Source organism: Medicago truncatula, chromosome 4 (assembly GCF_003473485.1).
Source record: "Medicago truncatula cultivar Jemalong A17 chromosome 4, MtrunA17r5.0-ANR, whole genome shotgun sequence".
NCBI classification, from domain to species: Eukaryota; Viridiplantae; Streptophyta; class Magnoliopsida; order Fabales; family Fabaceae; genus Medicago; species Medicago truncatula.
The window spans coordinates 52,100,016-52,244,194 of NC_053045.1; the positions used below are offsets into that span (position 1 = coordinate 52,100,016).

Sequence of the window (144,179 nt, forward strand, 5' to 3'; positions counted from 1 at the left end):
CAATCATTAACCCATCGTTCATTACTCTCTATATATGTAATTATAGTTTCTAATTGACAAAAACAGATTGACAAAAGTTGGATCACTGTTCAAGTACGATTCAATTTCTAATTTGATGTCAATTTCCGTTCCTATTCTAATTTGAGTTTGTGTTTCCATGAATATTTTGCTGTCAAATTTGTGCATAATATTTTAATGGCTTAATACATTGTTTGGTCCCTTAACTTATTTTTCATTTTCAATTTGGTCTTCTAACTATAAAGAGTCTCACAATTTGGTCCCTTAAATCTTATGCCGTTTACTATTTTGGTCTTCTCTGTTAGTATTTTGCAAAATCTGTTAACTCCTTTCCACATGTCCTTCAAGATTGATGATCAACAGTTAAATTTAAAAAGCATACATCGGATACTGTGGACTCACAACATATGATAATTTATATTGTCATCTTCTTCCCTCTTCATCTTCATATAACCTTCATAGAAAAAAAAATCCAATTTTTTTCTTTATAAAAATTTATCATTTTAATTTCATCAAAAACCATATAATTAAATCCTTAAATCTGATATAAACACCACCACCATGAATCAAACCCATTTATCAAATTCATGAAAATTTCGAGAAACCTTTTCCTTCTTCCTCATGGAAGCCTTTACTTTTTTGTTTTGCATAGTTCACCCAGAAAAATAATTAAACATTTAACTAAATTTATTGGTCTTAACAATTTATGTAATATTGAAGTTTTATATTCCGATTCTTTACTTTATCAAAAAATTAATAGAAATTTTTATTTATGGGTTTCTTCATCCCATTTCTTCTATTCTCCGGTTTCTTCTTTCGGTTCAATCATCCTGAAATTGTAGCGAATCGCGGTGAACCATAATCTGGTGTAGTTGTTTTCTGTTTCATCATCGTCTTTGTAATTAGAGAAAATAAATTTTCGTAAATTGAATTTCAGAGTGAGGGTTTTTGGTCTTTTTGAGGTACTCTTGAAGTGTTTTTGAAAGCTTACCGGCATGGTTGTTGGTGGATCCATAGGGTTAATTGAATGAGTGATTAAAGGTTCAAGAGGAGGAAAAAAGTAGTCACCCATAAATAGGAAAAAAGGAGAAGGATAAAGGGATGAACAAACCCATAAATTTATTCGTCCTCTTTGTCATCACTCATCACTCATCATCTTCATCAACTACAAAATTGAAACCCAGAAAATTCCAAGTTAAAATCAATAAAGATTTTATTATTATTATCATTATTATTATTATTATTATTATTATTATTTCATAGATTTCCAAAATTGAGTAACAAAAAAAAAAAAAGACTTCCAAAATTGAAACCCATAAACTTGAATTTTCTGTAAGCATGAATTAAAAGTGGAAGAGGAGGAAAATGGTGCAAGTTAGTTTGAATTTTCCAACCATATAACACATAATCGTTATCTGGTCTTGTTAAACACATAAACATCAAATTAAACTTTTGCTATATGAGTTTTAATTTGATGATTGGTGTGTTGCTTGTAGTGATTTGGATTATTGTTTGTTGAGTTGCTTTTGTGAAGGCTTGGATGAAGAAGAAGGAAAAGGTTTCTAGAAATTTTCATGAATTTGAAGAAGGAAAAGGTTTCTAGAAATTTTCATGAATTTGATAAATGAGTTTGATTATGAGTTAGATGATGGTGGTGGTGTTTATTCCAAATTTAAGAATTTGATTATATAGTTTTTGATGAAATTGAAATGATGAATTTTTTAAAAGGAAAAAAATTGGATTTTTTTTTTTAAAATGGAATTTTTTTTCTATGAAGGTTATATGAAGATGAAGAGGGAAGAAGATGATAACATAAATTATCATATGTTGTGTGTCCAGCTATGTGTGCTTTTTAAATCCAACCGTTGATCACCAATCTTGAATGACATGTGGAAATGAGTTAACAGATTTTGCAAAATACTAACGGAGAGGACCAAAATAGTAAACGGCATAAGATTTAAAGGACTAAATTGAGACACTTTATAGTTAGGGGACCAAATTGAAAATGAAAAATAAGTTAAAGGACCAAACGATGTATTAAGCCTATTTTAATCTATAGTTGCTTATGTGGGCTAATCAACAAAAAAATAATGTTATCCCTTTTCTAATCATGTGCACAAAAAACATGATAGGATAAATGTTTATCTTGTCACTGTTATATCCTATTTTTATCCAACCTCTTATCCTATCATGCTTCTATCATATCTTGTGCACCAAACGAGCCATTAAGTTTTTGAAGGACCAAACATATTTTTCCCCACAAGACAAATTAAATGCAGCAAACTTGAATGAATATTGAATAGTATCCGTCATTCGTGAATGGCGTACCTCTACCCGATGTTGGGTCAACCATGGTCTTGACTTGCCTAAGGCCATGTCAGTGAACTCCACAACCATTCAACCAATGCAAAACGACAAATTACTTTTGTACTTGTTTTGCATTGCACACATGTACATGCGAAAAAGAGATATGTTCTCACCTCGTTGATGTTCATGTGAGAAAGCAAGGCATGCGGTTTCTCAAACTACACTTACAGTACAGCAAGAGACACGGAAAACGTTTCAAGGAAAATGTTTAATGTTGAAGTTCGAATATTATAAAATATAATTAATTTCTAATTCATTAACATTTGTACATAAAAAATCTAGATGTGTAGCAATTCATGATACAATAAGGAATTTGGAGACAAATCACATTCAAAGCAAGGATTAGAGGGAGAAAGATGTGATAAATTCAATCGTAAAGTATTTATATCAAGAAGTTAATTAATTACGTTATCTTAATGACTTTTGTCCACGAACTTGTTAGGTGTAGCGTTCACTTCTGAAAACTACTCCATCTCGCTCATGATCTTAACCTTTTTATTCATGAATTCTATTTCTATACCCATATAAATATAATTCACAGAAAAGAAACTGTGAATATCCATCCATATATAGTTTTTTTTTTGTCAAACTCGTCACTCTTATACCTATTAATATAAAAGAAAAAAAAATGATACATATAGGGCCAGGGAAACCCTAGCTATAGTAACCAGCTAAACAAAAATAGGTGCACAACAAAGTCCACAACTATGATTTCCCCTACTTATATCAAAGAAGAAAACCATTTGATTATTAATTTCTTTCAAAATTACTAACTAATATTAAAAAAAAAAAAAAAAACTCCAATATATTCCGTTCTCCTGCATGATTTTCTACACCAAACCACACAAGCCTTTCGATCTAGACAAAAGATTTTATATCGACAACAATACCACTTTGTTTCTTCTCATCAACAAAACTATAACACTTACACTCAGAGAGAGAGAGAGAGAGAGAGAGAGAGAGAGAGAGAGAGAGAGGGGGGGGGAAGGAAGACAGTGACAAAGCATGCAATCTAAGTACACAGGTAACATAATATTCTTCTGCCAGATCAAACAAAAATTAATTTGGTATGAAATAAAAACAAAAGAAAATGATACTTAGTAGTAGTAGAAGCAGCAGCAATGGAAATGGAATATTAATTATAACAAAAAGCATAAACGGATCGGACCGAGACGCTTGATTCCCCAAGAGTTGATGAGTATAGTTGGATCTTAGCAGCAAACACTATAGACCCTACTCTCTTCACTCTTTATATAATCAAGTTGTTGAAACTGGAATATTGAAGTAGCTAGGGTTTCTTCCTTCTCTGTCTTCCCCGTCTAGATCTTCTTCTTCTTCAGCTTCTTTTGAGTGGAAGTATTTGTGATGGTGAAGGGGATGATGATCATCATTAGCAAAAGTTTGGTGGAAGATAATGATGATGTTTGTGATAAAAGAAGAGGTGGGAGTGTAATGATGGTTAGGGATATTGGTCAGAGAGAAAGGGAAGGAAGGTGAAGGAATAATGATGATTGTTGTTGGGTGAGGTCGTAGTTGAAATGCTGAAGAAAAATCCAAGGAAGTTCGTGCCATCATCATCATCATCTCTCTCTCTGAGAAAGAGAAAGAGACTAGCTAGTAATTGATAGCTCTATTCTCTCTCTCTCTCCCCCTTTTCTATTGTGGGATCGAAGAATGAATGAATTATCATGAAAACTGTGGTGTCTACTTTTTTATGCCCTCCACATCTTGTTCGCGACGAAAAGGAAATATGACCCCATTTCATGTTCTTTGGAGAAATAATTAGATTATCACATGCCACTCTAATCAACATAAAATATAGTACAATCATTGCATAATATTTAGATAAAATAATCTCATAAACATATCACAGACAGAGACACTACATTGCATATGCAGTGTTTGAAGTTCTAATTATTTACCTTAAAAATGAAATTCTAACCATAAACCTATTTTAAAAAGAAAAAAATGATTAAATTTGTTTTGATTTCAGCTCTAAAAATGCAACAATGTTTAGTATATTTTGTTTTATATGTTTGCCACCAACGCATGTAGATCAATAAAGAAGTTACAATTTATATCTTCTAAAAAATTGAGGTTAATTGACTATTCATACATGAGAATCAAATAATGAACATTGAACTAAACATATTATTAGTTTATAGATTTTGCTAACAAGTGTCTTAAGGAAACTTGTTATTAAATATTCAAAAAATGAAAACAATTATATTGATAACTTTTATATAAAAAAAAAATTACTTTTTGACGTTTCATTGCGTTGAATGCATAAATTCCAAGACAAAATTTCCATTTTAAAATTCTTATCAAACATCCTTCAGCCAATTGGTAGCATTTTCCTTAGTTTAGTAGTCTTTGAAGAGAAAACTTCACCTTTTATTAATACTAGTCGGTTCATAAAATTAGTCTTTATTGTTGTGCGAAAAAGTTCATACAAAAATCATACTTAACATATTGAAGTCGTTAGATGAAGATCACATGTTTCAACTTATGATCTCACTTAGTCAAATTATAACACGAACAACTGATTTATCGATGAGAACTTAGTCACCAATGTACTATTTTTTTAACTAAAACAATTGTTAACCTTCTGCAGTCCACAATGTAACATGAGGAAATCATATTTTTAGGAAACAATTATAACGATCTCATCTTTTTAGTGCATGAAGGATCAATTTGTGGTCACACAATGTAAGTAGAATTTTCTCTTTGAAGTTAGGCATCCCTACATTCACGCAATTAGTATAATAGTGATAGTTAGATTTAGATAGACAAGTTCATAAAATATGTGGTTAATTATTTTTATTATTTTTTTTAAAACATAAAATACCAATTTTGAAATTTCAACCGTCCGATATTGATCCAACGATCACCGATATGTTGATTACTTGAATTTAGGATATTTTGACTAGGAGAATTCATGTTCATGTAAGTATTATGTGATCCCCTTCAGAAGAAAAATGTAAGTATTATGTGATCTAATTTAAAATATTGACGGGTTCATTTTTGTTTGTTTGAAGGAACAGGTTCATACAAAGTGCAAAATGATTGGGTAGATAAATTCCATTTGATTTTTTAATCAAGCTTACAATAAGTAGCTTTATATTAAAAAAAAAAAAAAACAGTAAAAGGCTGTTTGTGACTGTATATGTAGTAGATATATTAAATTAAGCTTTATAGGGTTTGGTTAAAGAGAAAATTTGGCAGAACAGAGAGACAAATATACCCATGGGAATAAAGAATGAGAAAGTGATCACAATAGAAATAGAATATACATGTGGTCTTCTGAATGTAATGGCTGTCCTTCTGCAAAAAGCAAGCTTATGGGGACAAAAATGTTAGTTACTATTCACATAAGCTCAAATAATATTCCCGACATTCTGAAGCTTGAAAGCAATAATTCATTGTTTACAAAGATAGAGAAAAAAGATTCCAAGATAAGCATATTTTGAATCTTTGTCCAGTACCGTATACCTGGTCTCATCTTAATTCTTGATGCTTGCACTAGTCATCATTCTATAATTCTATTCATACATATATACTGTAAAACATTTTTTACTTAATTCTTTTTGTTTTTATATTGCCTTTTACTGCTTGCTTTTTAACATTTTTTCCGCACGCCACTGCTTTTTTTGGCTCACTTTATGTTATCTCAAATATTCATATATAAATGTATTGCCTCAAAACCTATCATCCTATAAGTCATTTTTTGTGTTATCATAAAACTGGCCAAGAAATGTTTGTTTAATTTATCTGCATTGGTTCAATCGTATGCTATGAAGTATGGATATTTTTTGGATAAGCGTGTCCATGTGTCAGACACATGTTGTGTTCGACACCAACACGACACCGACACATATAATTATACTGAATTACGTGATTTTCTAAAAAAATTACTTATATCGACGTGTAAGTATTTGTGTCGTATCCGGTATCTATGTAAGTATATGTGCTTCATAGATTGTATATAATCTCATTCAGCCGTAGATTAATCGTAACTTTCTTTGGCCTTCCTCTTATGTATTGATGTTATTTTGAGCACATATAAGGACAAAAGTGGTCTTGGAAAACAACTCATCAAACCTTTGCTTATGACTTTATGTTTGACCCTGATAAAGTCAGTAACTCACGCACAAGCCAGCCTTTTCTTCCACTTTCTCTTCTTATGAATGGAGGAAAATATGGCAAACATAATGAGTTTAAGGGAAAAGTAGGACTCTGGAATAAAAGTTAAAATTTCAAATCTTTTTATGAGATTCAAATCTTTTTGACACAAAACAAAGTCTAAATCCAAACATATATATAAAGGGAACAGTAAATCATGTTCCCCTTTGTCAATTTCTTATCGAGAGGTTAATTAGTTGGAAAATAAATGAATCAACACAGGATTTTGAGCATAATACTTGGACACGCATATGAAAAATTGAAAATATACCACTATTTAACTCCTTTATTTTTCTAATTTTATTTTTATTTTTATAAGAGTATCCAAATTTAATTTGTGTCCGAAGTTTTGTATTTTTTTAACTAACTACTTGGACAAACCCCAGTACTTTACCTTGACGATTGCATACTTTTACCATTATTAGGATATTACGAGAACCAAATTTCTTTGTCATAAGAGTAGCCAAACTCTAAATATAAAAAAGAGAGTTGCAAAACTTATAGGGTTATTGTCATTACAGATGAAATTACCACAACAAACTTTAGCCTACAAAAGCATCTCTAATAGTCATTTTTAAAGGAGAAATGATATATGTACATCCACTTTTTTACAATTTTTTCTCTCATACTCACATTATATTCTTAATCTCTCTCTTCCTTTTTCTTTCTATTGTTTTGGACCAATAGGAAGAGAGTAAATAAAAGTTATCATTAAAGTTGTTAGATATAGTTGTACAAATATCACAACTCTTTTTAAAGAACTTACTTTGAGTTTCGTACACTATTAATAAGCGGTTCCTACAACGCTGCGAATCAAGACATGCTCTAAACCATAAACAATTTTGCCAAGGTGACGTTGTTAGAATTATAACAACTAGACATGAAATTTTCGGATTTCACTTAGGTAATTTTAGTGTATTTAAGGAATAACCGAATGATTAAACTAAGATTAACTAAGAGAGAGGGATAATAACAAAGACATCAAAGTCACCAAACTTCAAAGTCACCTAAATTGAAATCCAAATTTTTCAATATCATGTAAAGTTATTTGCGAGATGTATAATACAAGTTAAAATCCTCTCTATTTTGCAATATAAACAACGAATTCTATTTAGAGAGATATGTACACAATAAATATATTGTAGCTCCTATCACTTTATCTAAATTTCAAATAGAAAAAATGTAGAAGATAATGCATGGAGAGAATGTTAACCTGTATTACACTTACAAGCATGTCACTTTGAGATATTTCCATTGACAAATACCAATAAATTAGGATATTTTAAGACAATTTTTAGACAATTTTCTCTCGCTCTTATTGTGTTCTTACACTTTTTTACTATTTTTGACCAATAAGAAGAGATAAAGTGAAAATTATCCTACAAATTATCATAAAATGATCGTACAAATATCATTACTCTTTGCCTTTGGTGGATTACAAGATGGTTTTGGTCTTTCATTTTATAACTTTTTTCCCGTTTGAGTCCGCGTTGTGCTTGGATTGGTGTTAATAAAATTTTATTTGCCGACAGTGGCGGAGCCCTTCATGGGCTGGGGTGGGCCACGGTCCACCCGGAAAAATTAAAAAATCAACGATTATAGGTCTATTTTGTGAGATTTTATGCAATTTTTATTGGTTTTATGTTTTGGTTGATCCAAATTCCTGCAAAGTGGTGTAGTGATCCACCCGAAAATTTAAATAATTCAATTATAGGTCTATTTTGCGAGATTTTATACAATTTTATGTCGGTTTTAGGTTTTGGTTGATCCAAATTCCCGCAAATTAGTGTAGTGGCCCACCTGAAAAATTTAAATAATTCAATTATAGGTCTAATTTGCGAGACTTTAAACAATTTTTCAATAGTTAATTTTAATGGCCCACCCTAACATTTTTTTCTGGCTCCGCCACTGTTTGTCGATCAAACAATAGATAAATTGAGCTGATCTTTATGGATGAGTTAGGTTTAAATATAACCGTCTCAACTCGTCCCTATATTTCATTTGCAACAAGAATATTATAAACAAAATATTCAACTTGATATTCATGTTTGTTTAGCTAGTCCCTCGAAAAAAAATGTTTGTTTAGCTGGTACTTTTGCAGCAAAACAATATTGTAAAAGTCATGTCTAAGTTTTATTTTTTATTTTTATTAAGTAATAAAGTGTCTAGAATTTCATATATAAGATGAATAAGTAAGGAATCTAAAGTTTGAATCTCAATTCCTACATAAATGATATATAATGTAATGTTCTTAGCAATTGAACTATGCTCACGAGACATCATATCCTCTCTGTTTTGCAATTATCTTCCTATTCAATCTGCTCCGGTCTTGAATAAATATGTTTTTCCTTTGTGTTAACCCTCCTGTTCCTAGGAAAATTGGGTCTTAGTAATTTGGAGTTCGGCCGCAATTTAAGTAAAGTCTGGTTAAGAATTACTCTACCCAAGAATCGAACTCAGGTTTTCCCTCGAGCGATATGTCATTTGGTAAATCTCATCAACCACTTGAGCTTAATCATTTGATTAAATAAATATGATCTTACTTTTGAGAGCATCCTTTGTTCCCATCTCAAAAAAAATTAGAGTGGGTCAAAGTTTAGGTCTGGATTAGGGATAGAATAACAGGTTGTTGCTTACTTTTAATATTTATCATATTGACTTTTTAGAATGTTAAGCGTATAAACGATCTAAAAAGACTTTGTTGATTTGTTAACTGGAGAACCGATCAAAAACGAAGTCATCGAGAGTTATCTCACACTCATATTATTATCCTGAAAACACATCAATTGATTTTATTTCAATAAATTATAATATGAAACAAATCAACAAAGGCTCCTTAGAGCGATTACACATTATGTTTAATCGCTCTAAATAGTTATATGTTGAGGTCCCACGTGTGTGACTAGAAACATGATACTTTGTTAAATTAGTTAAACGATGACATGATAAAAAAACATAGTCATTGACTCATTGATAGTTATCTAACAATCACTAGCGAACGAGAATTAAGACTCAATTGATATATTTTTGACATTTATGTGAAAAATTGAAGGTGCATAGAGAGCAACTCTCCGAGTTGACTTTGGGAGATAGAATTGGTTTCTCTCTCTAGAATACACATCCTCTGACTTCTCTCTAAAATTTTCAAAAGCCTTGCCTCCCTAGATCCAAATCAGCTTATGTTAGAGATGTAGAGGGTGGTGTTGGTGATGCGATGATGGATCTTCCATCCGCATCATCTCTCCTCCTAATTTTGTGTCTTGGTCCTGTTTTTCGTTAGCCAAACTCACGGTGGCCGCCGCGCCGGAGAGTTCTGTTGGTCAGATTTTGCTCTTCTCCTTCCGGCGACCGACTCTCTCTTGGTTTAATCCTCCTTCGTCGCGTTTTGGTCGCTGCCTTTTGGAAGGAACTAGGAGGTTGGTGTTGGTTTTGTTATGGCCTTTAAAACTCGGATTTGGGTTGTCTTGGCTCTGGGTTTGTGTTTTGATTCTAGATCGTTGCCGTTGGTCCGAATTTGTTGGTTTGGTGGTTCAAGCTGGTTCTGTTTGGATACCGTTCGTGTATGCCGGGAGGTTTCGTGCAACTTCCGCCGTTAGGGTCCTTGGATCTCCTCTCCGCTTTTTGTTGGTTGGTCTTTGTGTTTTGTTTTTTATTTTGTAGGTTTGTTGGATCTTCTCTGTTGGCTGGTTGTTTGTTTTGCGAGGTTTTCGGCTGTTTGTTCTGTGTTTGTTTCAGAGATTAGGGAGCTTAGATTCTGGCTTAGGGGGTGGTTTGGTTTCAATAACCCGAAAGGGCCTGCTTTGGTTTCAATAACCCGAAAGGGTCTGGTCATGTCAACCCGAAAGGGTCTGGTTACTGACGTATTGGACTCATCCCTCGATCCGAGTTCTTACGCGTGTATGCTCGAAAGGGCTTCTTTGCTTGCTGGTGTATTCAGGGAGCTGTTGGCACTAGGATTTTGTTACCGTGTTGGCGGTCAATCCATTCGCCTTTTTTTAACCTTAACTGTTCATTTGCAAAGTTCATTTTTCATATTTTTTTGTAACTTAGTTTCGCGCCACTACGTGGTTTCGCTGGGTTGCACCCATGATAAGTGAATTTGTGTAATGATAGATTAGAGTTGATCCACCTGGTTTGATTTATCTTGATGTATTCCCGTTTGGGTTTTACGTGAGTCAGGTCTAATGTCTCCCATCCTCTTTATCTTCGTTTTTATTTAATATATTTTCTCTTTTGCTTAAAAAAAATAAATAGAGAGCAACTCTCCCACCTTTGGTCTCAAGCCCATGCAGGATAAAAGTGGTTCGTCACAGGTCTCACATTAAGAAATGTTCCCTCACACTAAAAATACCCCTAACAACAGCTATTGCTGAAAGCCGTTTGATAGCAAGCGGCAGTTAATGAGCAAACCACCAATTTGGTCCTTATTTTTGTAAGTGATTCTCAAATTAGTCTCTGACTCTATTAATATTTCAAAATAGTATCTGTCTTTGTCAAAAATTTATCAATTAAGTCTCTCATCGTGTGAAAAAACATAGAAACATAAGTCTAATTGAGAAACTTTTGACAATATTTCAAAATAGTTTATGCCTTTGTCAAAAGTTTCTCAAACATATATTCTTTTCATAGAACGAAAGATTTAATTAAATTTTTTTTGACAAAGACCGAGACTACTTTAAAACATTAACAAAGTCACATTAACCAATTTGATGGTTTACTCCGCAATTAATTGTTGTGTGGGGTATTTTGGTACGAGGGAACAATTCTTGAAGTTAAAAAAAGAAAAGAAGCAAAATCCACTACAAACGGCTAGCAACACAACACAAAGTAGTTGAGTGCAGCAGGATAACGTTAAAGCGCGCGGTGGTAGGAGTGAAATGGTACTACTTTTCAATAACTTGCAGTTTTCTCGGTGGACATTCTTCAAACACCTTACGCCCCGGAAATACACTACTCTCTGTCAGAACAATTCCACATCCAATCTCTCCCATTTCCTAACCCTAACCTCTCGCCAGAAAGACCAAATTCATCTCTACGTTGACACACTTCTTCAATGGAACAAGGTAGTTTATTTATTCACTTTTCTCTTCTCACACACAACCACAACAATAACGCTGAATCGTCTTTAACACACTCATTTTTTGTAATTGTAATTGCAGCGCATGAATCTAACTGCAGTTAAAGAAGTGAATGAAGTTATGGAAAGACACATTGAGGACTCCCTCGCGATTTTGCCTCCGTTGAGCGATAATTATATGAGTCATAGCAGCAAATCCATTGATAAGGTTAAACTCGTTGATGTAGGAACTGGTGCAGGTCTTCCGGGAGTAGTTTTGGCCATTGCTCGACCAGGTGAAGTGAATTTCATTTATAGTAATGTAATCGCTTTCTTAACCAAAGTGTTATTGTTAGATGGAGTCATTTTTGATGTGTGATTTAGGCCCTGTTTATATAGCATAAGCGCTTATCATATAAACATTTGGATAAACAGCTTATTTGCAGCTTTTAGTACAAGCACTTATCATGATACTTGCTTATGTATAAGCTGTTTCTATAGCAGAAGATAAAATAAAGTTAAATTGCTTTCGTATAGCCTGTAATTTGTTTTCATAAACCATGTTGGAGAACTTATGAAAATAAGCTGAAAATTGCTTGTGAATAATGTCATAAGTTATCTTCATAAGTTTTCGCAAGCGATCACACAAAAGTTATGTTAGTAGATAAATTCAAATAAGCCAGTCCAAATAGAATAAAGTCAATCTGTTTTCATATAAGCTATAAAATGTTTTCATAAGCTATTTGTTAGCTTATGAAAATAAGCTGAAAACAAATTATGTACATGTTACAAGCTATTTTATAATCTCTTTTAAAAAATCTCTTAAGTGCTTATGTTTGTTGATAAGATCGATAAACTAATCAAAACTGGCCCTTAATGCTATAGATTGGGATGTAACACTGATGGAGTCTATGAACAAGCGGTGCGTTTTCTTGGAGCACGTTGTGGGTGTTATCGGTTCCTCCAACCTTCAAATTGTAAGAGGAAGAGCAGAGGTAAATCCATTTCTTTTAATAAGAATTTTTAATTTGATTATTCAATGTGTTTCTTGAAATGGTAATGGGCGCAGGACAGAGTTTGGGGCAGAATCTTTGCTACAGAGAGAAATTTGACATAGCTGTAGCCAGGGCGGTTGCAGAGACGAGAGTATTAGGTACTATTGGGGACATCCTGATAATTTAATACTTTATTTCCGAGTAAATACTTAACTTGATCCTTGGAATTGTAAGGTTGTATCAATATAGTACTCCATATTATCAATATTCAAGATTCCACAATGATACTTGAAATTGCAAAATGTTAATCAAATTTGTCCATCTGTTTGATTGTGGTATTAAAATGCATCACTGGCATTATTCACTTACTTTCAATTTTTTTCCACATTATGACCAACTTAATTTCATTCCAGTCCCTTCAAATTCCAACAGAAGGATGCATTTGATTAAAACCTTGAAATTCGAGGTACCATGTTGATCTGGAATATCGATAATGTGAGGGACTAGATTGATACAGTCCTACAATTCTAAGGACTAATTTGAGTATTTACTCCTTTACTTCCATAATAACACTTGTGGTTATTTTCTTACTATGGTGTTTGCTTCTTGTTATTTGTTTTCCAGCTGAGTATTGTCTACCGTTGGTTCGTGTTGGGGGAATGTTTATTGCTGCCAAGGGTCATGATCCTGAGGTATGTAACAGATGCTAGATATATTTTCAAGTGTTGATTCTTATCTTATGCTGGTATTTACTATTTATTGATGCTTCAGTGGCTGCTTTCCTACAAGAAATGTCTGAGAACTTTTTTTTTAACCACAAGAATTGTGGGTAATTTGTATCTGTGATACCTAGTCTTAAATCTTACTTGAATTTCTATGTTTTAATCCTTACACTGAGAAAATCACTAGCTTCTCCTGTTCGGTAAATAGACCGGGAAACACAGACAAATTGCAATTGTTAATAATTCTTGTAGATAGTATGCAAGGAATGTATATTTAGAAAAGAGAAAACGGAATAGGCTGATAGTTATTCCCCTGAATAAAAAACTATATTTAAGAATATGAAAATTAGATCAGACTGGATTAGTCTGACTGGTCAAACTGTGAACCATTTCATTGGGTGGTTCAGTCTAAGTCTTTAACTTCTCTAACCGGTAATTTAAAAATCAGTTATTGAACCACCGCACTGGTTGCAAACTGTCTTGATTTGAGTGGAGTGGACCTGTTTGATGACTAGTTAAAGCTTTATTAAACCAAAATACAATTTCTTTGTTGAGTATTGAACCATGGTTGTTAAGGAGGATTCAGATCTGCTTTCTTATTCACGTGTCTCCTCTCTTGTTTTTTCAATTGAAAAGTGAACTGAACAAAAGTATTGTCTCTTTTAAGTTTTAAGGGGCAGCATGCTCTCTCTTAGTTGTTTGTTTTCTAGCAAAGGTGTAATTTTCAATTAAAGGAACAAGCAAGGAAACGAGAAAAAAGGACAGATGATTTGATTCTTACCAATGGAAACATTTGGACTATGCTTTTTACCATTGTTCCACTTAAAGTTGTTAACTTGTTATTTTCTTTTCTAATTCTTTATAATATATAATCTTGAAGTGCATTCATGTTAAGAAAAATGTTAGTCATAATACTTTCTAACATGCCCTTTTCAACAATATATTACTGGACTGAATTCATGTGTCGACTTTTGGAATGGATCCCACATATGGAATCAGACCGATATTATTAAGGGGACCCACATAAATACGACCAAACAAAATTGCGTTACTAGTATTATTTGTTATCATTTATTCGTATTTTTCTATTATTTAACTCATATGTATACCTCTTATTATTGTTTATTTATTCTTTGAGACATATTATGGTTCTTTTAAGTGGATTTAAATTTGACTTATTTTGTTTTCTTATGCAATTTAGTTTATTGTTTAATATATACCTCTAACACACACAATTATAGCCTACTGGCTTCATCCGGATCAATTTCATGTCCAATTTTTAAAAACATGGATGAAAGCACACCGACAAATAACTTCCGTGTCAATATAAAACTTCATTTTATTGGCACCACTATCATCGCAAACCGCAAAGTCTTCACACTATCATTTAATGATTTGGTGGCACTTCATTAAATGTACATGACATCTCTAGTCTTGCTGAATCATTTTGTTGCATTTCTATAAATATCCCACATATTTGAAATTGTGAACCATCTATTAATTTTGTGTATAATAAACTCGGATAGGATGAAGTTAAGAAAGCTGAAAACGCCATCAAGAAAATGGGGGCATCATTATTGCAAGTATGCTCAGGTACACAGCTCTAGACCCCGGAACTTAACTCTTGCTATACATAGTTTTGTGCCAAGTTTGTTTTATTCCTAAAAGGAATCAAAATGCTATGATTTTTTGAGTTCCTGCGAATATCAAAATCCTATATTCGCAGGAAACTTGCATTTGTGTTCCTACGAATATAGGATTTTAATATATATTTTCAGTGAAGTGGAGAGATTTATAACTTCCCAGTCAGATAGTTCTTGTAACCAACATATAAATTTTTGAATATTAATATGACAAGCTTAAGCCGTAACATCAGTTTTCAAGGTTTTGATTCCCCTCCCCCTCATTCTCTTAGTTCGAATAATCTGGAGCTTAGAGAGTGATGACTCTTTTTTACTCAAAAAATGTGAGGGCAGTAAACTGTAAAAGTCAGGCTAGCTGTACCTGTGGATCAAGGTACATACTACATAAGTGATTACTGATAGTTTTATTTGAAATGGACCGAGGCTGAATGATAGAGGATAACTTTTTGTTAGGAAGAATGGAGTGATTAAAATTTGCTGTTTTATTTCATAGGCAAAGTTCAAAATACCTTAATTTCTTTAAGTAAAGAAACTCATAATCCTATATCCATTGTATTGTATAACGAAATTCTAGTTGGATTTTTTTTTAAATCACTAACAATTAATTCCTAATTAAAGGAAGTTCTAGCAACTGTAAATACACATTTCTTACACTCCTAAATGACTAAATTTCACTATCGCATGCTGCACATTAGAAGATTACCCTACCTGTTTGACTTTTGATTATATTTGTCTTCCCTGGCATTTTTAGAAATAGTTAATTCTGGCTATACCCTTATGTTGATTATTTCTATTCCAAGAGTTTGTGTTTCATTTCTGTTTATCGTTTCATCGTCGATGGATGAGCTAGCTTATTGAAATAATTTTACCTTGATGTTACATGTTCAGTGGAATCGCAAAGCCCATATGGTCAGCGTACTGCTGTCATATGTCTGAAGGATCGTCCCACCCCAATGAAATATCCCCGTTTTCCTGGGACACCAAGTAAAGAACCATTGTAAGATGGATGCTCAGTCTATTGGCTGTATTCTGCTGTTCTTCTGACCCAATCCTATCACTTTTTTTTGAACCATTGTCTGAGAGAAGGACCCATATGATGTGCACCATCGACCTGATTTTCGGCTCATATAGGACAAATTTTTGATATAATTTATTATAATTGTAGTGTTCTTTTTTGAATAGTAAGGGTCCTATGAGTTATGACTTTGTTATAGTATATCTTGTGATGCTACTCTACTTGCACACATACAAAGCATTGCAATATGCCTTGTCCTATATATAAAAAAAAGTTGGGCCAACAATAGTTGATGTATCTACTTCAAAACTTAGACGACATACATCAACTTTTGTTAAGCAAACTTTTTCTTATATATAGGACCAAAAGGACTTTTGGTGATTACGATTATGATTTACTTTGAGTCTTTGGAGACATTGATGAACCTGAAGGCAATGCAGAAATCTCTTGTGACAATGACAAGGGAAATAACTAGATATATAATTGTAGATGTCCGTTGCCATATGTGTGATGCCAATTATCCTAGAAGTATGTTTTAAAAGTTGGACCTTCAATCTTTGTTTACTTGTTATTATTATCTTGGATTTGCAATAAGTTCAGATTACTCTGCTCAATAAATTTGATATTGTCTCAACTCCCTGGCTGATTATGCATATCTTGTTCTTTCCTGTGATTTATTATTATTAAGGGTAGTAGATTGACTTTGAAATTCATGGAGAAATTAAGAAAATCATACTACTCGTATAATTAGGGAACTATGCTCCAATGTTTACTTTCATATCATATCTTTCAGTTGGTTCTCCATTCGTGATTGTCAATATGTGGGTTTGAGACAGATTTATATATCGATATATAGATAGATAGATACATTTATAAGTGCTATGTTGAAAGCCATATTGAAAGTCAAAATCACATCGGTGCTCAAAATGCAAAGAGCCTAAGCCTGAGTGAAGGATAGGGCAAAGATGAAAATTCCACCCAATAAATTAGGAGATAACTAGTTATCTGAGAGCAATTGTGGACATGAAAGTTCAGTTGGAGCTCTCATCCCATGTGTTGGGAGCATGTACAATATGTCCCAGTGTTCCTACCAAGAATGTGGAGCTGGAGTCCAACAAGCACAAAAAGTGGAACTCGTGCTAAAAAATTAGAGAAAGAGAACATAAGAGATCCTCCGTGCTGCTTTTCTGGTTTGTGCCTTGGTGGTTTGATTGCAACAGCAGAAGGTGTCATGTTGGTTTGATGGCTGGTTTGTTTCATTGAAGTAGCTCACTAAGTGGAGTATGGTTTATCATTGCCAATTTTATTACAGAGTAGCAGTTTCATTATTGTGTTGCTTTATTTTATTATTTTTTAACTTTGATTGTATCTGTACTGTTATATTCGGCTTTAAAGAAGGCAATGTATGAGTGCATAATTCAAATATTTGATTCATTTAAATCACCAATATGCGACTCAGGTATGCAATACCAACTTTTATAGTAGTAAGTTGTTCTTGATTTGTTTGTATGAAGCCAGAAGTCTGTATGTAATAAAATGATAAGAGTGAAACAATTAAAGATATTGGTCACATACCTAGTTTCTTGGTAATAAGCGTTGAGGTTGAGGTTCTTCAACAGGCTTCATCTAAGAACTTAAAAAATTGTTTTGGTCAAGTGTGATTTCCAAGAGCTACTTGAAGCATGTTTTGTGATACAGTTCATCAGTGTGAAAGGAGTTAGATAAATAAACTTAACATTGATATTTAATAGTAATGGATAGCAAGTTCAAGTAAGATCAACAACCTAATTATATACTTAACGATAGATAGCAAATAGACTTTTTGTTCTAGTGAGCTAATCAGCACAATAATTTATTCTTGGAAGGAAAAATAAAAATGAAGAAAAATGTAGTAGATAGATATCAAAATCAACAGCACAGACCAAACTTGTATATGTAAATATTCTTACTATGGTGATTGTGCAATGCTTTCCATACACTCTCAACCTAACATGTGTTATTCACACACAAACAACAATAATATGAGCTCAAAAATCAAGCACTGACACAATTGAGGGAAGGGAATTTGTGATTAAATTGATGATCATAGTTACTTGAATTGGCCGGAACCTTCTTCAATATTGTCAATCTGTTATGCCCTTCTAAGATTGTATTTATGTTGATAACCATGCTGCTAGTATATGGTTTCTGTTGACTCATCCTACAATGAAATGAAAATGGTAGAAACAATAAATAGTATGGTGGTACTAATATAACTCTAGACAAACACCTAAATACAAGAGTAAGGTGGTGGTAGTGTACACCTTCAAAAAGGGTAAGATAATACTGAATCTATTGTTGATTAGTAAAATTAAAAAACAATGCTGACATGGTATTCTTAGAAAGCATACTATCTTAGACATGTTTCAATAAAAAAAAAAAAAATCGTAAATAAACAAATATAATATCAGGTGTTTTATTGTCAAAAAATGCAATCAAATTTAGACTCACTTGCAAGTTTCGAATAGGAGGATTATTTTAATTTTTTTGACATGAAAATAAGATTTTCATTAGAGAAATAATAAGTCATAACAAATGCAATTCATGGCAAGGTCTGGACCATTTTACAACCAAAGTCCTAGAATTCATGTGCTGCAGTATTTCTTTACAGTCCAGAATTATATGGTCAATGTCAGCATGCTTTCACCTGGCTACCCAAGCCGTGTGTTAAAGTTTCTGCGTCTGAGTCAATGATCAAATTGTGGAAATCTTGCATCTAAACCCGTTGCAAACACCATATCAAGGCTAGGGATTCAACCATCAGAGGAGATAGTGTAATATCTTCCTTCCTTGTAGCTGCGAAGGCCACAGAACCTGCATAACTGCGCACTAGAAAGCCATAACCAGTACAACATTCAAAACAACCAACACCAACATTAATTTTCAGCCTCTGTACAGGTAGAGTAATGGAGTAGCCACATTTGGACAGAGTGTTTCCAGTTTTACACCCTTTCTTGCTAGATTAATTCAGTCAGGACTCGGGAAGATATTCATGTCTGGTATCTAAAGGAAATTCGTCACACTATTAAGTACAGTGGCTCTCCACACTTCCTTCCAAAGGTCTTGGCTTCTTCTGTAGGATGACTCGAGAGCATCTTCGCTCCTAGTGTCTCTCAGGAGAAGAGATGGTATGGGCATCAAGAGTAGTTTCCATCATGTTTCCAATGCCAACATACCATAATGAAATGGGAATGTTTCTAATTTGTTGAACTTCAAAGGGATTAAAGATGCTCTTAGCATACGATGGTTAAGCTTTTAGCATGGGAATAAAAAATGCAGAGTTGTTTAACTCATGTCTTACACGTATGAAGATTAGAGAACTACAAAGTAAATACTCTTAGGGTGTGTTTGGATTCAAGGTTTAGGAGGGGAAGGGAGGGGAGGACTCACTTTTATTTTTTAAATTACGAAGTATTACATGATCATTTATAATGCTGTTAATTCAATTTTTTAAAAATCATTTTATAATGTCTTTAAATTAAAAAAGGAATGTAAGCCCTCCCCTCCTAAACCCTCTTTCCAAATACACCCTTAATAAAGTAAGTCAAAAAGAATTAATATAAGTAATTAAAGGTAGTACTATCATGTATCTACTTTTCATTCATATTCCACATTCTATTGATCTTACCAACTTTCTTGTGAATTCTCTTAGCTTAAGACTTCTTTTGTTGGGCATCCCAATCTCTTCTTTTGATTGTTTGTAATTCATATTCATATTTTGTTCAATTCAAGTATTGTGGAAAGAATAAGAGAGTCACGGAAGAAAAAATAGGGCACGTTGCAATGAATTTGTCAAGATAAATCATTGAACAAATAATATCATTTTTAATGTCTAGGGCACGTTGCAATGAATGTCTAGAATGTAAGAAATTATATCATGCACAAGGTAGTGAATAGAAATTAAAACTATTTTATTGTGTCAATAGTTAGTACATTAGTAAGGTGAGATCAGTAAATTTGCAGTATTAGCTTGGAAGTATTTGTTTGTAAAAAAAATCCAATCATCACAAATCCCGTATTCAAAACTTAATTTCTTATGCAGGAAGCATACTCCCTATCTCTGAGTCAAAGGTCGTTGAGGTTAGTGATATAGCTTAGATTAACATACGAGTTTTTTCAACTGAGATAAGTAAAGTTCTTTGTAAGGGTTTAACACTTAGCAGTAACAATATATCAGCTAATCGAAGAAGAACTGGATAATCTGTACTCATTTATTGATTGCATTGAAACATTACAAGATAAGTTGATCAGTTATCAAAAGGAAACTTATGGAACTATGTCCATTTGGAGTAAAACAATGAAGTAGCAGAGAAGGGGATAAGAAATAAAGAAGTCATTATGGTGTTCTAAACACGTTGAAAAAAATGCTTATCATCCATAATCCATTAGATTGTATATTAACTCGGAATTGAGAAGGAAGTGGCCTTCCTATATTATATCTTTTGATATCCAAACAGGTCAATAAGAATTCCAAGTTTATACAAAAAATAGAGCTAAATATCAGTTTGACTTCCATCTGCCAATATGAGATCTGAGATCAGAGATGCGCAGTCAAAGGTAGTTCAAAAAATCTTAGCGGTAGCTAATTCTGTTAGTTTGTTTTAATTCAAGTTTAGTTTCAGTGATAATCACAATCAGTGGTTAATCACAAGTTTGTTTTAGTTTGTTATGAAGTTTGTTACAAGTTTGTTAGAGGTTAGCAAATAAGGTTGTTAGAGTTTGTTACATTGCTTGTGCTTCAAGCAACGTTTAGACTTGTATATAAGACCATTATCTTGTACATTCATAAGTAGAATCAATAAAGATCATTTACAATTTCATCATAACTTTCTTCTCTCTCAATTCTCTCTAATTCACATAAAACCTTAGAATCAGAAACTGCTTCTGAACTGCTTCTGAACAGTGCTTCTGAACTGCTTCTGAACAGTGCTTCTGAACTAGCTTCTGAACAAGCTTCCGCTTCTGATTTTCTGCGCTATCAAATTGGTATCAGAGCCTTTGGTTTCGTTCTAAGGGGTAATCAAGATCTTCAATCACGCAATTTGTAGAAAGAAACGCTGAAGGAAACACCATGAATGGTAGCAGCAGTTTCAACACACATCTTCCAATTCTTGAAGCACGCAATTGGGAAAGATGGAGTGCAGTGATGAAGAATCTGTTTGGAGCACAAGATTTGTTGGAAATTGTGCAGGATGGTATACATGAATTAGCTGCGAATGCTACTGAGGTGCAAAGGAACGCACACAAGGAATTGAAGAAGAAAGATTGCAAGGCTCTGTTCTTGATTCAACAAAGTCTTGATGAAGGAAACTTTGAAAGAATCTCAAAATCACTGAGTTCAAAGGAAGCATGGGACATTCTTTCAAAGTATCATGAAGGTGATGATAAAGTGAAGTTGATTAAGCTTCAATCTCTGAGAAGGAAATTTGAGCTGATGCAAATGGAAGATGATCAGAAGATTTCTGAGTACATCTCTAAACTCATCAATCTTGTGAATCAGATGAAGGCTTGTAGTGAAGCTATCACTGATCAGCAGATAGTTGAAAAGATTATGAGGACCCTATCTTCAAGGTTTGATTTCATTGTGATGGCAACTCAGGAATCAAAAGATGTTAAGACATTGAAGATTGAGGAGCTGCAGAGTTCATTAGAAGCTCATGAATTGATGGTTTCAGAAAGAAGCAATGAAAGATCAATTCAACAAGCCCTGCAAGTTCAAACTATCAAAAAGGATGATTATGATAGGAAGAACTTCAAGAAAGGGAAGAAAAACTCTAAGGGAGGAAACTGGTCTAAAGGCAAGAACAATGGATCTGATAAAGGTGAATCTTCAAAGGAAGGAAATTCTAATCAAAAGAAGAAAGTTGATAAGAAGAAGATTCAGTGTTTCAAATGTGAGAAATTTGGACACTATGCCTCTGAATGCTGGTCTGGTAAAGGAAAGCAATCAAAAAATGATGAAGAGGAAGCCAAAATTGCACAAGATGATTCAGATTCTGAATCATTATTCATGATGGTTACAACAACTAGTAATGAGAGCTGCAATTCAGAAAGTTGGTTCTTAGATACTGGTTGTTCTAATCACATGACAGGAAACAAGACATGGTTAAGAGAAGTGGATCCTGGAAGAAATACAAAGGTGAAGCTTGCAGATCATAGAGTCTTGGTTGCAGAAGGAATGGGGAATATTGCTATTGAAGGAAAGAATGGGAAAGTGGCAATAATTGAAGAAGTTCTCTATGTTCCTGGAATGCAGTGCAATTTGCTGAGTGTAGGTCAGTTCATTCAGAAAGGATACTCAGTTACTATGAAGGACAACACCTTTAAGTTGTTTGATAATCATCAAAGGTTAGTTTTGAAAACTCCTCTTGCAAAGAATAGAACTTTTCAGACCAATATGAAAGCTGTAGAACTGAACTGTTTATCTGCTATGGTAAAAGATGAAGATAGTTGGTTATGGCACTATAGATTTGGTCATCTCAATTTTAGAGGTCTTAATCAATTGGTTGATAAAGAAATGATTCTGGGAGTTCCTAAAATTGAGATACCTAACACAGTCTGTGGTACTTGCTTGTTGGGAAAGCAACCAAGAAGTGCATTCAGTTCAAGTTCAGCAAGTAGATCAAAGGAGCTGCTTAATGTTGTATATTCAGATGTGTGTGGTCCTTTAGAGGTTCCTTCATTAGGAGGAAACAAATATTTCATCAGTTTTGTTGATGAGTTTAGCAGAAAACTCTGGTTATATTTGATCAAGGCCAAAAGTGAAGCATTTGATATGTTCCAGAAGTTTAAAATCTTAGTTGAAAAACAGAGTGGTAAATCCATTAAGATTTTAAGAACTGATGGTGGTGGAGAGTATACCTCAAAGGTGTTTGAGAAGTTTTGTGAAGACAATGGCATTGTACATGAAGTCACTGCTCCTTATACTCCACAACACAATGGTTTGGCTGAAAGAAGGAATAGAAGCCTGCTTGACATGACCAGAAGTATGCTAAAGATGAAGAAGATGCCTAATACATTTTGGGGAGAAGCAGTAAGAACTGCAGCATACATCTTAAACAGATGTCCCACTAAGAAACTTAATCAAATTCCTGAAGAAATTTGGTTAGGATGCAAGCAGTCAGCAAAACACTTAAGAGTGTTTGGTTCATTGTGCTATATGCATATCCCTGATGCAAAGAGAAGGAAGTTGGGGGATAAGAGTGAACCTATGATACTGGTTGGCTATCATGAGACAGGTGCATACAGATTGTATCATCCTCTGAATCACTCTATAGTGATTAGTAGAGATGTAAAAATCTGTGAAAATGAAGCATGGGATTGGACTAAGAAAGAGAAGAGTTCCAGTCACACAATTCCCACAATAATTGAAGATGATGATCAAGTTGAACAAGTTCAACTTGATACTGAAGTTCAACCTGAAGTGCATGTTGAAGAGAATCAAGTCACAAGAACTTCAGTTAGACAGAGATTTGCTTCAACTAGATTAGCTGGACATGAAGTTATTCCAGATAATGTAGTTAATGAAGAAGGGGAATTTGTTCATTTTGCACTATTAGCAGATGCAGAACCAATCAATTATGAAGCAGCATTGAATGAAGATGTATGGAAGAATGCTATGATTGAGGAGTTGAATTCAATCAACAGAAACAACACATGGAAGTTGATTGAACTGCCTGCTAGTAAGAAACCAATAGATGTGAAGTGGGTTTTCAAATTGAAACTGAAGCCAAATGGTGAAGTAGCCAAGTACAAAGCAAGATTAGTGGCTAGGGGATTCATGCAGAAGGCTGGTATGGATTACTTTGAAGTATATGCTCCAGTTGCTAGATTGGAAACTGTGAGATTGATAGTTGCTATAGCTTGTGGAAGAAACTGGCCAATGCATCATTTGGATGTAAAATCTGCTTTTCTAAATGGTCCTTTAGATGAAGAAGTGTATGTGACACAGTCACCAGGTTTCAAAATCAAAGGGAAAGAGGATATGGTGTACAGATTACACAAAGCTCTCTATGGATTGAAACAGGCACCAAGAGCTTGGAACAAGAGAATTGACAGCTTTCTTGTGAAGCAAGAATTTGTTAAATGCAAGTCTGAGTATGGTGTATATGTGAAGAAAGGAAGTGAAGGTAATCAACTACTCATCTGTCTTTATGTTGATGATTTGATAGTGACTGGTAGTGATATGAATGAGATAGAAGCATTCAAATCACATATGATGGGTGAGTTTGAAATGTCAGATTTAGGAAAATTGACATACTTTCTAGGCATGGAATTTACTGAAGTTGCAGAGGGATTGGTGATGCATCAAAAGAAGTATGCATCTGACATATTGAAAAGGTTCAATATGATGAGCTGCAATCCATCATCATCACCAGCTGAGACAAATGTAAAACTGGTAATGAATGAAGATGAAGAACCTGTGAATCCTACATTGTTCAAGCAAATTGTTGGTTCACTGAGGTATCTATGTAATAGTAGGCCTGATATTGCATATGCAGTTGGCATAATCAGTAGATTCATGAGTGAACCAAGAGTCTCTCACCTGCTAGCAGCCAAAAGAGTGATGAGATACATCAAAGGAACACTGCAGTATGGTATTCTATTTCCTAAATGTTTGAATGATAGTTCTATGGAACTGATGGTATATTCTGATGCTGATTGGTGTGGAGACAGACAAGATAGAAAGAGCACTTCAGGGTACCTATTCAAGTTTATGAATGCTCCAATTTCATGGTGTGCTAAGAAGCAACCAGTTGTAGCATTGTCAACCTGTGAATCTGAGTATATTGCAGGGTGTATGGCAGCATGTCAGGCAATATGGCTTGAAAATATACTCAAGGAGATGGAGATAGAGGTTAGCAGACCTATAGAATTGCTCATAGACAACAAATCTGCTATAAGCTTAGCAAGAAATCCAGTTCTGCATGGAAGAAGCAAGCATATAGAAGCCAAGTTCCATTTTCTGAGGGAGCAAGTGAACAAGGGAGCACTTCAGATTGTTCATTGTTCTACTAAGCTGCAGCTTGCAGACATATTCACTAAGGCATTGAAGGTTGACAGATTCATCAAGCTCAGAAGCTTGATTGGAATGAAGGAAGTGGAAACTTGAATTAAGGGAGGATGTTAGTTTGTTTTAATTCAAGTTTAGTTTCAGTGATAATCACAATCAGTGGTTAATCACAAGTTTGTTTTAGTTTGTTATGAAGTTTGTTACAAGTTTGTTAGAGGTTAGCAAATAAGGTTGTTAGAGTTTGTTACATTGCTTGTGCTTCAAGCAACGTTTAGACTTGTATATAAGACCATTATCTTGTACATTCATAAGTAGAATCAATAAAGATCATTTACAATTTCATCATAACTTTCTTCTCTCTCAATTCTCTCTAATTCACATAAAACCTTAGAATCAGAAACTGCTTCTGAACTGCTTCTGAACAGTGCTTCTGAACTAGCTTCTGAACAAGCTTCCGCTTCTGATTTTCTGCGCTATCAAATTCTACTCCTCTGCTAGCATAGGCAACAAAGTGAAATAATGACTTCTAACGCGAGACATCTGTAAAATAATCATTCCAATGAAATTCTACCCAACAGAGGCTAAACCACACAAGTTCATGGGATCTTTATAATGGAAGAAACACATCGCTGACCTTATGCGATCCATCCACCCACCCATCAGCCCTTATGACTCGAGTTCGAGTATCTACTATCTTCCATTCCTTACCTAATTGTTTGCCTTATACTCATGAACCCCCAAACCTCCATGTACTAAGAACCAGACCACTTCTAGTCAGCCTTCTAAAAAAGCCCAACACACAACACAAAACCCACAATTAAATCCAAAGCATGCTTCAGACATAATTGAAAACTGCTGACAGCAGCAAAATTATAAACTGTTAAATATTCCATGCAATGCACAAAAAGGTTAAAAAAAATTGAAAATTTAACCTGAGTATAAATAATTTAGATGCTGAATTGTTTTAGCAAAAGATGAATCAACGGTTCCAAGACGATTAATTGTGTATAAATAATTTACACAGACGATCATCTCCCCGTACATTGCACAGTTACCCATCCTAGGACGTCATACATGAATCAGCTTAAGAGAAGGATCAAGGGACTTCAAAATAAATATCTAGTAAAAGTTACATACCTCATGATCACGACCCTCAGCAGCAATAAACAACCCGCCAACATATACCAACGGACAACAATACTAAGCTGTAAAAGATATAACAAGAAGCAAACACCACCAACCAAAAAGCAGTAACACACAAATCACCAAGTGTTATTCTGGCAATGAAGTAGTAAATTATCATGAATTCCCCGATAGAACCTTATATTCTCCTATCTGCAAATTCCCATTCCCTGGCTACTGCTATGTCGAATTTCTCTCTATTACAAAGCCCTGCCTCAAGGAATGAATGTAGTATGCAACCTCTAGGGCTCATTTGAGAGTGCCCTCAACTGTCTCAAGTCTGACCTGATTCTCACTGTTTTCTATTTATTACATTCGGTTACAGCAGCAGTTAGTTACAATTGGTTAGTTTCCCCCTAAATCTGCCCATCAATATAAAAATGGTGAACAAATAATAAGTCAACATGGATATGCAGATCTCACACACACACACAAGTGTTTGAGAAAAATGGTTGGGGAGAGGGGAAGAGAATGACATAGAGTTGAATTCAATTTCTTCAAGATGCCCAAAGGATCCCACATGACAAAAGTTAAATTAAGATGCTTCAAATTCACCATGGAGTTACTTCTTCTCCATGGAACTACAATGCCACTCTATCACCACTCCTACTAATAAGTCACAGGAAAGAACAAGATACCCATAATATGCATTATTTGGGCATAATAATCCAAACTTGTTACAAATCCAAGATACTAGCAATAACAGGTAAACATACAGAGTGAACTAAGGTCCGACTCTTGAAACATAGTACGACGACTAGCCTACTATAGGATGATTGCCATCACACGAGTGGGAAATGAACATCTTCAGAATCATCAAACTAATCGTCTTCAGAATCATCATTCGCATCTGCTGATTTCCACTTCGGCACATCAGAGCTCAGCTCCTCCAAGGTTGAAATGTCCTCAGATTCTTTGCCTTTTCCTCCTGCATGAATCAATAATCATGCGGCACATTCAAATTCTAAACAAGCACTCAATTGAATTTAACTAATCATAATGAAACAATCTTAAATCTGAAACAAATGAAATCAGAAAAAACAAAAATACCCCGGGGGGAACGTCGTTTGAGCATGGTCTCCTCCATTGCTTGGAGGATGAAATCTCCATCAGAAAATTTTGTCTTTATCGGCTTTGGTTGGTCCTCATCTGCATCAATAATTATTAATCAGACAAGCACGCACACAATTGAATTGAACAAACTATAATTAAGAAACGTTATTATTAGTAAATTAAGCAAATGAAATCAATCAGGAAGAACAATAATAACGACCGAAAATCTCTCTTTGAGTTTCCATTTCAAATAAAATTCAAATTAAAGACATGCACACAGTTGAATTGAACTAATCATGATGAAACATTGTCAAATAAAATCAGAAAGAACAATAATACCTTTGATTTTCCAGTTTGAAATGTCGTAGTCGTCAAAATCTTCTTCATTTTCTGTAAATGCATCAATCAATAACAATTACCAGACACATTCTAAACACATGAAGAAACATCCTTAAATCAGAAAAAACAGTAATACCAAATTCTTCATCCCGCTCATCATAGTTGTCCTCAAATTGTTCTTCTTTTGTTTTTTCTGCATCGATCAATAATAATAATATTAATTACCCAAAACATTATAAACATTAACAAATGAAATAAGTCAGAAAGAAGAGTAGTAATACTTCCGTAGAAATAGTGGAAATCATCAGGGGTCATGTATTTGATGGAGTTTGACTTGTCTTTGAACACATAATATTCTCCTTCTACTGTTACTGCATCATTAGCATCCATCAATCAATCAATTAATCAAACATTAATTACCAACAACAACACATTCAAAAATCATAATGAAACATTCTAAATTCAAACAAATGAAATCAGAAAGAACATCCTTGAATTCATTTTCTAATTTTTCTTTTCTTTTTTGTGCGTGATGAAACATTAAAAAATGAAATATGCCAGCAAGAAGAGTAGTAATACTTTCATAATCAAAGCCATAATCTGATGATTTGGGTCCCTCCGCCAGTTTATCAGAGCTCATGAAATCGTCTTTTCTCTTCTTCGACTTTGGAAATTCCTCAGATTCTTCTTCTGCATCAATAATCATTAATCAGCCAAAGGAATTTTAAACACGCACAAATTGAACTAATCGTCATGATAGAAAGAACATTATTATTAATAAATTAAGCACGCAAACGAAATCAATCAGAGAGAACAATGATGATACCACTGCGACTGAGAATCTGTTTCGGCTCCCTCAGACTCGGATTCACCATTGGAATTTGAACTACGAATATGTTGTTGCTTCTCACAAATATTTTGAGTTCGTGAGAATATTTTGTTGGTTGTTGTTCTCTAGGGTTTTTGTTTTTAGGTTTCTATATATAGTATCAAATTAGATAACGGGCTTTGTAGTTAAATTGGACTAATTATATATATATATTACCCTCATTCTTCTTCGTGACTTATTGTGAGAGATCCGTTGAATTCCTTACACTTGTGAATTAATTTGGTGTTTCTTTGATTCTCTCATTTAAATATGCATACAGGCATGAGTGTTAATATTAATTCTATCGAATCTTGTGCTACAAGTCATGTTGAGATTAACACTAAAAATGAATGAAGTGATTGTAGAGAATCGAGTGATGCAGGCTTCTATGAAAATTTAATTTCCAAAATAATCCTTTACTCAATAAGTTTACGGTGTTATTTGTTTCAATGTTATACATCTAGCAAGAATAACTATCGCTGCATTAAGTGTTTATGCTTTTATGTGGCCGGTATTTCTAGTCCTGCTTCTTAATAGTTTTACTCTCACTCTGATTTGCAGGTGTCTGGAGGAAGGAGCAGAGTTCCAGTCAAGTTGTCAGGTGTCAAGTGCTTGAAAGAGTTCATCATGAGAGGTGAAGTGAAAGTTGGTGAGGAAAGTTTTTTGAAAAGAATGCGATCATCAGATAAGTGCAGTTTATCTCTATCGAGTACATTCTCACAAATGTGTCATTAGCCACCATCATCAGTGTTCTCACTACTCTCACCATCCACATTATCCTCTAAGAACTTTAAATAGTGATCAGGGGTTGACTATCTCCAATACGTCTCCATTTTGGCAATACCAATGTCCTTATTTTGCATTTGATAACCAGACTATACAGTTTATACTCAAGATTTGGAATGAGACCTGAATCACCATTTTTTGGCATCTTATTTGTTCAATGATTTATCTTGACAAATTCATTGCAACGTGTCCTATTTTTTCTTCTCTGACTCTCGTATTCTTTCCACAATACTTGTATTGAACAAAATATGAATATGAATTACAAACAATCAAAAGAAGAGATTGGGATGCCCAACAAAAGAAGTCTTAAGCTACGAGAATTCACAAGAAAGTTGGTAAAATCACTAAAATGGGGAATATGAATTAAAAGTAGATACACCCTCCGGTGACATATAATGAAGACTACACACATCATTAATTCAATGTATCTAAAAAGTGAATTTTTGCTTATATTAGTGACAGGAGGGTGTAGATGATAGTATTACCTTTAATTACTTATATTAATTCTCTTTGACTTATTTTATTAAGAGTGTTTACTATGTAATTCTCTAATCTTCATACGAGTAAGACATGAGTTAAACAACTCTGCATTTTTTATTCCCATGCTAAAAGCTTAACCATCGTATGCTAAGAGCATCTTTAATCCCTTTGAAGTTCAACAAATTAGAAACATTCCCATTTCATTATGGTATGTTGGCATTGGAAACATGATGGAAACTACTCTTGATGCCCATACCATCTCTTCTCCTGAGAGACACTAGGAGCGAAGATGCTCTCGAGTCATCCTACAGAAGAAGCCAAGACCTTTGGAAGGAAGTGTGGAGAGCCACTGTACTTAATAGTGTGACGAATTTCCTTTAGATACCAGACATAAATATATTCCCGACCAAATTAATCTAGAAAGAAAGGTTGTAAAATTGGAAACACTTTGTCCAATCCGCCTCATTCAAGAGGAGTTTCAAGACCATCTATTTATGCGGGGGCGGTTTCACTGCCCGGGCTCAACCGATAATTTTTGCACATTAGACCCAACCCAAAAGCCAATTAACACACTTACAAAAAGAAAATTTTGGACAATCTGAAAATTCTCTCACGCAAATAGGTCTCGGAATTTTATTTAGCACACTATTGACGGGTTCATCTCTCTTATTTTAATGGATTAATTGTCAAATTGACTCTGTAAATAAATTATGTCTGAAAAATGACCCTTGAAAATACAAAACATATATTCTAGCATTGTAACTTGAATTTCTTCTTATTTTTGACCACCTTGTAATATACGTGCAGTCTAAAAATGTGACCTACGTGTTGAATTTTTTCATTATTTTTTTCATACATGTTTAGCACGAAATATAGTTTTACGTAAAAAAATTAAATTTCTTCAACCAGGGATAAATTAATTATGAATTTTTATTCTCTCATAATTATGAATTTCTTAAATAATTAATAATTAAAGACTACAAAATTTCATTGTGAAAGTTCTTATTATGTTCTAGTCATGTCTAACGGAACTAAATTTGACTTGTGAGTATACGCTTACGCGGAATAAAATTTCAATTTTGCATGTTTTGGTTGAAAAATCAAAATAAATTTAAACGACTTCGAAATGCTATGAAACTTTACAGATCCTTTTTATGTATTTTTATAGATGTCTCTGCAAATAATGAGCTCAAAATTCGATTTATAGGTTGAGATTTCCATTGTTTTGTTTTTTGAGCTTTTGACACTTTAAAAATTCATAATTAATTTGTCGTTTGTCAAAAATTTATAAATTTTTTGTGTAAAGCCATATTTTAACGTTCTTAACTCGCCTCTAACAAATCATGAAAAAATTCAATCTCTTGATTGCTTTTTTGGACTTCGCGTATATTACAGGGTTATAAATAATAAAAATCTCGAATTGCATGGTCAGAATACATGTTATTTAATTACAGGGTCAATTTTCAGACTTCACGCATATTACATGATCAATTTCAATTAATAATCCTATTTTAAATTGTACTTTTGTTGACAAAATGATAAACCTCTTTTATTTCGATTTTTTTAATTAAAATTAAAATTAAAAAAAATGTTTCAATTTATAACTGTTGATATATTATGTCACATGTGAATTTGCGATAAATTTTTTGCCCGGCTCCATAAATTTCCTGACTCCGCCGCTGGATTTATGCACTGTGCTGCGATTCAGCAGCTGTGGTTCACAACCACATCATATCACCCTCAATGCTGGGCTCCTCAAATGGCTTACAAGAAAGGATCAATTGGCAACTCAACTATTCTACATAACCCTTTGGAAAACTTCGAAGTTTAGGAATCAATTGATGTTCAACAATGAAAAGTTTACTGCCATCTTGATTGCAAGAGAGATCTCCGAGTTTAATGATGATTACAACGTTGTAAACAAAAATGTGCCTACTCCAGAGTTCTACCTGTACATAGGCTGAAAACTAATGCTGATGCTGATTGTTTTGAATATTGTACTGGTTATGGTTTTGTGTGCGCAACTTTGTAGGTCCTGTGACCTTTTGCGGCTACAAGGAAGGAAACGAAACGATCGCAATATCTCCTTTGATGGCTGAAGCACTGGCCTTGACACGGTGTTTGCAACATGTTCAGCAACAAAAATTTCACAATTTGATCATTGAGACGGATGTTGAAATTGTAAAACACTGCTTTGGTGGACAAGTGAAGCATGCTGACATTGATCATTTAATATTCTGGACTTTAAGGAAATACTACTGCAGCACATAGCATGCCATAACTCTTTATGCTGAAAAATGTCTTTAAGAAATCATCTATTGAATGTGTTAAAAATAAAAATAAAATAGAGCAAATGGTCAATTTAGCCCCCGACTCTGCACCTCGTTGTTACAGAGGTTCCTGACTCAGGATTAAATACAAAGAAGTCCCTGACTCTATACTTTTGTTATTACTTTAATCCCTAACGTTAAATAATTATGTTAAACAATGATGTGACATAAGTTTTACGATGACATGACATATGATGTGTCACATAAACTTAAATGAAAGTAGTAAAATGGTCACTTTAGTCCTGAACCAAAAATCAATATCCCCAAATCAATATCCCAAAAAATCAATTTGATACAATTTAGCTGCTGATAAGTAAATCTGCACACAAAAACTATTCTTTCCTTGTTTAAATTTTACTTGGAATTTACAAAATTATAGCCTGTGGTCTAAATCTTATTTAAGTTCAGGGGAGTTAATGTTGGCACAAATTTCAATCTGCTAGATTACGAGCATTATTTCAAACAAGTTAGAAAACTCGAGCACTTAATGAATATAAACTAGATGGATCATATGAATTAGTTTCTCATCATTTCTAGAAGTGGGATAAACTCATTTTAGAGGAGCCAACCCCTTAGAAATGTATGATAAAAGTTTGGCTTAATATATCTCCCGGTCCTTTAACTTATTTTATTTTTTCAGTTTGATCTCTTAACTATTAAGTGTTTCAATTTGGTTCCACAACTCTTCTGCCGTTTATTATTTTGGTCATCTCCGTTAGTTTTTAATCCTAAATATCTAAGGTGAAACAATATTATAGGTGGTCCACCATAGATCTTAATAGATTTTTAATTTTAACTCTTTGATCCTTTTTCCTTTCATTTCTTCATCATCTTCAATAACATCTACATATACCTTCATCAATCTTCAACAATTAAAACCCAGAAATAAAAAAAAAATATAAAATTTGTTTATCATCTTCAAAACAATTAAATTAAATTCTTCATCATCTTCTCAAATTTAAGAAAAGAAAGATTAAAAACAACAATGTCAGCCATCATTTTTTCTTCTCTTTTTTTTTTTCTTCTAGAAAAATGCTTCTTCCTGAATCACCATACCATCATGTCCTTCACTCTCTTAACACCAAAACCCAAAGCCTAATCACTCTATTCTCTTCCCAAAAAATTTGATATCGATTTTGAACTCAAATCCATAACCCATATTATTAATACCCATTCTCAATTCCTTCCTCAAGGACGCCTCCATCGTCAACACCACCACCACCACTCTCTATTACCACAACCTTAAATCTCGTCTCTACTTCAATGAAACCCTCCATTTAAATTCTCAAAATTCCAACAACAATTTCATTTTTCAGAATTCAAAATTCTCAATTCTCACAATTTCCCAGAATTCGAAATTCCTATTTCTCACAATTTCATTTTTCTGCAGTATACAAATTCGAAAATGAAGAAGACGGTTCTTTTCTCAGTATTTGAAAATCCACACAAGGTTTTATTTTCCCTTCATTTTTATGTTTATGGGTATACGATGAAATTTTATAGAGAATTGAAAATTTTGAAAGTTATTTATGAAAGGAACAAGAAGAGGAAACCACACAAGGATACTAATAGAGATTGAAACTTTGATGATTTTGTTTTTGCATTTGGAGAAGATTATTAGAAGATGAAAAAGATTGTTGTTAGAAAATATGGAAATTGTTAAAAAAAAAATGGTGTTGCTGATGTGAGAGAGATGAAGGGGTGGAGGTGGGTGATAAATTGATTTTCTTCTTTTGGGTTTAAAAGTTGATTATTTAAGGGTTTTTTTTTCTGGTTTTTTCTGATTTTTTATTTTTTTATGAATGTTGATGGAGATGAAGAAGAACAAAAAAGATTAGATGTTGGTGGTTCGGTGCTGTATACGATGGACTTGTAATCAAACAGTTGAAATCAAATCAAAAATATTAGATATTAAATTAAAATACTAACAGAGAGGACCACAATAAGTAACAGAAGAATACATAAGGGACCAATTTGAGACGTTTCTTAATAAGGGACCAAACTGAGAAAATAAAATAAGTTAAGGGACCGGAGGATGTATTAAGCCTAAAAGTTTTAGTATTTAGTCAGGGATCATTAGATACAAATTATAGCATATCATCAATAACAAAGAAAGATTAATAAATTGTGTAATTTGTTGTATGTTTAGGTTCATGAACGACCGCCATCAAGTTATGAGAGGAATAACTAGGTAGTTCCGTTTAGCGTTAGGTTTTCAGAGTACTGTTCTGAATGCTTGACCGTCTGATGGGATGACGTTTAAATAGCTAAACGGCCGAGGGCAAGGATCTCTCGTTGGGCTTAGCTAAATGGTTCAACCCACCACGTCCATTTAAAAAGAATAGCTCAATCACACATATTCATCAACTAATTTGTACTTAACACAATAGACCATAATTTATAATATAATAATATTAACTTATAATAACTGATAATTGTCAATTATGATGATTAATTAAATAATTAATCTAACAATGTATACATGAGAAGAGAATACGGGGAAAACTAACTAGTTGTGACGAACGGTAGTAACTCGATGTAATAATTAAGGTTGTTATTTTGGTTGGTTTGTTTCCCCTACTCTCTTCATCCACTTTTTGTAACTCACTTCGATAGAGGCGGAAAAGGGAAGGAATTGCCACATACAGGCCATAAGGAATTGCCACATATTCTGTTTATATTTTCTCCTCTCATCCCTGGCCGTCGTCGACTCGACCGCCACCGTCAGCGTTAAATTTTCTCCGACGGCCTCCTCTCTAGTGTTGGTCCCACCACGTGGGGTATGTTCCAGCCAAAAGGAAAATTGCAACAAGCAATTGTCAAATTCTTCTACACATTAAATGCATGGCTTAGTTTTTCCTTTCAAATAGTTTGGCTATGTATAGGTTGTGCAGAGAACACACATAGCTTGCGGTGGAGCAGTTTGAAAGCATGACATAAAATATAGTTTTCACACATTAAGGACATGACTTTGGTGTGAAAGGAGTGCATAGCATTTAACTCTTCATCAGCTGATTTCCCCTATAAATAGAGGGGTACTTGAAGGAATGAAGGCATCGAAGCAGAAGTGAAAAACACAAAGCTTCTGTGTGTAGAGGTGTGTGAGAGGAATAATAGAGTGTTGAGTAAATCCAGAGAGTGTGGGAAAAATACACCGGGTGGGTATCATCTCTATAACTTCTAGGTGCTATAAAATAATAGCATTAGAATAGAAGTAGGTCTTACGGGAAACACTATATTGTATCTCTTGTGTGTGTAAGAGAGTGGAGAGAATTGTAATATTCTTTAATATAGTGGAATATTTTTCGGAGTTTGTCCCGTGGTTTTTCCCTCGGTATTAGAGGGTTTTCCACGTTAAATATTGGTGTTCATTTTTTTTATCGCTACCGCTGCGCTGCAAGATCCAATCTCTTTTGGATTTTGGAATTTTAATTTACACTTGCGTTAAGCTCGTCGAGCCCAACATCTAGGTCTCTATGTCCCGTTGCTTCTTCCGCTTCCCGTTCATTCAACACCAACATCAACACCATGCGCCAGTATGATGAACACTCTGATGAGTCCAATGTTGCCGATCGTCGTCGTGCTGATCGCTCTTTCCCTCGCACTCTCCGCGACAATTTCCTCTCCGGTAGTTGTTATCGCTCTTTTACTCAATTTCACTATTTTATTTAATTGATTTGATTAACTAATATAAGTGCATCTCATCTTTTCTGCTATTCATATAAGCTTCATCACCTCATTTTGTTTTGCCTTCCTCTCTCCTTGCTAACAATCTTCAACTTTGTTTTAACATTATGAATTTTTGGCTGCGATTATTTTTTTTTATATATTGAAAGGGACTTATATTATTGCTGAAATATGTACATATGATCTCAAGTATTCTATTGAAGCATGTATATGATGATTGACAATTCGTGTTTTTTTTTGTGCTCCTATTTTATGGTGTATATGGAAAACCAAGGCACTGAGTTACTTTGGAGTTTTGTTTAGGGTTTAGTTTCTACTAAATTTAAGGAAGATATAAATAAAGTGCTTGATAGTATTAAACTAGATAATTTATATAATTTTTATGTCAACTATGATGCAGGGGAATTAGGATTCACTGTTCTTTGTGGGATACATATGCCGAGAGAATGGATGCTTACTTGACTGTGCGAGATTCAACATCTCCTGTTGTGGCTGCCATACAACTATGCAAACTAAAAAAATAATATGGGGTGATGGGAATCTCTAATGCATTTTATGGAACGAAACTCATTTTGGACGATGATTACCCACATGTTAAGGAATACCGTAAAAAGTAGGATATCAATTATTTATTTAATTAAGCATTAGAGATTACTGATCTATGTCATTTTTGTAAAACTGAAACGGTTCCGCTGTTTGTGACAGGATGACTGATACAGATGTGGAGCTGACACAGGGTGTCAGTTAAGTCACAGGATCTATTGTAGTCCCTTTAGCGGATGATATGCTAAAATCAAAGAAGATGACCATCGAAGACTTGATTGAATCCACTGATGTACGGAGCTTGAGTATATTATCAATATATCCGTTCATTTAATTTTTGTTTTGGTGCGCAAATTGGTTTAATGAAATATGTAAATTGTGGTGTATGTAGCAATGCATTGGTATAGTTCTGGCGACCATTTGCGGAATTGAATCTGAGTACAATTGGTACTACCAAGCATGCACCAAATGTGCTGGAAGAATTAAACTAATTGCCGGGAGGATCTTTTGTCCTAGGTGCAACCAAAGCAGGAATGCAGTTCCTAGGTGAATGTCCAGACTGTCTTCATCGTGCTCATTTTAGTTTGATGGATGCAGAGTAAGGATTGTTTTATTTAATACAATGTTGGTTTTTTATTCAGCTACTTATGTGTGCTATTTGTAACAAGCGTTGTGTTGTTTATATTGTAGAGTAGGGATTCAGTGACTTATCCTCCGGAGCTGGATACATTGGTTTGGAAACTAATGCTTTTTAAAGTTGAGCTAACTGATGGGAATTTGGCACACAACTGGCGAAATTATTCGGTCAAGCGTGTAACTGATGATAAGGATTTAATTAAGAAAAGTTCACGACTCTACACAAAATAAAGGTTGTGCGAATTAGTTTTGTTCTTTGTGTTGTCAGTTTGTGAAGTTCAACATTTGTAAATAACTAGATCGTATTAATTAAATTGTAGGATTGGAGCGAGGAATTTGATGCTGATCTTGGCAACACTATTGTGAATCTTCTGAATGATAAACAAGAAGAGGTATATTGTTAATCTGAACTAAATTTATGTTTATGTTTTTTTGGTGTTTAGTTTTTAAGTATTTGCCCTTCCGTTTTTTTTTTTATCAATTGATGTTATCTGTATGCTCCAAACATTACTGCCCGTGAACTACCATTTGAATTCTGGTGTTGAGAATTTGTTTATCTCAACAACTAATATTATTATGTTTCTTATTATGATGGTAGTCAATTAATTTCTGCCGACGTTTACATTATATTTTCATATTAGTTTATCGATGATGACAGTCAGTCATTCACTATTTTTAAAGTCTTTTTTATGATATTTTTGAGTTCACAAGCAAGATTAAGCAGCAAGAAAAGCAAGAAGGGAAAAAAAAGGGGGGATCGTGTCACGATTACTGAAAAACGTGACACGATTTGGAGCTTTCAAGAAATATGCATTCGGCATTGGTGAAAACGTGTCACGATGGCAAAAATGTGACACGATTATGGAAACCCTAATTTTAGTGGTTTGTTACACAAGGAAGAAACGTGTCACGATTTACTTAAATCGTGCCACGATTTTAGGAGCAGTTCTTGCCTATTTAAGCTGAAGACTATTCTGAAAACAAAGGTTACGATTTTGAGAGAGCAAAGTGCGATTTTGAGACTACAAGACGGCGAGAAGGGCAATTTCTTCGCTCTTTTACCAGTTCATGTATGTTTTGATTCCACTATTGATTATGCTATTTGTAAACTCAATTATGAGTAGCTAAATCTCTTAGAGATTAGGTCTGAGATGATTCTTTGTAACCATAATTGAACCATGTTGCTGTGAAACTCTATTTATTGTGAATGACAATCTAGTTTTTATTTATTTCAATTGTTCTTAATGTTTTTTATATTCTGATCAAATATAAACATGATTTAGTGAGAATGAATGACTACTGACTATAGCTTTCTACTTAGACAAAATTGAATTGTTCTAATAAACAGGGTTAGTCTAGGAATGGATAATCGTTTGTTAGTGATATTAGGTTAACCTGCTTAAACCTTCAAAGATTATTAGACCACCTAAGGAATTAGGGATTGTAGTTTGAGAAGAGGGTCCTAAGTCAAGGGATTGATTATGACTATTTTGTTAACTATCGTGGAACTATAAAATCATTCATAAGAATATGTGTAGTATACCAATTAGGGGAACATAGATGATTCGAAAGACTTGATCTCATGTCTCTTCATATTTTCTAACCAAATCTATATTTTCAAACCGAATCTTTATTTCCTGTTATTTAATTTTATGCAATCAAATCAAATCTAAACAAAATAATTTATACATCATAAATATTTACTTTATTACTAAATTGAGATTAAATCAGTCCTCAATACGAACTTATTTTATTACTTCGATACATTTTTAGTACACTTGCTAAAATATCTATCAATCGACGATATTATAGTTTCGGCGCAAGCATAATTGGCAAACGGATTGGCAGATTAATCATGTATTTGCTATGAATGTTTTGTTTATATATGTGGTTTGAAACACTTGGAAGGTCGATAGTTCTGTCACTCTGATAAATTACCTTCATTGATAATAATCAATTTCTTTCATTCAGTGCTGCTCTTTTTGTATAAAAATGATCCTTTAAAAAATTTATCTGCCGCCCTGCTCTTTGTGTATAAAAATGTGCTCTTTAAAGAATTGTATTCTATACAGTAAATTGTTGGTTTACTATTTCCTATTTTAATCTGATACAAAATTCAGTCTGGTACATTTTGGAATAATGTCAATTTCTATGAAAAATACTGTGTAATCATATTGCTCAACTAAACTGTTACACTTCATATGGCGCAAGTGCTAATTTGAATACATATACTTCAGCTGAAAATGTATGTACATAAAGAAAAACCACTATATTATTCAAGTGGTCAATAAATTGTAAACTAGAAGAATCCAAATTTAATTAATGTTAGGATTTCACGTGTATATAAATTAGAATAATGCAAAGCAAGACATAACTATTTTGTTTCTATTTTATAATATATGAATATAAAGCAAGGTGGTTACTTAAAAGTAGTTAACACATGGGTATTAACCATGCTCCAAAATTTATCATATATAAATGATGTGGAATGCCGGTTGGGAATATAAACAGGTTCTAAATGTATACTTTCAATTATTATACCCCAAGTTAATTACTTGAGAAATGATATTTGTACAACCACTTTGCGACAATTTTTTGACAACTTTCTCTCTCATACTCACATTATTCTCTTATTCTCTCTCTTCTTTTTTTCTCTCCATTGTTTTTGACAAATGAAAAGAGAAAAAAAAAAAAGTTGTTACAAAAATTATATCAAATAATTGTTTAAATATCACAACTCTAATTAATTAGGTGTGCACACGGTGCTCAAGTTTTGTTGATAGGAAAAAGGTATTGTATGCCATTGAGACAACCAAGTTAAGTTTTCAATGTTAAAGGTTATTGGGACAACCATATCCTTGCCCGGTGCCATTTAGTGAAAGTTCCCTGAATCAATAATATCTTTTAACTCTTACAAATTATTGGCCAAAAGTATTGAGAAATCCAAGGTTCGAAAAAGAATATAAAACTTCCAAAAGAGAAGGAGGAGTTTAAAATTAGATATATACAGTTTATAGAAGAGGAACAAAAATCTTCCAAACCTTAATATCACAGTCCAAACTTCCACTGTAGATAAGAAAAGATGCTTCAGACGGTTGATCAAAATGATCAAACACAATAGTTAGGCACTTAATTGGACCTTTATGCCCTTCCAAAACACTCAAACAACAATACTCTCTAAGAACATTATTAGTATTACCTCGCCAAATTCGAATTGTCTTATCCTCAGAACCACTGCACACCAAATCAGAAACCACAGCCAAACACAATATAGACTTTGTGTGACCACGTAGAGCACCTATGACTATCAAATTACCATTTTCACCTTTTTCAGATACCAATATTGATCTATCACATGCACCGGAATACAAAACCGAACCGTCACTGTTAAGAGCCAATGCATTAATCCCAGATCTGTGCTTCTCCAAAGTATCAACTAACAAATGTTTCTTATCTCCTTTATTTTTCTTCCAAACCTTAATTTTTTTATCTGTTGATCCGGTGTAAACATATCCATCGTTAGAAACTGTGATTGCGTTTATTGCATCGTCGTGTGCGTTTTGCAATGATTCCAAACATGTCAAGTCTTTGGTTTTCCACACTTTGATTGTTCTGTCCCATGAAACAGAATACAATAAGGTTCCATCTTTAGATAAGGCAAGAGATGAGACTGTGTCAACATGGTGCACCCATGTGCATTTTTTGTGCCTTCGAATATTAACATGGTTTTTCGGGATAAAGATTTTCGTGAAACGGTCTATGAATGTTGGGAGTGTGGCTAAATGGGTGAACTTTTGTTGTTGAGATTCGTTGTTGATATTGGTGATTTTCCAAACGCGGATTTTGTTATCTTGGTGAGCAGTGAAAAGCTTGTCTGAATGAACTACAATGGATTTCACAGCACCATTTCCAGATACTATTGTGTTAGTGTTAATTGATTGTTGAGGGTGAGAATGAACATGAGAAAGGTTCCATGATGTGACTTCTGTGTTGGATGAACCAGTGTAGAGAAATTTTCCGACAAGTGTTAAAGAGGATATGTAAGTGTGGAATTTCAGAGTTGTGAGGCATGTGAAGGAAGAATTATGAAATTGTTGTGAGTTTGAGTTGAGTGAAGGAATTGATGCGAGGCTGTGTTGTGAAGAAAGAGTACGTGTGGTAGTTAACTTTTTTTGGAAGTTATTAGAGTCGTTGCTGAAGGATCTTTGATATTCCATGATTCATTTCATATAATATACTTTTTTTTTTTTTTGAGGGATTCATATAATATACTATTAAGATGCTAAGTTTAGCCCAATAGGTATATATTGATGAAAAGTGAGTGAAATTGAGTTATGTAAATGGAGAAGAAAAAGTGATTTATATAGCATTGCATGGAATGATGCAGGTATGTTATATATCATAGCTGAGTCCGAGTTGGGACCTAGCAAGATTGGTTACAAGTTACAACTTACATAGTTGTCGGTGGATAACTTGGGAGTAAGTTTTAATTTGAGTTATGTTTGATAGACCACCCAAGATGGCATCCCTCTCCATATACACCCTTAGTTGGCAACATTTTTTTACTAAAGTCAAAATAACAATATAAAAAGAAAAGAAAAAATAAATAAAGAAAATGAAAATGAAACAAGCACACGTGGTCTTTCTACCCTGTGCTGTTACTCTGCCATGAAACAACAAAACTCTCTCTCTCTCATAATAGTTTGAATGAGAGACAAGGATGAATGTTATTATTTTTTGAGGGATGAATGTTATTATTGTTCACTTTGTTTGGATTTTCATCTCACAAATCTAGAAAAATAGAGATGTCGGCGGTGGTGAGAGGACTATGGCGGGATGGGTTGGACAAAATGGTAAAGTAGACGGACGAGAGAGGGAAGTCAGCTCCGCCGCAGGAAACGGAATAGTGGCGGTGGAGGGATGGAGAGAAGAGAGGGAAGACAAGAAAGAGATGTTGAAGGAAGATAGCAAGTTTCAGGATTTTTTTGACAAAATTACCCCTCATTTTTAGCAAATGGATAAAATTGCCCCATGCCACATAAGGGGTGTAGAATGGTGTTTGCCACATAAGTGTGTATATGTATCACCACTCTTTTAATTTAGTGAACAAAAATGTAATGCTTTTTTAATTGTTATAAGGGAGGTAAGTTGTACCCTGGTCCAGTTTGATAGATGCTTGAGATAATTATTAAAAATAGTTGGAAATCTCAATGATGATTGATATTGGTATTTAAAAGTATAAATTAAAATTTATGGTCTTTCTAGATATAGGTGGTCCATCATGCATCGCATGGGATACATATATAAAAATTGCACAAAATATCAATGATGTATGATATCATCTTTCATTAGTAGAAGTTCATGGTCATGATCTTCATCCTCACTATTGTGACGATGACCAAATAGTGTTGCTTTGAGAAAACAAATGAAAACAAACATCACTTGAGTTTTGAGACACTTATACCTACTCATGTTTTTATCAAGCTGACACTTACTATGTTAACTATACTTGAAGAACCATGTGTAAAAGATAGACAAAAAATGGGTGTTGTGTTTTGATTAATTTCTCTCGTTAGATATGTAATTGATGCGGATTGATATTCTAAGTCATTGATTCATGATGATTCAACGATTCAAATCACATCGTATTTTCTATAAGTATAGTTAAAATTAGAATGGCTCGAATATTACAATAGAAAAAGTTATAAACTTCTACTTTTGATAGACGCGTAGATATAATTTCAAAGGGTTCTCAGTTTCATTTATACACCATACATAATACTTGCTAAATTATACAATTTTCATTAAAACGTGGATAATCACCACCCTCTCTCCCTTCTTACTAGTAAATAGTATATTTTTTCATCGGTGATTTATGACAAGACAACATGCTAATGTCTTTCATTGGAATTAATTTGAGATCAATGCTGGCCAACTTTTCAAAAAAATGCATGAGAAGTGTTTGATTGAGAAACATGAAATGTAGGAACCTTAATAAAATTATAAAAGGGACGTTGGGTCATGGAGAGAGACATAAATATATCATCGCATTAAACTTTAAACAATTATACAAGTAAAATTGAACATTACATTTTCATCTAAAACTCTAAGTATTAAATATGGGATCTTCTTCTTATCAAATATACTATTCAATATTTAATTTCGATTCAATGCGAGACTTTTAATCATATTTGATATAACAACAAAAGCTCGAGTAGGTTGATGTTTAAGTAAGGCATACGTATCTTTCTCAATTAAATAAAGTTGGGTCTCCACAGTAGTTCAGCTGTTGCAATTACAAAGGAGGGACCGAGCTAGCTCGTCTCATTTGAAAACATCACACAAAGATCATCCAAGCAATCATATATGCAAAAGATATAAAAGGAATTTGGAAAGTAAAAAGCTTAACAGTTTTAAGCTGACTAAAAAGCCTAATTTAATTTGCCTTTTAACTATTATTAAAAGCAAAATTAGTAATTAGTTAATTATTACCTATTACAAATTAATTATATCTAATTTTTGGTTTACCATTAAATCACTTTATCATTATGAGCTGAAGAAGAAAAAAAAATGTGTATGAGACTTCCACATTATCTTCTCAATTTGTTTGAAACTAATAAAATAAAGGCTAAATTGTATTTTTGGTCCCTTAACTATTTAATTAGTATCGCTTTGGTCCCTTGATTAAAATTTGATTTATTTTAGTATCTTAACTTTCTATCCGTTACACATTTTGGTCATTTCCGTTAGTTTTAATTCAAAAATGTTATGGTTTCTCATCTTCTTCCCCTCTTCTTCATCTTCATATCACCTTCATCTACCTTCAACAACAAAAACCTCCGAAAAATTCCAGAAGAAAATGAAAAAACTCTAACGTTTTTAAATTAAAACTAACGGAAAGGACCAAAAAATATGTACGGATAGAAAGTTAAAATACCAAAATAAATCAAATTTTAATTAAGGGATCAAAGCAATACTAATTAAATAGTTAAGGGATCAAAAATGCAATTTAGTCTAAAATAAACTGTTTTTTATTGAATTAGTTCTTTTTTCCCTAAGAGGTTTACAATTGAATTAGTTCTTTTTTTCCTAAGAGGTTTACATCTTTATATGTTTACTCAATATTCATGTAGCCTTGAACCTTGGAGATTGTTAGTATTTGTAAAAGAGCAATGATATTTGTATATCTATTTAATGATAACTTTATTTCCTCTCTTTTGATTGATCAAAAACAATTGACAGAGAAAAAGGAAGAGAGAGGATAATAACATCATATAAGTATGTGAGAGAAAGTTGTCAAAAAATTATAACAAAATGGTTGTACAAATATCATTTCTCTTTGTAAAATTCATCGGCTAAAATCTGGCAAGTGTCATGTTCTGGGATTTGTCCGAAGATGTGATTTTCAATTCCACTCAAAAAAAAAAATTATGCCTGGCTAGCGACAAACCGCAAAAAATAATCTGAGCCAAACAGAAACAGCGACGAAATTGATAGATTGTGCACTAGTGTGAATCATGAGAAGTGACAATTACCATCATGTTTTATGATAGTTGCTGGTGCCGGCGTGTAATCATGCAAATATCATTTATCAATCAAATGAACCAGTTGATATGAATTATATGAAAGAAACATATAACAATGTCTGTTTTAAAATAATTGTCGGTTAATCTAAGCAATTGAGTTTAAGTTGTTAAGGTGTTCTACTTCTAATAAAAAAGGAATGATCAAAACAATAATTAAATTAGACTTTACTTATTTCATTTCACGACCGAACTTCGGGATATATTAGAGGGTTACAAAATAAATAGTAAAAATAATTGTCGGTTATCTATATCTATATCATATGGATAGAGAATGATCAACAAGTTTTAAGGATAATCTTAAGCAGGTTAGCTAGCAATCATATATACATGCCCAACCAAGAATAAAAAAGAAATTACACTGTGAAAGTAGTCATTTGATTCTTTACACAGATACCAGTCACGCCACACCTAATTGTAGGCATTTGGTTTAACTTTAGCATAGCACAATTTTATCAAGCATTAACCAGATTAACCAGCTTAATTAAATGCATACTCCCTCCGGTTATTATTATAAACAAAAGTTAATTTTTTAAATTCATTCAATAAATGATGTATGTAATCTATATATAAACATATACATCATTTAATGAATGAACCTAAAAATCAACTTTTGCTTATAATAGTGACAGGGAAAGTATATAAAAATCGATAGACTAAGTTACAAGATGATCTGTAGCAGAAAAGATGGGGAATAAATACCATAGGTATCATCCAGAAGTCCTAGCTCAACTAGCAAAATGCCAAAATTATTAAGCCGGATGACATGACCGGGGGTCGAACCCCGATACTTCCACTTGTGTGTGTATGAGTTTATAATAACTTTGTCATTTTGACTATCTACAAAAAAAATAAATAAAAATAAATAAATAAAATACCATAGGTATCTATGACTACACCAGTAATGGTGGGATTCTCAATCTGCTTGTCTCTGTCTCTCTTTTAAATCAATTTTTCATATATACTTCAAATCAATTTGATAAAGAAATACTTATTTCTTACTTTTTGTTCCTTCTTTTTATGTTGTCAATTTTCTTTCTTTTTTTAATAAAAAGACTTTAATCAACATAACTAGAACCATTGGCTTGAATTAGCCAAGGCAAAATCATATATAGTAAGTTTTTTTGGATTGCTCCTTTAAAGTGAGCAATAATAACAACCGTTAAATTAAAAATCAAAGATATATAATATATTTTTTTGACAAGATATATAATAGATAATGTAGGTACATCATAACAAATTATAAATTAATTATCTTACTTTTCTCACTTTACATTTCACCCATTGTAGAGGATCCAACCAAATTCTAATTTTTCATATAAAAATACCAATTCATAATCGATAAAATAATAATATTATCACAATTTATTATTTTATCACAATTAAGAAAAATATTATTGTTTTAAAAAATCATACTATTTGTTTTACAAAAAAAAAAAAAGCATATCATTATTTTAAACCTAAATAATTGTACACATCTATAAATATGGTATCATTTATATGTATCTTCGTATGAAATTATTGTATATCTTTTTCTTCTTATATCAATACTAATAAAATACATCTTTATCTTTATGCATGTGATCAAACAACCTTTCAATATTTTATTTTATCTTGACACATTTGGACATTTGGTCTTCATATAATACACTGTAAAAAAAATCTTTCAACCGATGTAGTTTCTATATGCAAAATCAAAGCTAGTTAATGTCAAAAGTGAATACATTCTCTCTTGCCAAAATTTGAATTATTGAGTTTTAACTCGATAACTTTTTAATTTCTTAGCTCAATTAAATGACGTACATACATGCTTGAACTAAACCGTAATTTGGTTCCATATATGTTCAACTGGTTAACTTGTTCTGAATTAGTGTCCAATCATTTGGATAATATTCGAGTTTGATTAATTCAGGCTACTTGTCAAAAAAAATCAAATTGGGCTCCTTTAATTGTTTTTTTTACATTTAGGCTATTTATCCTCTATCCATGCATGTACCCCTTGTCTAGGTTGTCTTCAATTGCGTCTCACTCAGTTGTTGATATGCTCCTTAATTTTCTATGTAAGGAAAATGTGCGTTTTTAAGTTTGTACTTTCCTCCTCTAAAAAAATAATTAAGTACGCACTCCCTAGTTTCCTTATCGTCAATTCATACACGTTTAGCTATACCCTGTTGAGCGGTGTCAATTCAATTGATGTATCAGCCCCCTTCATCGAGTTTTCATGACCCATGCATCTTTTTGCAGTTGAAAATGAGGTTTGTTTCATAACCACTCGACACACATTAATTAAGTTGGACCTCCTGTGAGTTTCCATGTATCAAATATCATGTCATTGATTCCAATTGGATTGCTAACCATCCATTTTGTTTAACTGTTTTCCAGGATTCAGAGTTTGGTCACAAGGTAAATAAAGTTTAGTAAAAAATCCAACTAATTTTCACGACCCACCATTTGCAAGTGGAAGTCGTTTTTCCGTCTCAGAGGTTATACATTTCGGATTTTATTCATGACGTCGTGTAGTCTTTAATCTTGGTCGTTAAGATGAGATTTTAGCAATTTAGATTACACAATAATAATATTAATTTAAAATAATCTTGACCGGTAAATAATCGTTATTAAGCTATTTATTCATGCTAGCGGAGAGCGGATAGATAAACTTACACTAACGTGATTGTCTATCGGCGTTTTTTGTGTACTTCCTTGTATTTGTATTTTATTGTATTTGTACTTCCTTGTCATTTCATTTATTGTGGAGAGAGAAATATATGAAATAGAAAACATGCTTAGTCTCTTCCTCTCATTTCTCCATTTTTGTTTTCAAACATAGAAACTCCCAAAAATCAAATCTTACTATGTTGTATCATTTTTCAACTAAAGTTGGTTAAATCCATCGCATTTCAGACGTTTGTGACTACTACACAAGAGGTTAGTGAACATTTACCTAAATCTTTGATGTTTGATTTATTTGTTTTATTCTTCATCATTTCGGTATCTAAATCCAAAATGTGTATGCAAAGTTATAAGTTTGATATAATTTTATCATTGTTTCATATATATGTGCCTTCAAGCTATATGATAGGTGAAGGATGCCCCCTTTATGATGAGGAGAAATTTACCACTTATCATCTTCCACTCCCTCATGTGAAGGTGAGTTGTTTGCTCTATTTTGAGAACGTAAAACTAATTCTCTTCGGTCACTGTCTTTTCCTTAGGTTAAGAATCTCATATTACGATGTATAGAGAACTTAGATCAAGAAAAGAAGAAGAAAATAAGACCCAAGTTTTGAGGGATCTTGTCCAGTCGACTCCTTCACACAAAGGTGTTTCTCCCTTTGGGACCACCCCCTACAATGCCATCCCTCCTTTGACGGTACTTTCATCGCCTCATATAGATGCAAATGAAGATGCAGGGCTGCTCAAAGTCAAAGACATACCTTTGAGTGGATTTTCTCCGTCATGGAAAAAGACTTGGACATAATTTGTTCTTCGTTCTGCTCTTCGTTCTCCGTCATGGAAAAAGAACTCTCTTTTACTTGATTTTCAATATTTTCCATTTATACTTGTGCTATTTCACACCTTTATACTTCCATTTATACTTCTTCTTAGTCGTTTACCTTCCATATTTTTTTTGTAAGTATTTTTTCTACGAAATTCTTAATCTTAACTCATTTGCTTAATCTTTCTTTGTTTCGTCCCGATCAAATTCCAAAAATTGAAGCGTGTTTTTCTGATGGATTGCTACAATCTCAATAGAGATAAAAGGGAAATTCTAAGGGCCTAAGAGATATGGAAGAGGAAAATTTCACAATTTCTTAATCATTTCTCATTATCCCGGCCACCTCAGAATGTGCCAGTCCATTTTGTTGGAGAGTCCATTGGATGCAATTATCTGACTTCATATATTCAGTTTGACTGTATAAATTAAATTAAATCATGTATCCAAACGGACGTTGAAGCTTCTAAGAGAGGCCTTTTTTTGAATAAACACATAAATTGGAGCATAAACACGGTGAATATAAGATAAAATAAATAGGTTGATGTTGGTCCAAACATGTATTTTTTTATCAATACAATTGGTCAATAAACTTCTCAAAGAAGGTTCCATCTAGACGGATGTCTTTGTTGAACATGGTGGCGTCCGTAACATTAATAATTATTCGCTCTCCATGCAATATAGTATTATTATTAGGCTTTTTTAAAAGGACTCATCAGATGTCCCAACGAGTTTAGTTCACTTGAGAATTGATAATGCATAATATATGCAGAGGTTAGGGTTTGAACCCCGGACACCCCATTTATTATCATTAAAGTGAATTGGTTGCTTGACAAAAAAAAAACTCAATTGATAAAAATTGTTGATTAAAAAATGTATATTCGGGCACCAAAAATATTAATATCTTCATTTGTTAACAAAAAATGATAATCTTCAATATTTGGCCTTTTTTTAGTAAAAGATTTTAATTCTTTGATTAGTATTGTTAAATAGTGATTATCATTTGTCTAATAAAAAATTATAATAAATAATGTAAGTGCAGACAGTTCTTCTTCACGTGCTAAATTTCACACGCCTAAACAGCTCATGCATTTGGATATAATTGATTTTTGTAATCAATGACGACTAGCTAGTTTGTTCAAAATTGACGACTAGCTAGTTTGTTCAAAATAAAATATATGAACGACTACTAGTATAAATAAATATGCCTATCATTCATCATTATATACACACTGCATAATTAATTGGTAATCCTTCAATTGAATTTCAACTTTCACATACAAAGCAATTTTTTGGTGGAACACAGAAGAACAAAGAAAGAACTAGATCAAGAAGCTATGAATCATGGGAACGTGTACAACTCATATGGAACTTCTTGGGCAGACCAATGGGACAATGGTCCAGACCCTATCATGGCTGATACCAATAACAACAAGAGCACAACAAAATACAAGGAAAAGTTTGGGGAAGGTTTAGGTAAGACCAAAGGAGTGGCCTCCACCGGCGTGAAGAAATTAAAGGATGGTACCTCGGTTGGTCTCAACTGGATCAAGACCAAGTATTCCAAAGCAACCCACAAACATTAGGCCACTTAAAAAATTTTAAAAATAGTAACTTCTTTGTGTACATTTTTTTTTTTTAAAATTCATTTATTCTTGGTGTGTACGTGTGATCTAGATGCTTGCTTGTATATTAGTTTTCACGTTTAAGTTCACCTTTGTTGTACATCATATTTCAGTCTAAAATATATTGTGTTTTGATTTAGGCTAATTACCAACCATCCATGCGTGTTTGAGAGTCATAAAAAGTGAACGTAAGCTAAACTCTCTAAAGAGGACTAGGTTGACATCTTCAAAATTCATAACCCGTTTGTCGTACTCGGATAATAAATTAACGAAATATGTGATTGAACCAATACAAAAATGTTCTATTAAGATTTTTGGGTAATCTAAGGATTTCTTGTATATATGTGTTTATCTAAAAAATTATTCTAATATTTTCCACTTTATATTTATCATCATAGTAAATACACCAATAAATACACTAATATTTAACAAAAACACTTAAAATCTTCTTTTTTTCTTATATGTGAAATGAGGATGTTAAAAGGGAATGTATACTATGCTCTTTTTAACATTAGTTACTATTACCTCCGTTTCTTTTTAATTGTCACTTTTTAACATTTTACATAAACCAAAACATTTAATAAATATTACTACTTTTGATACAATAATATATACTTTTATTATAATAACTTTATTCATTTAATATTTCATTTCATATATTTCTCTCTCCACAATAAATAAGCAAGAATAATATTGGTAAAACAAAATTTAATTTTGCATTGAAGTTCGAATGTAGCTCAGTTGAGTGAACGATTTCAGCAACTTTTACTGTGATATCTGATCGATCCATTCCATCAAATCAAGAATAGATTAAAGAGAGAGAGAGAGAGAGAGAGTAGAAAAATGGATATTCCGATCCCGTCTCGACAGTTATTCATTAACGGTGACTGGAAATCTCCCATCCTTAACAAACGTATTCCCGTCATCAATCCCTCCACTCAACAAACCATCGGTCAGTACTCAGTAGTAATTCCGTCTCATTTTATTCACACCGTTAGATTACTTCAATCATCTCTAATTCTCAATTATTACTGTGTTCTTCGTTCAATTCAGGGGATATCCCAGCGGCTACTAAGGAAGATGTAGACGCCGCTGTTGCCGCTGCTAAAACCGCCCTCTCCCGTAATAAAGGCGCTGATTGGGCTTCCGCTTCTGGCGCCGTTCGTGCTCGCTATCTACGCGCTATTGCTGCTAAGGTTACTGAGAAAAAATCAGAACTGGCTAAACTTGAAGCTATTGATTCTGGTAAACCACTCGATGAAGCGGCGTGGGATATGGTAAGTGCCACTAGTCGTAACTAAACTAACCAACTCTACTGTTATGTGTTAATGATTTCTCACTGCAAAATTAGAATGACTTTATTTTAAGAGTATATCCTTGTAACTTTAGTACTGAATTCAAATCTCGTTAAAGACAGTTGTAAAATGATCATTAGTGTCACTTTAGTTGATTTCATTTCTGTGTAGGACGATGTTGCTGGTTGTTTTGAGTTTTATGCTGATCTTGCTGAAAAATTGGATGCAAAGCAAAAGGCTCCGGTGTCTCTTCCAATGGATACATTCAGGAGTCATGTTCTTAAGGAGCCTATTGGTGTTGTTGGATTAATAACTCCATGGTATGCTACTACTTGTTTCTTTTTCTTTAGCTAATTGTATATGTATTCGTAGAATTCTTATTTAACCTTTTTTTTTTTTTTTTTTTTTTTTATAGCAATTTAGTTATTATATCGACTTCCATATGGTCAGTCCAGTCAAATCTTACCATTGGATCAAGCCGCAACAAGAATTCAATTGTCTGAGATTTGACCGGATGGACCGGAACGCTGATTTTGTGCTCGTAATTTTGTGTATTAAGGACTTGCCAAATTTGATATGGCAATGCTAACTTTGTCGATAACGTGTACTTTTATGGGCTATTAGTATTACGTCCCCTATGCATGCGCATTTCCGTTTTACTTGCTGTAATTGTCTTGTTGATTGTCAGTTGAGTGTTGTTTAATGCTTGATCAAATGTTGTTTTAGGAACTATCCTATGTTGATGGCTACGTGGAAGGTTGCTCCTGCTCTTGCTGCTGGTTGTGCTGCGATATTGAAGCCATCTGAATTGGCATCTTTGTATGTTATGTTCTCATCAACTCTTATTATCTTGCTTCTTTGTTTTGTTTGTTTCTCATGATGTGTTTTATTTTACAATTTTAGAACCTGCTTGGAGTTGGGCGAAATATGCAAAGAAGTGGGCCTTCCTCCGGGTGTATTAAATATTCTCACTGGATTAGGCCCTGAAGCTGGTGCTCCTTTGGCATCCCATCCTGATGTTGACAAGGTTCAATTGTCTTTAGATTTGGAGTTATAGAGGGCCATATCTATGTCTCACGTTCAATTTACTATCATGTTGTAAAGCTACTATGATCCCATGACCAACATTTGATGTTTCTAACAGATTGCTTTTACTGGAAGCTCTGCAACTGGGAGCAAAATTATGACAGCTGCAGCTCAGCTGGTCAAGGTATTTTGAAGCAGTATTTTCTATAAATTACATACAATTCATATTTCATGATGTTTGAATTAAATGAAGAACACACACTGAAACACTCTCAGTGGAACCTTTTTTTGCCTATTCATATTTTTATTTTCTACTTTTCACGAGTTCCTGCTGTAACATCAAATTTGTGGTTTCTTGGCAGCCTGTTTCACTGGAGCTTGGTGGAAAAAGCCCGTTAATTGTTTTTGAGGACGTTGACCTTGATAAGGGTTAGTGCCTTCTCCAGTATAACTATTTAGCTATGGACAACCCATACTTACTTGTATTGTCGCGTCGTGCTTCCTGAACATATGATTGAGGATGAATAAGTCTTATCAATTTACTTAATGTACTGATCCCCTTTCCCCATGATTTAAAGCTGCGGAATGGGCAATCTTCGGTTGCTTCTGGACAAATGGTCAGATATGCAGTGCAACTTCCCGTCTTATTGTACATGTAAGTATAATAGATTGATCCCACTCCTTCCGTAAACATTTGTGCTAGCTCATTAAACAAGTAATTGTAACTTCCATTTGCGTTTTTTCTTTTGTCTGCGTATATGGGACTGATCGTGCTAACTTCAATTGAGCTAGAACTTTGTCAGACAAATTGGTAGTTGGGATTTTGTCGGCATTCATCTTCAAAAACTGATAAGCTAAGATACTCTTATTATTTCAGGAAAGTATAGCAACAGAATTTTTGAATAGGATGGTGAAATGGATCAAAAACATCAAAATTTCAGATCCCTTGGAAGAAGGTTGCAGGCTAGGACCTGTTGTTAGTGAAGGACAGGTATATTTTCATTTCTCATTTCTGTACAATGTATATGCTTTATACTTAACTTATATTCTGAACTCTGTAAAGTAAAGGACGGTTATGCTTTTGTATGTTCAAATTGCTTCTTCATATTCAATGAAAATGTATTGGTAAATATGATATTGTAATGAAATATGTCAATTTGCTTGTACCATGGACTGGTATAAAGCTTCCTGAGAAGCACTATTGGCTGGTTGGTTTCAACTTGTATGTATAATTTATGAGAAGGAAGAAGGAATCTTCTTCAAACCATTGTATATGTCCACATAATGTAGTTTTCTTTCTGGTCAGGCAACTAAAAATAGTTTACTGATTCTAAACATATTTGTCTGGAACAATGATTATATGATATCTAATATTCTGTATTCACATTATATGGTTCAGTACGAAAAAATATTGAAGTTTGTCTCGAACGCTAAGAGTGAGGGTGCGACAATTTTGACTGGTGGGTCTCGACCAGAGGTATGATTATGCTTTCTGTGCAAGTGTGTTCAGTTAGGTATTTCTGCAGTTTCCATGATAATTGATTATGTTTTATAAATGCGATGGCAGCATCTAAAGAAAGGATTCTTTGTTGAACCAACCATCATAACTGATGTGACTACTTCCATGCAAATTTGGAAAGAAGAAGTATTTGGACCTGTTCTGTGTGTAAAAACGTTTAGCACCGAGGAAGAAGCTATTGATCTAGCAAATGACACTATGTGAGTCAGTTTTCTGCGAACTAACGTTAACTTCATCTGTATACTGTTTTCCGGTCATTTGTGGAATGGTATCTAAGTTATATACTCTGGTCCTCTGCAGCTATGGCTTAGGTGCTGCTGTAATATCAAATGATCTAGAAAGATGTGAGCGTGTAACTAAGGTGAGACTGATTATAGGTCATCAAGAAAACAACTAAATAATTGGATTGTTGTTGCAATTGAATAGTTTATCTTGCTCTGATGCAGGCATTTAAGGCCGGAATAGTATGGGTCAATTGCTCTCAGCCATGCTTCACTCAAGCGCCATGGGGAGGCATTAAACGTAGTGGTTTTGGCCGTGAACTAGGAGAATGGTATGACTCTATTTACTAAATTAGCTAATGTGAAAGTCTCCTTAAATGCCTATCTTTTTATTTATTTTTCTCTGGATGAAGAGGTGATCGCAACTTCTTAATATGCAAAAGAAACCCATAATTATAAGGTGAAGTCTAAGTCTGTGGATTGTTAAATGTAGTACATTCCCTGCTGACAGTGTAGTGATCATCAGATACTGTACTTCTAAATTCAATTTAACAGTCAATAAAGCTATGAACGGATCATGGCACTGGTGCATCCCTTGCATGGTAAAATTGGAATTATACATGATAGGGATTAACATGTGTCGGCACGTTTAAAGTTCAACCTAATTTGCATGTTTCCTTGGTCTGAATCTGGCATAAAGGGAAAATAGGATTGGGTAGACAATTAACTGTTACACAATCGCTGTAGAGACTACATACCTAAACCTGTATTAATGTCAGATCTGGCGTGGGAAATAAACAATTTTGCTAAACCTGTCTTATTTGACCTTGAGTCTGATTTTGTTTAATATTTTTAACAGGGGATTGGACAATTACTTGAGTGTGAAGCAAGTGACTCAGTACATCTCTGATGAACCATGGGGCTGGTACCAACCTCCTGCAAAACTGTGATATGTATCTAAAAACTAACATGAATAAGGGTTGGGTAATACCAAATTATGACTATGATCCTAAGGTGGGAAGGCATATATTTATAATGTCTCTGTAAAACAATGGAACTGGTTGCACTCAAGTTTATGCCGGTAGTGTGTTTATTTGATTTGGTTTTATGCTAGCCTAACCATCATGCTTCAATTTTTGAACGCCATTATGACAGACTTCTCTCAACTCTATTATCTTTCCTACTATGATTTCATTGAAGTCTATTCTGAAAGGCCGCAACAAGTAGGTCATTGAGTTCTATGAGGGGTTGTGAGTGTAAAAATAAAGACTTTTAAGTTAAGCAACACTAGTTTCTTCTCACTCAATCGCTGATATTGGGATCCTGCTTCTTGCCTAAATAGAGTTAGGCTGCGCGCCTAGTTGCTGCTGTTTTTGTTTGGTGCCGGTTCTGATGTCTAAGTGTGGGCTGCTGCTGACTTTCTGCTGGTTGACCACTTGCTGTTTAGGGTGTTTGAACAGGAGGTCTGGCAGGTTGCTGTTGGTCCGCTGCTGGGTCTGGTGGTTTTGTTCTTCGATTGGTGCGCAACATTTTGTGTTTTTGGGGGGTTCTGGCAGTTTTTCTGTTATGCTTGAGCCGTTAGTTTTTGCTTTTCCTGCTATTTTTCGGTGCCTAGGTGGCGAGGCTGGGGTATGCATGTGACTTTGTAGCATGTATAGTTCCGCATCATTATTTGGTGATTGGTTGGGGTGTGGTGGGTTTCCGGCGTTTCCGTCTATATGCGATACTGTGTTATGTATTTTTCTTCGCTTTTCGGCAGTTTTAATGCTCCTTGCATTTTACTGATGAGAATAAATTTAGTCATTTAAAAAAAAAAAAATCGCTGATATTGAACTCATGTTTAACCCATGTTATAAGATGGCCTTAGATATAAAATTTTTCGTAATATGGTCTTAAACATACACTTAGTCTTTGTTTATTTAAGTTAATCTATAAATATAACCTTTTGATTATTCTTACTAGCGAAAAGACAGGCACTCATGTGCCCGTGCCCGTCTTTATGCTCTTTTTACTGCGTTAAAGTTTGAAAATTATAAACGGTTTTTTTTTTATGAAATTTTGATTTTGATTGAAACAAAAAATACAAATGATTGTTACTTTCAACAATGACAACAATAATATAACAAAAAAAAATATAATTTAAATTCGTTTTCTTTTTCAATGACACCACGGACAATCTTTATTATAGAAAAAATTGTTTAAGGATATAACTGGGATAATGAAAAAGTAAATATAAATACACTCATCTAGTTTGTTATATTTTTTAAATGATAAAAGTAAAAAAAAAATCAGACATACATATATTCACATCGTGTTTGTTACATTTGTTATAATATTTAAATTTATTCCTATTTGTTTGTTACATGTATTATTTGTATTGAAAATTGATGGTAATTTTGGAAGGAAAAATTCAATCCAAAAATGTTGAAAGGGGTAGTTTTCTTTAGGCTTAAATGCTCATTTGGTCCTTTAAGTATTTATTTGGTATCGTTTTGGTCCCTTAACTAAAAAAAAGATTGTTTGAGTACTTTATCTTTATCTCCGTTACCTGTTTTGGTCCTTTCTGTTAAAAAATTGAAAAAAAACGTTAGAGTGTATATTATTCATCTTCTTCCTTCTCCTTCCATCATCTTCTTCATGATCTTCATCATCAACAAAACACCAACCCAGATTTTTTTTTTCATCAAATCTATAAACATATAATCCATTTCATAACTCAATCAATAACCATTTTTCCATTAAAAAACATCCCTTTCAATCTAAACAATACAATTTCTCAATCTCAAAATCTTCATATCTACTCACCACAATTTTTTTTAAATCCAAAATCTACAGTGATAATTTTGAAGGAATCCTAACATTATTATTTTTCTGTGACCTCTCCACCTAAGAGCCACCAATAAGCACAAACACCCCTTTACCTGTCCACCTCACTCCTTTACCTGTCCACCTCACTGATTCCTTCTTCCTCATTTCTATTCCAACAACAACAAAGTCTCACTCACTATTTCATCTCATTCTCTCCTTTTAATTGTTAATTTTCATTATTAAGACAGTGAATTAATAAGATTACAACTGTCTCAACTCTCAAGATCTATTTGATAATTTTTAAGGAATTAATTAGAATTATTAAAAAAAAATTAATTATAATTTCAAGGTGAATCCCCAATATCAGTTCCTCTTTACTCAACCCAAGCCAAATCTAAGAAATTGCATTAATGGGTCAAGTAGTAGAAGGAGAAAGAAGAAAGGTTATTTGCGGAGATCTATGGATCTTAAGATTGAACAGTTGAAAGTTGAAATTTTACAATTGGATGAGTAGTTATAAGGTGAAGGTATTAGTTTATTGATATCTTTAGAGAAGCATAGCAATTGTTGTTATGTCTAGTTGTTGTGGTTTTGGATTTGGATTTAAAAAAAAAAAGATGTTTGGTAAATTAAAGTGATTTTTTTTATGAACAAATTGGTTGTTGATTGAGTTATGAAATTGATTATGTTTATAGATTTGATGAAGATGATGATGAAAATATTTTTTTTCTGGGTTGGTGTGTTGTTGATGATGAAGATGATGGAAGGAGAAGGAAGAAGATGAATAATATAAACCCTAACATTTTTTTGAATTTTTTTAACGGAATGGACCAAAACAGGTAACAGAGATAAAGATAAAGTACTTAAACAATCTTTTTTTTAGTTAAGGGACCAAAACAATACCAAATAAATATTTAAGGGACCAAAAGAGTAAGCCTTTTCCTTATATATTTCGTATATGGCAATCAAAAGGTTCTAATCGTACAAAAAAATTCGTAAGATGGTCTTTGAACCTTTTGATTAGTTTTTCAATCCCAACTCCAAGTTAAAAAAAGTTTGGAAAGATTAAGGGTCTGTTTTGAAATACTCAAAAGCTAACTTATAAGATCATGTGATAAAAAAAGATTTATTTGATAATAGTTTTTTAATTATAAAGTTTATAGCTTATTTTATTAGTTTATAGCTTATTACTCGGACATTATTTCAATTAGTATTAGAGGCTTATAGCTTACATCTTATCATTTTTTATTATATTTTTATCCTAGTTTTAACTAAAATCGATTTTTACCCTTTTATAATATATTATAATTTAAACTCAAATTGATTTAATGTTACGTTTCTTTTATTTGTTTATAAAGGTCTAATACGGTTTTTTTTTGTTTTGAAATAAAAGGTTTAATAATGTTACGATTATATACATGTACGTTTGTATACATATATTGTTCTTTTTTTTCTTTTTGAAAGATATAATATGCGTTTGATTCACAATAAAGGACACAAGAGACAAAATAGGGTTGGATAGTTAGTTGAGTCACATTATAATTTATCGTCTTGTACATTGTTTGATAGTTGATGCAAAACACAAGATAAAGAATACTAAAATTACTATGATATCCCTCACAGTGTAATATTTCAATGGAACTAATATTAGTTATAGAATATCAAAATTTTCAAACTTAAAATTATTTTTTTATTTATCGAAATCCATTATCATATTATGGATTAAAAAGTAGTTATTTAATAAAATGTACGAATAAACTAATGATGTTAATGTATTATAGAAAAATATTATAATTATATATTTGACCTGGGTTTATATTTTGTTGTGTTGTGCAACCAACAAAGTGGCAATTAAAAAATTTTAAATGAAAAATGTGATAAACAAAATTGGAAAAGCAATGTCAAAGCAAAGCTAAAATAAAAATTAAAATATTCTGCTGCTTACAGAAAGTGATAATCATAGGGGTTACGTTGTCTTTTGCTCTCCTGTCCAGCGGACAAAAACTTGTCCTCCAATTAAGCGGGTTACAAATTTCAGTAGACTTGTCCAGTGCTCCGCTATTGTTTTTGTTCTATTCCATTGTTATCTTTTGGATCAAACACCGCACAACTTTTATTGTTCTGTACTGTTTCTATATTTTAACAAATCAAAGAATCTTTTAATTTTAAGGGGAAATCTAAAAAAAATTACAGTTGTATGATAAAATGGCAGGAGGTAAAACCCTATTAACTTTATCAATTATTCGATTAACTTATCAAAAGTCTAAGTTTTATCGAAAGGAGAAATAAATAAATAAATTTATGATTAAAAAAGAAAAAATTTAACAATTAAAACACTTATAATTTTAGTGTGGAGTATTTTAAAGGAAGTTAAAAGCTCCCACCGTTCCGTTTGGTTTGCATTGCGCACACAGTCACAAAGAAATCGCTTCACGTTCGAGAAAGAAATCCATGGCTACAAAAAGTGACAAGGTTAGTAACCGTAGCTATATTCCTGATGAAATTTCGTTTTCTATTCTTTCCAAATTACCCCTCAAATGTGCTCCAAATCATGGTCTCTTTTATTTCATGCAATTGTTCCACACCAATTTCATATCTATGCATCGCTCATTGTACAATCACACCTATCTCTTCCTAAATATTAAGGAGATATCGCCACATCCTCGAGACGGTTCCAATCTGTATTTGCTCTCTGCTGAGGAATTTATTTGAAATGGCCAGTTTCATTTCAACAGGATGATATTTATATTGATATGTTGTTGGATTCTGGTATTAATGACTTGCTTTGTTTCTCTGATCTTGATCAACAGTTTATTGCATTATGGAATATGTTCCTCCTAGCCCACCTGAGTCTTTACCTTTTAATACTGTTTGGTTTCATCTTCATGGATATGGCTATGACCCTATTAATGACGACTATAAGATCATTCGTCATGAGGTGTACTTGAATGGATTGTGCCATTGGTGGGCGTATACGAATGTAGCTGATCCATACATGGTTTCTTTTAACTTGAGCGATGATAATTTCTTAACTACACATTTACCCTTGGATATGCAAGATAGCTATCCTGATGAATGGGTGAAAGAGAGAAAGTGATCCTGACGAGTGGGTGAAGAGAAGAGATACTTTGACTTGTTGGTGTTAAATGGGTTCGTTGCTATGATCTCAAACCATGTAAAGACAGCTTCTTTTCACATATATGTTTTGGGAGAATTTGGTGTTAGAGAATCATGGACTAAACTCTTTATTGTCGGACCCTTGCCTAGCGTGGAGTGTCCTGTTGGAGAAGGAAAAAAAGTTGATATATTCTTTATAAAAAATGACAATGAAATAGCTTGTTTTGATTTAAATACTCAAACAATTGAAGATCTGGGTGTTAAAGGGGAGTATTTTTGTTGTCACTTTGCAATTTATAAGAAAAACCTTCTTTCGTTTCGCCGAATTAGGAGTTAGGTGTTTCTGTATCCAAACTTTATAGCGTTCACTCAAGAGCTTTATGAGTACTGTTGTTGTTAGGATTTAAGATTTTATTTCCAAGTTGAATGTTCTGAAGCCATTTCAATAGAAATGGGCTTGCTGTTTTCTTGTATAATACATTTATGATATGAACCTTCCTTTACCATTATTATTTCAATGCTCTTCTATCTTTCCTACTGCATATTGTTCTTTTGACTCCAATTGTATGCATGGTCTTTTGTCTTTACTGAATGCCCTCAATTTTCCTATAGAAATAGTGTACATTTTGGAAACTGTTGCCATTATAATGAATAAAATATCTTTGTTTGAACCTCATGGAATTTATTTTATTTATTAGTATGTTCCAAGTATAGGTGGGTTGGACATGCTATTTGATTTCTTAATCAATCAAGCTCAGAAAATTTTGTAGTGGTCAAAATTTATATTTCAAGTATCTTGCACAAGCTTTTGAAATGCTATGTACTGACAGTAATACACTATGCTCTATAATAGGATAGATATTTGGTGAAAAAGAACATGTAGATCCTTATTAAATAAAATATACAAAAGATTTAAATTTATTATCTGTTGATAACTGCGCAATTTTAAGGATAAGATACATGTATGTCATGAATTTGACTATTATACCCCAAATCGCAATTAACACGTGCGATAGAGTAAATCGATAATTGGAATTCTCTACTGCTCACATTCTGTTATCTGGTTTCCACCTCATAGCAGTTCCATTCCATTATGCATGGCTGTAGATATATGCTGTTGTTGGCTTGTTTTACCTCATTGATCAGAAGTAGGCAACTAATAAAATATAGATGGACTCAAGAATTTTGTTTAGAATTGTAATAAGATATTCAGTCCACGACTCAATAAGACAATAGGGGCATTTTCCTATTTATATTGTCTTTGCCTCTCTAAGTCTTGGTGAAGAATACAACAACAATAACAACAACCAAGCATAATCCTATTAATTGGAATCGGCTACATGAATCAAAAAATTACCGTCATAATTATAACACACTTTTCTATGGCCATAGTTTGAACTGTTATACATTTAAGAAAAAAAGTGGTATAATTGTATTCACTTGCAACAATTTTTACATAAACATATTATTCTTGACAACCATATAGTTACTCATATTATGAAATTTGGATAAATGACAACGGACTAGACTGTTTTGATTTAAATGCCCAAACAATTGAAGATATGGGTGTTAAAGGCGAGCCTTTCTGTTGTGAGGTGGCAATTTGTAAAAAAAATCTTATTCCTGTTGGCTGAATTAAGAATTAGTTGTACTTGCATTCCAAGTTTAAAGCTTTCACCCAAGAGGGTTATGGATATACTGTTATAATTTATGATTTTATTACCAAGTTGAATGCTATGACTTATGAAGTCATTTCAATACAAATAGGTGTGTTCATTTCCTATATTATAATAACCATCACAAGTGTATGAAAAAGAAACATTTATCATATGTATCGTTCTTTACCATTTTTATTTCTATGTTTTTCTCTCTTTTCTATTGTATATTGTTCTTCTTTCGATTCCAATTGTAAGCATAGTATTTTGTCTTTATTGAACGCCCACAGTTGTAAGCACGTGGAACATCAAAAGCTGAATCCTTCTGATTATTTCAATGTCAGTACTTGTAAAATCCCAGTTCGAGCAGAAAGTGGTGCATGATAAAAGGGCAGTGAACTCAGCTGTGATATTTTTGTTCTGCTTTTGACACTAATCTCTTGTTTCTGGTTTTGTACCTTGCAACATCGTCCTGGTTCAGCCGTCAAGGTTTTGATACTGTTTTGATCAACCAGCAGTCAATGTTCTTTAATTTTTCTCCATGTGTTTTGATTTAAAGAAATTAGCAGTTTAAAAAATGCTCAGTTCCTTGTTTTATGTAGAATGGAGAACTAAGTTGTGTGTGACTCAAAGCAACTGTGCTTTGATTGTTGTGACAGTAAGTAATATGAGAAGAAACTGCATGACTCCAGTCTCCAGCCTCTGGATGTGGAGTGTGGACCTTCTATCATCACTATCATAGGTCCAATTAGCATTACAAAATGCTGGGACACTAAGGCAAGTTTGTTGGCTGCTAAACAAGACCAATATCAGTGGTCCGTTTGAGATATCAAAGAATTCTTTTGACAACATTCTAATGAGATTGCAAATGCAGTAGTTGGGACATAATTTGCCATACCTTGTTCATACAATAACCAATCTCGGGTCCCCGATTCCGAATTCGTATAAGAATAAAATCATTAATATTCAATGCAAAACACAACATTATTATACCATAGGTAGTACACTACTCTTGCAAAAGCATTCTCAGCACCTGTTGTGTCCTAGGAATTGGTTGCTGCCAGTCATCTATTTGTGCAACTTGTCTTTAATGCCAACACCGAAGGACATAGAGGGACTTGTATTGTTTCAGTGACCTTTGAGCCTAGCTTACTTTTACCTATTATTTTATTTTATTTTTCAATTATAATCACTAATCGGAATATTAATCATGGAACCATATGTATTTTAAAATTATTTTATGAGGAGAAAATTGTTCAAAAAGTTGAGTGTAATTCATTTATATATGATTTTTTTTTTGTGGTGGCCCTTGCATATATTATGCATTATCCATGCCAACTGAGCTAAACTCACGAGCACATTTATATATGGTATTCATAACATACAAAAGAGTCGTTATGTGTTCTTTTAAACATTTAAGCGTAATTAATTGTATACAAATTCGGTAGGTAAATTCCAATTTTTATTATTAAAAAGTATACATTGCCACATCGCTAGTGAATTTTTTTCGAGGAACATCACTAGTGACTTACAAAATTTTTAACTTGAAATATATGGATTGAAATTTTATTCTAAAATAATTTTAAAAAATATGCTTAGATAACATATATATTATTCTCCAAAATTAATTTCAGAGAGAGATTTAGACATGACGAATATTGTATTCAGTATTCTCCCTAAACTTCCTATTGAGCCTCTCAACCAATTTACTAATGGTTTGAACTTAACTACATTATGCTTGTGATATGTATGAACTATATTTGCTTTGTGTATTACTATTACTTATTTATTTGTACGATCTAAGTCAATTAACTGGGTCTGTTCAAGCAATTTGATTGCTTTGTCAATCAAGCTTGTGAAATTTTAGAGTTATAATGAAATTGTATATTTAGCGGGTAGCATGCACTCATATGAGGATAACCGGTCACCAATTTATCTAAGCACATAGCACTGCCAAAAATTAGAGGCAATGGTCCAGGCCATTTGCAAAGGATTCTCAAATTACTCATAATCCATTCATAGTAAAACTTGTCCAAGAAAAAGGCATGTTGAAATTAACCGTCATTTCCCAAAAAAAAAAAAAAAAAAACATTGATGATGATGGTATTCAGTCTCGAGTAAACTGCCCAGTGCATCAAAGCATAAAACAGCTAAACTAAAACCCTTTTAAAATCTAATTATGAGGACCTAATCCAATCTAGATATTGAGGGAGGGGCAGTGCTCGTGATCAGCTTCTAGATATTGCAACTACATCCAAAGACTAAAACAAACAATGAATAGATGTTACATGTGCAACTACATCCAAAAAGATGTTACACGTGCAGCTCAGAACAACATTGGCCAAATTATAAATTCACATACGGAGGATTGGAGGAGACGTGGACTGAGACACCTAGTGAACCAAAGACTATGTTTGGCATTTAATGTGATTCATATGTTAAAGGGAGGCTCGTTATGTTAATTAAATGGATTTTGCTACCATTTCCCTAATTAAATAAATAATGAATTAAGGAGAATGATAACCATTGTTAAGCATTCAAACAAGTAAGTTTTCGAATAAGTTATGTAATTATTACTTGATCAAAAGTAACATCTTATATTTTCAAGATAAAATTTATATTTGTATATTCCTAAACGGCTTAACCAAAACACTGGTTAGCAAAACCCATGAATTAAATAATGAAAGTGTTGACTCATAATATATCATATTATATCCACATTACAAACATGCAATTATTCATTTATTTTTGAAAGGAACATACATGCAATTATTTTTGAGAGGACATACATGCAATTATAATGACGTGAGAAAAAGGAGATAATGAAAAGGACCAACTGAATCTAGTTTGTAGAATCAAGACACCAATTTGACCCATAAATTAATAAAGAATCTAACGTGCAACCTTATATTAAAGGTATATTAAGACTTTCTAACATGAACAGCTGCAAACAAGCAAACAAGATTTCCCTTTGCACAAAGAGGTGTGATATAGAATTTCCCAAGTACAGCCTAATCAGATATTAGGCCAAGCGTCACAGCTAAAAAAATCCGTACATTCTATGTTGGCACATCTAGAATGTGTCTAAGTACACTACAATGGAATATCTCTCTTTTCGAAAGAAAAAAAAAACTATTTTATTTGACTTTGTTGCATATAAGTTACTACAAAACTTGCGTTGACCTCTTCCCAGCAACTTCAGAGTACCAAGATTTCCATGCTTCCATGTAATGAGAGTAAAGTTCTTTCAAAGCTGTAGAAAAGGAAAATCATAACAGATTAGTTGAATATTCAATAACATATTTCAGTAATCAAGCCACTGCATAAAGATTAAACATAACAAATCTGCCCTATGAAACAGTATCAAAAGAAAACTACTATTATCACTTGCTGCAAAATAGTTTAGTGAATGAATAATGAATCGTCAGTGTAAAAAAAAACGAAGTCATTTTTTACTGTTTGCAGAGATGAAAATGCTTAATTGCCTTGGTTTTGATACTGAGGGCAATGTTCAGTAGCGAGACTCTCCCAGTCATGCACCTGCTTCACTTTATTCTCAGAGCTTCCAGCTTTGGATACAAAGGCAGGAGCAAAAGGACCAAATTGATAGTTAGCTGCTGAAGTCTGTTTTATGCCTTGTTTCACATCTTCCTGACATAGTCCACTATCATTTTCCATTGTCTTTTGCTTCTTAAAGTCCCCGCCCATGAACAAGTCCATTCTATTCCTGGCAAAGCTTATGTTTGTGACATCATTTCCAAACGCCCTTTTCCTAGACTCATTTTGTTTTGAATTGTAAAGTGATGCCTCATTCAATGTCTTCCCTTTTAAGCCTAGCCACCTGAATGCTGGTTTTCTTGTATCTGTGGTATGGGTCTGCATCATTTTGTAGAGTGACAATAATCAATAAACAAATCAATGAAGAGGAAATGCGAAACTGATTCTCACTACTATTTAATAGTAAATTTGAACAAATAACAAATATAAAATGAAAAGTGCAAGGAATATATTACCTTCTCAATAAGGTTCATGGAGGTTAGCACGTTTGCAATATCATAAAGGCGCCTGACTTTTGCTGCAAGGCCAGATGGAACTGTAAGTGAAAAGATTCGTCGCTGACTCTTTTGTTAACGAAAACAAACAAACAAATTGGTAATTCATTCTATATTACTTACTTCTCATTGTTGATGAATTATATGCATCTCCAAGCAACAACCTTGCTGCATCATCAAGCGATATCATTTCCAGCTGCAGATTAGAGTGGTTATCATTAGTCAACAAGTTTAATATATCAGATATATGCCATGGATATTAAAGACATAAATCAGCTTGGAATGAACAAAAAACTAGGCAATTCTCACGTTGGAACAGACAAAGAGCTTGACAAAATTCTGAGTAAGCAGCGCCAGAGATTTTTCCCTTCTGTCTGCAAAACATTAGAGTAAAAGAGTGAGCCTCAAATTGCAATCAGTGCCAAATCTAAGTCCACCTACTCCTTATATATTAGAGAAAGGTGTAAATCTTTCAACAAAAAAATGTTAAACGATTACAAGTAAAAATACTATAAAATTCAATAAACAATGGCATCACGATTGCATAGACAGTGTGAGTGCTCTTCTTTAACTAAATTACCATTCTCTGGTACTAATAACAGTCATAATCACTAACAGTATCATATCATATGATATTAAAAGTTGTTTTGTTCGAATGTAAATGGTATTCCTAACCCTAAGAAAAGAAAATATCCTAAAAACTTGAACAATCTGATGAGAATTGGGATTGTTCTGAGGATACAAAAGTAAAAATAAATAGAGGTATGGCATACAACTAAGTGTTTGTTTAGATTAAGATAGAGTACAATAGCACCTTAAAACTATAACCCACAACGTAGTATTGTGTGAGTAGATTGAGGTCAAAGACCCCTCGACTTATGCTTACCCAGCAAAATTGGATTGAACCCTTATTTAGTTAACTTGGGGTTATTTAAAAACACATTTTTGTCAAACATAATTATTAATAGTATGCAGAGAGAATTGTTTTTGCAATTTGCAAATTAAAGTTGGCTAAAACCTAAGTCATAAAAGTTTGTTCCAAGCCCGTATTTAAAAAATTATGCTATTAAAGTAGTTCTTCAAACATTCAACTTATCACCACTCTTGTTTTTCTTAAAATCAAAATTATGGTGATATTTTTAAATCATTAAAAGGCTAATTCAGTGACCCAAAATTTGAAGAAAAATAAATTAATCTACTGACCTGTAATGCATTTAGAAGAATAAACTGTAAATCTGGTTTTTTAATAAAAACATTACAGGACAGAACAATATCATATACCACCGCCTCATCAACAACAACAAAAACATAAAATCATAGGTTCATATATCTGAACATGTTTGTACCAAAAAGAAAAAAGTTACCATTTTTCAAAGATCTGGGAAAAGCGGAATTAGGGTTTAGATTGTCATTCTGACTTCCAGTGGGTTGGGATAATGATTCACCCTGACTTCCAGTGGTTTGGGATAACAATTCATCCTCATCCTCTTCATCCGATACCTAAATCACGAAATTACTTAAAAACAACCCTAATAAACCAATTATACTTCTAAAATTAAATTATATATGTAAAAATAGAACTCACCTTCACATCTTCATTGGCACCTTCTTGTGAAGAATTGAGATTCTGCCATAAACCCTCTTCCTAAAAACCCATTCAAAATCAAAACAATTACATAAAAAATAATTACAATTATTGAATCCCAGAAATTAAATTAAGAAGGAACTGAATCCCAAAAAATTGAAATTACCTTAAGCTCCTGTAGAGCAACAGGAATTGCCGCAAAACCTTTCCAGGTATACTGATTCTTGGCTTTTCTTGCAAGAACCTAAAAAAAACCAAACAAAATAAAAAATAAAAAAAAAAAACCGATGAACAAACATTAAAAAAAAAAAGGTGGGAACATGAGTGAACAAAAATTAAGGTTAAAAAAACGAACCCCGATGCTTTCGAGAACATTGACAATATCATAGATCCGTCTTCTCTCAACACCTGAACATCATTAACAACTGTTGTATTAGATCCAATTTGTTTTATTTTTTTGAATTAAAAAAAGAAAAAGTAAATCGTAATAATGAATACCTAATTTGGCGGCAGCATCGTCGAGACCAATTAAACGAACATCATCTTTGTTATACAAGCTCAAGAAACTGCAATTAAAAAATTGAATCAATAAATAATTAGTGAGTAAAAGAATTAAGTGAGAGAGAATAGAAGAAGAGTAACACTTACTTGGTGCATAAGAGGCCAAGGGATTTTTGTTTACGGTCGTAAGTGTGGTGTCGTGAAGGAGGATCGGAGGAGGAAGCAGCCATGGATCTGAAATTCGAAATTTGGAGGGAAGAGAGAGAGAGAGAGAGAGACGATGATGATGATGATGTTAGAAATCGTGAATTGAGAATACGACAGAGCCGTTAGATATAAAAGGGGGAAGAGGGGTGTTTATGTTTGAGAGTGTGGCGGGCCGAAATTTGAAAATTGGTGGAAGCGAGCGTGTTTTTTTGGATCCAAAAATTGGTTTTGCGATTTGCGTTGGAGGGAGGAATCTTTTCAGATTTTGTTTTTAATTAAAATCTTTTTTCAGTTAAGCGGGAGTTTGTTTTTGTTTTTTCATGGATAGATAGATGGCTTACTTACGCCGCAACCTCGTATTTGAATTCTTATCCATCACTTCCATTAGGGTTGGGTTACCTGCGTCTGTTTACTACTCAAACCAATTATTATTGTTTTTGATTTTGAAAGTTAAATAATATTTTGATGATTATAAATATCTCAAATTTCTTTTCTAAAAAAAAATCAACAACTTTTGGTTCTGTTTTTTTAAATAGATTAATGTAGAGACCCAACCGCGTTTAAACGAGATGATACCAATCTCTTTTTTTAGTTGGTAAGGACAAATCTTTTTTAGTTTAACCAAGGTTTTAGGTTCGAATCAAGTCTTGTACATGCAGCAGCATTAAAATTATTGAAGAGAGGTTGTCGTCTATCTGAGCCTCACAATGTTCGCGGGATTAATATCTGCAGTTGCGCGCACAAGATACCCGATTTACACCAAATAAAAATAGATTAGTGTAGATGCTTCAAAATTTAAAATCATTTTTTGCTCCCATCTTTTATATACTATGAAGTCTCTCTTGCAGTTTCATTGTTTAAAATTATATTTTATTTTATTTTTTGTGAGAGTTTTTTTTTTTTAAGAAGTTAAACTAACTCCCTCAAATTGGCACCAGAGAGAATTGAACATGAGACCTTGAGAAGAAACACACTTCCAGATTCCAAACCAATACCACTGGACCAACCCAAATGGTATGAGAGAGATTGTAATAATGTTCTAAACATCTAGATAGAAATTCCAAAAAATAAAATCAAAATAATTCACGTGAGTTGATTTAAAACATGAACCAAAATTTGTGACACAAAATACTTAAGGGACAAAAACTTTGTTGAAAATATTTAGATAGGACAAAAAACAAAACTTGAAATATTTATAGGGATAGAAAAAGAAATATTCAACCCAATATTTATTCTATTTGGATTATTTTTTGTGTGGTTAGGGTTTGAATCCGAGACTTTACATATATTATGTATTATTCCTACCAACTGAGTTAAACTCACGATAACTTATTTGGGTTTGATCATTCTTAAAAATTGGGTTAAGTTTCTACCAGCATTTGTTTTTTTACAGCAAAAAGATATTTGTTTTTGCAAGGGCAGAAAAAAGAGATAAAATATGTTTTTTATTCATATAAAAATATGGATTTTCTTTTATACACATGATAAATATGTATTGTTTAAACCCATAATATCTAATGCTTTTTTCTTCAAGTAGCCTAGTGGCTAAGAGCTCATATAATTTAATTGTGGAGAAGTGAAGTGTCCGGAATTCGAACCCCGACCCTGCATATAAAATGCAATATCCCTACCAACTGAATTAAGTTCACATGGATATAAAAATTTATTAAAGTAGAAAAGAAAAATTGATTGTAAAACAAATAAATAACTAAGATAATAATTATTCCTCAAAATAAAATAAAAAACTAAGGATATTAATTAATTGATAAAATTCATAAACGGTAAATAAAAGTTATAATGAAGTAGAAACTAGCATAAAATTGTATGTTAATTATTCGTTGTTATTTAATGTCCTTTCATCAAAATCGTTCATATCATATTCCTATTTATTTTTCAAAGTCAAACTAATCCTCACAAATGCCCTGACTAGATCAATATTTTCAATTATGAATTTTTTTAAAATGTGATGAATTTTAAAGTTATAATGATCGAGTAGAGAAACTAGCATAAAGTTGTATTTCATCAAAATCGTTCATATCATATTCCATATTTATTTTTCAAAGTCGAACCAATCCTCACAAATGCCCCTGACTAGATCAATATTTTATATTATGAATTTTTTTTAAAGTAATGAATTTTAATTAGAAAGGGATTTTTATTAAGGTGATCCTCTTTCACCCTTTATTTTTCTAATTGCTACTAAAAGGTTAAATGTTATGTTGAAGGCTTCAGCTGAGGCAAGGCTATATCCAGATTATAAAGTAAGTAAAAAAGAGAAGTGCAACATTTCTCATCTGTAATTTGGTGATGATACTCTAGTTGGGGTGAGAAAGGTTAGGCAAATGTTAAAGTTATAAAAGCTAATATCATTATTTTTTTTAGTTAATATTTGGGGTTGAAGGTGAATTCCCACAACAACTTATAAGAGGGGTTGTATGTGTCTATTTATTTGATGGTTGGGGTATCATTGGTGTTAAATCCTAAAATAGGTGGTATCCCATTTGTTTACCTTAGTCTCCCGATTGGGGGTGATCCACGACGGTTATGTTTTTGGCATTTGTTGCCTGAGCGCCTAAAAGGAAGGCTATCAGGGTAGAAAAACATAAATTTGTTGTTGAGTGGTCGCTCAGTATTTATAAAATTTATCATATCTTCTCTTTCGGTCTACTTTTTTACTTTTTTAAGGTTCTCAGAGTATTATCTACTTTATATAATATCATTTTACATGTTTCATCTTGGATGGTGAAAATATTAGGAAAATAAATTGGATAGGGAGGTTAGTAGGTTACGGGCGAGGAGGACCATGGGAAAAAAATGTCTGTTAATAAAAAAATTATTGAGAAAATTGAATTGGACATAATCGTTCATTTCCTTTAATCTTTTCACTTCTTGTTCTTTAAATCTAAAACCCCGTAGTACCTAATTATTTTTTGCGATGTCTTCATTCATGAGCTATGGTTCAAATTTATTAATTCAAAAAAGCGAGTCATTCGTCTCTGTGATAAATGAACACCAAAATATTGATCATGTCAATTGTGGAACATAAGGTGTGGTTCACACGATCACAAATATAATAACATAAATGACAACAATGCAACATCCATAACTTGAAAACCACGGATGCAAATGAAATGTAACATAAGGGCCAATTTAAAAAGAAAGAAAAACTTAAAAGGATCAATCGAAAAAAAGATTTACACTTCAAAGGCGCTAGAGTAAAAATTATATGTCGGTTTAGGAAAAAAAAATTGTCCTAAATTATACGTCGTTTTACAATACCAATGCAACATTAATGTTATTTTTCTTATTATAACCTTAACTATTTATTACTATCTCTTCTTTCAATTCTTTCATTTATCTTTCCCATATTATTTATTAAGGAAAATTTTGTAAAACAACTCATAATATATTTTTTTTCCACACAATATTAATTACATTTCTTAATATGTGTTAAATGCCCAAAACGTCATACAATTTGGGAGAGATGAAGTATAAGATAAGTATTTTAATTAGAGATGATAAGTTTTAAAATTAATTTATTATATTTTATTATCTCATTAGACACTATATTAACACAAAATATAATATATTATAACGTCTCTTGTCCTCGTCCTCACCACCTAACAAATCCAAGTGTCTATTAAATTTTTATTTGGAGGTGGAGATGGTTGGCTTGGAAGGAGGAGCAAGTCGAGGAGCGTTGGATGTAACTTTTGTCTCTGACTTTATAGGTTGCTATGAACGATCGATGACTTTGAATTTTGGCACCTACTAAAGGATACATTGTTCGCGGCACACATATTATGTTTACTGCTACGAATGTTTCTCCATGTTCAGCGATTTCATGCCTCATTTGGAGCAAGTTGATCTCTTTGAAGGTGTCTATCTTTGCTTGGCAGCTTCTTAGAAATCAACTTCAAACGAAAGATAATCTATTTCGGCGAGGTATTGTTTCTTTGGATTCCCAACTATGTGTGAGTGGGTGCGGAGTCTTGAAATCAGTCCAACATTTATTCATGGATTTGTTCGTATTTTGAAGCATTGTGGTACATGGTACATGATTGGCTTGGCTTGACTGGTTTTTCTAAACCGTGACGTTTTGTTATGTTGCTCATTTGGTTTACTACTATTTAGGCATTGTGGAAGGAAATCACCAACAGGATTTGTAATAACAGCGCAAGCACTTTACTTTAGTTATTTAGTATTAAGCTACTTTCGTTTAGGTGGTTGAAGGCACACAAGTTTACAGGTGCTTTTAGTTATCGTAATTGGTGGATTAATCCTCTTTTGTGCTTGAATTTTGTCTAACTTCTATTGTCAGTTTTGTTTTCCTTAGGGTTTCGACTCTTGTTATTTTTGTAATTGTTTTCTTCTAATATAACACACCTTATGCTAGGTAGAATAAACTTTTTATTGTATTAATATATTTCATTTTGGCGTTTTAAAAAATAAAAAAAATTCCGTCACCAATATATTATATGCTTGCTAGAACTGTCTTTCAAAAGATGCTGACAAGGATAAAACCTAAAATCCCTCTCGGTTATAGCTGCACAAGGTAGATAAAAGGCTTTACCCCCTGTAATATAGACCACTTTTGGTTTTGCTCCATGTAAAATAATTTTTTTGGATTCGGTCCTTGTAAAAAAAATTGTTTTGAAACCCCCCCTCGGCCAGCTGACTGTGCATTTTTAGTGATGTGGCCTGCTGCGTAACCTTTATCGGATGACGTGCGCGCTAACTGTATAATTTTTTTATTTTTTTCTGGAGTACACGTGGCATTTATGATTTTTATAAAAAATTTTAAAAAAACTCTTAAAATATTATAAAAAAATAAAATAAATTCTAGAAAAATAAAAATATCAATACAAATGATTAAAAAACGAAAATAATTATGAAAAAATAAATAAAAATCTGGTAAAGTGAAAAATAATGAAAAAAATCTATAAAATTTAGTAAAAAAAAATCTGGAAAAAATTAATATATTTCAAAAAAATTCGGAAAAATGAAAAAAAATTCATATATTTTTTTTCGAAAGTAAGAAATTTTATTTTATAAGAAAATGAAAAATTCAGCAACTTAAAATATTTCCAAATTTATAAATATAATAAGAATAGAATTAAAAATGAAAGTTCAGATTTTTCTTTCGAAATTAAAAAGTTTGTTTTTTTATTTTTTTATACAGAAAATTAAAATATTGGAAAATATTTTCATAATTAAAAAAATATAACTTTAGATCAAGAAGAATAGAATTAAGGGTTTGTTATTCAACTATATAACATGACTTATATACCGGTGCCAATCAATATCCATTGTATCCTGTTATTCATCTAGATTATATTTTCGGATAAAATAAAATTATAAAAATTAATTTTCAAAATCAAAATAATTATATAATAATATATTTTTGATTTTTTTTATAATTTTAGTTTAATTCAGAATTTTTTTTTATAATTTTTTTGAAAATTTCGATATATATTAATTTTATAATTTTTTAAATTATTCCAGATTTTTTTTTATTAAATTTTCTAGATTTCTTTTCATTTTTATTCTTTTTAAAATTATTTTTATTAATTATTTCGTTATTTTTCCAGAACCTATTTCATTTTAAAAAAAAAATTAAGAATTTTTTCAATTTTTTTAAAAAATTATAAATGCCACGTATACCCCATTAAAAAATAAAAATAATTATACAGTCAGTTTGCCACGTCATCCGAAAAAGGTGACACATCATAAAAGATGTACAGTCAGCTAGTCGAGAGAGTTTTCCAAAACAAAACAAAAAAATTAGAAGGATCAAATCCAATTTTTTTTTACAGGGGGCAAAACCAAAAGTGACGTATATTACAAGGATAAAGGCCTATTAACCTTAGATAAAAAAAGAGAAATGCTAAAGAGTGTCTGTAAAGCATTGGTTAAGATAGCTAAAATACTCCCTCCGGTTCTATTTACAAGAGAAAGTTGATTTTTTTGATATATTGAATAATGTATATATCTAGTCAGGAATCTAAACCAAATACATAAATTATTTAGTGTATCTAAAAAGTAAATTGTCTCTTGTAAATAAGACCGGAGGGAGTAGAAAAGAAGTATGGGAAATGATAAAAAAAAATATTAATTTAACTTTTTAAAAGTTAAAAAATTGTTGATTTTAATGTCAATCTACTGTTTTAGTTTCCTTGACAAGGGCCCTTAAAACACCGTTAACATAACCCATAGAATAAAACCGATTGCAAATGGCGAGAGAGGGGATCTAAGCACCCCTTTGAAACTAGACTACTGCAAATCTGCAATGAACCATGTGATAAACAGCAACCAATAAATTTCTATAATGCAAGTTTAACAACCTGAGAATCACCTAGCTATTCTGAGATAGTATGCTAATTTAAATTCATTTTAGACTTCGGATGTGTTAAATATAAACATTACATCTAAATTTTTTGAATTTTAAACTACGGATGTTTTTTTTTGAGAAAAAAAAATTGCAATTTGAAAGTTTTTTTTTGTGGTGGCCGGTGTTTGAACTATAGACCTTGCATATTTTATACATTATCCTACCAACTGAATTAAACTCACGAGCGCAATCTGAAAGTATACAAAATCATGAAAAATTTCATTTTACACCATCGGATTTTAGAATCCCGAGTATAGAACATTCCTGAAATTTGTAAACATTTTACACATGATTTTACAATTAGAAATTCCTAATTGGTTTATTGTGATTCACAATAATCGTGTTTTTAGCTGCAATGGATTGCAATGAAATCCTTCCGTAAATTTTTTTATACCGAGGATATTAAGGATAACATTCCGTGCCCAACTAAATTATGTAAATTTTTAGATACCGTAATGTTTGGTTGAATATCAATATACTCATCAGACAAATTCATTTAAAACATGAAATTGTTTTAAAATAAATTAATATAAAAATATAACATATTATTGATTGAATTGAATGGATGATGAAAACTCAAGCAAAATCTCCAAGGCTATGCTTCTTAGGAGGGAACTGGGAAGGGTTTAGGAAAAATGAAGAAGCAAATGGAAGAAATAGAGGACGATAAAAAGAAAGGACTTTCAACGATTTTAATCTTCTTCGTAATACAAAATCCATCTCGTTTAGGAAACTTAAAAATTGTATTAGAAGAGGTTTTTGATTGCTTTTGAATGGTTTATAAAAATTCTTCAATTTTAATATATTAATCATAAACATCAACTTACCATTCTCTAAAAAATTAGCCTTTCAAACAACGTAAAAGATTTCATAATTTTCAGCTATATTTCCTACCTCTAAAGCCCTCTTTCACCCAAACTCTCAAACACTCCAATATTTAAATTCACATCCTTTCAAGTTCACCCAATGTTTAATCACACGTGTACTAATACTATGACCTCAACAAACAGCCTCCCCCTCCCCTGCGTAAATGCTTCAGACACATCCTTTAAATTCACATCATCTGAAGAATGGTGCATATTCGATGCTCTGTGTATATTCAACATGACTATTTCCAGGCTTTCGCTCTAAATATAGTTCTGAAACTGACATTTTTTTTTATAATTCTGAAAGTGGCATTACATGAAAGTCAAACGAGTTCCATATACTGCTTCCCCTTTTAAGCATCGGCACACAGCCTGCTTCACCAGTAGCATATATGGTTGAAAAGAATAGCAATTACATTGGAACCATATACAAGTTGTATACATGGTTAAAGCCCACCCCAGACATGTAGAAACCAAGCAAACTGCACACTAATTCCGGTTGCAAAATTGAATGCCGTGCTCTAATATCCATGTGACATTTGACCGGCTTTTCTGTCAGAAGCATTACCTTCAAGGAGCAAACTCTATGTCTGACGAACCCGATCACGCCAAGACCCTTTTGGCCTGGCCAGCACCTGAAACAAAATACAATGATTATTATGCGAAGACCATATGTGTATCCATGTTCTTTGTGGTATACAAATCACTCACTGTTTCACTCAAGAGGCTTGAAACCAGGTCCTTTTTATTATCAACCTCCTTCTCGTTCTCCCTTTCTGGCTCACTATCTGTACTGCTGGTGGGAGGTGGAGGAGCCGGAGCACCAAACATAGCTTCATCATGAGCAGCTTGAATTTGATCTTCCCGTTTGGACTATATAAGAATATGAATTCAATTTATATATCAGTCTACATAGTCAGAAGTGCATATAAACCAGTAATTAAACTGATTATTTGGCTATTTTGCTCATAAAAGGTAAAGGTAGATACCTCGACTGCGGAAAACCGGAAACTCTGACCAATGTGTTTGACTAAGGATGCATCATCTTCAGCACCTGCAGATAGGTGGGCATGCACAATCCGATATTAAGTTAATACCCAAACCCACCATTACTCATTGTCAATCACAAGCAAATATAGCTAGACAGGTCGTTCTATAATGCAAAAATTTCATTTTTGACAAGAATGTTGCAAAAGTATAAACTAGTAATAAACACGCAAACAATTAATTTACAGGAAGAATGCTACAAAGGTATAAAATAGTAATAAGCACACAATAATTTACAGGTATACTGATTGACAAGCATACAATTGCAGCATTCAATAGTAAGAAAGGCTATAAAGTAATTTTCACTCGACAACATGCACAAAACATTTGAGGCTTCAAGCCAATAAGAAAACTATGTTAATCAATAATTACATTACCAATAAAGCCACAGGGAGACCAAAATAATATCTAAACCAAAATGAGAAATGTAAAACACCAGCATGAGCATGTCAATCACTCATACAAAGAATGCAGAACAAGCATCTAACAAAGCAAGTTCAAGTTGTCTTACAGCTCCAAAAAAGGAATTGTAATCTGAAATATACCATAAATAATAATGAACGAAACTTCTATTATATTGTGGAAATGAAGGAAAACCAGTCTGTAACTAATAAGGAATAGCAGAACTGGATATCACAGTACAAGTATACACGAAAATTACAAAGATGAAAGATAGGATAGGCAATTTGAGAAGCTTAGTCCCTCTCAAGGGTTCCAACTGAATCCCAGTCTACCCTCACTCCTCCATAATATTCTCTCAACCGCATCACATGCCTAAACGGCAATGGTTGCCAACTTGGGCAATGATTACGCCGTTGGACCTCCTCCCTCCTCCTCACACAGGCTTTGGTTATTTAAGATTTCTATCATAATCAAAGAGGATTGGACTGAATACATTATGAGTGCAAATGGGACAGAATCACACAAATATATTTATATTCATAAGAACAATGTTATCAAACAGACCTTCAACTTCCTCATCGTCAAGAGGGGCATCCTTGTTGAACTCAAATCGCTCCCAGCCCACGCCTCTATCTGAATCCCGTGCAGCTGCAGTTGAAAGTATCCAATAAAAAAAATTAACACAACATGGATAAACTGTCTCATTTTTGGCAAACTAGGAAGCAATGATTTCTAACCACACTTCGAGTATGTAACATTCTAATTGTTTTCAATAATACCCTACGTCCTATGTTGCATAGATACATGTACAAGTACGAGAATACGACAATTTTTAAAAAAGTAAGGTACGGATACGTCAATAAAATCATAAGTTTTGTTATACTATAATATAACATGGAAGAGATAAATTCTTCAACTGACAACAAAAACAGCACAATAAAAATTAAAAAAGTTGAAATTTAGAGTTGGTTACAACAACAAATTCAAATGCACAAATAATGCTATATTATTATATATTATCATATTAATAGGAGTATACAAGAGTAAGCCACAAATTTCACTCACAGTACAATAATGAGCAAAAATGGAGTAGCACGAGTACCGTACGCGTACCCGGAACGAGTGCGTACCCAGTACGGGTACTTCACCATTTTACAAGTACCCGTGCTTCAGGGCTACGTCCCTACTGTCAGGGGCCCTGTTTATGGGGCTGGGCCTAAGGAGTTGATAGCAGGCCAGACTAAGTTATCAAAAGGAGCAAGAAAGTATCTGAGAACAAGTGAGGAAGCATGAACTAGCAGAAGGTGAGAGAACTAGAGACAACTAACTGTTAGGCTGAGGCAAGTAAATTAGTGAAAGGAGACTAGGAGAGTATCCAGAAGAATTACATTGTAATCTGTTGAATGGAGAGCTTTCAGCACTCCATAAGAGCATAGCTCTGTGGCAGTTGTGATTGTTAGATTCTTCTGTATAACTTTCCTAAAAATCCAATAATACCCGGTCTCATACTTCAACCATCTATGTCTATTTTTGCATCAATTTCCTACTGTTTCTGCAGGACCTACAACCTACCCTCGTATATATCACTAGTGGCAACCTAACCCAATTTCTTATATAAATAATCAAACTGCTAGAATATGAAACAATTCAAGCCAAAAAATTAATTTTTCAGAAATGACCCAAACAACAAGCTCTGGAAATTTAAAAATCAATCTTGAACGAGTACATAGCAGCAAAGGTTTTCAGAAAAATTTAACATTAGCTATACAAAGTTATCAAATAGAGCAAATGATGTTATTCTTTAAAAACCATTATGCACATAGGTACATTTGAGACATTAACACATACTTCCAATAAGATCTTCTATTTACTTACCAGTTTCAGAAAGCTGAAGCTTCATCTTGGCTTTCACTCTTTCAGCAGGTGCCTATTGATGATCACAAACATACATAACCATGACTCATTCATAAACCATAATCATAACACATGAAACTCAAAACTAATTCAACCAAAAACATAAACATAACAATGAAATTAAGAAGCTTATAATTACCATATTATCATAACCGTGGATTAATTTCGCATAATCAACTCCAACATTCTTCCCCTTCCTCATTTCACTCCCTTTCCCTCTTTCCTTAACATCACTTGATTTCACTTCAGACCTACGTTGTTTACGTGGCGAAACACTTCTACTCCTCCTTCTCCCCTTCTCTCTTCCCCTTTCCCTTTTCCTCCTATCTCTACCTCTGTCAACATCAGAATCGCTTCGGCTTCGGCTTCTACCACTATCACGATCACGATCACGATCACGGTCACTATATCTACTATTTCTCTCTCTACTCCTACTTCTCCTCCTTGAATCCCTATCTCTATACCTCTCTCGACTCCTACTCCTGCTTCGTCTTTTTCTTCTATCACTGTCTCTCGAAGAATAATCACGATTTGTTTTCTCCGAAACCCTAGATTCGGTTGTAGGTTTCTTTTTGAGCTTGTTTTGAATCGATTGGAGCTGAGATTTTCTGTCGGAATCGGATGGGGCGGTGGTGGAAGCAGTGGTGGTGGTGGAGGAGGAAGAGGCTTTGACGAACTGCGAGAGGAATGAAGAGGAAGAAACGAGAGATGAACCGGGTTTGGGAACGGCGTCGTTTGATGTGGAAGTGGAAAAGCCGAGACCTTGTTTGAACTTTGCAGCTCCTTCCCCTTTACGAGTGAGTTCGTCGTAATATGCTGCTGCTTTTTCTTCTTCCATCTCCTTCAATCACACTATCCTTCTTCTCCTTCCATCACTCTTCACCAATGTCAAATAATCAGTTGAAAATTATTCAAAAGATAAATATTTTAAAAATTGTTTTTTTAAGAAATTTTGATTTGCTAAATGAAAAGGATTTTTATATTTTTTTATATAATTAATGAGAAGTTTATAAAACGATTATATCTTATTCAAGTTAAATTTGGATTAATAAGCATTAGCAAAAATCTTTCAAAAAATAGTACTAGCAAAACAAAAAAAATTATGAAAATGTTTTGATACAAATATTTTAATGGGAAATGTTATATGGTATTTCAAAAAAATAAAAAAAATTATGTCATAAAAAATAAGTTAAGTAGCAAATGGAACTTCCTCACCTGTAGTTTGTGCACTCATAGCTTGTGGAAATAATTGAAGATCCTTTGTTATGGTCAGACTTCTTTGAGGAATAATCATCGAGAAAATAAGTTGAATTTGTGTACCCGATGAATGAGGTGTTGTTGTACTTGTACCTAATGTTACAATTGCTTACGGTGACTTATTTTGTTGAACGAAGGGTTCTAAAATAAATGGATGATGATCATTGCCATCCCATCCCATCCAACCAAATAAAATATGTCCACGATTTAATCAGTTACAGAAAACGAAAGGAAGTACTTGACTTTAAAGGTAGTAAAATCGAAGAATGTTGAACTTTTTGCGCCTCGGCCAAAGGATCATGGACATAACTTTATGACCTTCTAGGACACGGTGTAACATTTGTTGATTCTTCATTAACAATTTTTATGATTACATGTTCGTGAACAATAAAGTCTTCATTCGCATGATCATCATTAACTAGTTCTTCATAAGTCGTTTCCTCGATAATATTTCCTGCATTAACAGGTTCTACATTTGTGACTTCATATGTTGTAGTAGAGGGAATAGGAACATCATGAACTACTTTCAGGTCCATAATAGCATCAGTAGAAACTACATTCAGAATAGCATGTGCGAAAAAGACTTTGGAAGAGCCTATACCTTTAGGGTTCTCTTTTTCCATAAATTTTTAAACCGTACGTTTTTGGAACCAGGGAAGGTTTTTTTTTTTTACCACGATCAGCTATCTCAATGTTCTGCTTAGGCAATAACTAGTGGCATTTTTTTTTTCCAGACAAAATAGAAAATATATAAAATAAAAAGAAAGTGTTACAAAGATTGGAGGGACATTTGATTTGACCCAAAAATAACCCAGCTGGGAATACATCGTGAGAAAATAGTCCAAAATGGATCGACTCTAATCTATTCTAACAAAAAGACACTAATCACAGGCGCAACCCAGCGAACCCACGTACGGGCACGAAACCAGGTTACAAAAAAGTATGAAAAGTGAAAATCTGTCGAGAACAACTAGAGTTTAAGAATGGCGAATGGATCGACCGCCAACACGGTAACAAATCCAAGTGCCAACAGCTCTCTGATCAACAGCAAGCATAAAATGCCCTTTCGAACAAAACAACGCGTAAGAACTCAGATCGATGGATGAGTCCAATACGTCAACAACCAGACCCTTTCTGTTTAAACAAACCAGACCCTTCCGAGTTTTAGTATCACAACAGACCCTTTCGAGTTTACGAAACAATCCACTTCAAAAAGGTCATATCCGAACCCTCCCAATCTAGTAACAACAAACACAACACCAGAGATAAAAACAAACACGACACATAACAAAGCAACGAACAAAAAGAGCCTCCAAGAGCATCCACGCGGTGGTAGCGAAACAACAACCAAAGAGTCTGCAGATCTCAACAGATCTGATGAAGGAACCAGAGAACAGAGGTCGTGCAAGGTGAGGAAGAAAGAAGCCAACATAGAACCACCTATATTCAGCGACGCTCCACCACCGAGAAATTCGTGAACCACAACCAGGAGACAGCTTGGAGGCGAGGCAAAACAGCGGCGCCGCCGTCAACCACCTAAGAACAACCACGACATACCCACAAACACAAAGTCGCAGGAAGGAACCAACACCACCCACCAAAGCGGAGATCCGAGCTCGAATCAAACCACCGCCAAACCAACGGACGGAGGAGATCTAAAGCAAAAACGGTACCGTGAGCGGAGAGATGAGAGAAACCTAAAACAGCGAAAAGGGACGACAACCCCCAAGTGGTGTAGCTCAAAAGACGGCGAGCTCACCACTCCCCTTCAAGATCTACATCTTGAAAGGAGGGATTTGGATTTTGGTAGGGAAAGTCGGTTGTGTTTGGCTGTTGTCTGTAGAGAGAAGTGAGAGGGATAAGTTAGAGAGAGAATGAGACTTTTAACTAGTGGCATATTGTACCATCATGTCAGATAATTCAACATTGTGAACAAAATCCAGGAAGTCATTCATACTTAACTTCTAACTTGAATGCAAACCCATCTATTTCAACCATAATTTCGTCAAATATGCAACGAGAAAAATCAACATCAAATAAGGCACGCGCACTGTGTCCGAAAATTCTTGAGTAACAGTGTCAATAATTAGAGAAGTGCCTACTGGTATATCAAATTCACGAAGAGTTCCACCGTGTCGGTACTTCTGCAGTAGTTCCATCAATCTAATCCATATTGGGCATGAGTTTGCCTTTGGGAGTGCGCGTAAGGCCTCTGCCCACTTTGAAAGTCGAACCAACTCTGGATTCATATTGATGGTGCCTTGTGACCATATTGTCATAAGATCCTCCATTAATCCAAATGTGAGTTCGAAATATCCTCAACCAAGATAAATTAGACGCCAAGAATATATTGTTTTCCATATTTTGGATAACTTCAAAGAGACCTCATTTGTTGTATATGGTTTGCGCCTTTTCTAAGCACCAAATGTTTGAAGTTTTCATTGACACCCTAATTAACCTTTCTCATAGTCTTATCGTGTTAGCTTGATACAGAAAGAATCTCCTTTAACCTTTGGGATGTGAAGTGGTTCATTTTGTCCTACATCAGAATTCGAAACAACTTGGGCAAAATATTTAATGGTTGTTGCCCCCATGGATGAAGGCTTGTATGAATAAGAGACTATGGTAAAAGCAACGCTGCTCATTAGTATTAGGGTTAATTATGTTTTAGGTCTTTATAAATAGACGCGTTTTCAACATTAGTCCCTACTTAAATTTTATTAAATTTTTGGTCCCCAACGTTTTTTTCCGTTAGCAAAATAGGTCATCGCTGTTAATTGTTGTTGATTGAGCAAACAGTGAAGCGTACATGGATGCCACATCTGACTTTTTTTTTTGGTTAAATATGTTTTTAGTCCCTGTAAAATTGAGGCATTTTAAGTTTAGTCCTTACTTATTTTTAATAGTTGTTTTAGTCCTTACAAAAATATTATGCACTCAATATCAGTCCCTGCTCAATTCAAATTTGTTCAATTTATGATTAAACTCTTGTATACTGCCACTAGTTTTGCATGAAATGGGAGCATATGGGTTGGTCCGAATTAATATGGAATTATTTTCCCACGCTCGTTCAATATTTTTCCCCTGGTTAATGATATTATGTTCTATTCAAATAATCTATGCCGATTCAACATCTTTTGGTCAACATAATTTTTAAAAAAAGAATAGCTTATTTTTCGGTATCTCATATGAGTTTCATAATTCTAGGAATTGGTTCTATAAATGATATTGGGCTCAACGGAGACGTTTTACAAATAATATCTCATGGATTTATTGGCGCTACCATTTTTTTTCTTTGCAGGAACTAGTTATGATAAACTACGTCTTCTTTATCTTGACGAAATGGACGGAATGGCTATTCTAATGCCAAAAATATTCACGATTTTTACTATCTTATCGATGACTTCTCTTGCATTGTCGGGCATGAGTGGCTTTGTTGCCGAATTTATAGTTTTTTTTTGAATAATTACCAGTCAAAAATATCTTTTCATGATTAAAATACTATCATATCTAGTTTTAGTAGGTTTTTAGTCCCTAAAAAAAAAAAAATCTAATTTTAGTCCTTGCGAAAACAAAGTTTGTTTAATTATCCTTAAACTCTTAAATTTTTGAACGATTTTTTTGAGACAAGTTTAGAACACTATGAAAGATTCAATTACTAAAATTTAGAATCTTTTAACACGAAAAGAATTAAATATGTATTTTTGAAAAGGATAAAAGTAATAAAATCTGGACATATAAATCAAATTTTGCGATAATTTTTTGCGTACGAACTTTTAGTAATGTTCTTAACACGTCTACAAAAAATTATTAAAAAACTTAAGAGTTTAAACATAAATTAAACAAATTTGAATTGAGTAGAGACTAATACTGAGTGCATAGTATTTTTGTAAGGAATAAAACTGCTATTAAAATTAAGTAAGGACTAAACTTAAAATGCCTCAATTTTATAGAGACTAAAAACATATTTAAGCCAACAAAAAAAGTCAGATGTGACATCTACGTGTGCTTCACCGTTTGCTCAATCAACAACAATTAACAGCGAGGACCTATTTTACTAACAGAAAAAAAACGTTGGGGATCAAAAATTTAATAAAATTTAAGTAAAGACTAATGTTAAAAACGCGCCTATTTATAGGGACGTAAAACATGATTAACCCTCAGTATTATACAATACAAAGCAAACATTTAAAAACTTCATGTTGTAAATTAAACGTGTTATATCAAATACTCCCTCCGTCCCGCAATAAATGACCTATTTAAAATTTTGCAATTTTGATATGGATTACTTTGACCATATTTTTCTACTAATATACATAGATAAATAATATCATATAACATATCGTTAGATTCGTCTCGATGAATATTTTCAAAATATCAAATTTTCATGATTTTTTCTAACATATTATTCAAGATATTTAAGCTCAAAATTATGCATTGAAATGCGTAATGGAGTCAACCGTATCATGTATTAAGGGACGGAGGGAGTACATGACAACACTAGTAATTATAGCTCGAGCAAGTTCACTTCATCTGTTTTTTTTTTGACAATAAGTTCACTTTATCTGTTAAGAAGCTTATCTCATCACAACTTTCATGAAGAAGCTTAAGGCAATCATTGAAAGCCTATAATATCGGTACTGAAAAATCAAAAGAGTGAATAGTCTAATTTTAATCGAGATGAGACAATCCACAATTTAGTTGTATATTTTGATTTTTGTTTGTCGGTTCAAACTCCAAATTAAAAACGTAGATTGTCTAATTTTGATCCAACAACCACCAATAAAATCGAGGACAACAAATCTAAACCCTTAATAAATTGTCAAATAAAAAAACATCAATAAAATATAATGATTTCATTTGGATCTCAAATGATCAATTTTGAATGGCGTAAAATCCCGATTTGACATCAAATTTGTTTAATCTGATTTAAACTCAAAATAAATAAATAAACTATAACTGGTTTATTTGGTTTAGATTGAATTATCGAATTTATGGGATAATTTGTTTGAGTTTTACCCCTTAGAATAATGATATCAATACTTTTTTTTAAACACTTTCTTTAATCTTCACTCTCTTATTAATTTAAATCAACGTGAATTTACGCTTTGAAAATAGAACCTACGTAAAATGATGGAATATACATTGATTTTATCTAATAAGAGAGATAATCTTAAAAAGAGGGTTGAAAAATAACATTCCATATGATAGATAGTAGTCCAAAAATAGCAGCCGACCTTAAGTTTAATTTTCGATATTTCTAGTTACGATCTCTTTCTCTATGTCCCACTAAGATCCTCTGCGACTGCGTGACTCACAAAAAGAGCACAGTACATGAAATACCATAATTCAACTTAAAAACTACTATAGTAAAATGAAAATGTCAAATTGTCAATGTAAAATCATAAGCAATCACAAAGTTTCTTCAAATCTTGTATTTTTTCTTTCCCGTCCTAATAATTCCAATCCCTACAGTAAATTGAGTCCCACTCAGAAATGAAGAAAGCAAAAAAGGGTTGTTGTTGAACCTTTATTAATTTAATTTCATATGGTCAAGACTCTAGAATAATTCAAAACCAGTGTCCTATGCCTAGTCAAATTCCAGCATTCTCAACCCGCGGCAACATCAGAGGGTAACTGACCCCAAATATACGTTTGGCCTCCTCTGACCGTGACCAACGTTACTGTTTTAATTTAATATCATTATTACCAATCAATTAAATTAAATTATAGTTCTACCATAAAGTAAACGTATCCAGGGTATACGATGCATACAACAACTAAAAGTTTGGATTTGTTTGGCAGGATCAAATTTCGATTTTACAAATCATAACTTATAATTTATTTTTCTTCATAAGATGAACATAACATAGATATGTTCGATAACTATTTCTTTCCTAAGCTTATACCAAATTGTTGGGAAGACGGAAGCGACAATGAACTAAACGTCTATGACCACACCTCTACTCTAAGGCGTTAGGTAAAAAGATACCCTCTCTTGTATATCCAACCTTTCATTTATTTCTAAATAATGTGAAACATAATCATTCACACTTCAAACCCAATTCAATTTCAAAGAACTCATAATTTATATTTTCTATTAATTTTACACATATTATATTCATTGAAAATAAATATTAATTAATTATATCTTTTTATATCGTTTCTTATTTATCGGTTAGTACAACCACTAATAATATCAAACTCTATAAATTCAATAAACTATTTTATTTTCCCTTGTTAACTAGGCTACCCATTTAAAAAAAAAAAACTAGATTATCCACTATCCATTGTAAATTTATTCATTTATAAACTACTATTAGTTGAATTTCACAACTCATCAAGTTCAGAGCTGATCTTAAAACTTATATACAACATTAATCGGTCATTCGAACGTGTGTCCGAAGACCACATATAAAAAGGAAAGATTCATTGAGACACATAAATTTTCAATATTTAGCAAGCTCACATGATATCATTTCAAGTCATTCACTAAATAGATTTTCATGCAAAGAAAATTAAACTCACTATTTTAAAAGAAAGTGATTAAACTCAAATGATTAATGAGCTAAATTAAAAAATAAATCTTTGAAAGAAAGTTGAATTCAATTCTCATATGAAGATTAACACAAAAAAAAACTATTTTGTAACAATGAGCCAAAATAAATTGATATTAATACTCATGAATTAATTAATAGAAGATTTGGTTTTGGATTCGGATTTTGACAGGAGAAGCGACAAGTGGACCTAGTAGATGGATTTTGCAAAGATCTCATAGATTTGGATCCTCCGAATCTCACACCTTTATTAATTTTCTTTACCCTTTTCTGCCTTTTCAAATTTCAATTCAGCCCCACAAATCAGTTTACTTTCTTTTTATTTATTTTTCTCATTTTATTTCTTTCACTATTTATTACTATTATTAGCATAGCACGCGTCCCTTCATTTTCTCTTTCCTAACGCTCATGTAAATATAACCCCCCCGCTCTTTCATTTCTCATTTTCACTCACACAACCTTTGTGTTTTTTCAGTTTCTTTTTTTTTCTATTCCCACAAAGAAAACTTCATTGTTCAGTTTGTTATGGATGCCGCCGGCGAGATTTTCCGTTCGAATTTGACGGAGTTAATGGAGGAATCACCTTCAGGTGCAGGTGAATTGCATGTGCTTGCTGTTGATGATAGTCTTGTTGATCGTAAAGTGATTGAACGTTTGTTGAAGATTTCTTCATGCAAAGGTAATAATAATGATGATGACACATTATAGTGAATTTTCATGTGTTTGTGAATTTTATTCTGAATTTGTTTTTTGTTTCAGTTACGGTTGTTGAGAGTGCAAGAAGAGCTCTTCAGTTTTTGGGATTGGATGGAGAGAACAGCGATGTTGCATTTGATGTAAGTAAATTATGTTTCTGGATTATTAACTTTGTTTGGATGTTTGTTAATTTGAAATTTGTTGATGTTTATGTTGTTTTGTTATGGTGGCAGGCTGTGAAGGTTAATTTGATAATGACGGATTATTCCATGCCTGGGATGACAGGATATGAATTACTCAAGAAAATCAAGGTGATTAATTATTGGTTGTTGATGAATTTCCTTATTTGAATTGCTGATAATTGAATTTTGTTGTTGTAAAATTTATTTCGAAATTTTATATTGGAGGAAGGTGGTTCTTATTATTCTCTACCTGTTTTTGTTAATTTCAGCAGGAGTCTTCTGTTTTTAGAGAGATTCCAGTGGTGATCATGTCGTCGGAGAATGTTTTGACTCGAATTGATAGGTAAGAAATTGAATGAATTATGTGTCTTTTGATTCTCGTGTGATTTAAACTTTGGATGGCTCTGATAAGATGAAACAACCAATCTTTTTGAAAGTCCTGTGAAATAACATGCGTATTTGCCTATTTGGTAGTTAGATGATGAATCCCATCTAGTTAAGTTCCTATTGAATTCCTTACAGTTTCTTGGTGTTTCTTTTAATCTCTCCGGTAAATATGCATCCAATCTGCTACCTAATCAGGAAATAAATTCAATGTTTGGATCCCAAATAGATATCCATGGGATCTGTGTTTGTCATGCCACTTAAGCTTATACTAGTAGCCATGCCGTTGTTAACATTAAGAACGGATTAAGTGATCGTAGAGATGCAGGCTTCCCTGAAATTTGTGTTTCAAATCACTCAGATAGTGTTTCAAAGCACTAAACTTTTTGCAAAATTTCCAAATTAAGTCCTTCAGATTCCCTCAATACGACCCAACTCTTTTAACTCAAATCAGTTTATTTTTTGACTGGTACTTGTTTAAGTTTATGGTGTTATTTGTTTCCTTGGCAACCTTATCAATCATATGAAAATATTTAATCGTTAGACAAAGTTGATTGAAAAACACCAAAACCAGAAAAATAAAAAGAAACTAAACAAAAGGAATATTTAGCAAGAATCTTTTAGGCGTGGCAGCAACCTTCTATCGATGTAGTTGTTCTACCTAGCAAGAACAACTTTCGACATATTAACTTTCTATGCTATTAGGTGGCCAGTATATCCTGTCCTGCTTCTTAATAGTTTTATTTTCACTAATTTGCAGGTGTTTGGAGGAAGGAGCAGAGGATTTTTTGTTAAAGCCAGTCAAATTGTCAGATGTAAGACGCCTGAAAGATTTCATCATGAGAGGTGAAGTGAAGGATGGCGAGAAATGTTCTCTCAAAAGAATGCGATCATCAGATGATTGTAGTCCATGTCCATCTCTATCAACTACATTCTCACCAATGCGTCATTCATGTGATCCACCATCGTCGGTGTTCTCACCACTCTCACCATCAACATTATCCTCTAAGAAATCTAGACTGTGATCAGATATTGATAGTCTCCTATATTTCTCCAATTTTGCAATACTAATGTCCATATTTTGAATTTGTTAACTAGTCTATACAGTTCGTACTCAAGATTTTCAATGAGAAAGTGCAATAATATAACAGAATCACTATTTTTTGGCCTCTTATTTGTTCACTGATTTTGCTTTTGCTTTGATTCTCACTATATTTCGACAACCATTTGAATTTAACAAATTATGAATTCAAAAAATATCAAAAGCAGAGATTGGGATGTCCAATTTTTGAATGACTGACTGAACAAAAGAAGTCTTCAAACTTTGGGAATAAGACGCTAGTTAAAACATTTGTTTTTTTAATCATCATGCTAATATAAAAAATCTCATACCCGAACCTAGCAACTCAGCAAGTCTAAATTCAATGACATTGTTTTTTTCTTCCAAAAATATGGTATTTTATTTATTTACTTAATTATTTTTGTTTAGTAGAAACATTTCTACGATACTATGGTGCATGTTTCTAAGAAATGGTCAGCAAAGGTGTTATGGTTATAAAGATTGCAAATGCTTTGTGGTGCAAGAATATATACGCTCTTTCTAATAAAAATGTCAGCATTTTGTTTTTTTGACTAATCAACAATAGGACCAAGATTATGTTCCCCCTTTATAAGAGATACACTGCCACCAGGTCTAACACCGCACTCTTGATCTATTTGAATGTTTGCCTCCATTTCATTGTAGGAGTAAACATGAACCATATTCTGGTATACATATAAACATAAATACCAGTTTCTGGTATGCTTATAAGGGCATACTAGATTGATAATATTGATGACTGAGGGAAGGTTTCTTCTAATTCAAGCAACTTACTACCAAGAACCTAGGCCTGTGACCGATCTCTCTATTTTGTTGCAGCAAATTTTCCCATATGATCAAAATATTTCTGAGAAAGTCAATAGTCTAGAAGAATAAGGTGTTATGAGTTGGATGTTACATTTGGCGACATATGCAAAGCAACCAAAGGATCTCATGCCAAATTTGATAAGGAGGCATTTGCACCCTCTTATCAAACGTGATAATCTGCTCTAGTGTGCATTTGCACCCTCTTAAAATTCAATAATGCTACACAATAGGGATTTGGATCATCTCCATCAAATACTTCTCACAACCATCTCTTTCACCAATTTATTTCTACCTCAACGCCTAGGGGTGCGGCTACCTCCTGCTTTGCTTTGCTTCGCTCCATTGCAAAATGACACTATTGACAATATAGGGTGACAATTTTGTGGAATGAGTTCCTACAAACTAGAAATACTCAAGGAAAGTAATTTTGCATGTTTCACACATTTAGTTAGTATTTGCAAAGCCATTAACAAAATTGAAACAAATAAACTTAAGTCGTAAATAAATATATGATTTATACACGAGTTAGGTAGCTCAACTGGTTTGAACAGTTAAGAAGTTGGAGGTTCAAGGTTTAAGTTGTCTTCCAACCATCTTGCATCCTTTATATAATTAGAAAAATAATAATATTGTCTTTAGTTGTATACTTAGGATAGAAAAAGGATACTTTGAGATACATAAATCCTTGTGTAATTGATATTTTATTACGATGATAAAATTGTGCACTTGCGATGATATCATCATCCTAACATAACATCCTAGTTTTTCTTCTAACCTTACACCATCACTGTGTTCTCTGTTATGTTATTTTATAAAGGTTGACATTTCGATCAATATATATATATATATATATATATTCCATTGAAAACGGGGACAAAAATTTAAAACAAACTCCACTACCAAAAGGAAAGATAATAGGACATTCAAGTAGCAATATCAATAATGTTCTTTTGGCCAAAAGAAGCAATATCAATAATTGTCAGCTACAAAAAGAGGATACTAATTTAATTTCTTACTAAGACACCCAATCTTCTTCAAATGTATGAATTGTTTGTCACTTGTAACCAAATTTATCTTTTTGTCAGTTGTAATTCTTTATTATTTTGATGAATATACTTTCTTTTTCTAACCTTTGGGAATCATTGTAAACTTTTGATTTTTTTTTTTTAATTTTACTCTAAAATGTAATTTTTTTTATAGCCACTAAATAGTAAATTTTTAAATTTTGCATTGGACGTGTGACTGAAGATTTTTATAAATATGATTGAAAAAGATGCATTTAATGTGCAAACCAATACTATGATACTTATTTTAATGTTCTATATTTATCACAATTAAAGATATATTTTTTCTTTTAGAATAATATTTTTTACTACTTTTATAGATAAGATTTATAGGATTTTTTTTTATGATAGTTCTCAGTGTTTCATACTAATTAATACTTTAAAATTTTAAATTGAAGAATATTCCAATTGAGAAATAATTAACACTCATACGCAATAATGTCCTATGTGTTTTGTAGAAGTTGCAGATCTTCCATAGAGAATGTAGATTAAAGAGACCCACTTCTACTCTATTCACTTTTACTTCTTCAAAATATGATCTTTTTAGTGCAACTTTTCAAGCATCCAACGTTTCAAAATCTTCATCCCTAAAGAATGTACTTTTAGCGTAGAAAACACCTAAGGTATCGCTGAGTTTTCGAGTCTATCAAAATAATGATAACTATTTCTCAATTGAAATATTGTTCGATTTGAAAATTAGAAGTGCTACTTAGAGTACATTTTTAAAGAGGTTGGAAAACACCAAAGAAACATCATGGAAATCAAAATCAATAAAAATCTTATATAGTATAATAGAAAAATATTATTTGAAAATAAAAACATACATTTGATTGTGATAAACTGATAAACCTACAACATTGTTAATACATTGTTTGATCCCTTAATTTAATTCTTTTTTTTTAAATTAGTTCCTTAATTATTAAACGTTTTAATTTGGTCTTTTATCTTTGTTTTCATCATCAATTTGGTCCTATTTTATTACTCTCTCCGTTCCTTTTTAAGTGTCACTTTTGGAGAAATTTTTTGTTTCTATTTAACTGTCACTTTCGAAGTTCAATGCAACATTAAATGTTGTTTTACCAATATTATCCTTAGTTATTTATTGCGGAGAGAGAAATATATGAAATGAGATATTAAATGAAGAAGGTCATTATAGTAAAAGTATATCTTATTGCATCAAAAGTAGTATCAATTGTTGATTGTCTTGGTTTGTGTAAAATGTCAAAATGTGACAATTAAAAAGGAACGGAGGTAGTAAACTTAAACTTCTCAAAAAGATGACCGTTGGATAAAGGAAGTCCATCAGATCTAACGGTGTATCACTAACACCTAATATTATGTCCCTTTCATCTTCCATCTTTTATTTCTTTTCCATCCTATGAACTTCATACCAACACCACATCCCAGAAAATAATATCTAATACCACAACCTTTAACCCATTAACTCATAGAATAAACTCTTTACCACATCTTCTGCAACATTTGAGTTTATGAGTTTTTCTTATAATCAAACATTATGCCTCTTTCATCTTCATCTTCAACATTCACAAAAGCTTAAAAACTTCCAATTTTAACATAGAAACTCTCACTCTTTGCATTAGGAATTGAATCAGTTACCATAACACCCACCAACCCAAACTTAAACGATAAACTCACAGATGTCAAACTTTGATATGAAAACCGTAAAACGCGAAAACCTCTTCCTCGATTCTTCTTTCATTTCATGTGGTATGTAAAGTTGTGTAATTTATAAAAGATGATTTTTTTCTCTTGAGAAATCTTTTCATAATTATTTTTTTTGAATGTTAATTGTTTTTCATAGTTTATTTTGTTTGACAATGCACACACTGTAAGTTGGGATAAATACAAATAGAAAGAGGCGTGAATTATTTGTGGTGGATTATGAGTTTGTTTGTGGTGATTCATGTTGTTGTTGTTGAAGAATCAATTGTTTTTGTTGTTGATTAACGAATTTAATTGATTTTTATGAATTTAAATGATGATTCATGATTGTTGCTGATTTATGTTGTTGCTAATGGAAGAATCGTTCTAACCATGAAATCACTTCATCATCCCCAAGCAGCATAGAAGAAGAAATCACATCCAGCAACAATTCTTAAGGGGAAGAAAAAAATGGCATATGCTGCAATGAGACCCATTAAGCCTGGTTTGAAAGAATCTCAGGAACAGATCCATAAGATTAGGATCATACGTTGGGAAGAAGATGAAGAAAGTAATATAATTAGGTGTTGGAAGAAGATCCATTAGATCTGATAGCCACCTTTATTCAACGGTCTTCATTTTGAGAGGTTTAAAATCAATAAAATAGGACCAAATTGATGATAAAAACAAAGATAAAGGACCAATTTAAAGTGTTTAATAGTTAGGGGACCAATTCGAAAAAAAGAATTAAGTTAAAGGACCAAACGACGTATTAAGCCTTAAAAGGAAATATCATACATGTTGTTTTGCAGTTTAAATGCATCTTCTTCAATATCATATTTATAAATCTTTATACATAATCCCAAGGCAGTATTTAAATCTTTAAGGATTTGCTCCTTAAAGTAAAATACAAAATACAAAATTTTACCATCAATTTGAAAAATTAGAAAAAAGAAACTATATTCATCAAAATAGTAAGAAAACATGATAGACAAAAATAAATTGACTTAATTACACTTTTGGTCCTCGTATTTTAACCAACTCACGAAATTGGTCCTCTCTTTTTTAAATTGAACAACCTTGCCCTTGTGTTTTCATTTTTTTGCACTTTTAGTCTTTACCCCCTATTTGACCTCCAAAAACGCTGATGTGTCACATTTTTTAATGAGTTGGCAAGTAAAGTGAAGATGTGGCAAAAGACATGTGGAAAAATCAATTTCCACATCATCAAATAAATAAATAAATATTTAAAAATTAAAATTTAATTAAATTAATTTGTTAAAAATAAATAAAATTAAATTACAATATTCCTACTTCTCATCATCATCATCAACACCATCTTCTTCTTCTTCTTCATTACTATCTTCAACCTCATTAACTTCAACAACATGCTTTTCACCATCATCTCTATCTAATTAGATCTAACTAATGACAATAATAAAATTTATGAGTTTAAGTCAAATTGTATCCATTAATCTAGGTTTGCTAAAATCCTTAAAAATCTCCTCAACATCATCAACAACAACACACCAGGACTTTTTCACGCCTCAACCATTTGGGTTTGCAAAAATCCTAAAAAAAACCTTCTCATTATCTTCAAAAATCATTTCCAAAGAATAAAATAAAAGTCAAAATCATTTCCAAAGAATAAAATAAAAGGAAAATTTGAAGATTCTTCTTTCTCTATTTAAATATTATACTATGAATGAACGAAAAAAGAAAAATAAAATAAAAGGAAAGGGATTGTGAGGGACATGACTTGAGAACGAGAATGAAGTGGGAACACTGTTACTACGACTTGCTAAAATCAAATCGGCCACCAACATATAACCAGCACATAGTATTCTTTATTTCTTTGTTTGTGAATTGAGAAGATAGAAGAATTAGATCTGATAAAGAAAAAATGTCAAGAGGGAGATCTGATTCTTCGTTCATCATCATGGTTAAGATGGTGTTTGGTTTTGTTTGCAATGATATCGGCTTTAATGGTGTGTGGCCCTGCTCTTTGCTGGAGATTCAAGAATGGTATCACTCTTAATTCCAAACTTCACAACTTAATCTATGTTTGGCATTAACACCAGCCTTGTTCGAAGAAAATAGAGAAAGAAGAACAAAACGAAGATGAAAATGAAGGAATTGGACGAAAATGAAGATGGGGAAGAAGACAACAACAAAATAAGAAGAACTAGATGAAAGGAATTGAAGATGGAAAGGATTTGGGAATTAGGGTTCTTATGGAATTAGGATTTGGGAACTAAATGTAATTTCATTTTTTTATAATTTCTAAAATGTTAAAATGTTTTTCCAAATTTTAAAAACTAAATTTTGTGACATTTTAAAATAATTTTCCAAGTTGGAATTGACACGTAAGAGCTATTTTGGCCACATCATCAAAAAATTGGACACATCAGCGTTTTTGGAGGATAAAATTAGGGGTAGAACGAAAAATGAAACAAAAATGATAAATGAAGGACAATTTTGTTCTGTTTTAGGTCAAAACACGAGATTAAAAGTGTAATTAAGCCAAATAAATTTTAATAACAAGTAGCTTTATCACTAGTTCCTGCTTTTATAAGGTAAAATGATTTATGCATTTGAAAATGACTTAAACATTTGAAAAAGTTCAGATTTTTTGTGAAATGATTGCCCGAAGACAATTTGCTTCACACAAATACATTGATATGATTTTTAACATATATTATACGCAAGAGTTGACACTACAAAAATGTTTTGGTATCTTTCTTTTTTGTTTTATATATAAATAGTGAAGGTGACAAAGGAAGTTAAAAAGCACAGGCTCTAGTAACCAAAAAGAAAGATACCAAAACATGCTTTGAGTTAATTAACAGTATCGTGAATTAAAAATACTCTCAAAGAGAGTATTGCTACATGGATTAGACTTAAGTCGATACAAATACCAAACCCTACTGTGATGACACTTGTTAATAATATTTTTTTTTTTGAGAATATGTTATTTATATATTAATTTGATTACTATCCTTTATAAAATTATAGCATAACAAAATCGTTGTGATAGTGCGTGGTTAAACGCAAAGCTAAATCATTATATGTCATCGTGAGCTTAATTCAGTTGGTATGGACAATGCATAATATATGCAAGGTCTGAGGTTCGAACCCTGACTACCAAAAAAAAAAAAAAACCATTATATTTGGAGGAGCTGGATCATTAAAGATAATTTCCACCTCATAAAAATAATTTTGTAAAAGTTTTCGATATATCATATCCTATTAGATCTTAATACAAATTTTTTTAGATTTCAAAGATCATAACGCATAAATCAACACACTAAATATTGAGAAGTAAAAAATTGCATACGTCTCAACATATTAAATGACATTTCAACCATTTATCATCTAAGTTGTACTAACAAACATTATCATATAAATGGTTTAAAAAAAAATTGGTCACTATAAATATATATACTCTTTCTGAAAGAAAAAAAAAACATATATATATATATATATAGATGCACCCTTTTCTTTTTTTTTTGAAACAATATATAGACTAACCCTAGAAATTAAATAAGTTAATTACAAACTTTTATAAATATTGTAGCCATACAAGTAAAGTCAGTATATATAGCTAGGAACAAAAAAGTATTAAATTCCAATAAAGATTTCCATAAGAGCATGATGAATTTACGTTTTCCTACTAAATACAACGAAACTAATTTTCTCAGTTAAAATCCATAGGCTCTTTTTTATGCTTTAAATTCCACAAGAAAGTAAAATATGTTGGTGTAAAAGTAGGAACTTAAAGGAATATCTTGTATGCAAAAGATAACTCTTCAATATGTTTGAGCGTAAAAGTGCTGGTATCGATAATCCGAGAAACATGGGAACAAACCCATAGTAAGAATATACATTAGTTCTAATTTACAGTTTGTTTTTCTTTACTTTTAAATTCGATATTTAGATCAAGGACCGACAAATTCAAATGGATTAATCCCACTGTTCACTAACGGGAGATGATTTAAAGCCAAAAATAATTTAATTTCAAAAATTGACACGATAATTAATAGGAGTGGGTAGAATATGGGACAAGTTTTATCAAATGTTTTTTGCATTCCTATAAACAATAAGAAAATTGGGACACAGAAAAATTATAACTACACAAGTTAAATATAAAAAGCACTAAACAAACATGGAAATGAGGTGGAAGTGATGAAGCAGATCCCAATTTCTTCCTAGCTATATCTGTTGAGTTGTGAAGTACGTTAAACTTAAACCCTTTTGTAGAAAGCGACATTGGTACAGTACAACTGGCTTCATCATCAACTGTGTTGCAGTGAGTCTGCTTATTTCTTGCACAAAACAGGAAAATGAAAGAGACAACGGATAAAACATATCTCCAATATAGAAGAAGGAGCAGTTACAGTGAGATCATTTGTCAGAAGAAGATAGAAAGGAACACGCCAAAGAGGAAAACATATTTTGGCTTTTCAAACTAAAGCTCCTTCATCTGTTATTAATGCAGAAGAGGCCAAATCCAGCCAAGCTAGCAATAATAATTTTATGAGGTGGCCACCCGATATATTATTAATCAAAAGTCAAACAAAAAATTATACCTAAAATCGAACTTGGGGCAACCAAATATATATTATTAGGGGTAGTTAAACATAAAAATATACCTACTAACTTTGTACAAGCATTCGCCCAAATCCCTATTGTAGCAAGAGGGTAAGTTTGAGTCTTGCACTCAAAAATAGAAGTCAAACTTCATAATACCAAAGTTTTTTTTCCCCGGAGAATTGTATTGTTAACAATATATATATATATATATATACATATACATATACTTCTATCTTTTATTTTGTTTTGCTTTTGTAATTTTGGATATTTTAATTATTTGGGGTTAGTTATTTTTTTGAATTTTTTATAATTAAAGATAGACGTAAAATATACCTTTGGTCTCCTTATATTTTGTTGGAAAAAAAAAATGAAATTTCAAAACCGGTTTGATGGTCCATGTAGGCTTAGCTCAATTGGAAAGAACAATGCATAATATATGTAAGGTTTGAACTTTGAATTCCAAACAAAAAAAAAAACGGTTTGATGTTCCCAATTTATTTATCTTTTGCTTTTAGAAATGTAGGTTTATCATCTTATTATGTGTTTTTTAATGTCATGGTCTATTTATTTATTTACAATGTATCAACGTTTATTAGACATATTTTGTTGACATGCATTTTTAATGTGTCTTAATAAGTGTTGTCAGTTCTTTCAAAAAACAAAAAAAAAAGGTGTTGTCAGTTGTCACGACATAAATTAATAAACTTCATCATAAAAATGATTCAAAAATAAGATTGAGGACAAAAAAAAAAAAAAGGGATCAGAAGAGCTAACTCAACTAACACTACCCATATTGTCGGTTAGTCATATTCATTTGAGTTTGAACTCGGGATCATAGTTGTATGCGTGAATTTCAGAAGTGCTTATCACTTCATTGCGGAGGAAAAAAAAAGGATCTCTTCATAAAAAAGATCAAAGGTGGATTTTTAACATTTTTAGTAAATTAGTGAGAGAGAGAGATTTTTTAAATTTTGTCAAAAGAGAGATTCTCAAAGAAAAACAAGGCGACGCTGAAACACAGACCATGAAAAGAGATAGAGCGAGGTGAATGCGGGAAATCCAAATTGATTAAATCCCAACCGCGCATCTCACTATGTGAATATGTGACAAATGAGTCACACACACAAAATTGCCACATGTTTTTTTTCTTGTTTATCGCCTTCACGGTATTTATTTTTTTTTCTTACTTTTTTTTAAGAAATTATTTGAGTTTTGAGCATTATTTTAGAAAAAATTTAAAATGTCAAACCCAAGAACCCAAGGAAGATCAGATTCATCCTAAGTGGTACCATTTTAACATCAAACCAGGAAAATTATATTCATATGAGAACCAATGTCAGTTTAATGTCAAACCCGTAAAATAGGATTTATTTTTTATTTATGGTGCCCAACATTCGAAACTCGAACTTTACATATATTATGTAGTATCTCTCAACTAAGTTACACTCACAAAGATATAGTTTTTTTTTTGTCAAGTAGCCTAGTGGCTAAAACTCCCACAATTTAATTGTGGAGAAGTGGGGTGTCTGAGGTTCGAACCTCGGCCCCTACATATAATTTTATTAATATTTATGTGGTGTATAATTTTACGGTAAAAGTGTATACTAATTCGATTTTATTCAACTCGATAAGGCCATGGATCTGAAGAAAAAAACGAGAAAAAGCCTAATAGTTTTGGTTATTATTAATTTTTTAATTGCCGATCGGATAATGTTGCCAAGTGTTTATCCATTTTGAGTGATAACTATAATGTCGTTTTCCTTTTCTTTTTCCTTTCTCAAACTCAAAGGGGCAAGACAACCAACAAAGTATTTAATTTTACAGTAGCAAAGATTGCGATCATGTCTCCTCAAATCAAATTAAACATATTTGTAACATATTACGGTACATCATCTCTTTATCACAAATCGAATACATACCAATTAGTTTTTTTAATAATTTTTACGCAACGTGGGATAATAGCAAAGAAAACAACTTACAGCGTGAAAATTACAATACTCTACAGCAAACTTAACACCATCATGAAGTTGAAACCTTAGGCAACATGGCCGGAAAATAAAGCACAAGGGAAAAACTACAAATATCTTCCATCTCTTGTTGACCTGTGGCCCTCATATAATTTCAAATTTCAACCTTCAAATTTTCACTCATAAATCCAATATTCTATACCCGTGATTCACCATGCACCACATAGAACATTGGATCACTCCTAGTTTTTATCAGTGTTTTAAAGTGTGGTAGCATCACTCAAACATATAAACGATAAGAAAACAGCTTTAAATTTGGCACAATCAAATTGTTGCATCACATAGGGCTGATTTTAAGTTTAAGAACATCACAAAGGCTGAAACAGAACACAATTATCTCTCAAAAAAGATTAATGTAATTTACAAAGAAAGTTAAAAGGAGTACAAACTATTATTAATTTCTTGGTGCATGTTATGCTTTGCATTGGGAATACCCAAAGCTTGAGACTACTCAAATGCAAGGCAAAACATTTATTTTATCGTTTCTAACATATCTCATTTTCTCCCCAACCCCCAAGGAGGAATATTCCAATTATAAAAGTTGGCTATCTTGTGTATGTTTCCACTCTGACAGCCCAAAGTCTTCTATTTGCAAAGCAGCATTTCACCAACAAACTGCTGTTACTTATCACACTGATTAAACAATCATCAGTAATGTTCTATTTGATAGTAGTATTGATCTTAGTTTCCAAGGGATTCCCGCTCTTCGGCTACTTATAAACATTATCAAATAGACCTATTTTATTCGGCCATACCAGTAGTAAGAGAAACCTAATAAAAGTATACATGACTTGCCATTTCTACATTTCAAAGACAAACAATTAGGTCACCTGTTTTGCACCCATAAGTTCAAAAAGAGACAATCAAAGATTATTATAGTTGTAGCCCATAAATGAAACGTTAATGATAGTTTTTTTATGGTGAGATTAGAGTAAAAGGTTTATATAATCAATAGGCCAAAACCTATTATAATTAAAATGAGTATGAGCAGTTCCACTGTATCGAAAACAATAATCATTAACAATACTTAATGTGATCCATTCTATTTTCCACAGTCCACACTAAACAAACACCAAAGTAGTAACTTCAAGAGACACAGAAAGTTGTAAAAAGCATAAACTTTACCACAAATGCCCAAACATTAGATAGATCATTATTGAACAATATGAGGCACAAAATCCGCAAAAAACAGCCAATTGAATCTCCCCACTCTTTCCAATTTTTCATTATGGCAAACCAATAAATGACTTTTCATTCCAAAGTGCAATCACCTTCTCACAGTCAATCTTCTTAACATGGCAAAACCTAAGGGGGGGCGTTTGTTTCAAGGTATAGAATTGTACAATCAGGAATATCCGGAATCCTATTACTAGGAAAGATACGTGTTTGGTACGTACATATTTCTAGGATGATCTTATGGTGGTTGATTGAAATGAAACATAAAAAGTCAAGAACCAATTATCAGTACTCCAAGGAAACAGGAAGAACAAATTATTCATTCACCAAAACTAAATCATACTTTTAAGAAGCATATACAGCAACACCAAAAAGATACTCTCATACCTTGAAAACCCTATTGACCAGCCTTCAAATTTATACTTACAAAAGTATATTGGTTCCTAGAAGAGAATCATCAGGAAACAAAACGATATTCAAATGTCATGAGTATATTTGAATATATATTTACAATGTTAGCTAACATTAAAAAGCAATCAGTTTCAATTTTTCATGCAGAAATTATGTCAAATTTAAAGCAATAGAGAAAAGGCAAAACAGACTACCATAGCATTTCTGTACTGCCCTTGATGTTCAAAAACAACCCACAAACCAGTTTGTTGAATGACTATTTTGGGGCATTTTAGGTTCATGTCCGTACATTAGACCTTAAGAGCTTTGCTAACACTGCCAAAACAATTCTTAAATAAAATAGAAACTGATTATGAGAGCGATACATAGTTAGACAAACAACACTGCCTCCAAACAATGGAAGCAGCAAAATAACTTCCTAGACTAATTCATAAATTTGAAACGATAAAAAAACAGGAAAGACATCTGACCAGAGATCATTATCATGTTTTTCAATAACTGTAACAGTTAAGAGAGGAAAATAAACACAATATGTTGCAACACAAGCAGAATTTTAATTTACACATTACGAGCATGTTCAATCAAACAACGACACTGCAAAGTGATGGAATTGGAGTACAAAAACTATAGACAAGATGTCAAGTGGAAGCTTTAAGGTAATATGCCACGGCAGGATGTAACCATTTATTTCAATGTATTGAATTTCTATACCACCTTATGTATTCACATACCAACATGAGTATTCTACATTAACACATGCACCATAAGATGAAATGAGAAACAACTTGATTTCGTGATGCTAAAGAAACTCATGTCCTAAACCAACTAGACCTATGAAAATTAGATGTTCCAACCTAGAAAATTACAGACGACGCAAATAATGCAAAAAAGGAGAGACCACAGCATACACAACTAATGAAAACAGAGAAATCTCTCAAGACCTTTCGATCATGCTAACAGAACGAGCCAACCGAAGAGTAAGGCTACCTCCATGCACACTTGCTTCTGTCTCAATAGGTTCACACTCATATTGCTTCCTGCACCCAGGACAACGAGCATCCTGCTCAAGAATCCTCTTGTGGCAAAAGAGACAAAGCCGAAAACCACAATTGCATGGAAGAAAACTCGTGTCCGTTAAATCGAGATCCTCACAGCAAATTGGACAATTGGATGGCACAGACATGCAAGACCAGGGAACCCCTCCTACAAAACGTGGATTCGGCATACTATGCTGCTTCGACAGATTGGGCAAAGTCTGAGGGCGAAAAGCATCATCAGCCCTCCAAGCTTTGCCATTACCGGAAGCCCGAGGAACCGTTCCACCACTCCCCGGTTTGGAATCCAAACATCCTGAACTCAAACCATCAGTCACTTCACAAGATGAATCCGTTTCCACAACGGGTTCATCCTGTGGAGAGGCTCTATGCTTCTCATCGGCGGCTAAAGCATCTGCCACAGCCTCCCAATCATCCAAGCATCCATCATCTACCTCCTCCTCTTGTTCTACTTCTTCTTCATCATCTTCTTCCTCTTCCGTAATATTCCCGGAGAAACACCCACCACTACTAGAACTACTACTGCTACTGCTTGCACCACTGCTACTACCAGTGAAATTCGTCCCGGAATCATTACCACACAACACACTACTATTAGGACTGATAGGACTGTTTGACGGCGACTCCGAATCACTGTCTTGATGAATCAACACGTCATCCTCTCCACCTCTACGCCTCGTCCCCACTTTCTCCATTTCACGTTTGCTCTGTTTCCCCACCGGTGACGACGACACGTGGACATCATCGTCCAATCCATCCTTGCAACCCTTCTTCTTTACTGCACCTGAAAAACCACAACAAAGATAACAAATTAAGAAACCAATAGATCAAAAGAAAAATCGATGTTAACATCACACATACCTTGAGATAGCCATTGTTCACGACGAGCATCAATCTTATACTGCTTCAATTTCGCCGACCTATTGGTCTGAAAATAGAATTCGATAACGCGTGAGATTGAATTAGAACGGTTAACAAAAAAAATTATATATAATCGGAATCGGAATGAAAATCGTTACCCTCTTCTTTTTGCCAGGGTTCTTGGTGTTAGCGGCGGAAGGAATCGGAACGGCGGCGATTGAATCGGAACCCATGGCTGAACCGTTGGGATTTGATTTTTCGAAGAGATTCGCAAAAACCCTAATTTGTGAAGACGATAGAAAATTCTAGAGAGATAGAAAAGTTAGAGAGATAACGAAGATGGATCACGGTAACTACTCTGATCCTTTCGCCCTTTTTGCCTCAGAAAGAGGGTCCAGGTGGATTTTATCGGATTTCAGTTTACGGAATTAGCCCTTTCTTTTTGTACAATTTTCATGCTGATTGACGTGATGTTTTGTTGAAAATCGACGCAGTGCAGGGTTATAAAGGTAAATGACGTACGTCGAGTGAATTGCAAGACGACGTCGTTGAATTTGCTTGTATTCGCAAGATTTTTTAACCCGATAGGATTAGGAATAAATATATTGTCATCATTAATTGGACTGTCGCTTTGTAATTATTTTTACTTATTGACCAAAATCAAAATTGATATTATCGGTACAACAAATTGGTAATGAAGGAAAAAATAACATAGCACTTATATAGAGCAATGATAACTTGACACAAAAAAATCAAACATAATTTAGATAACGTATCCTTGTACAATATTTTTTTATTTTTTATTTTTCTTTTCTTTCAACATATACTATGTTATCTCTCACTTCATGTACTGTCTCTCTGTTTCTTTCTCTCATAAATCACCACCACCACCACTGTTACACACTCTCTCTCCCCCTCCCAAATATCCGGCCACCGGCGACGACAATCTATCGTCATCGTTCTCCTCTCTAATCTATTTCTCTCTCTGCAAAACAAATTCAAAAAAGACACCAAGGAGGGTGGTAGTGATGGATGACGGAGACGGTGGTGAGAAAGTTGTGTTCAGATCTGAAGGGGTTGGAGGTCGATGACGACAATGGTGAGGACGATATAATGGTGTGGTGGCGAGGATGATGGTAGTGACAAGGACGGAAGGCGCGGCGGCAAGACGGACGGAGGGCGCGGTGACGAGTACAGAGGTGGTGGTTAGGATGGAGGGTGCGGTGAGGACGGTGGTGGTTGTGACTGACGAAGGCGGTTGCGGTGGTGGTGGTGGTCAGAAAGGAGGGTGTGGTTGTGAAAATGCAAGAGAGAAGAAGAGGTCGGGAAGAGAATAAGGAGAAAGACAGAGAAAATGGGAAGAATGAAGTGGAATTACCCCATTAACCCTATGGTTCACACCAAAATTACTGTTTTGCCCATGGTGTTGTATTTGTGTCTCAAATTGTGTGTCCATTTATCATTTCTCTTTTATATATGGTGAATGGGATATTGAGGGAAATTCAATCAACCCAGTCGACGAACTCAAACAACGACAATATAGGCTTTCCATGTTTGCTCTGATGCCCCCATATTTATCGCAATTCAAAAGATATTTTGCGATGATGCACTTTTTACTCTTTCTGTCTGTCGAAATTTATTTTACGATGGTGTATTTTGCTCGTTTCAAGCAACACGGAAGGCTAAGGAGCAACCATCACGATGAAATTACCAATGAAACACATATGGTTGTATCTTAGCCCATCCTAAATAGAATTTCTTAGACCAAAACCATATCTTATTTTACGGGTACCTTCGTTTTCCACCCTATTAGTTTTGCACGTGCCTACAGATCTTAGATTATATAATCCAAACAGTGTGAAACACCTTCTAAACCCGCCAAACACATTAACACATCTTCAAAACCCTCTATTTTTAAAATTTTATGATCCAAATAAGGGGCACGAGAAAAAAAAAAGTGGAAAAAGAAATAATATATTTTATGGGTCCCGTGAAATAGGAATAAGAACATTGGAGTGAGGTGAATAGATTCACAACAATATTTCTTTTAGAAGAAAAATCTCTTATATACACCCTCAGCCATGCTTCCTACCTCACGCAGAGCATATGAAATCCTAATTTTACCTTACCAATTTTTAAATGTCTATATATACATTTCGATTATATAGTGAAAAACTAAAATTTAAAGATTCCAAGATGGACAAGGTATATTTTATTTTGGACGTTTTTCGTATCTTTCTTAACTAAAAGAATGTTTTTTATGGTTATAACAATTTGTAAGAAAATTACAGATTTGAGTAAATCATGAGTTTAGTTAAAAATTACTACGCAAAACATCTAAATTTTGTCCCGTGAACCATCGAATCTTTGAACGAAAGTTGCGCCTGATGTCATTAGGTTGAGGGTATAGATGTCACATATCGAATCTCACCACAAAAAAAAAAAAAGAGCATCTAAATTTTGTCCTAAAAAAAACTCAAATTTTAATTTGTCGGAAAAGTTAGGGGAAACTCAAATTTGAATGTTTTAGAAAGAAAGAAAAAACATTTTGAAAAGCATAGATTTTTCAAAAATATTTATTCTAAAACAAAAAAAAAAAAAATCAAATTTTTATATAAAAAATATAAAACTTACGGAGTAACCATGGCTAATTGTTAAAAACTAGTAATGAATGTTTCAAATAATTGAATTTTTAGGTATCTTGCACAACTATAAACTTGAGTTTTCTAGAGTATTTATTTCCAAATTCATCAGTCGGAGATTTTTTTTGTTGACAAAAGGGACAAACATTGCCGAAACTCATTAACACAACCGTAGAATCTTAAATAAAGGTAGAGTCTTGAGTAAATATTTTAAATATAACAATATTAACATTTTTAATTGAGTTAAATCTTACGAACAAAAAGGTAAAACTTTTAATTACTCGTAAATATTTTATTTTTGAAAAATATGAGGTAGGAGGATTGCATGTGGGTGTGGCATGCATCTTACCGATCATTTAGGATCAAGAACAAAAAGTACAACTTAGAATTACTTGGTCATTTTCTTCAATACATAGAAAAATGAATGAAATTGTTTTTCATACCTCAAAGAAGTACTCCAGTTCACAAGCTATCGCACTTTGCCACGTCTTTTGCAGCCCCATTTCTGTTCTAGCTTAGTATTCTCATCTGTATTGTTGAAGTTGTTCATTTTCAAATGAAGTAATTATTTCATTAAAAAAGTTTTGGATGAGAAGTAAATTTATTTCATTAAAAAACTTTTGGATGAGTAACAACATATATTCAGCATAAAATTGTGTACAACTGGATGTTTTGTGGTTAACTAAAATAGTAAACTATATCCCTTCAAAAGAAAATAAAAATAGTAAATTACATCATCGCCACTTTATTTTTAAGAAAATACTAACGTCCATGAAACATTAATCAAGGAAACAAATATAATAAAAATATTTTGAAATTTATATAGTCGAACTCTTTAAATTGAAAAAAAAATGTTATTTTTAATACAAAATTTATTTATTTTTCCTTAATTATTGCCCAACCTTATTTTTAACATACAAAAACACATTGAAAACAAAGTACTCCCTCCGTTTCAAAATACATGTCCAAGTCAACCACTTCACATATGACAATGCATAATTTTGACTGTTAATATTTTTAATTTTCTAAAGTAAAAAATTATAAAAATTTAATATTTTGAAAATATTTGTCGAGACAAATCAAACAACATCTTACATGCTAATATTTGTATTTATATATTAGTTAAAAAGTATGGTCAAAGTAAGTCAAGTGAATAGTGCACATTGCAAAAATTAGACATGTATTTTGAAACGGATGGAGTAATAAGTAATAACACATTATAATTTAACGTGGGTTGACATCTTTGGCCTACACTCACAAGTCACAAATGTACTTTAGCAAAATGTATTCATCATTTCAAATGATATCGCAATAACTTGCTAACACAGTCAAATATGTGTACTTCCATTTTCAAATGATATTACAATAACTTGTTAACACAGTCAACTATGTGCACTTCCATCTTACACAACAAATAATCAGATGCACTATCTCTAGAACACATTTGTCCTGTCCTTACACGTTCATCCAAAGTCTTGAGATGTCTCAACTCTAGATACGTTCGTTCATCTAAGATCGAGGATAATAGGAAAGGTGGCTATAGGTGACTCTCTGATTTGCGAGTATAATAACTTGGTGCATATTACTTGTAGTATCTCTTAAAAATTTTACCACGACATTAATACTCCCTCAATTGGAATTTCCAAACTTGTACACCATCGATCATTTTTTTTCTTTCGTTTTTGCGCGTGTTGTTTTTTCTAATAGGCAAAGGAATTTTATTAACAACCGACCCAATCATAATGTGACAAAGCTGCAAGATTACAACAACAAATCATACAATACATCTGCATCAACACCCTATCATAGAAAATATGATTGAATTGATATTTCATTGAAAACTTCCCAACGACTAAGGCTTTGTTTGCGAGTTTTGAGGGGAAGGAAAGGAAAGGCTAAGGAGGGGAAGAGAAGGAAAGGGAGGGAAGAGAGAAAGGAGGGAAAACCTTCCCTTTGTTTGGGAGTTAAAAAACCAATAAGGCAAGGAGATGGAGGGCTTATGTTATAATTTTACTATTTTACCCTTTTTCCTCTTAAAATCAATACATTGTTATACTTTGTAATTTAACTTCTAATTTATTCAAAACAACTTATCTCATGAAAAACAAATTACGATCTATTTTTAAAAAACAACTTATTTATAAAAAAAAGCTTATTACAATCACTTTTTAAAAACAACTTATTTATACAAACCAACTTATTACGACCTTTTTTTAAAAAACAGTTTATCTTACAAAAACAAATTATTACGATCTTTTTTTAAAAAACAACTTATTCAAAATAGCTTATTTATACAAAACAGCTTATTATGACCTCTTTTAAAAAAAAAACAGCTTATTCAAAACAGCTTAATACAATATCTTTTTCAAAAACAACTTATCCAAAACAACTTATGTATACAAAACAACTTATTACGACATCTTTTCAACAAACAACTTGTTCAAAACAGCTTATTTATACAAAAACAACTTATTACAATCTCTTTTTCAAAAACATCTTATTCAAAACAGCTTAATACGATCTCTTTTTCAAAAACAGCTTATTCAAAACAGCTTATTTATACAAAACAGCTTATTACGACCTCATTTTTAAAATCCGCTTATTCAAAACAACTTATTTATACAAAACAGATTATTACGACCTCATTTTCAAAAATCGCTTATTCAAAACAGCTAATTCATACAAAACAGCTTATTACGACCTCTTTTCAAAAACAGCTTATTTATACAAAACAGCTTATTACGACCTCATTTTCAAAAATCGCTTATTCAAAACAACTTATTTATACAAAATAGCTTAATTTGACCTCATTTTCAAAAACAACTTATTCAAAACAACTTATTTATGCAAAACAGCTTAATACGATCTCTTTTTCAAAAACAACTTATTCAAAACAACTTATTTATATAAAACAGCTTATTACGACCTCATTTTCAAAAACTGTTTATTCCAAACAACTTATTTATACAAAACAGCTTATTACGACCTCTTTTTCAAAAACAGCTTATTCAAAACAGCTTATTTATGCAAAACAACTTAATACGATCTCTTTTTCAAACACAGCTTATTCAAAACAGCTTACTTATACAAAACAGCTTAGTACGACCTCATTTTCTATAACTGCTTATTCAAAACAGCTTATTTGTACAAAACTATCTTAAATAAGCTGTTTTTGAAAAAGAGACCGTATTAAGCTGTTTTGCATAAATAAGCTGTTTTGAATAAGCTGTTTTTGAAAAAGAGGTCGTAATAAGCTGTTTTGTATAAATAAGTTGTTTTGAATAAGCGGTTTTTGAAAATGAGGTCGTAATAAGGTGTTTTGTATAAATAAGTTATTTTGAATAAGCGGTTTTTGAAAATGAGGTCGTAATAAGCTGTTTTGTATAAATAAGCTGTTTTGTATAAATAAGTTGTTTTGAATAAATTGTTTTTAAAAAAGATTGTAATAATTTTAGTAATGTCTAAAATTGGAATTTTGAATTATTAAGAGGGCAAAATTGTCAATTTGTATGTTTAACCCCCAATTTGGGGGAACTTTAAAATTGGACAAATGAAGCCCTTCAAAACCCCCCTAAACCTTTCCCTTGTTTTTTTAAAACTCGCAAACAAAGGTTTACCACTCCATAAGCCTTTCCTTCCCTTCCCCTCCCCTCCAAAACCCAACTCGCAAACAAAACCTAAGGAAAGGTATATTGTAGCAAACCTCCTGATCCAAGCAATTCAACCAACACTGCCAACCGAAATTACGAACATTGCCAACGTTACTTGTTGTTTTCATCAACTGCTTCTTTTAAATAGAAAATTACTCCTCTATTTTTTTCTTCGTGCAATCTATGACGTCTAACATGATAATTAATTTCGATATATTTATCAATTGAGTTAAAACCTGTGAAGAAACATAATTTTCCTTAATTCATCAAGGCAACGTATTTTACATATTCCTCTAGCTTAGAATATTAATTTATTAAAAAAAAAAAACTTCAGTTTTAATTTCTTGACATTAGATCAAATATTTTTGTCACGTTCCCAAAGAAGACAACCCCATGAGGCCATGAGGAATGTCTCAAGTCCATTAAAGGATATATTATATGCAGATTTTGGATCCCACTCCATGTTAAATGTCGCTTTACTAGCTAGAAAATTGATTGTGGCTTGATGTATTCAACAACATCAAAGGGAGTGACCTCAAGTTCTATAATGGAGATGGATGTTTTATATAAAATTAAAAATATGGAAAAATGGCAAACTTGCACACTAGTGGTTTTTTAAAAAAGTGGATCGATCATATCATGTGTAGTAATTTATACATGACTACATGAGAGAGGAAAATGTAATATTTTTCAATTCAAATTCACTCTATTTAAAATATTTATGCGTTTTTTTTTTCTCTCTATCAATGTTGGGAGAACACATTTTACTTTTTATATTTGTATGTTTAAATATCCTCTGAGACGACTCATTTGTAAAACAAATGCATTTTTAGTTGTGAATTGCCAACTCATCGCCATTAAATTTTCATTTAAAAGTAACGGTCAAATGTTAAATTTTTGTAGGACGTTAGTGTAAAACCAAAATTGTGCATGTCCCTTTTTTCTTATAAAACCAAGTAACCAACCATGACCGATCACCAATTTAAAAGAAACCTGTCCTTTTCTTTCAATCACAAATGCATGGTCCTAAATGACACCGTCAAATTTATCACGTAGCTAAACATTGCTCGTACCAAGATCTTTTGCTGTGATATATATGGTCCTTACTCCTTAATAACTTCTTTTTATTTGAATTTGAAAGTTAGAGGTGTGTGTCCCATCGTTCGGTACCACACAACTTTCAGGGAAGAATACAAATTAGCACATGGTATGTATGAGAATAATTAAGGTGTTCTTATAATGATTATCAAACTGAGTTTTTACGCCAGATATATATCTCATTTTATTGACTTTAGTGACTAGTAATCATGGAATTGGTAATATATTAACTTAAATCTTGAATTTGTTTATCTTCTAATGCTCCTTCAATTTCCATTTACTTAAGTAAATATCCCTACTGAGGGATCATGAATCCTTGGAATCAACTGCACAATCCTTGGAATCATTTTATAAGAATACCTGTTCCTTTCCTCTTACTATCTGCACAATCAAATAAGGGAAAAGAAAGCATTTACAATTACTTTCCTTTTAATTTCTTTCCAAACTAACAACTAAAAAGTATTTTTTGTAGTATTCTATACTCTTTCTTCTCATTTTTCCTTTTCCTTACTTTCTTTTAATGATAAATATTAGTAAGTTATGTTAATGTTTTCTTCTTGTGAGGATTTGAACCATGTACTTTTAACTCTTAGCTCTTTTAATTTCTTAGGGTGTCTTTGTTTGAAAGTTATCACGAACATTCTTGAGAAAGTGAGGTTAGGAATATAACATTATCGTGTTTGATACAAGTTTAAAAAAATCTTTTTTCAACGGTATTCTTAAAACTAATGTTAACTCGTAAACTCGAACGAATTCACGTTTTCAGATGTGAATTTAGTGTTAATTCGATGGCAAACTCATTTGCACTGAGTTTGAGTGATTTAATTTAATTGGCAGCAAAATCGATGAAAATGAGATAAACTCATATAATTTTATCCGAGTTTGTAATTTTACTTTTAATAAACTCTTCTTTTCCTTACCCAATTTTCCTTTCATTTTGGCCCATATTTAACGTGGGAATGTGCATTGCTTTCGGTAACCAAACGACTCATCTCCCATGCATCACACTTAATTAAATGATCAAACCAATGTTAGTATTTTGAAATGGTGAAACTCTGACTTATAGTTTGTTTTTTTTGGATAATTTTATTAACAATTTATGAAACTTATTTTTTTAGATCATTTGTTGGTCGTTGGATTTTTTTTTAATGATTTTGTGGGATAATTTTGATACAAAGTTGAGCATGACACTTTATTTTGAAGATTAGATATATTTTTGTCCTTATAATTAAGTTTTTTTTAGGAAATAATTAAGTTAATATTTTGAATTATTGATCTATTTATATTATTATATGTCATGTATATATTAATTTTAAGATAATTTTAATTTTAGATAAACCTGTACGATTTTACGAGAAGTTTACAAATCAATTTCATCTATACAAATCGAGTCAAAATAAAAATTGAGTTTGATCACAACCTTATTGCCAAAAATAAAATTTGCACACAACATCTCAATTTTTATTCACATGTTTAGAAGGTGAAAATCTTTTATTTTCGGGAACAAAATACAACTCCCAAAAGCTAAAAAAGAGGTTCTTAGGAATGTTAAAATTTTACCAAACACATTTGTCGGAATAATATTCCAGGCGCTAGGATTCCTAGAAAACCTAATCCCTCTAATATATTGTAGTATAAAACCATGAAATAAACACATCCTTAGTCCAAACCAACTAAACTGCTCATCTCCAAAATGGAAATCAAATTCCCTTTCCTTACCTTACTTTACTTTCCTTTCATTTTCTGCGCGCGGTAGATCTAATTCCCTTTCTTTTTCATCTCACTCTTGTGAAGAAGGTAATAATGAATTGCATATGCATGCCACGCAGTACATTAATTACTCCTACTGAAAAATGAGATAGAGAAATAATAATTGTACAATTTTTTTTACAACTTTTATAGAATCTTTTCTCTTCTATTTACATTATATTTTTTATTAATAAGAAGAGAAAAAATGAAAATTGTTAAAAATGTTGTCACGTACAAATATCACTGCACAAAGAAATAAGGGTTAACTAAGTTTTTAGTCCCTTAAATATTCACAGTTTTGTTTTTAGTCCCTACAAAATAAAATCACACTTTTTAGTCCATGTGACATTTTCCTTAAGCATTTTAGGGACTAAAAATGTTGATGGAAAAATTTTATAGGGACTAAAAATCCTTATGAAAAATTTTATAAGAACTAAAAATGTTGATGGAAAATTTTATAAGATTAAAAAGTGTGATTTTATTTTGTAGGAACTAAAAATAAAATTCTAAATATTTATAGGAACTAAAAACTTAATTAATCCAAGAAATAATAGTCTCAACTAACGCAAACTGTGCTAATTTCTTCATAGACGGGTTTGCCTTTTTCCGTAAATAATGAAAGGCTATAAGCTTTTCACAACTGTGTATAGAAAAGAGAGGTAGGTGGGGAGGTTGAGATACATGCTGTGAGTAGGTTCAACATTGAATCATCTTTGCACCTTCTGTGATAATAATAATAATAATTATGTAATGTTTTTTTTTTTTTTTTAATTATGTAATGCTTTAGTACAAGCTGAAGTATAGTATTTCCTTGCGATTATGATAATTCAACCTAATTAATTATGACATGCAAATAAAGGATTAACAACTACTCCCATCACCTCTGACTCACCTTGGACAACAATAACGTACCAAATGACATGTCCATGACCATAACTATCTAATAAATTAGTTTTTTTTTTTTTTGAGAGATCTAATAAATTAAATTAGTTATAATGGCTAGTACAAATGATTGTTGTAAATATAAATACTTCCACTATAGACACTACTCATTCCATCACCAAATAACAGGCATATTTGTAAAAAAAAAAAAAATGTTTTAAAATGGTTGATCTATTTTAATTTTCAATACAATATTAAATATCTTATTCTAATTGATCCTCTAGTTATATTATTTGCATCATTTATCATAAATGTAATTACATATGATAAGAGTACTTTTATAATAATCAACTATGTCGGTTATTTATCGACAGAAACATAAGTTGAGTAGATATTCCTTAAAATAAAAGTGGAGTAGATTTTTCAGCACTACTGTAGATTTTGATCTAGCAGGCAGGGAGGGTAACGTGGTAACCTTTGTATGATGATGCCTAGGCACCTTCCTCCGACAGTCTGACACTTTTAATAACAATGTTAGACCTGAATATCATAACTCATAACCCATCATTGATACTAATTCTCTTCTACTTCTACTCATAATTTGTTTTCTTCACATGCCACTTAGTCTCCTTCGAATGTCTCAGATTAATTTCCTAGCAATACACAAACCTGATTAAACAACATTGCAATTACGCCACTGACTTGTTTTCCTACCCCATTTTATTGCGTGTTGTGTTAGGTGCATTGCTATGTAAGCATTTAAGAAGCAACTGTAAACGTGGATGAATTTGGGAGGCCGTTATTATGAGTAAAATTCGTTTTGCCTTGAACCATACTTTAACCACAATGCACATCTTAATATCACAAGCAAGCATATTTTTTAAACTAAGACAAGCAAGTTTAACTTTAAAAGACAAATTTGATTAATTAATTGCTATTATTTTGTTTTATTATGAAATAAACATTTTATTTATATTAAAAAAAGAATGCTTGCATAGCTCAAATAGTTTTCTTTAAACCTTAATATACATTTCCAATTTAGTTCTTATGAAATTTTTTATTTCAATCCCTTCATCCTCTAAAAAATATTGTTATTTTGATAAAAGGAAAATTGTTATGGATTTTTATTCTTAAAACACACAATAAAACATTAAAATTGTGACTAAATACATACTAATATCTTTTAACTTTTATTTTTTACGAAATAATATCTTACTTATTAAAAAAAAACTTTTGACTTATAACTTACCCCTCCATCACAAATATAAAACAAAAATTCATATTTTAGATTAATTTAATAAATGATATATGTTGTCTATACTAAAGATCATATACATCATTTATTGGATGAATTTAAAACATAAATTTTTGTTTATATTCGTGACCTAAGAACGTAGTGTTTAAATTTGAAGGGTAGTTTGAAAATGACACTTTTAAATACCATGGATAAAATTTGCACTTTCTAAAAAAAGAAAAGACAGCTGGTCAAAAGATTTGTTTATTCTTGTAAGTGAAACAAAATTATCTAATGTTAAATTTAACTTTAAAATAAGCTACGTTTCCAGAGGAAAATTCTAATGGTGTCCAATCACATCACATGTACTAACAATAATTTAATTAAATTTAATGCCCTTACTTAATCAGAAAATTAGGACATATCAAAATTCCTAAATTAAATATGTCTCACTCTCTTATTGGAAGCATGAAATTGGCACACCAAGAAAACAAACCCAAGTACCCAACCAGCTCTTGAGTAGAGTAAAAAAAAAGGAGAAAAAATCTATCTAGAAGATAATAATAATCCCCAACCCAAATAAAACGCAGTTCAGTTCAATAAACGACACGCCGTTTGCATCTTCGTCTTCACGTTTCACAAACTGCTCATATAACCGTTCTCACATAACTCCCACGCAAAACAAAACCACCTTCTCACCGGCGATGTTGCCGGCGATACCTCCCGATCCACCACCGCAATCATAAACACTCCACCACTGTAACTACCAACTCCGGCACCAACACAACCACAATGTCGTCACCGCAGAACGTAAAACAAAAGGTATTCACATGTCTAACCAAACTCTCCGACCGCGACACTCACTCCCTCGCCGCAACAGAACTCATCACAATTGCACGTAACCTCGACACAACCACCGTACCGGTTTTCCTCTCTTGCATGTACTCCACCGACGCTTCCGATAAATCTCCGGTACGGAAGCAATGCGTCCAGCTTTTCGGATTACTCTCCGAAACTCACGGTAACACGCTTTCTCCTTACCTGTCGAAGATCCTCGCCAACGTAATTCGACGGCTTCGTGATACCGACTCGTCGGTCCGATCCGCGTGTGTGAATTCCGTTTCAGCATTATCTTGCCACGTCACGAAGCAACCGTTTTATACCTTTCTGAAACCGTTATCGGAAGCTCTGTTCACCGAGCAAGAACAGAACGCGCAAATTGGCGCTGCACTTTGTCTTGCTTCCGCGATCGACGGAGCTCCGGATCCAGAACCTGCTAGATTAGCGAAGCTGTTGCCGAAGTTCCAGAAGCTTCTTAAGCGTGAAGTGTTTAAGGCGAAACCGGCATTATTGACGCTGATCGGAAGTGTTGTTGAAGCTGGTGGCGCGTCTGGTCACGCTTCTTTGAAGAATTTGGTTCCGTGTTTGGTGGAATCGTTGAGCAATCGTGATTGGGCGGTGAGGAAAGCTGCGGCGGAGACGCTGGTGGTTTTGGCTAACGTGGAGAGGGATTTCTTGTCAGAATTCAAGGCTGATTGTATGAAAGTTTTCGATAATCGACGATTTGATAAGGTTTTTTCAATTTTCACTCTCTGTTTTTGGTCTAGTGTTTATTTATGCTGATTTGAATGTGAGTTGAGATTGAGATTGTGTTTGTTTTGGTTTAGGTGAAGTTAGTTCGTGAAGTTATGAATCAGATGTTGGAAGCATGGAAGCATATCCCTGATGTTTCTGATGATTTTTCGCCACCTCCGAAATCGCAATCTTCCTCTAAAGGTAGCATTAAATTTTGGTATCCAGTGTTTGATTGATTTTGCTGTTGAGAATCTGATGTGAATAAGTATTAGATCTCTTTTACAGAAATAGAAAGCCAGATTGTGTTTGTTTAATGTTGACTCTTAAAATAGAAATTATGATAAATAGAGGGTGAAGACAAAAACAAATGTTTGATCTTAAATAAATTTATGATCTCCAATGTGTCTGTTTATGATCTATTGCATTGATTGTCTACGATTGTTTCTGAAAGCTTTTTCTGGGTTTGTGTTTTTGGCTCAGAGAATGCGAGTGATGGGCGGTATCCTCCGGTGTCTCAAAATTCATGTAATCCTGGTTCAGTAATGGCGAATCTAAGGAGGAGATCAGCTCCTGTTAACAGATTCAGTCCACCAGATAGTTCTACTGCTAGCAATGGCAAGAATGTGAGTTCCTTAAGTAGTAATAAGAGAAGGAGTTTGGGTGTTTCGCGAAAATTAAACCAAAAGAATTGGGATGTTCAAGTGGCCATGGCTGATCAGGGTGAACTCCAGGAGAGGGATGAAAATGGAACTCCTTTGGAAACAAGCAAAGTGGATAAAAGCAGATTTCTAAAGCCAGAAATGAATCGAGCACTATTAAATAAAAATTCTGATGATAGAATAAAAAAGCATGGTGGATCTCGTGTGGTTCCGTATCATGAAGAGAGTCAGGACTCAGTTCCTGTCAATAATGTTTCCAAAGATCTTTTTAAGAATGATAAAGAGAGTGAAGAGTTATCTTTGATCCGCAACCAGTTGCAACAAATCGAGAAGCAACAGTCGAGTCTACTTGATCTTCTGCAGGTTTACTGCTAATTCTAACACCAATTTACTTTTTTTTATCTCTGCTGTTTTTGTCTGCAAATTTTTGGAACGAAGACTTGTTAACATACTCTCATTATATGTTTTTAAGCTTCATCCTTTACATGCATGAACCAATCTTTTAATGATGAACATCTACGTTTTCCTCCACATTCTTACAGAAATTCATTGGAAGCTCACAAAATGGAATGCGATCTTTAGAGACCCGTGTACATGGCCTTGAGTTGGCATTGGATGACATCTCTTATGATTTGGCTGTATCAAATGGAAGGATGACTAATTCTAATGTCCCTCGTAATTCATGTTGCTTGCTACCTGGAGCAGATTTTTTGAGCTCTAAATTCTGGAGGAAAACACAGGGCCAGTATTCATCTCCGCAGTTCTCTCGACGTGGTGGTGCTCCATCACTTGCTACCACGCACTACACAGCTGGCAGGAATGCTGAAACTAATTTTACAAGCCAGAGATTCAGGCTTGATGGAGGTTTTATCACTAATCCTCTGGCAGAGGTACACACTAATTCAAGGAACTTTGCTTGATCAAAGCCAATCTATAAAGAAGGTTCACGTTTTACCTATGGACCAGGCATAGTCTTGGCACTATCGCCCATGGGAATGCATCTTTGTGATTAGTGATACCAATTGATGCATCATTCAACTCTTACTCATATGCCTTTTTTTTATTACTGTATTTCTTACTTTGTTGCGGATGTGCTGCACAATCTAGAAAGCAAGTTTCATCAGTTGATTCTCAATCAGGTTTTAAGATCCCTTGACCAGACAAATGTTGATTGATCGAACTTCTGATCAAAATTGCATATTCTGCTTCATCAAATTATGATTTAATCAATATATATACATTTGTTGTGCTACTCGAAAATGCTCCATGTTGTCTTGTCAATGCTGAAGAAGGCAAGAAGCTGGCCAGACTACACGTTCTACACGCCTTAGTTGTGCACAATAATTATTAGACAAGAATGATTGAAGTGCTTTCACGGCTAAATATGACACTATTGTAAAAGAGGGTGAATTTGTATACGTATTACTATATTATATAGAGTGACAGGTTGCTTTTTTGCATTAAATATTGCGTTGTACCATGTACTCCGTATTTATCTAAGTTACTATCCCTTCCCCTCTCACCACCCTTTTGTTTTGGTTGGAAATGAAGTGGGAAGTGATTAAGTTATCCCTTCCCCTCTCACCACCCTTTTGTTTTGGTTGGAAATGAAGTGGGAAGTGATTAAGAGCCTGTTTGAAACACTTTTTAAAAACTCTTTTTTAGTTTTTAAAAATTTGAAAATTAAAAACTTTTTTGCTAAACTATTTTTTAAAATTACAGTTTGGGAAACTGTTTTGAATTTTTTAGTTTTGTGGACTAAAATTAAAACATATAAAAGGATAACTATTGTAAGAAGATGACTTGTATATTTCAAAAACTAAAAACAAAATTTATTTCAAACAGGCTCTAAGTCTTTCTCTTTTACACTAACCGTCTTAATTATTTGAGTCGAAATGTGCAAGACATTATGGTATATCACTAAAAAACCTTGACAGATTTCTACCCTCTTTCAGGCTCCCCTTCACCTTGATAGAGTTTATGGCTCCATTGAAACGAGTATTTAATCGATAGTTGCTAATATTTGGGACTGGTCTTAAGTAACCCATAGCATATTAAGGCTAATGATTTGATCTCACACCACTAGATGTGTGAAGTAACGAATTCTTACGTTTTTTTATGCATGCTCTCTTAAGTTGGTTAACAATTGATTTTGTGATGATAATACAAGTACAGGGGCTCGTAGACTCTTGGTTTGATGACAATGTGCCTATTACACTGATATTCTCCATCACTCTAATTGTGATATAGTTCTCCCATTTTTGGAGCTCCCCTCATCAGCATTTAAAGTAGTTTAAATGAAAAAGGTACTATAAGATTCTCATGCGCAAACCCACCCCCACTCATTGCCTAGTTTGCTTCTAAAGTACTTCAAATGAAAAGAGCTCAACTTTTTCAAAAAAGAAAAAAAACGTAAAGAGTTCAACAAGATTCTTATGTGCAGAGTTGCCAACCCATCCTCAGCGCTTTGTAGGTTGTCGCTTGGACAACTGGACTTGCAGATGCATAGTAATTGAAGAGTGATTTGCTAAAATGGCTGGAAACTGTATACTTGACGATTTTTTTTTTAATATTTAAGTGATTATTAAAACATTTCAAATAAGATTAAAATAAAAATACTTAGTGTTGATTGCTAAATATGTGTGTTTCTAAAAACAAAATGAATCCGTTTTTGGCATAAAATTGAAAAGGATATTAAAGTAAAAACTATTATAAAGTTGATATAATCTAAATATGTATTTACTTTAATATTTTTTTTTTTGTTTTAAGAATGAACTTGCTTTAACCTTGTAAACAAGATATAAGATTAACATATACAATTTTGCTCAAGAGCGATTGAATGATATAACTTGGGACTCTTCAAGCTTAACTCAGAGGTCTTAGTTACGAATCCAATATTAAGACTCTTGAGGGAGGATTTTACCGCTCATTTGTGGTCCTTGTAGTTGTGTTTGAAGGATGCTCAATTTATTCATAAAAAACAAATAAAGTTTGAAGGATGCTCAATTTATTCATAAAAAACAAATAAAGGATTCAAGTGGTTGATCTATGTGGTAAGGATTCAAGAGTTGAGCTATTGAAACAAGTGACTAACTGACCATTTCAAAAGTTAATGAAACTTATACAAATTACAACAAAATCCATAAATAATCTATACTATATATAAAGAAAAAAAATGGTTTTGGACGGGTTTTTCCACTTTCAGTTATATCCTTAAAGAAATTTACTTAATAAGAATGTTATAGTGTTGATGTCATTTTAAAAGATAAGAATTTCTATTATATTTACTATATTATTGAATTGTAAAAAAATAAGTATAGTTTGGTATAAAAGTTCAAAATACATATCAAAGTTTCATAAAAACTATTCTTCGTATGCTGACTAGGGATGAGAATGGTATGGGCAAAAATTTCAAAATACATATAAAGTTCTTTATGTGTTTGAAGGATGCTCGATTTATTCATAAAAAACAAATAAAGTTTGAAGGATGCTCAATTTATTCATAAAAAACAAATAAAGGATTCAAGTGGTTGATCTATGTGGTAAGGATTCAAGAGTTGAGCTATTGAAACAAGTGACTAACTGACCATTTCAAAAGTTAATGAAACTTATACAAATTATAACAAAATCCATAAATAATCTATACTATATATAAAGAAAAAAAATGGTTTTGGACGGGTTTTTCCTCTTTCAGTTATATCCTTAAAGAAATTTACTTAATAAGAATGTTATAGTGTTGATGTCATTTTAAAAGATAAGAATTTCTATTATATTTACTATATTATTGAATTGTAAAAAAATAAGTATAGTTTGGTATAAAAGTTCAAAATACATATCAAAGTTTCATAAAAACTATTCTTCGTATGCTGACTAGGGATGAGAATGGTATGGGCAAAAATTTCAAAATACATATAAAGTTCTTTATGTGTTTGAATGATGCTCGATTTATTCATAAAAAACAAATAAAGTTTGAAGGATGCTCAATTTATTCATAAAAAACAAATAAAGGATTCAAGTGGTTGATCTATGTGGTAAGGATTCAAGAGTTGAGCTATTGAAACAAGTGACTAACTGACCATTTCAAAAGTTAATGAAACTTATACAAATTACAACAAAATCCATAAATAATCTATACTATATATAAAGAAAAAAAATGGTTTTGGACGGGTTTTTCCTCTTTCAGTTATATCCTTAAAGAAATTTACTTAATAAGAATGTTATAGTGTTGATGTCATTTTAAAAGATAAGAATTTCTATTATATTTACTATATTATTGAATTGTAAAAAAATAAGTATAGTTTGGTATAAAAGTTCAAAATACATATCAAAGTTTCATAAAAACTATTCTTCGTATGCTGACTAGGGATGAGAATGGTATGGGCAAAAATTTCAAAATACATATAAAGTTCTTTATGTGTTTGAAGGATGCTCGATTTATTCATAAAAAACAAATAAAGTTTGAAGGATGCTCAATTTATTCATAAAAAAACAAATAAAGGATTCAAGTGGTTGATCTATGTGGTAAGGATTCAAGAGTTGAGCTATTGAAACAAGTGACTAACTGACCATTTCAAAAGTTAATGAAACTTATACAAATTATAACAAAATCCATAAATAATCTACACTATATATAAAGAAAAAAAATGGTTTTGGACGGGTTTTTCCACTTTCAGTTATATCCTTAAAGAAATTTACTTAATAAGAATGTTATAGTGTTGATGTCATTTTAAAAGATAAGAATTTCTATTATATTTACTATATTATTAAATTGTAAAAAAATAAGTATAGTTTGGTATAAAAGTTCAAAATACATATCAAAGTTTCATAAAAACTATTCTTCTTATGCTGATTAGGGATGAGAATGGTATGGGCAAAAATTTCAAAATACATATATCTGTTTGGTGCACTTTTTCAATAGCAAATGAGTAATCATGAAATAAAGTAGTCAATATGCTGACTAGGGGTGAGAATGGTATGGGCAAAAATGCAATGCATGTATACAAAATTTATACGAACTAATAATTTGATGTTTGTTTGTTATGTGTTTATTCTTTGAGTGACAAATGCTCCTAACGACCTTCAAAGAGGCTTTGTCTGAAAGTTAAGAGGGGAAGGAAGGGTTTAAGAATCTGATATTTGTTATGTATATTATTCTGAGTAACAACTGACAAATGCTAAACCTCCTAACCAGCTTCAATGGAACAACTTAGGCTTTGTTTGAAAGTTAAGAGGGGAAGCAAGGCAAATTCTCCAAATCATCTTTCTCTTTTCATAATGTTCCAAATGAACCTTCTGTGTGTTTGGAGAATTTGCCAAAACCCTCTAAAACTCTTCCCCCAATACATATTTTGAAATCCTTCATATTGGAGGGCTATAATTATATGGGGAAAAGTAAACCTCTCATGCAAGGCAGGGAGACTATAACCTCTTCTTCCCTTTCCCTTTCCTCCACCATTTCTCCCAAAGCCCTCCCTTCCACGCCCCTCCTAACTTTCAAAGAAACCTTAGTGTACATGTGTTTAATTGAGCGGTGGGCAACCACCACTGTGAGTTTAGAGCTCACCCGACGTGATTTTTAGAAGCTACAGTGTGTTATGTTCAACCCTGATTTTTCACCATGATTTTGGTGCTTTCCAAACACACACTCAATCAACCAAGTAAAAGGTCAATGCACTAAAATACTCTATCTAATACTTGTAGTCAATCAAAATCATAAAGTGATAATATTGTAGAACAAATGAGTAAAGAATGCAGGGGAATCGTTATTGGTAACATGAATTTGACATTCACATAGGTGACATTATTTAACCATTAAAACCTAAAAGCAAAAGTAGAAAAAAGACCAATAAAAGGCCGAACAGAAAGCAAAAATCAGTTGAGACTTCGTGCCATAAGATGGAATGTAAGTTACAGCATGTGAGTAAAAAAGCTCAAAGTTTAACAAAATGTTCTTTTAAAAACTGCCACAAAAAACAATTCTCAAAGGAGCAGATGAATGGTGATTCAAGATACCGCCAGAAGCAGCCTATAATGTGGAATGGTACAGCTTTAACTTACCAGAGGAAAAGGTTATTTGACAGATTCATGAAAGGAGGACCATCAATGAGCTTCACAAAATAGACAGGGTTTTATCATCTCAATCAAATAAACTATATTGCAAAGATCACTCTACTGTATACCACATGCATGTTGAAAAGAAAATTGCATCAAGTACTCGGCATATAAGATGTAAATTAGGAAATAACGTATAGGTACAATCTATGTAAGATCACTATCTACTTTTGATAGCTAAACAGATTATTACTCATGATGGCCATTTAGTTATGGACCAATCAAGTTAAATATTATCAGAGAAAACAATCTCACATTACATTTCTACACATAATACTTGTAATTGAAGAAAGTAGGCTGCATACAATCAATCACGAAGCCTTCTCACCAGCATCCTCCGCATCAAGTTTCTGCAAAGAGGTACTAAATGTTAGATAAAGATATGTGTGCTCAACGATATTTAACAATAAGATCAAAATATCATAATTCGTAAGATGAAAAGTGAAACAATCAATAAATATTGTACTTGCGGCGAGTACAATGGTATAGACCCTGCCGGCGATGTACCAAGCTAGAGGGGTCTTTAATGTAGTGATTTGTGAACGTGATGATAGTAACCTGACCTTGATCTCTTATTTATACTAGATTTATGCCTAGTGAAAAGCGCAATGGCTTTAGGCTTAATCTCGGATGTGGGCTACCAGATTCCGCTCTGCCAGGAATTTGTCCTTCATCCGATATCCCACCCCTTCGTGCTTATCCTCTTGAGACCCAGTCAGAAGCACATGTTTTCCATGTGGGGACTGAGTCAAAAGCATAATGGCTTCTGAATCTATCTCGGATACGGGTCACTAGGCCCTGCTCCTTTATGGGTCATGACATGACAGGGGGACTCCTCTGAGATTTGCTCCCAAAATGATTATCTCGTCCACATGCCGAGCATGTGGCCAACTCGTCTGTCCCAACTTAAGCCATCACATGTCTTTCGCGTGACTAGGTGATGATGGGCTACGTCTATTATGACAGAGGGGTATAGGGCTATATTTATTATGACAGTCCAAATATTAACCCAACACAGAGACGTGAAGCCCAACCCATACTTTAGCAGCATTTGAGAAGAAATTGGATACTCACTTTAAACATAAAAGTAAAACATTTCCATTGTCGAAGAGAAAATCAATTGTATCAATTATTGATTTTTTTCATTAACAGCAAAAATGCCTTGCTCTAGGCCCTATTTGGATAAACAACTAATTTGCAGCTTATAGCATACGAGTTTGTTGATATTTTAAATAAATAGTAAATAATTATTTTTACGACGTAAATATATTCTAGCTTACTCTCTAAGTTACTTAGCATAGAATATTCCTTCTCTAAATATATATTAGCTTACTCTCTAAGCTACTTAGCTTTGATATAATAAACCTTCCTAGTGCTATTCAATCACACGGTTTTCAACATGTCTCTCTTTTCTCTCTTATTCAACATGAAATCAGACTCTCCTTCATGATCCACTGGGCCATCCACTGTTTATATCCCCCACTCCAGATGTCCAGGCCTAGGCGTGAGGGGGTGTGTTAAATAGTCCTACATCGGATAAAAGATGGTCTGACAATGTGTTTATAAGCGGGGCACTCCTCAGTCCTCACCTTGTAAAGCGGTTTTGTGCAGTTGTGTAAGACCCAACCACAATTTCTAAGAGAGCTTATCATGATAAGCAATTATGTATAAGTTATTTCAATAACAAAAGATAAAACAAAGTTAAATTATTTCCGTATAAGCAACAATCTCTTTCATAAACTATCTTGGAGAGTTTATGAAAATAAGCTGAAGAAAACTTATCAACATGTCATAAGCTGTTTTCACGGGTTTCCCCAAACAGTCTCACAAATCAGCTGAAAATAACAATTTATCAATTAGTTGTATGAAATACGAATGATCAAGGAAAAACAAACACAATATGCCAGATCAAGTAACAATTCTACAACACTAACTATGAATTAATTGGCGAAATGAAGATTGAAACAAAGTAATTGGATAAGATAAAACGCATTGAGAGAGAGAAAGAGGGTTACTGATTGAGCTTTGTGCCAAGCAAGGCCTTTGTAAACGTTAACGGAGAAAGTGCCGGTGAGGTAGATGGTGGTGATGCCGAGAGTTGCTGTGAATGCTTTGAAAGTGTAATCCCCAATCTTACCAGCTATTCCCATTTTCGATCCACAACACAAACTAGGTTTTGTTTTCCACGCTCACAAACCCTCATGATTCTATTTAAATAATTATTATTTTAAAATAAATACATCTTATTATTCATAATTCTTTTAATATTTAATTAAAAACAAACAAAAAAAGACTTCAAATTTAATTTAGGGTCCAAGGGCATTTGTTGAGAGAGGAAGTTTTATATTGAAAATACCATTTATAGATATTGGGATCTTAGTGGAAACACAAATTTTTATATTAGAGTAACGTGGTTGAACACAAAAAAAAAGAAAAAAAAAGAGCAAGGTGGTTATAAGTAGACTAATTTTAAGTTATGATAGTGGAGAATAATATTGTTCTTATATTAAAAAAAGGATATTTTTGTTTCGATAAGGGATTTGAGACGATATGTGAGCAATGATATATGAACAATCATTGGTGACAACTTTCATGACAACTTCAATTTTCTCTATTTCTATTGGTCAAAAATAATAGAGAGAAAAAGTAAGAGAGATAATAAATACATAATATGAGTATAAAAGAGAAAGTTGTCAAAAAATTGTTACAAAATGGATATACAAATATCATTTCTCATTTGAGACTGCTTTTACTTTCTAATGGTTGTACAAAGTTATTTTGTAGTTTCTAGCGAATAGGATGAAACATTGACAATCGAAGCACATCTCACAAGATCAATTGACGTTTTAAGAAAATAGATTAATTTTGGTTAATGTCTTGGTAGTGTAGGGAAGCAAGGAACAAATACAAGGAATTATTGAAAGCTACTAAAAGTGTGAGATCAAGCAAGTATTTGGGGTTGCCCTCTATCATTGGAAGGAAAAAGAAGGCTATTTTTAACTACATTCGGGATTGTATAATGAAACGCGTTCGGAATTGGTCAAGAAAACACCTATCAAAATGGGGTGGAGAGATAATTATATGAGTATTTTTCTTCTTCAGTCCACCCTAGATGAAGAGATTCAACATATCTAAACTTCTTTATGGTGGGGTTCGAACACAAGCAGCAAAAAAGGTATAAACTGGCCAAGTTGGGATAAAATAACAACCAAGGAAAAAACATGGAGGAAATTTTTTCACATCTCTATGGCTTTAATTTAGCCATGCTAGGGAAGTAGGGTTGAAATTTAATTACTAACCATTTGATCCATAGCTTTCAAGAGAACAAGTCGTTCTCCCATGAATAAATTTGGACAATTTCAAGAAGATAGTCTATCTCTAATATTTCTCAATCACAAGATTCTAAAATACCAATTTTCGCGAATAATTAGAATAGGAAGATCCAAATTTAAAAGGAGTCTTTCCTGCTTTGAAGCTTAGTGTTACAACAACTTCATTTAACTAAGAACCGTTAACGTTAATGCCGACCAACAAACTCTTGTAGACATTTATATTTACCATAGAGAAATTAGTTTAAAAACATCATAAGAGCAACATTAATTGTTGAAACAATACTCCAACTTTCTTCCCAATGATTAATGTATCATCAACAAAATGAAGATGAAAAACTTCGAACTCTTCATCGTTCCCTACATCAAACTTTATTAGGTTTGGGCAAATAATTCTTTTTTTTTTTTTTGTCAAATAGCCTAGCGGCTAGAAAAATTCACCTTAAAGATGAATAAATGGGGTGTCCGGGATTCGAACCCCGACCCCTGCATAAAAATGCATTATCCCTTACCAATATGAACTCTATTTAAATATGAACTCTAAAAAAACTACCTGAGTCCAACACTATCGATCCACATGTTAATTAAGTTGACCTTATTTATTTTCATTTTTTGAAAACATTATAAAATGCTTAACAAAATTTCTTACGAGAATTATTTTATATTTATTAAAAAAATATAATTGAAAAAAACAAAACAGAAATAAAATAAAGGCTTAAATATGTAAATCGTCCCTGTAATTTGGCGTGTTTTTGGTTTTCGTCCTTGTATCTTTTTTTGTTCTAAAACAACCCTTGTAAGTTAATAACTTTTTGATTTTCGTCCCTCCCGTCAACTTCCGTTACAAAAACGCACATGTGGCAAACAGAGGATGACATGGCAGTGCCTGACGTGGCAAACTTATTGATGAGTCACACAGTGAGAGGGACCAAAACCAAAAAACGAAATTTGTAGAGGGATCAAAGCCAAAAAACAAAATTCGTAAAGGGACTAAAACCAAAAAGCGAGAAAAAAATAGCTTTCTTCATCTTCTTCCTTCCACCTCTTTTACATCTTCATCATTGTCTTCATAAATTCATCAAAAAACCCAGGAAAAAATACTCAGAAAAGAGATAAAAAGAAAAAAAACTCAAAATCATCATCTCACTCTCAATAGACAACTTCTCACAAACCCAAACAAAATCCCCATTGACAATGGTCAGATTGACATCTCAACACTAAAATCCACAATGTTCATAGTCTCAGCTAAACTTTTATTGATAATATCAAAATCAAATTATAACAACAAAATCCTCATTGTGAATGATCGAATTCCCAATATTGAAAAAATTCACAAAATTCTCAAATTAAAAAACCTAAAGAATGATTTTTTTTTCATTACCAACTCTTGTCTCATCATTGATCTCGCATCTCTGTTGTTTCTTGGTTACTCCAAATGCTTTCTTCATCAATTCTTTGAACTCTAATCTCATCATTTTTGTTTCGAACATTTGGGTCGTGTTCTTTTTTTTCCGGTTGATTTGGAAGATTGTTGTGTGAAATTGGATTATAAGAGAAAGGTTCAAGTTTGATATGAATATTCTTTTCATTTGAAGATTTAGTGGGATAATAAATAGAATTGAAAAATATGTTGGAATGTTGAATTGAGATAAGTTTTATTTTAAACGATTTTAAAGTGTGTGAAATTGGATTGCACGTTGAACAGTGGGTATATTGGTTTAATTTGATTTTGTTGTTTGTGAGAAGAAATAAAAGAGAAGTTATGACATGAAGGTATAATTGAAGGTGTTGGATTGAGTTTGTTGTTGTTTTGAGTTGATGGATTTTTGGATTTTGAAGTGATGAATTTCTGTGTTTGTTTGATGATGATGATGAAGTTTATGAAAACAATGATAGTAATGAAGAAGAAAATGTGGGAAGAAGATGAAGAAATGTAATTAAATTTGAATTTTTCGTCTTCTCGTTTTTTGGTTTTGGCCCCTTTACAAATTTCGTTTTTTGGTTTTGGTCCTGGAAATAGTCAAGTCCATCTACAAATTTCGTTTTTTGGTTTTGGTTTTGGTCCCTTTAAGAATTTTGTTTTTTTGGCTTTGGTCCTTCTACAAATTTCGTTTTTTGATTTTGGTCCCTCTCACTGTGTGCCTCATCAATAAGTTTGCCACGTCAGCATCGTCTGCCATGTTAGGCACTACCACGCCATCCTCCGTTTGCCACATGTGCGTTTTTGTAACGGAAGTTGACGGGAGAGACGAAAATCAAAAAGTTATTAACTTATAGGGGTTGTTTTAGAACAAAAAAAGATATAGGGACGAAAACCAAAAACACGCCAAATTAAAGGGACGATTTACATATTTAAGCCTAAAATAAAACATAATTTTCAAGTTTACCAACTTCTATCTTAAAGTTGCTACGATTTATATAAGTTTTACGATTCTTTCAAAAAAAAAAATATAAGTTTTACGATTCACAATAACTTACACAACCTTATTGCTTTAGCAAACAACAAATTGAGACCTTTAACCACATTGAAAAAAAATGGAGACAACGAATCCCCTGTCGAAGTCCACAACCCATTGAAAATTCAAGAGTTAAATACCAAGTACTTTACTTATGTGTAGTCCATATCATTAATATTTTAAGTTCAAATATCAAAGTCTGGTTTTTATTAAGATATAGTTTTCTTAATAGTTCAATAAAAGTAAATCGTTTTTTTTATCAAAAATAAAATAAAAAGAAATCTTTTAAAACAAATACAATAACTTCACTATACCTCTGAAGCACCTGGATGGGATTATAAAATATATCTTTTAACTTAATCAAATATCTTGGATTTGAATCCAGTCCTAAGAATGCAGAAGTCTTAAATTTCTTGAGGGGGAGCATTGCACTCCTACCTAGCTTGATAGGTTCGTCTCTTCGCTTGCGATAAATGTATCAAAACAAACTACTCGACCCATTTAGGTCTGATCCTATCATGTTTCGAGTTTAGGAAGTTATACCCCACACCCATATATTTATACCTTCACCCCAACATTTAACACAAAGTTTTAATTTTACCCTTTATATAAAATAAAACACAATAACGGTTTCCTTGTTCACCCCATCCTTTTTCTGGAAAACTCACAACAAACTTTCACCCCCACCTTCTTTTGGAAAACCTTCACCCAAAATTGCAAACCGGAATTCTTGGGAAAAGATTTCCGAACTTTAAAATTGAAGAGTCCTTTAATTTGAACAATTGCAACCCAGAATCAAGAACTAACAAACCGGAATACCGATGGAAAGGTTTCGGGAAATTTGAACCATGGTTAAAGTGCATTTTCTACCTTTCTTTTCGTTCATCACTCTTCTTCTCTTCTATGGATTTGAATTTTCATAACAATAATAAGTGAGAGCTTCTAATATAGTCAGTTTCTTTACCAAAGGATATATTGATTTTTGTTTTGTTTTAGATATTGCAAATTATACGCTGATTTATTTAATTAGTAATCATTGTAATGAAAAGTAAAGGGCAAAATTCAAGTCTGGTGCTACAACTAAAAACAATCAATCTATAAAATAAAAAAGTAGATATACATTCCAGCACATCCCAATCTTCTAAAAATTAGATCCATTATAGAAGTGACTTTTAACATTGAAGAAAGCAGTATTGTTAAATTTTTGAACGGAGTCACAAATAGTCTATCCCTATTTTGATATGAATAAATCCAATTGGTTTGAAAGATGAGCACGAAAAGAGGGGTACATAATAAATTTAACGAGTAAATAGTCAATTTCCTTCTTGAAATTGTAAGTTTCATCAATTATCCTCTGAAATTAACAAAACTTCAATTACCCCCCTGAAATTTCACGTTAGTCAATTTACCCCCTCCGTCAAATTTTTCTGTTAGAGAACATGACGTTTTGCAAATACCCCCCTGAAGTTTTGCACTTATGTGCAAAATGCCCTCCAAACTTAAAAATTTATATTATTTTTTTCTTAAAAACAAACAATTAATAGTTAAATATTAAAACTAACTATTAATTTTGGAATTTTGGAAAACTACATGCATATATACATCAAAATAGGCTCCAAAATGGGGGAAAATATGTATTTTTTAAAGTGACAATAATGAGATGATGTGTGGATTAATATTGGGCGTTGTGTAGTTTAAATGGTTTGAGCAAATTGTTGAAGGAGTTAAAAGACTAAGATGGTGAAGGAGAAAATATAAATTTAAATCTGATTAGAAATAACCATTATTGTCACTTTAAAAATACACATTTTTCCCTATTTTGATGTATATATGTATGTAGTTTTTCCAAACTCCAAAATTAATAGTTAGCTTTAATATTTAACTATTAATTGTTTGTTTTTAAGAAAAAAATAATATAAATTTTTAAGTTTGGGGGGCATTTTGCACATAAGTGCAAAACTTCAGGGGAGGGTATTTGCAAAACGTCATGTTCACTAACAGAAAAATTTGACGGAGGGGGTAAATTGACTAACGTTGTGAAATTTCAGGGGGGTAATTGAAGTTTTGTTAATTTCGAGGGGTAATTGATGAAACTTACAATTTCAGGGGGGAAATTGACTATTTACTCTAAATTTAACATTGTTAAATTTCAAAAACCCTTCCAATTGTATTCCGGATTGCAAGTCCTTTTGGTTATGGGTTGCGGTAGTTCAAATTAGAGTAATCTTCAATTTAGCCAACGTAAAAAATTAGGAAATCATTTCCGAAGAATTATGGTTTGCAATTTTGGGTGAAGGTTTTCCAGAAGAAGGTGGGGGTGAAAGTTTGTTGTGAGTTTTCCAGAAAAAGGGTGGGGTGAACAAGTGAAAGAGTTATTGTATTTTATTTTATATAAAGGGCAAAATTGGAACTTTGTGTTAAATATTGAGGTGAAGATATAAATGTAGGGGTGTGGGGTCCCCGAGTTTATTAGGTTGGGCTAAAATGCCCTATTTAAATATGCCCTTTAAAATTGCTACTCGAGCCCGACCCTTTAACGCTATTGGTCGACCCTTATTTATTTTCATTTTTTTTGAAACATTACAAAAAGTCCCACAATTTTTTTTACAAGCATTATTTTTATTTATCCAAAAATTATAATAAATAAAAACAAAAGTAAAATAAAAACACGAATGTTTTAGCGTGGCACAACCCCATTAAATTTTTCCAACTTCCATCTTAAGAACTTTTCAAGTTTAACGATTCATAAAATCTTCAACTTTTCGTTTGAAAAAAAACTTGAACTTTTTTCTTTCTTTAATATCCATGCATTGAACTATCTTGTAATTGATTTCATCAAATAAAAAATGTGTGTTGCTACTTGCTAAAGAAATATAAAACTTAGTGTTTCATATTATTATTAATTATTTTCCCTCAAAAAAAAATATTATGAATTATTTATCATTTTAAGTTATGTGGGCCAAATAAACTACTTATGACCCATACATACTAACTTTAATGGGTACCAGGTTATTTAGGGTCAGGCTACAAAGTCCTAAAAAAACCGGATTTAGAATTTAAAAGCATAAACTCTTGTATTTTCAGGTTGGACGAGTTGGTCGATATATTATTTTTGGTATTAAGTGAACTTTTCTTTTTTGCTACAAAAATTGAAGTTTTTTTTTTTGGAACTGTGTATCCTCTTTGCACGCAACTAGACATATCAAGTGGAAGATCCTCAAAAAAATTAGATAGAAGATATTTACAATCAATTGGTCAAATAATTTCGCCAGTATGTAATAAAGATTGTCGTTTTTATTTGAACAGTGTTGATTTTGTTTTCCAGATCAAAAGATGTTATATGATAAGGCTCGGGTGACTTCGAGAATGATGAATAAATTAATCATCCTTTCCTTGGGTGTGATTTTTTGGTAGCATTTGACATATTCAACGACGGTGAGGAATTTCAACGGCAATTCCAGTTGATGTTGACGAGGATGCTCTTTATTAGGCGGTTCTCACACTTTCGGGAAGGATATCTCTTTGGGTTTTCAGGTTACTTGGTTAGCTACTATATGAATTGTGTGGAAGGAGCGCGATACTCGAATCTTCGGTATCAATTTTTTAACTCTTCTCATTGATCGTATCAAACTTCATTCTTGATGGTGGCTGAAAACGCATAAACCACTTTCATCCTTGGTGGTCCAACCCGCTGGCATGTTTCAACATTAACTTATTGTTCTGAGTTCCTCTTTTTGCTACGCTAGTTCTCTAGCTTTTTTTGTTTTGTATATATATATATACTCCTGTATCCCTTCTAGGAACTCCTTTTTCTTATTAGAGAGGTTTTTTTTTATCAATTTTGCTTTTGGCCTATTAATAAAAAGACTAGTTGGTGCTCCATCCATTCCTGAGGTGAGGAACAAGGTGGCACCTGAGGTGATGCTAGAGGCATCATCTTGTGTTGTTAACTATTTCAAGACATAATTTTCTGATGGGGTGCAGGAGGCACAATCATCTGATCGAACATGTTATATGATAAGGCGATCATTTTAGATGGACATGAATCCAATTCTCTTATTGGGTCTATATTTACGATGTTCTTTACGGATTTTCTTGTTAGACGACGACTCATCGAATAAATTAATTGGGTCGAGCCTTTTAAGTTGTATATTATTAAAGAATTTTTTTCTCCACCCTCTGTTCTTCTTGTGCACACTACAACAGTTTAGATTATACAATCTATACAATGTAAAAACACCCTATTAACACTCTACAACATTTTGGATTGAGTAGTGTATTTGAACATCAATTTGTTTGACAACTAAATGGACAATCACATTTTTATAAAGAAAAGTATGTATTAACACAAATATCAAAATAATAGAGAGAGAAAGTAAAAATATAATGTGAGTATGAGAGAGAAAGTTGTCACAAAAATTGTTAGAAAATGATTGCACAAATATCATTTCTCTTTTGGATTCCATAATTCAAACAAAATGAGCTCATATTTTAAAGACTAAGTACTTTATTTCCAATGCAAGTACTCTATTTCCGTATAGTCCATTTCAATATTTTAAATCCAAATATCAAACTCTGATAACAAAAGGGAAGAAAAAAAAATCAGAGAAGTTAAAAAAGACCCATATTAGGGTCGAACAAACTCAACACCTATTGCATTTGCTAAGAGGACAAAGGCTATATCAGGAGGGGCTTCATTCAAAATAACAAGGCTACTATCACTAAGAGCACCCTTTTTAGCTAGAAAATCAGCTGCAACGTTACCCTCACGCAATGTATGTCATAAACTAACCACCCAATCTCTACGAAGAAGCTGTTTAATAGCCATGATTAAATTTCCATATTTGTGATGAACATTCAAATCTTTTTGGACGAGGTCAACAACAGTAGTTGAATCAGAGTGACACACCGCATGCTTAAATTCAGTATCCCAACACAGTTTCAGCAGCCTGCATGTATTGTCAGTTGGCAACGTCCTAGTATGAATTCAGTAGCTCTTAATGTTGATGGTAATGTATTCCTTGATTCCAACTTGGGAGGTTTTGGTGGTCTTATTCGGGATCATACAGGTTCTTTTTTGCATGGTTTCTTTGGAAAAATTAGTAGACCTTGCATTCTCCATATTGAGATTTTAGGTTTATAACATGGTTTGAAACTCTGATTTTAATATAGATATACTATTTGGAATAGTTTTTTTTAAGGAATATTCCTAATAACTATTCTATATAAAAAAATCCTAATAGTTCAATAAAAGATCTTGTCAAAAAAAAGTTCAATAAAATAATTTAGTCAAAATAAAAGTAAATCTTTTATACCAAAATCAAATCTTTTATTTAACACATATAATAAAGGGTTAATTAAGTAAATGGTCCCTATAAATATTTAGAATTTTGTTTTTAATCCCTACAAAATAAAATCACACTTTTAAGTGCCTATAAAATTTTTCATCAGCATTTTTATTCTCTATAAAATTTTTCCATCAGCATTTTTAGTCCATATAAAAAAATTTCATCAACATTTTTGGTCCCTAAAATGCTTAAAGAAATTGTTACAGGGACTAAAAAATGTGATTTTATTTTGTAGGGACTAAAAACAAAATAGTGAATATTTATAGGGACTAAAAACTTAAATAACCCTATAATAAAAAACGCACGTTATAAAAAAAAATTCGCCATCAATAATTAAAGACATGTCCACTTTATTTGAAACTTGATACACAAGTTTTACAAAAAAAAAATAAAATAAAATCTTTTTTATCAAAATAAAATCTTTTAACAAATATAAGAAAGAACGCACGAATTTCGGCGTGTAATAATTAGGGCAACAAGAAACTTTGTTTGCGTATTGATTTTGTTTCCCAAATCAAGCTATAAGCCCACAATCCTAATCTATAAATACATATCTCTTGTTAAACCCTAACATCACTCTTTTTGTCTTTGAATATCACAATTCACAACTCAAACTCTTCCAAGAAAACAAGAATATCATATTCACATCTCAACATCACAAAAGTCTAGTCTTTGAAGATCGTCTCCACCGTTAAGGTAAAAACATGTTGATCTTATATTCTTATGTTTGAAGCGTTTTAACGCAATTGCTATTTTTTTTTGTTCTTGTTTTATGTTTGTTTTTTGTTTTACTATGTTCTTGTATTTGTTTTCTTTGACGATGCTTGTTTTTCTCTTCTCTCCATATGTCATTCTATTTAGTGTAAATAACCATCCAACTTGCACCCAGAAAGAAAAGAACCATTCAACTCATATCAAAGTTTTATGTCTGGATGTTAGCTTTGATAAACCTCTAAAATTTCTTATATTCTTTATGTTTTTATTTTTCTTATTGTATTATATCTTTATTTTGTTTATCTTTCTTATATTCTTTATGTTGTTGATTTTTCTTACTGCATTGAAACCTTAGATTTCGACTGTTATTTTTTTCGTTCTTACTATACTTTAACGTTACCAGTATTATATTATAATTCTTTTACATTGGTTTTTATTTATAAGACTCTCACACAAGTATTAGTTTTTTATAGGACTCAGCAAGAAGAGATGCATTGTTATTATTTAAGAAAATTGTTTCAGAATTTTTGACTAGTTTTTCTAACTGTTGTTTTTTTCTTTAAATTTGTAGAATGGGCCGCGCAAAAATACCTATGAAATACATACAAAGTGCAAAATCTCGCAAAATAACTTTCAAACAAAGAAAGCAAGGATTAGAAAAGAAAATTTCTGAATTTTGTAAGAAGTCTGGGGCAAAGGCTTGCTTTATTGTGTATGATGGTGATCATAATACTGTTGAACCAATGACATGGCCAGAAGACCTTATAAGTGTAAACTCCTTGCTTCAAGAGTATCAAAATCAAAAGATTGAGAAAACTCCTAAGATATTTGATGTCAAGGACTACTTTGAAAATAAGAAAGAAAAGGTTGAAACAAAGATTAACAAAGTGCGCAGAGATATCATCAGTAACATCTATCCAACTTGGCATCCACATTTTAGTAACTTGGATGGGAATCAACTCAGAGACTTCATTGCTACTATAAATGCTAAGATTCAAGCTTGCAATCACAAAATCAGCATGTTGAAAAATATGCAACAAATTGAAACTAACACCTTGGATATATGTGAGATGATTGATTTTTCTGATCTTGGTGATTTTCCTCCTAGTTCACCATTAAACCAACTTAATGGGCTTGTGGAGATGAATGACCAAGTAGTTAATCCTGATTATACAAGTGAGATTGTGGATTTCACAAGTCTTGGTGATTTGCCTCCTAATTCATCATCAAACCAACTTAGTCAACATGTTAATCTTAATGACTGGAATCAACTAGATGATGGTGTTTTGTGCTGGGATTGTCAACCTGATGAGTTTGTTTGGAAAGATCTTTCTTTTTAATCTCAAAAAGAAGAGGGTGGTGCAAGTTTTGATGGTTTGAAACTAGCTTCTTGTTTGTATTTTGTTCTGACTATGTCTAGAGAAATTGCATTTATATTGACTTGAGTTTAAGTTTTCTATGTTTGTGTTCATGTTTAGTTGGTTAATTTAAGTTTGTGTCAGGTATTCATTTGATCCATCAACAGCACATATAATTTATGTTCTATAGATAGGAGTATATTGTTAGCAATTGCTCTCTAAGGATGAAAGAAAAGTAGATAAAATTATATTATAAACATGTTCCAAGGCTCCGTCATCGTAAAGCATTCTTGTAAAAGCCACCTCCAGAAACAAAAGAGCGTTATTCGTCATAGCAATCGGTGAATCTACTGTCACCATTTCTTCTCAGACAATGATATGAGCTTCCCAAAAGATTGAAGAAATATGTTAGGTTCCTCCCTCAAAATTTAAGACAATACAATGTTATGTGAAGTGAAAATTCAGGTCTATTCTAGACAATCTATGACAACTTTTTTTATGAAGGTTCCTTTACACAAAGTAATACTGATAAAATAAAATGAAGGGATTGCCAAAATGACAGTATCAACCCAAACCATTATTAGTGGTTAGCACGTAAGCAACTATTAAGCAAAATGGTTGACGCGAGAAATTAAGGAGAACATGAAAAAATAATGAAGAGCGACCAACAAATTGGTATTGTTAATTGTTGGAAGACAATATCATATTATATGAAGTGACAAACTTACAGTATGAAGTTAATAGGAAATCAACTGCTTAAGATTTAACAACTTATATTTCATCACACACAAACACAAGTATTTTATCATAATCTCAACCGTTGGTTGAATCAACAGTTATATACCTATATTATAGGGTTTATTAGAATTTAAACCCGGCTTTTCCGTAGCGCCGCCATGGCTGTAACCCTTGTGGCGGCCGCCAAGCAAAATCCACCACACCACCGCATTTTGTGCATTCAATAGTGAAGTTAGTTCTTTTTCAGATGTTTCATTGTGTGAATTCAACAAAGATTCCCCTTTTACAACTAGCTAGGTAAGTGAAGATCAAACTCTTCAGTTGTATGCACGTAATCACTCCAACATATGAAGAGCGCGGATCTAGTTAATTTTTGCACATGCTACAAATTTAGGTTCTATCCTTTTCATTTTGAATCTATACGATTAAGATAAACATTACATATAAGAGGACAAATGAGAGGAATTGAAGCAAGCCTTAAATGCATTTGTTACAACAAATCATCATGTATATCTAATTGACATAGGACATTAAGATCTTTGAAACTGGAAAAATAGAAGCATATAATCATTAACTTGATATCATTAGTCATTAGATTATTACACCATGTGACTTGAACACATGTCACCTGGTTTTACATTACAATATACCTCTAACAATCATTTCACGAAGAAGTTTCACCGTCTTATCATTCTTGCCATTTTCAAACAAAGCACGAATAAGAGTTTCGTAAGTTACAGCATTAGGGGTGCAACTGTTGTCTTCCATTTTTGACACTAAGGACAATGCGTCATCAAACAAGCCCTCTTTACAAAGCCCATTGACCATCACACTGTACATTTTAACATCTAAATGATAGCCCTTAATAAGAAGATTCTGATAAACCACTTGTGCATCCTTAAGTCTTCCATTTTTGCATAGTCCGTCAACAAGTATAGTGTAAGTATACATATTTGGCTGAATTCCTTGGTCTTTGATCTTCGTTAATAATGTGATTGCCTTGTCAACCTGATGGTTTTTGCACAAAGCATCCAATAAGGAATTGTAAGTGATAACATCAGCAGGTTGGCCTATATTATGCATCTCATCTATAAGATCCCAAACATCAGATATTCTTCCTGATTTGCAAAGTCCATCAATAAGTGAATTGTATGTTATAGTATCGGGAGCCATGTTTTTTATTTGCAGTTCTTTGAAGAGATTGACGGCTTCATCCACCATTTTTTTCTTACACAATCCATTAATCATAACACTGTAGCTTTGAACACTAGGAATCACTCCACTTCGAGCAATAGTGTTGAATACATATGTGGCCTTGTTCACTTCTTTAACCAAGAAATACCCATCCATCAAAGAAATATAAGTAAAAATATCAGGATCCACACCTTGTTTTATCATAACAGCTAACACATTTCTAGCTTGTTTAACTTCTCCTTCCTTACATAAACCATCAACCAATGTATTAAAAGTTTGAACATCCAGGCTGATGTTTTTCAACAACATTTGATTTAACAAACCAACTGCTTCTTTAAATTGACCCACAATACAAAAGCCATGTATTAGAGTAGTATAAGTGACAACATCCGGAAAAATTCTCTTGACAATCATTTCAGAACATAAAGCAGAGGCATCAATTATAAGTTTATTTTTGCACAAACTATGAATAATTGTATTGTACATGACCACATTAGGCCGAACCAACGGCCCATCAATCTTTCTAAGAACCTGCAGGGCAGCTCTTGTTTCTCCAGATTTACATAATCCGTCGACCAGAGTCCCATAAAAGTAACATGATTCAATTTAAATCCCTTCGCAATAACGTGATCATGAAAGTGAAGCGCTTTCCTAACTTGACCGGTAAGACACATTCCTTTCATAACTGTAGTCAATGTTATAGTATCAGGCTCAAAACCCAGCTTGAGAATCTTGGTCAATACAGAAAAAGCATAATTGAGGTGACCCAAGTGGCAGAAACAATTAATCAAGATGCTCGAATTAACAACATCAGTTTGAATTCCTCGGAGTTCCATTTGTCGAGAAAGGGAAATAACAATGTTGAAATGGTTGATTTTAACAAGGGAACCTAAGATCTTACCGAATTCGAAGATGGGTGGGGTAGGGTTTATATATAGCATACGATGGAATGAGGTAACGTCATCATCAACACATTAACATTTGATTGAGAGTGTAACATACAACGAAGAAGACACAAATTGTTAGGAGATATAACGTACCTTAACTTCTTCAACATCGTGGTTTTGGATTTTGGTTCTTCAATTCAATTTGGAACAAATAACTAGCACGAAAATTTATATTTGGGAAATGTTGATGAGTTTAAATGGTTACAATTTTTGAAAATTTACGTGAAATTTATATTTGGGAAATAACTAGCTTTTTATTTTTGAAATATTTTACTTTTTTTTTTTAAATTTATTTTTTAATCTTTAAAGTGTTATGGGACACTCGTTGATAAATCATTTATAAATTTTTTTTAGGGAAAGATCCCTTGTATTTAGACAACAATTCTAGGCTCTCTTGCAACCACTTCCACCAAGTTGACTCAATATTTTTTTTTTCTTTCTTAAATATGTTTTTGATACTTATAAATATATCAATTTTTTCGTTTTAATCATTTTAAAAAATTTCTTTAACTTTTAGTATTAATAAAATTTTCAATCATCACTTTTGATCATTATTTTTCAATCATCATATGATTGTGTTTTGTTCTGACTATACTAGAGAAATTACATTAATATTGTTTGTATTGTGAACTTTGTTCGACGTTCAAGTTTACTTTAATTCATAAAGTTGTTTAATTTTAAGCTCTCAATCTATATTTTCAACAAAAAAAACTCTCAATCCATACTGATGAAATTCAGTCAACTTCAATTCAGGTAGTTAACATATGCGGCTTTAGTAAAGCTTGTACTGTATGACAAAAACTCTGATTACAAAATTCAAAAAAGAATTGATTAATAAGAACATGACTACATGTTTGAAAAAGTCATACTAAGACACCAAAATTGAAACCGTCTTTATTTTATTCTATCAATCAAATTTAAACTTTAAGAAATAAACCTAACACATTTTAGATATGAATTATCACCTTACATACAATCGATAGAGAAATTCTTACATGATCACACACATCATGCAAACACACAAAAATGCATATCAATTACTTGTTATTTAAAAAAATATACATTATTTAATTATTTCCTCTTTCTATCTTTTCTTTTCTCAAATATGTAATATGTGTGTGTGCCTAAATAGAATGTCTAAAATACTTGTGATCAACTATTTTTCCGATTGTTATGCCAGCTTTTGAAAAAATTACATTAAGTAGTATTTTCAACCAGAGTATAACGACATTTTGGCCAAATATTTGCCTAAACCATCATAAATTTTCTTTAAAATGTTTTTGCCCAAAAACTATTCCTACAAAGTAACACAATTTTATATATATGTTATATATTTATTAGTTCTAGAGTAATGATAGCAACACACCCAAAATCATTGGTGGGAATATAACTTATAATCAGCAAAATTTGCATTGGAAACATGACCCCAAGAAAAGGCCATCAACAGCACATATAATTTATGTTCTACAGATATATTGTTAGCAATTGCTATCTAAGGATGAAAAAGGAGTAGGTATATAGTAATAATGAGTTATTAACATGCTCCACGACTCTATCATCGTCAAGCAAACGCCACCTCCGGAAACAATAGCGCATTACTCATCACAGCAAGCAATCAACGACGAATCTACTGCCACCATTTCTTCTCAGACAAAGAAATGAGCTGCCAAAAGATTGAAGAAATGTGTTAGGTTCCTCTCTCTCAAAATTGAAGACAATACAGTGTTATGTGAAGTGAAAATTCAAGTCTGTTCTGGAGAATCTATGACAATACCATGTTATATTTAGTGAAAAACTTGGTAAAAAAATTCACAATTCTAGAAAATATTTGACTCTAAATTCAAAAAATCAGGCCAAAGGCAGCAGTCAATCTATGATGCTAACAATAAAGAATAAAGTTCAGGAAAAATGATATACAAGATGCAATAGAAGTCAAGAACCAATCAGTGAATCCTATGGGTACATATTGTTTGGCATAGGTCAAATTTCAATGCAAAAGATACTAGGTGTGCAGAGTGAGTGTATCACGTATACCTGATGGTAAGATATGCCATTTACAAGAAAATTTTGATCTAATAATAAAGGATCAAGTTAATGGGCTGGGCTCCTCCAAAGTAAATTAAAGGCGTGTGTGTGTGTGTTTTAGAGGGTAAAGTGTTAAGTTATTAGAAAACCAACAGTTTAGGATTCAACAACTTAATAGGTTATCGGCTTATCGCACATAGAAGTATTTTATCGTAGTCTCAATGTTGATTTAAACAATGGTTATAATTCTACACTCTACCCTCTAAAATATAGGTTTCAGTCTCACTTTAGACATACAAGACATGGATATAATACTCAATCCCAAAAATCAACCAAAATTTAAGATATATCCATCACCATCTTCATTATTAATCACAAGTCATAGTCTATACTGCAGACAAACAATGAGCATCAGTATAAGACAATGAACAAGTCAATCATGACAAAAGTTAAGGAGCATAAGCGGTATCTAATGCAGCACCAAATCATGAATAAATATAAGCCTCAAAGTAACAAAACAATCAAAGTCAATAGAAGATTGACCATAATTCATAATTGGAATCATCAAGATATGTAACCTTATTTGTTAAAAAGTATGAGATGATAGACAAAAAATTATGAGAGATCAAAGGGGTTATTTTTGTTTTTGGAAAGGAAGTTAGAGTGGGATAGAGCCAACCGGTCTCACGAAATTTGATTGAGATATACCAATTTGGGTTAAAGACACAAAGTGAGGAACTAACTTGAAATCATAATCAGTGACAACTAAGGATGAAAGCAAAGAATCAAATGTGAGAAGGTCAAAAATAGATTCTGAAAAAAGAAACACCGGGTTCATAAATCTTGGAAAAGTAAGTATCCTAGGAGGAAGAAATTCAACATGCAAAGAAGAATGTTCAGGAAAGATGAAAAGTATGTGTTGATGAGGGAGAATAAAAAGGATGGAGAAGTGAGTAAACAATAACCCCTCAAGTTTGTAGATAAAAAATCAGAAAGCAAAAGTGCAAATGAAGAGGTAGATTCAACTGTTGTGGGCTATGTGGCAAAGCAGATGCCAACCTGTAAGTTTACTTCAATGCGTCATTCGAGCGTGTTCAACCAAATGTTGATTTGGGTCCATGAATGGGGGAAACTAGTGTTGAGTCAAGAAGGCATCGTGTGGTGTGATTGCTGCAGTGAACGATGCAATGGTGGAGATTGTGAGCACAACAAAGGTATGATTGCCATCACGTCTGACCAGAGATGATTTGTTGGGTGGTGGTATCGTTCCTGACACCAGTCAAGCGCAATGGCTATATTCGAGTTTCCTTTCCAAAAAAAATGGGCCAAGCCAAACCTATAAATGTTTCAAACAGCAGAACCCTAGTGAAATTTTGTTTCAGCAATCACAAACTGTTCACCGTAAGTACAAGGTAAATGTGTGGAGGGGAGTTAGAAAGGAGTATTCATAGATAACCTTTGGTTTTGAGAGTGTTGGGGAGTGAGTGTAAGATGATAAGCTATAAATAATAGAGAGAGAAGCAGTAGAGGTTATCTTTTTTTTTTTTTGAGAGGAGTAGAGGTTATCTTTGGTTTTGGAAAAGAACTAAGATTGTGATGAAACACTATTTTGCTTTACATTTTGATCCAGTTCCTAAACATCATTTCCAAGAAGATGCCCTGCTGTGAAAAGCAATGAGGAAGGGGAATTAAGTCAAAGAAATTACAAGGGTATAGATACCAAGTCCTAACTTGTTTCTCTTGTACTTTTGGAAGGCCGGCTAGTGAATACTAGATTTATAGATAATAGCTTTCAAATATATGTCAGGCAGTCCTTTCACTTGGATTTATATAAACAGAAACTCTTAGTTAGCATCTTTTTAAGGCTCACAAAAATGCCATGCATAGGAACTATTGGTTTATTTCTACCTAGGTATGCAAAACCTCACAAAAGAACAGCCAATGTAACCAATTGCCCTTGTTGTTAACTGACAACATAACTTCGACGTGGCTACAACCATCTTTGAAATATAGAAGTAGTTCATTTAACACTGACAAAAAACCACATAGTAGCTTGCAAATGCAGACAGGAAAACAAAACAAAAATGCATACCCAAAACAATGAAAGACAGAACCAAGCATTCGTATATATATATGCATGTGTGTCACCAACCTGGCGAGCAACTTGTGCTAGTCTTCGGCTTTCCCGAGATGATTCAGCCATTGTACAAGACGTCTGAGGCTCCACGTCACCATTTTCCTTCTCTCCACAAATTTTCTTTGAATTGCTATTTTCTGGAGAGCAGCCTACACCACCACTGCTTACAGACCCCTTCTTACGCTTTCTCTGGAATGTGTACTTGATAAGCTTATCATTTTCGAATCGACTAGAAACTTTCTCATCTAAATCGGATACTTTAGGTTCCATTTTATCTGGTGACCCATCAGCTGCCTTAACATCTTTACAACCTGAAACCTCCATACTTACAGTGGACAAACCTTCTTGTCTTGTCAAATCTGATTTATCCAATGGTTCCTTATGATCTTCAATCTTGTTCCTAGAACTGCAGCCTTTAAGAAATAATTCCCCTTTTTCAGTATCGGTATGAGATCCTAATTGCTTGACTGCTGTAGTTGCACCAGCTGGTGCTTTGACAAAAGGAGATATTAGATCCTTCTGAGCTTCATTTTCATGGGCCATAGAAGAATTCACCATAGAACGGTCATTGTTACCCAATAGATGATGAGAATATTTTGCACAAGACAGGTATGATTTTTTATTTCTTTCCTTAACCCGACCAGAATGCAATCTAGATCGATGAGTATTCCTCATCCTAAATCTTCTGCGTCTTCTATGAACTAGATTTTTTATAAGGTCAGCACCTGCTTTTACTACTTTAAGTTTATTTGGTTGCTCAACTGTTGCAGTTGCGCCAGTGGGAGCTTCAGCCAATGGAGACGTTTGATCCTTCAGAGTCTCATTTTCATGTGTCATAGAAGCATTAACCTTGGAAGGGTCATTGTTATCCGATACATGAAAAGAATCTTTGGCTACAGATAGATATGATTCTTTATTTGTTTCCTTAACCCAACCAGAATGCAATCTAGATCGATGAGTCTTCCTACTCTTAAATCTTACGTTTTTTTTACGAACTAGATCTTTGACAAGGTCAGCATTTGCTTTCATCGTTTTAAGTTCGTCTGGTTTTTCCATTTCACAAATAATATCAGCCTTGCCATTAGTTGTAACAGTTGCTTCCTTGCCTTCTTCATGTGCTCCTACTAAAGATTCATCCCGCGCATTGTCTAAATGTCCTGAAACAGACACATTTCCATCAAAAAGGCTCCTTTCAAGCGCTCGTATTCTCTGAGTACATCCATTTCTATAGAGCTCGGGCTCTTTCCTCCTTATGACTATGGATGCAAAATCTGGATTATGAATGTAGCAACTGTTTGCATGATCATGAGACCCACAGAACTTACTTCCATTATCTGTTCCATTTACAGTAGGGTACCTAGAAACAGGAACCGATACTGGTTCAAACTGTAAAACAGGTGCCGAATGCACAGTTCCATCAGAAGGATCAAGTCTGTTCTCCTGCATAAAATTTCCATTAGCTGCAACTTCATCCTTCATGTTTTGTTCGACTGGGGGATTTGTTTGGTGTTTCGTAACATTCTCCAGCTCAGCCTGTGTTTCTCTCAACTCGGCCCTAAGGTCTCTAACTATTTCCTCAGCTTCCTGAAGCTGAGCTTCGAGCTCATCAATCTTCTTTTGCTGACTCAACGATGTCAGCTCTGCTTCTTTGACCTGTAAAAATTGTCATCTATCAAACATAACAGGAGATAGGACCTCAAAAAATGACTCGACGAGGAGGACTCCACTTCGTTAAACTTCCTAGATTGGCATATTATTTTACTGTTATGTCAGTGTATACCATAATTCTAGTAAGCTACCAATTTTCTGTGACATCAGATTAGTTTAGGCTCAAATGCTGAATGATAATGACCAGGAAGTAATTTCTATCTGAAAACGAGTATACACAGCTATTGAAGCATGGCTAAATTCACAATCAAGTCAGCTACAATGCTTCATTCTCAAACAAGACTTAGGGGCAACAAGATAAGTGCTTGCCCAAGAGACGTGCAGACACTGAATGATAAATATAGCAAATACATTCTCAATTGTATGTTGATTGCATTCCTTCAACGACTACCACCAATGTCATATTAAAAAAAGTATACTCACAATCCTTATTATTCTTCAAAAGAATTTTGTCAAACATAACAAAATGAATGGACAATTCAATTCAAATCTAACACAATAAAATGTAAAGTTCGAAACTTGCTCAATCAGTTAATCACACAAACAGAGAAACCAACTTCACATCAATAAAGT

General features: G+C 32.8%; 13 protein-coding genes across 20 annotated transcripts in view; 6 read left to right on the top strand and 7 right to left on the bottom strand.

Moving 5' to 3' along the window:
- The first annotated feature begins 11,291 nt into the window (after positions 1-11,291).
- LOC11412051 (ribosomal RNA small subunit methyltransferase G) lies at positions 11,292-16,632 on the top strand. Of its 2 annotated transcripts, none has more exons than XM_024781266.2 (7): positions 11,292-11,630; positions 11,727-11,919; positions 12,509-12,618; positions 12,698-12,776; positions 13,243-13,310; positions 14,867-14,933; positions 15,872-16,632. In XM_024781266.2, exons 1-7 carry the CDS (start codon positions 11,445-11,447, stop codon positions 15,982-15,984), a joined length of 816 nt encoding a protein of 271 aa, XP_024637034.1. In that variant the 5' UTR covers positions 11,292-11,444; the 3' UTR covers positions 15,985-16,632. The 2 variants fall into 2 exon arrangements, with proteins under 2 accessions (XP_024637034.1, XP_039689753.1); XM_039833819.1 differs by lacking the exon at positions 15,872-16,632 and adding an exon at positions 15,256-15,861.
- A 10,406-nt stretch (positions 16,633-27,038) lies between these two features.
- LOC112421396 (uncharacterized) lies at positions 27,039-28,800 on the bottom strand. Of its 2 annotated transcripts, none has more exons than XM_039833016.1 (7): positions 28,451-28,800; positions 28,204-28,314; positions 27,906-27,989; positions 27,761-27,817; positions 27,625-27,675; positions 27,283-27,381; positions 27,039-27,160 (listed from the first exon to the last, which is right to left on the bottom strand). In XM_039833016.1, the coding sequence occupies exons 1-7, from the start codon at positions 28,497-28,499 to the stop codon at positions 27,054-27,056; spliced, it is 558 nt and encodes a 185-aa protein (XP_039688950.1). In that variant the 5' UTR covers positions 28,500-28,800; the 3' UTR covers positions 27,039-27,053. The 2 variants fall into 2 exon arrangements, with proteins under 2 accessions (XP_039688950.1, XP_024638814.1); XM_024783046.2 differs by having other exon boundaries at positions 27,906-27,995; positions 28,451-28,780.
- Positions 28,801-39,888: 11,088 nt separating this feature from the next.
- On the bottom strand, positions 39,889-41,425 carry LOC11426386 (protein JINGUBANG). The gene has a single exon (XM_003608877.3). The coding sequence runs from the start codon at positions 41,169-41,171 to the stop codon at positions 39,966-39,968; it is 1,206 nt and encodes a 401-aa protein (XP_003608925.1). The 5' UTR covers positions 41,172-41,425; the 3' UTR covers positions 39,889-39,965.
- A 7,819-nt stretch (positions 41,426-49,244) lies between these two features.
- On the top strand, positions 49,245-49,800 carry LOC11407967 (uncharacterized). The gene has a single exon (XM_003608879.4). The coding sequence runs from the start codon at positions 49,368-49,370 to the stop codon at positions 49,614-49,616; it is 249 nt and encodes an 82-aa protein (XP_003608927.1). The 5' UTR covers positions 49,245-49,367; the 3' UTR covers positions 49,617-49,800.
- Positions 49,801-50,415: 615 nt separating this feature from the next.
- LOC11412053 (betaine aldehyde dehydrogenase 1, chloroplastic) lies at positions 50,416-54,870 on the top strand. The gene is made up of 14 exons (XM_003608880.4): positions 50,416-50,607; positions 50,709-50,932; positions 51,122-51,270; positions 51,677-51,769; positions 51,854-51,977; positions 52,095-52,160; positions 52,339-52,405; positions 52,555-52,631; positions 52,854-52,967; positions 53,376-53,453; positions 53,544-53,695; positions 53,796-53,856; positions 53,942-54,048; positions 54,576-54,870. Exons 1-14 carry the CDS (start codon positions 50,499-50,501, stop codon positions 54,664-54,666), a joined length of 1,512 nt encoding a protein of 503 aa, XP_003608928.1. The 5' UTR covers positions 50,416-50,498; the 3' UTR covers positions 54,667-54,870.
- A 9,276-nt stretch (positions 54,871-64,146) lies between these two features.
- LOC11405587 (E2F transcription factor-like E2FE) lies at positions 64,147-67,968 on the bottom strand. Of its 4 annotated transcripts, none has more exons than XM_013602377.3 (11): positions 67,582-67,968; positions 67,432-67,499; positions 67,289-67,341; positions 67,100-67,177; positions 66,934-66,993; positions 66,713-66,848; positions 65,658-65,722; positions 65,472-65,544; positions 65,310-65,389; positions 64,837-65,172; positions 64,147-64,549 (listed from the first exon to the last, which is right to left on the bottom strand). In XM_013602377.3, exons 1-11 carry the CDS (start codon positions 67,662-67,664, stop codon positions 64,544-64,546), a joined length of 1,038 nt encoding a protein of 345 aa, XP_013457831.1. In that variant the 5' UTR covers positions 67,665-67,968; the 3' UTR covers positions 64,147-64,543. The 4 variants fall into 4 exon arrangements, with proteins under 4 accessions (XP_013457831.1, XP_024636098.1, XP_003608932.3 ...); XM_024780330.2 differs by having other exon boundaries at positions 64,753-65,172; XM_003608884.4 differs by having other exon boundaries at positions 64,782-65,172; positions 67,582-67,966.
- A 7,198-nt stretch (positions 67,969-75,166) lies between these two features.
- LOC11405588 (serine/threonine-protein kinase fray2) lies at positions 75,167-79,166 on the bottom strand. Its single transcript, XM_003608885.4, has 6 exons — positions 78,401-79,166; positions 78,223-78,274; positions 76,912-76,995; positions 75,888-75,952; positions 75,610-75,771; positions 75,167-75,533 (listed from the first exon to the last, which is right to left on the bottom strand). Exons 1-6 carry the CDS (start codon positions 79,097-79,099, stop codon positions 75,483-75,485), a joined length of 1,113 nt encoding a protein of 370 aa, XP_003608933.1. The 5' UTR covers positions 79,100-79,166; the 3' UTR covers positions 75,167-75,482.
- Positions 79,167-86,445: 7,279 nt separating this feature from the next.
- Positions 86,446-88,511, top strand: LOC11407969 (two-component response regulator ARR5). 3 transcript variants are annotated; one of them, XM_003608889.4, is made up of 5 exons: positions 86,454-86,754; positions 86,835-86,911; positions 87,005-87,082; positions 87,223-87,296; positions 88,098-88,511. In XM_003608889.4, exons 1-5 carry the CDS (start codon positions 86,601-86,603, stop codon positions 88,360-88,362), a joined length of 648 nt encoding a protein of 215 aa, XP_003608937.2. In that variant the 5' UTR covers positions 86,454-86,600; the 3' UTR covers positions 88,363-88,511. The 3 variants fall into 3 exon arrangements, with proteins under 3 accessions (XP_024638700.1, XP_003608937.2, XP_024638701.1); XM_024782933.2 differs by having other exon boundaries at positions 87,226-87,296; XM_024782932.2 differs by having other exon boundaries at positions 86,446-86,754; positions 86,835-87,082; positions 87,226-87,296.
- Positions 88,512-100,819: 12,308 nt separating this feature from the next.
- LOC25493773 (uncharacterized) lies at positions 100,820-102,479 on the bottom strand. The gene is made up of 3 exons (XM_039833294.1): positions 102,251-102,479; positions 102,093-102,159; positions 100,820-102,015 (listed from the first exon to the last, which is right to left on the bottom strand). Exons 1-3 carry the CDS (start codon positions 102,323-102,325, stop codon positions 101,111-101,113), a joined length of 1,047 nt encoding a protein of 348 aa, XP_039689228.1. The 5' UTR covers positions 102,326-102,479; the 3' UTR covers positions 100,820-101,110.
- Positions 102,480-113,818: 11,339 nt separating this feature from the next.
- On the top strand, positions 113,819-117,103 carry LOC25493774 (TORTIFOLIA1-like protein 3). Its single transcript, XM_013602381.3, has 4 exons — positions 113,819-114,919; positions 115,015-115,123; positions 115,403-115,944; positions 116,124-117,103. Exons 1-4 carry the CDS (start codon positions 114,140-114,142, stop codon positions 116,499-116,501), a joined length of 1,809 nt encoding a protein of 602 aa, XP_013457835.1. The 5' UTR covers positions 113,819-114,139; the 3' UTR covers positions 116,502-117,103.
- Positions 117,104-133,363: 16,260 nt separating this feature from the next.
- On the top strand, positions 133,364-134,998 carry LOC25493777 (agamous-like MADS-box protein AGL80). The gene is made up of 2 exons (XM_013602385.3): positions 133,364-133,521; positions 134,111-134,998. The coding sequence occupies exon 2, from the start codon at positions 134,112-134,114 to the stop codon at positions 134,877-134,879; it is 768 nt and encodes a 255-aa protein (XP_013457839.1). The 5' UTR covers positions 133,364-133,521; position 134,111; the 3' UTR covers positions 134,880-134,998.
- A 1,139-nt stretch (positions 134,999-136,137) lies between these two features.
- Positions 136,138-137,444, bottom strand: LOC25493778 (pentatricopeptide repeat-containing protein At1g62670, mitochondrial). The gene has a single exon (XM_024781641.2). It carries the CDS (start codon positions 137,313-137,315, stop codon positions 136,275-136,277), a length of 1,041 nt encoding a protein of 346 aa, XP_024637409.1. The 5' UTR covers positions 137,316-137,444; the 3' UTR covers positions 136,138-136,274.
- Positions 137,445-139,128: 1,684 nt separating this feature from the next.
- Positions 139,129-144,179, bottom strand: part of LOC25493779 (uncharacterized) — a 5,742-nt gene continuing 691 nt past the window's right edge. Inside the window, exons 3-4 of the mRNA XM_013602387.3 lie at positions 141,954-143,591; positions 139,129-139,439 (exon numbers count right to left, since the gene is read on the bottom strand). Coding sequence (XP_013457841.1) covers positions 139,404-139,439; positions 141,954-143,591 — 1,674 coding nt within the window. The 3' untranslated portion in view covers positions 139,129-139,403. The remainder of the gene's footprint in view (positions 139,440-141,953; positions 143,592-144,179) is intronic.

What these genes read in the sequence shown, in the direction of transcription:
- LOC25493778 (XM_024781641.2), bottom strand. Translation starts at nt 137,315, where the DNA reads ATGTACAATACAATTATTCATAGTTTGTGCAAAAATAAACTTATAATT.
- LOC11405587 (XM_003608884.4), bottom strand. Translation starts at nt 67,664, where the DNA reads ATGGCTGCTTCCTCCTCCGATCCTCCTTCACGACACCACACTTACGAC. An exon ending in TTGCTCTACAGGAGCTTAAG is followed by an intron (nt 66,994 to 67,099) that starts GTAATTTCAATT and finishes ATGGGTTTTTAG; the next exon opens with GAAGAGGGTTTATGGCAGAA. An exon ending in GTGCCAATGAAGATGTGAAG is followed by an intron (nt 66,849 to 66,933) that starts GTGAGTTCTATT and finishes TTCGTGATTTAG; the next exon opens with GTATCGGATGAAGAGGATGA.
- LOC25493773 (XM_039833294.1), bottom strand. Translation starts at nt 102,325, where the DNA reads ATGGGTTCCGATTCAATCGCCGCCGTTCCGATTCCTTCCGCCGCTAAC. An exon ending in ACCCTGGCAAAAAGAAGAGG is followed by an intron (nt 102,160 to 102,250) that starts GTAACGATTTTC and finishes TTCTATTTTCAG; the next exon opens with ACCAATAGGTCGGCGAAATT. An exon ending in TGAACAATGGCTATCTCAAG is followed by an intron (nt 102,016 to 102,092) that starts GTATGTGTGATG and finishes GTGGTTTTTCAG; the next exon opens with GTGCAGTAAAGAAGAAGGGT.
- LOC25493777 (XM_013602385.3), top strand. Translation starts at nt 134,112, where the DNA reads ATGGGCCGCGCAAAAATACCTATGAAATACATACAAAGTGCAAAATCT.
- LOC11407969 (XM_024782932.2), top strand. Translation starts at nt 86,601, where the DNA reads ATGGATGCCGCCGGCGAGATTTTCCGTTCGAATTTGACGGAGTTAATG. An exon ending in GAAGATTTCTTCATGCAAAG is followed by an intron (nt 86,755 to 86,834) that starts GTAATAATAATG and finishes TTTTTGTTTCAG; the next exon opens with TTACGGTTGTTGAGAGTGCA. An exon ending in GTTTTGACTCGAATTGATAG is followed by an intron (nt 87,297 to 88,097) that starts GTAAGAAATTGA and finishes ACTAATTTGCAG; the next exon opens with GTGTTTGGAGGAAGGAGCAG.
- LOC25493774 (XM_013602381.3), top strand. Translation starts at nt 114,140, where the DNA reads ATGTCGTCACCGCAGAACGTAAAACAAAAGGTATTCACATGTCTAACC. An exon ending in ATAATCGACGATTTGATAAG is followed by an intron (nt 114,920 to 115,014) that starts GTTTTTTCAATT and finishes GTTTTGGTTTAG; the next exon opens with GTGAAGTTAGTTCGTGAAGT. An exon ending in GTCTACTTGATCTTCTGCAG is followed by an intron (nt 115,945 to 116,123) that starts GTTTACTGCTAA and finishes ACATTCTTACAG; the next exon opens with AAATTCATTGGAAGCTCACA.
- LOC11407967 (XM_003608879.4), top strand. Translation starts at nt 49,368, where the DNA reads ATGAATCATGGGAACGTGTACAACTCATATGGAACTTCTTGGGCAGAC.
- LOC11405588 (XM_003608885.4), bottom strand. Translation starts at nt 79,099, where the DNA reads ATGGAAGAAGAAAAAGCAGCAGCATATTACGACGAACTCACTCGTAAA. An exon ending in TCCGGTTTTCCGCAGTCGAG is followed by an intron (nt 75,772 to 75,887) that starts GTATCTACCTTT and finishes ATTCTTATATAG; the next exon opens with TCCAAACGGGAAGATCAAAT. An exon ending in CAAGCCTCTTGAGTGAAACA is followed by an intron (nt 75,534 to 75,609) that starts GTGAGTGATTTG and finishes ATTTTGTTTCAG; the next exon opens with GTGCTGGCCAGGCCAAAAGG.
- LOC11412053 (XM_003608880.4), top strand. Translation starts at nt 50,499, where the DNA reads ATGGATATTCCGATCCCGTCTCGACAGTTATTCATTAACGGTGACTGG. An exon ending in GGACGTTGACCTTGATAAGG is followed by an intron (nt 52,406 to 52,554) that starts GTTAGTGCCTTC and finishes CATGATTTAAAG; the next exon opens with CTGCGGAATGGGCAATCTTC. An exon ending in GATCTAGCAAATGACACTAT is followed by an intron (nt 53,696 to 53,795) that starts GTGAGTCAGTTT and finishes GGTCCTCTGCAG; the next exon opens with CTATGGCTTAGGTGCTGCTG.
- LOC11426386 (XM_003608877.3), bottom strand. Translation starts at nt 41,171, where the DNA reads ATGGAATATCAAAGATCCTTCAGCAACGACTCTAATAACTTCCAAAAA.
- LOC11412051 (XM_024781266.2), top strand. Translation starts at nt 11,445, where the DNA reads ATGGTACTACTTTTCAATAACTTGCAGTTTTCTCGGTGGACATTCTTC. An exon ending in CACTTCTTCAATGGAACAAG is followed by an intron (nt 11,631 to 11,726) that starts GTAGTTTATTTA and finishes TTGTAATTGCAG; the next exon opens with CGCATGAATCTAACTGCAGT. An exon ending in TTGTAAGAGGAAGAGCAGAG is followed by an intron (nt 12,619 to 12,697) that starts GTAAATCCATTT and finishes GGCGCAGGACAG; the next exon opens with AGTTTGGGGCAGAATCTTTG.
- LOC112421396 (XM_024783046.2), bottom strand. Translation starts at nt 28,499, where the DNA reads ATGGTGAATCCGAGTCTGAGGGAGCCGAAACAGATTCTCAGTCGCAGT. An exon ending in ACAGATTCTCAGTCGCAGTG is followed by an intron (nt 28,315 to 28,450) that starts GTATCATCATTG and finishes TTATTGATGCAG; the next exon opens with AAGAAGAATCTGAGGAATTT. An exon ending in TTTCCACTATTTCTACGGAA is followed by an intron (nt 27,818 to 27,905) that starts GTATTACTACTC and finishes TGATCGATGCAG; the next exon opens with AAAAAACAAAAGAAGAACAA.